Source organism: Eubalaena glacialis, chromosome 16 (assembly GCF_028564815.1).
Source record: "Eubalaena glacialis isolate mEubGla1 chromosome 16, mEubGla1.1.hap2.+ XY, whole genome shotgun sequence".
Classification (NCBI taxonomy): domain Eukaryota; kingdom Metazoa; phylum Chordata; class Mammalia; order Artiodactyla; family Balaenidae; genus Eubalaena; species Eubalaena glacialis.
The window spans coordinates 82,731,001-82,875,179 of record NC_083731.1 but is presented as its reverse complement, the minus strand read 5'-3'; the positions used below and the strand labels follow the sequence as shown (position 1 = coordinate 82,875,179).

The 144,179-nt window shown below is 43.7% G+C and overlaps 2 protein-coding genes and 1 pseudogene across 3 annotated transcripts; 2 read left to right on the top strand and 1 right to left on the bottom strand.

The window, feature by feature from the left end:
* Window positions 1-30,164: 30,164 nt before the first annotated feature.
* On the top strand, window positions 30,165-52,915 carry MEDAG (mesenteric estrogen dependent adipogenesis). The gene is made up of 5 exons (XM_061170868.1): window positions 30,165-30,780; window positions 40,590-40,699; window positions 43,470-43,582; window positions 49,651-49,936; window positions 51,784-52,915. The coding sequence occupies exons 1-5, from the start codon at window positions 30,503-30,505 to the stop codon at window positions 51,906-51,908; spliced, it is 912 nt and encodes a 303-aa protein (XP_061026851.1). The 5' UTR covers window positions 30,165-30,502; the 3' UTR covers window positions 51,909-52,915.
* Window positions 32,911-40,557, bottom strand: LOC133076655 (large ribosomal subunit protein eL30-like; annotated as a pseudogene).
* Window positions 52,916-59,368: 6,453 nt separating the features above from the next.
* Window positions 59,369-86,998, top strand: TEX26 (testis expressed 26). 2 transcript variants are annotated; one of them, XM_061171151.1, is made up of 7 exons: window positions 59,369-59,429; window positions 63,671-63,752; window positions 70,834-71,002; window positions 74,632-74,788; window positions 81,515-81,691; window positions 83,764-83,925; window positions 86,925-86,998. In XM_061171151.1, the coding sequence occupies exons 1-7, from the start codon at window positions 59,369-59,371 to the stop codon at window positions 86,996-86,998; spliced, it is 882 nt and encodes a 293-aa protein (XP_061027134.1). The 2 variants fall into 2 exon arrangements, with proteins under 2 accessions (XP_061027134.1, XP_061027133.1); XM_061171150.1 differs by having other exon boundaries at window positions 63,668-63,752.
* Window positions 86,999-144,179: the final 57,181 nt, after the last annotated feature.

Below are 144,179 nucleotides of genomic sequence, written 5' to 3'. Positions count from 1 at the left end.
TCAACCCCTTCTTTTCATTCTCAGTCAGTGGAACTTCAGAGCTGCTTATCATCACTGGAATAATCATAACTCATACAAGAATTTTAAACTCACTTGGCAGTTAGCAGAAGGCAACCCTGTTTATTGCTCTGGAGCCCATTCCCTCACAGGTAGCTTGTGCCGTGGGGGAAGGAGAAGGCCGTGGCTCTGCTGGGCCTGGGACTGGTCACCGGGTGCTGTGAACCTCCGTTTGCCCTTTATAGAAAGACCCCTCCGCCTCGCGAGGCGGTCTCCTGTGAAGGACAGGTTCTGGCCGAGTGCAGGAAGGTGTGTCTGTCTCTTCTGGGTTCAGCTCATCTGACTACGACTCTCAAAGCCACTACTTGCCACTTGTGTGACTTGGGGCAAATTTCTTCCCCTTTCTAAATCTTGGTGTTCTCATCTGTCAGATAGGCATTAAAATAGTGTTTGCTCCATAGACTTCTGGTGAGAAGTAAATGAAACAGTCTAAGTTAGTACTCAGCTCTGGTCCTGACATGTGGTGAGTTTGGAAGGAACAGATTAGGTGATGAGCTGGGTGCAGTGGTGATGATAGGGAGGGGGGAGTCTAAGGGGATTCCAGGTTTCTGGGTGACTGGGTGGGTAGTGGAGCCATTAACCAAGACACGTGATACCAGAAAAAGACCAGGTTGGGAGACACGTGATTTGCTTAATGATATAATAGGTGGAAGTCACCTCAGAACTTTGCGTCCAGCCGGACGCTGAGACGTGGGCTTGGATCCTTGGTTGGCACCGTCCGTCTCAGCTTGGAGGCAGCAGTGGTGACTGCGTGTGGGTGCGGTTGCCCAAAGTGTAGCTTCCGGGGGGAAGGGGCCACAAGAGGACCGAGACCCTAAACCAGAGGTTCAATGGCAGGGGAGCCAGGGAGGAGAACAGAGAGGGTGCATGTCAGACAGGTGGAGGGAGGGACCCCAGAAAAGAGTTTCATGGGAACCAACGCAGAAATGGAGGGTGTGGTCCCACCTTTGAGAGGTTTACAGTCTGATGGAAAAGCCAAAACAAACGCTGGCAACAACCAAAGGACTTCTCAAGATGATGTGTCCAGAGAGGTGGAGGGAAGGACCCCCGGAGCATATCTCCACTACAGAATAGGAACGACGCTGATAGGTGATCCTTGGGGCTGAGCATTGTCCGAGGTCGTGTAGGTGAGGCCCTTTGGGGACAGTGACAGCAGAGGTTTGTGGTGTCCACACGGCTCAGTGGCCCACACTGGAGGGCACCGGGGGCCCCAGAGGGCTCTGCAGGGTAGAGTGGGGGGCAGGCCTTCTGCCTCCAGCAAGTACACCCCAGGGTCACGTCTGCTTGCTCTCTGCTGAGCGTTCTGGGGCCTGACTGGGGAGCAAAGGCTCCAGGTCGCCATCTCCCGGGAGAGGCAGCAGCCTCTCTCTGCCTGTTTAGGGCTGACAGCAGGTACCACAGGGAGTGGCGCGTGCAGGGGGCCCAAGCACCGGGAGGAGAGCGGGGCGCTGGCATCGCTGCATGGTGCTCCGTGAACGTGAGTGGACCAGAGAGAGGCGCCAGGAAGCAGAGGGATGGTGGAGGCTAAGGAACCCTGGCAGACGGACGGAGGAACACAGGGAGGGATGGAAAATCCCAGAGAATGAAGAGAGATGTTTCAGAGGGGAAACATCATTGCACCAGAGGAAGTAGCCGTTACATTTTGCTGATGGAGACAGGAGCCCACCAGACACTGCTGGAGGCTGCAGATGGTCACTGGAGGCCAGCCAGCGTGGGCCTGCAGGCCTGAGCCTGCCCTGGCCCTTCCCTCTGTGTGGCCGGGACCTCCCTGCCCCCTCCCCCCCGGCGGAGGAGCAGCCGGTGGACACTATGCTTTCGGGAAGATCCAGTTGCCTGTGCCTAGGCGCACGTGATGGAGACACAGGGTCACGTGGCAGGGACCTGCCCGCCAGGGGCAGCCAGATAGCCCAGTGAGGCTGCCACCAGACAGCCCAAGTCCTTCCCAGGCTTCAGGAGGGCCCCAGCTGGGGAGGCTCCCTAACTGGCATCTATTCTGTGTCTCCCTTTGAACTCGATCCCAGCCAAGCCAGAGCCACACTAAAAACAGCAACGGGAGCGGGTGCTGGTGCAAGGTGCCCGGTCAGGCCCCCGGCTCTTCTTCCCAGGCCAGCCCGGTACCCCTGGAGCTGCTGCCTTTGTTCTTTTCCCACGTAAAACTGCTCAGGACCCACGTCAGCTCCCAGTTCCGACGCGGAAAATATAGCAGCACACAATATGTTGTTTTGGCAGAAAGCTATGAATTTGGGTATGGAATGTCTGTCACGGGGGCCCATCCAATTAACTCGCTTGTCGAGAAATCAGAATAAATAGTTGAGAGGAGGCGAGTGATGCAGTGCTCAGACCTTTATTTCTTACTTGCTCTCCTTGTTAAGCAGGTGCACTCCCCAGGGCGTTGATTTCGGGCGGAGGAGGAAAGAATACGTGTCTTCCCCTTGGTTCTGCCCTTCGAGGGAAGAAAGGGAGTCATTTCCGTGCATTTCACACTCTAGAATTCTGGTGAACTTCAGTTTATGGAAGAGTTATAGGGGCAATCCTGGCAAACTGCCTGGAGTCTCAGGTTTACTGCTTTTGTTCAGTCTGAGACAAGGCCTGGGCTTGACCCCAGAAGGCTTCCCTCCCTCCTTAGGTTTTCCTCTGAGGCTGGCGGGCTTGGCTGCGTCCAGCAAGCAGGGGGACAGGCCAGCCTGACACATGGGCCCGCGGGAGCTGGGATCCCTGGACAAGCCCTGAAGGGAGGGATCCAGGCTCTTGGGGTGAACAGAGGCACTGGCCCCGAGTCGGGAGCTGATGTGGCCTCCAGGGTAGGCTTTGCAAGAGGACCCCCTACACCAGCGAGGCCCTTGAGAAAGAAGCACCCAGGGCACATGCAGGTCAGAGCCCCGGGCAGGAGCTTTCCCAGCGCCAAAATTGCCCAGGATGATCTTAAAGGAATTCAGCAGATAAAACTCTGCGCAGAGAATGTCTTCCTTCGAGCTTCTTCCTGTGGCTCTCTGTCTTTACATCCTTGCTAAGGTGGAGGTGAAGCCCAAGGCCATTCAGCATGGCACCTGCATCCCTGAGTTCTGAAGACCCTATGGTGAGTGAGTTTCCTGCAGCTACAGGGGAAGCCGAGGGACTGAGCTTCAATGGCCCACGAGGGGATGGCCCAGAGCACCCGCACACCTGTGCCCAGCTCGGTGCTTCTGTAAAAGCGCCCTCCCAGCATCCGAGGGCCCCCGTCCCTACCCCCAGCCTCCAGCACTGCAACCTCCCCTTCCCAGCACCCACACGCTCGGGGTTTACATCACTATTCCTCCAAGAGTGGTGCAAAAGCTCCATCCCAGGCAAAAGCATTTTTGGACCTTTGCTCTTGGAGGCAAGCGCCCCAAGTAATGAGGACCTGGAAGAAGGAAAGGGCATCCTGTCTGCAGCGCTGCAGCCCAAATTCCACATCTTGGGCGTCATCAGGAGTCAAAGCCTCCTTCTTCAAGGGCTGCAGACTAAGTTTGTCTTTGTGCTGCGGTACTGCTTCCATTTCAAAGGCTTCATCAGCGAATCTCGTGAGTCATTCCTGGAACCTTCAGGAGTCTCCATGGTGACGGGGTTGAGTGGGCCGGGGGGGAAGCCAGCATTCACTCCACTTTCCGACTAGTTCCTCTTCTCTGATTTTTTTTTTTTTTCTTTTTCAATAGAGACCACGGCTGAGGATTTAGCTTTTTTGTTTTTTAAGCAAATCATAAAATGGGAACTCCCTAAGCTCCTTTTCTATTTTGTCAAAAAACCTTCTATGTAAATATGTATTCTTGTCTTTACCTGCATTTGTTGAGACCATAAAAAACAAAACAAAACAAAAACTATGCATTTGTGGGTTTTTTTTTTTTTTTTTGTCCAGTGTTTTGAGAAAGGGTCTGATTTTCCTGTTTACCTCAATGGAAAGGTTCTGGGTAAATTGTTGTTGTCTGGAACAAAGACATCAGCCTCATCAGCCCTAGAGGGTTGGACACCTTTCTAGCCCACCAGCCACACAGCAGAGGTCGACCAGAAGTCTGAAAATACCATCCACTCATGGTTGGCAGAGATGTGCCCCCAGTTCTCCTTCTGTGACGCTCAGCATGGTACTCTGGGCCCATTAGGGAATGAGCGTTGCCATCACTGTCTTGGTCAGAAGAATCTGAGCAGGAATCTAGGGGATTTTTTTTTCAAATAGAGCTGAGTATTAAAAGCTGTCCCCAACGTAATGAGCATTGGTCAACCTAAATATATTTGTATAATCTTTTTGTGGTACAAATCCTGTGTCACAGCGGTATGTCACCTGAATGTTCCCATGTCTGTGGGTGGCGATGAGCTTACAGCATGTGACAACATGAATTCTGCTGCTTTCATTGTCCCCTTGGCTGCAGCAGGACACTCAGCCCCTGAAGCTCTCCCCCATCTCTGGGGTCTCCAGAGCCATCGTGTGTGTGCTCTGCTCTGTAGATGCAGCCAATCTCCATTGGTGGTTACTGAAGGCTCAGTGGACCAAACCTTTGCAGGGCCCTTGGAAGGGGGATGGAGAATGGCCTTCTCTGCTGTGTTAGTCCCTGATGCGACCCCAAAGCAAGGGCACCCGGGCCTCCACATACCAGCCTTCCAGTCATTGCTTTCTGTCTTCTCCCATCGCCTCAGACCCAGCCTTGCCTCTAGGAGTCCTGTCAGGTAGAAGCTGTGTCTTTGGAACTAGAATTTCTCTGACAACTGAAGCTGTTCTCATGGTTCTCGCTCACTAAGTCTTCCTCTGGTTTCTTAAGACACAGTTTCTTAATTTTGGGGGGTCACAGAGGCTTTCAAAAGGGTAATAAAAACCCTATCTCAGAAAAGTGCATGCATACATGCAGCATTTCACAGACATACTCAGAACTTTACAGACCTGGGAAGCCAATGCCTGGGCCTCTGGGTAAGAATCCTGCCGAAGGAGGAATTTTCTTGCAAGAATTTTCTTAGCACTGCTTTAGTCTCTGGTCCAATCCAACTCACCAGTGTGCCAGACACACCCAGTACAGCTGAATCCCCACCGTGGGTGTACCCAGGCCCGCCCAAGCCGAGGATATTCACACGTGCACATGAATTTTCAATTCCCTTATTCCACATATGCTGTCTATAAATAAGCATGTGCAAGAAAGTGTTTCCTACTCAAGCCTGCTCTTCAGAGCCTCTTGTAAAGATGAGTCTAGCTCTACTTGGAAAGGCAGATTGCTGGGGTTACGTGCCAAACCCCAGACAGCCCAGGACTCCAGCACTTGGGGTTGATGGATCCAAAAGATATGTGCGTGGGTCCTTAGCTAGCTTGAATTTTTAAAAAATCACACATACCATTAATTTTCCTATTTTTCTGCCTATTGTTTTCTTTCTTGTAAAGAAGCTACTTATAAAGTAAATTTTATCTAACGTTTCCCTGCCCTGCATTTTGTCCCTAAGCTTCTGGATGTTGGGATGGTCCCCTGTATCCATTTCCTAGGGCTACTGTAACAAATTACCACAAACTTGGTGGCTTAAAACAATAGAAATTTATTCTCTCACAGTTCTGGAAGACAGATGTCCAAAATTAAAGTGTTGGCAGGGTCACGCTCCTGCTGTAGACTTTAGAGGAGGATCCTTCCTTGCTTCTTCCAATTTCCGGTGGCTCCAAATATTCCTTGACTTCAGTCTCTGTCTCCATCTTCCCATACCTCCTCCTTCTCCCTGTGTGTCTCTTATAAAGACACTTGTCACTGGATTTAGGGACCACCCAGCTAACCCAAGATGATCTCATCTAACGATCCCTAACAAAACTTAATTACACCCACAAAGACCCTTCTTGCAAATAAGATCACATTCACAGGTTCCAGGGATTAGGATGTGGACATACCTTTGGGGCCACCACTCAGCCGCTATGGTATTGGTCATTTATATCCCCAGGATCTCACGGTGGCTGGACCATAGTCACAGCCCAGCAGGCATCTGTGTATTTGTGTTTGATGGTTTGGAATCAAACTTTGCACCGGGTATTCTATCTGCCCAATTCTGAATAAAGGTGGTTTGTGCTGGGAAGAAGCTAGTGTCTTCAGCGTTCCTTGACTATGGAAATAGCTACCAGACTAATTAAAGCATATACTTTCTTGCTTTCCTTGGGGAATTGCTGATAGAGTATTTGATGCCGTTGTTTCAACTTACCACATTTTATGTATGCAGGAATTATCTGGGAATAAAACAAATATGTTTGAAGGTCTTTTTTCTCCTCTGAAGTGGGGTCTTTTCAGACCCTCAGTGTCTGAAAATAAGTTGAGTTTTATTTATGAGATAACCTTTTGTGTATATACTTCATAATACTTATTAGGATAAAAGATACGCATTTATAAGAGTACAACTATAAATTTTCATGTAGGTGGTCTCATTTCTGTCATATGGCATTTCATTGACACCTAATATTGACTTCAATTAGATGATACACGTACAAAGGAAGTGACATGCCTTTTCTTTCCTTAAAAACACATAATAGAGGGGCTTCCCTGGTGGCACAGTGGTTAAGAATCCACCTGCCAATGCAGGGGACACGGGTTTGAGCCCTGGTCTGGGAAGATCCCACATGCTGCAGAGTAACTAAGCCCGTGTGCCACAGCTACCGAGCATGCCACTCTAGAGCCCACGAGCCACAACTACTGATCCCACGCACCATGTCTCCTGAAGCCCACATGCTCTAGAGCCCACGCACAGCAATGAAGACCCAACACAGCCAAAAATAATACGTAAATAAAAATAAAATAAATTTATAAAAAAAGAAATATTTTAAAAAATACATAATAGATGCCATCATAGAGCATAAATGAATATAATCAGATTTTCCCCTACTCTAGAGTGCAAATTTTAAGCTTTCAATGTACCATGAAGTCTCGCCAACCTCCCTATCTGGAGTGGTTTTATTTGACAGGGTTAAAAGTGGCAGTGAGAAGTCTGGCTTTGCCAGCAGGAACTTTTGAAAACAACGTCTCCTTGTGAATATAATTCCCACAGTCCATACCTTGCAATTTCATGCGGCTGGTCATATTTTATTTATGACATGTTTGGAATCTGGAATCCAAAATTAGGGAAGGTCCAAAGTCTTTGTTCCCTATTCATAGTGTAAATGAGTTCAAGTTGCTTTATTTTCATGGTTTTGGTTCCACATTCTTTTATATGTAAGGCTTTAAGGGGGGGGGGTTATTAATAATTTTTGTCATCATTTATCCATCTTCTAATGAAAAAACAACAGAAGAATCAGAAGAGAGCCAGAGAAAAAGCGGGTTCCCTGTCTCAGTGGTCACACCATGTGCATTGGGGAACGGCAGAAACACCCAAGCCAGACTGCCACCCCATCAAAGCACACTGCCCAGCACAGTTAAGTTTAAACGAGGGTGTGTGTGGTGAGGCTTGAAGGTGAAGATGCATTAACATCAAGCCTTTCAACTTCACGTAGTAATAAACCCCAGCAACAACACAGCATCAGTCAACTAAATGAGACTTTGCTAAAAAAGCCTACACGTACCCCTGCGGGATCCCTGCAGACAGATTCCATGTCCGAGTTGAAAAGATGGTTAGAATTGCCTCCTTTGGGCTTCCCTTGTGGTGCAGTGGTTAAGAACCTGCCTGCCAATGCAGGGGACACGGGTTCGAGCCCTGGTCCGGGAAGATCCCACATGCCGCGGAGCAACTAAGCCCACGCGCCACAACTTCGAGCTTGTGCTCTAGAGCCCGCGAGCCACAACTACTGAGCCTGCACTCTAGAGCCTGAGAGCCACAACTACTGAGCCCGCGTGCCTAGAGCCCCTGCTCTGCAACAAGAGAAGCCACTACAATGAGAAGCTTGTGCACCTCAATGAAGAGTAACCCTCGCTTGCCGCAACTAGAAAAAGCCCGCGCGCAGCAACGAAGACCCAATGCAGCCAAAAATAAAATAAATAAGAAAATGAATTTATATTAAAAAAAAAAAAAGAATCGCCTCCTTCTTGTCCTGCCCTCTGCTCTGTGAACGCTTTACAATTTTCTTTCTTTCCTGAAAGTATTCTAGCTCATCTACAAATAGTCTGGCTCCTCTGCAAAAACTGGCTGATTTGTCTGCCACGATTAGTAAGCCTCATTGTTTGAAGTTACTGTGTGTTTGATTTTTAAGCTCCCTGACAGCTCTATGTGGTTTTAATTAACTTCTTGGAATACAGTTTTTTTAAGCTCAACAGTGTTCCTGGATAAAAATGATCACGCTCAGTTTGTGTCAGTGTGTGTTGTAAGCCCGTGGTAAGCTTTTTCCTTGCTCTAACTGGCTGCAAATAGATGGGAGGCTATTTATTTATCAAAGCCTGGCTTTTCCTGCATATCTTTGTGATAGATACCCACTGGGATTATATTGTATAAAGTTGGGCCCAGACCAAATAAGGTGTAGGGAAGAACAGCTGACTCCGGCTTTCAGAACTATCTGTGGTTGCAGGTACCTACAAGTTCAATGTCCGAGACCCATCTTCTTTATAACACTTAGCTAGCATTGTGACACAGGCTTTTAGAAACACGATTTCTTGAGCACTTTCAGTACACCTAAGTGTTGGGCCCTACCTGTTGGCTCTTTGAACTTGCCAGATACAGGGTAGCCATATGCTTTTTTGTCCCTGAAAGTGGATGGGAGATGGGATGCCATGACAGCAGGTGTAAACCAGGACAACCTGGCAAACAGGTACATAGGGTCCTCCCCAGACACATGGAACTCTTCTGCCCCCTGGGCCACTACCAAGGGCTTTTGAAGGCCCCATATGTGCTGGAAATGTTGCCAAACTTCACCTGCTAATCGTTCTTATAAATTCAGACATCTTCTCTTCCTGGAATCATCCATTACTTGCTCCTTGGTCCATGGATCTCAGTAATTCACTACTTCTGGACCCCAGGACACGCCACCAGAAGCCCTCCTTCTGCTGACAGCGCTCCCGTTTGTCTTTCCCATCTCTACCCACGGAGATCCTAGTGACTGAGACCTAACTCAGGGGTGCCTTCTCTGGGAAGGAACGGGTGGGAAGCTTTGTGTTGCCTAAGACCCCACACGGCTGTATTTGCATCCTTCTTAGGGCACTTGCCTCTTCCCATTTTGTTACAATTTATGTGCAGCATTGTGTTCTCTGCTGAACCAAGAGGAGGGACCACTCAAAAACCCTGGACTCCTCAGCCCTCCCTGGATTTGAGCGCCTCCTCTTAGCTGCTTCTCATTTTAATTCTGGTCTTTTTGGTGTATTCTTTTCTAAAGTGAGCTAAGAAACAAGCATACAAGAAGATTGAAAGCCTTGTTGAACGTGACGCTTGTGAGGAACAGACCCTCACTATTGCTGGGTCTGAATGCTGGCTTCTCCACTGAAGAGCTGTGCAATCTTGTGCCAGCTACTTAACCTCTCTGTGCCTATAAAATGGGGATACTCGTAGTCCCTACTTCCTAGGGCTGTAATGAGGACTGAGTTCTCACAGAACAGAGCATGATGATATTAAATTCTCAATATGTCACAGGAAGGGGGACCCCTTCCAGGGCCCAAAAGTAGGCTGTTGTCTAACACTCAGAAATGAATTATCTGAGGAGACACATGTACTGACAAAGCAAAAGACCGTATTGGGAAGGGGTGCCTGGGTGGAGAGCAGCAGGGTAAGGGAACCCAGGAGAATTGCTCTGCCATGTGGCTCTAAGTCTCAGGTTTTATGGTAATTGGGTTAGCTTCCAGGTTGTCTCTGGCCAAGCATCTTGCGTGGCTCATATTTGGTCTAGGTCCTTCCTGGTGACACGTCTATCATTAAGCCAAGATGGATTCTAACACAAAGGATTCTGGGAGGTTGGTAGGACATATTATGGGCTGGTGCCTCCTTTTGGTCCCTCCTGAATTCTCCTGGTTAGTTTCAGCACAGTGTTCCTTATTGTGACCTCCTATTGTGAGACAACTCACGCAAGTGGTTGTCATCAAGCCTGGCCAAGGCAGGTGGTTTTGGTCAATGGGTCCCTAACAACCATCTTAGCTTTTGTTATTGTTCAGGCTGCATCTTCTATTTCTTGAGACTTTATTCACATTTTTTAATTGCATTGTAACTAAAAGAAAACCAAGAGCTATGGGCACATGTAATATCGTGAAGCCTGATGTCCACTGGAGAACTATGGCTTTTATGACCCAATGGACACTTGATGGGACAGAACAATGAAAACTGGTTATGGCAACGCAGCAAAGAGCAGAACAGACCACCTCCTACCCTCTCACCTTGAGGTCAGAGAGTCGAGATGCTGGGTCTCTGCACATCTGTAGGATAGGAACATGATAGTACCTACCTCAGGGGCTTGAAGCAAAGATCAACTGAGTTAATATACGTGAAGTAGTTGTCATGGCGTCTAGTGCATAAAAGGCCCCTGGTGTAGATTGTTTGTTGTTCTCAGCATCTGTCCTGGAACTTGAGGTGACGGTCGTTGGGAGACGTGTGTCGGGGGTCCTGGAGAAGTTGTCCTCATACTTCCTTCAACTGTGGGGAACCCTGTGTAGCTCCACCAGGGGAAATTCAACAATGAACTGAGAACACAGGGTCCCTCTTTTTATTAGAAACACTGGTGAGGACAGCACCTCCCCCTCTGAGAGCATCCACTGCAGGAAGGTCAACGTCAACTGCTGGAGAACCATCAGGTAGAGACGGATACAAGAGTGACCATTAGCAACACAAGTGGAGACAGATTAAGGCCATTAGGTCACAGGCTGGAAACAGGCAAGAACTCTTTATTAATCACCAAGGAGAAGATGTGACCTCTCAGAGACTCTGCCAGGAGGAAGGAGATCAGAGCACCCATGGTTCGTCTGGGTTGCGGCTCAAAGCCAGTGGATTGCCACCAGCACGGTTCTTGCCCCCTGCACCCCTCGTATGACTCAGACTATGGTGGTCTGTAGAACTAGGGGTTACACACAACACAGAATCACAATTCCAGGGAAAGAAAACTGTTTCCAGGTGCATCTGTACCTAACTCATACATCTGTCTTGTTCCAAGAATCCGCAAGGAAGGGAATTCCACCAAATTTTCTTGCCACTCTGTGCCAATAATTAGCAATTTTTCTTTATGTGTATTCTTATTAATGCCTTTTTTTTCTTCATCTCTGCTCATGGAAAAATAGATAGCTAAGGGGGTTTGCAGTCTCCTACAGCAAGCACGACTCAGAGAATCCAAATGGCACAGTTGTCGTCAGTTAATTTCCACTTAGATCTTAACCTCTCAGTTTATTTCACTTGGACTCTGGATATTAAAGTAGAAATAATGCTTTGTGACCTTTAAGCAAGGCACCGGCTGCTCCCCACCCTTTCCCCTGTGGTTCTGTGAGCCACACGGTCCATTTCTGCAATATCCTTATTTCTGGACTTCCAACCTCTTTCCTAGCAGGGAGGTGACTAATGCTAAAAGCCACATATTACACCATGGCTTACTAGGCACTCCAAATGCTCCGTTTGAGACATCCTTTCAAATGGCAATCTCTGTCTTTGGAATCAAGGTTAAATTTAGTTAAAGAAAGAAGTCCCAACTTTGCCCAGACCCCTCTTCAAGCCTGGTGCCTTTCCTTCCTTAATGATGTAATGAGAAAGATTTCAGAGGGGAGCACACCGGTGGGTCTCAGAAACACCCGGGGGAGTTCCAGCGAGTGCTGTGACTCTGTGATGCTCTGAGGGAAGCATGACCATGGAGTGGGCTTACAGTAAACTCGTCCTTGGCAGGAGCTGTGCACATCATTATTTCTGCTCTGGTAAAGTAGATTTCAAGGGCAGCGTAGGGAGGGGCTGCAGTGGGGGTGAGGAAGCAGTGAGGAAAACTTTCTTTAGTGTTCTCCAGATCTTTCAAACCAAGCTTTACTCTGTGTTGCCATTCCCCTCCCATCCCCCTACCTCTATCCCCCCGCCGAGGTCTGGGTGGTAGCTCAGGCTCTGAAGTTGTCATGGCTTCCAGGTTGATGGCCTGGAGGAGGCCAAGGAATGAAGAGAGGTCAAGGCTGGAGCAATCACTTGCGCGGGGACAGCGTTCAAGGACTCCACCCACTCTCCCACCCAACACTCCTGTCCCAGCCCAGCCCGGCGCCCCCCATGCCCACCTCCAAAGAGGAAGAAACCTGGTTGCATAAATACTCTGTCAAGCTACAGTAGTGAAGACTGGAGGGAGCCGGCTGTGGAGAGAGGGAGAGAAAAGCAGGGCCAGCTGTCTGGACAAGCGTGGGGTGAGAAACTGTGAGGTGGGCTGGAAATACACAGGGGAGTATGCTGTGGACCGGCTCTGCGTTCCCTTCGGTTTTTAGGAAAGTGAGTCAAAGATTGGAGTTATTTTGAAATTCCATTTGTTTGTAGAACTCTGTTTGTTCTGCATCTCCCTGAGGGTCCAGGCTGGGCAAAGACCACACGGGGAAGCAGCCGATGGGCCTGGGGAAGGGTTTCTACCCCCTGGGCCCTGGGGTACCATAACCCTTGTGGAAAAGGAGTGAAAAGGGAGACGCTGGGGTGTGGGGTGTATGGAACAGGCAACGGTGGGAAGTGGGAGCGGTGCTGTAAGTGGAGGTGGCCTTGGTTTATATGCAGACACCTTGACTATTGACTTTATATTCTGCCTGCCAGGAAGCTGGAATCCCGGAGTCCTGACTGGTGGGCTGTAGGTGGGGAACTTCCCTTCCTTGTGTCCTCCATGGTCTCTGTTGTTAGCAACTGGAAATAGGAGGGGACCATGGAGAGAATACTAAAGTTTAATGTCCTTTTTACGACCAACTTTTGTTGCTGGCGCCTTCCTCTTGGAATAAGACACTGATTCATGACTGAACAACCGCTGCACCCGGAGAAAAAAGCCTCCTCGGAGTCTCTCGGTTGGTTTCTGTTTACAAGAACCGATGGTTTCCAAAGGCTCTTCAGAAAATGGCTGAGAGAAGTCAGAGCAAAAAAGTTAATGTTTTTATTTCTGTCTCTTTCTTTCCACAGAGGAGTCTGAAATTCTTGCTTTGGGCCATATGGAGTGGATATTCCAGAAGGAAATTATATACGGCTCTGTTTCTGCTCAAATGCTTTTCACTTTGTCAAGCGGACCCTTTGAAGCAGCCTTCTCCTTACCTCAGATTCTGACATGAATGATTGTTTAATTGCCTTTCAGTCTACACAAGATAAGGACGCACGTCTCAAAATTGTGTAATTCTCTTAACCAAACAATAGCCGCACCACCCAGAGCAGTTTTCAAAGAAAGAAAAGAATTCCTTACATATGTTAAGCATTTCATTCTTTGCAAAGTGCTTTGCTCTGGAGTGTTTTGTTAAATTGGATAATGCGTATGAAGCGCTGTGTAAATTGTATCATATAACAGAAAAGTAAGATTTTATAACAATTATTGATTTGATTTTCCATATAAGAAACTGAAGCCCAGGGAAGGGAAGTTACAGCCCAGATCACAGCCGTCAAGCTCAGCTCAGACAGAGGTTTGTCTCCTTCCTCTGTCCCAGTGGAGGCCAAGATCACCCTGGACCCACCAGAGACTTCCCGGGAGGGCTGGGGCCGGAAGCGGATCCACACAGGCGTGTTTCCTGATCTGGGTTACCTCCCCCTGACCCGCTGTCTCCCCTCACCGGCTTCAGGCAAAGACTTGCCTTTTTATCTTGCACCTTTTCTGCCAGTCATTCTCGGCAGAGTCCTTTCCCTCAGGCTGGGACAGAGGAATTGTTACAATCCCTAGATTTAAAAAAACATAGGTTGCTTTCTCTTTTAAAAAAAATGTTGTCCCTGAAGTAAGTACACAACCCATCTTCTGTATTTTTTCAAAGCTGTCAGTAAATTCTCCTGGTAGGATGTCGTCTTTAGCTTCCAGTGTGTTAGGAGAAGGCCTGGGGCAGCCCTGCTGGGGGCTGGGGTCACAGGGAGTTGGAGCACCCACTATCCCATCCCCACCCACCGCCAGGACAGAGCCCACCTGGCGAGGCAGCAGCACGCCGGGCCGAGGAAGGTCCCAACGTCCGCTAACATCCCTGTGGGGATGTGCAGGGGAACCTGAGAGAAGGGGCTGGATGCAGGTGGGGACGGTGTTTCATGTGCCACAGGAGATGGTCCCTGAGCAGCAAAGGGCACTCTCAGAGTGAAAAGGCAACCACGGAGTGAGAGGTAATATTTGCAAATTACATGTCTGATAAGGGATTAATATCCAGCATATATAAAGAACTCACAAGTCAACAGTAACAAGAAAACAACCCAAATAAAAAGTGGGCAACGGACTTGAATAGACATTTCTCCAAAGAAGATAAACAAATGGTCAATAAGCACGTGATAAGATGCTCAACTAATCATCAGGGAAATGCAAATCAAAAGCACAATGAGATTCCACTTCACACCCATTAGGGCCACTATTGTAAAAAACAAAACCCAAAAAGACCCTCAACAAACCAGAAAATAACAAGTGTAGGTGAGGACATAGAGAAACGCACTCTGTGCACGGCTGGTGGGAATGTAAAATGGTACAGCCACTGTAGAAAACAGTATGGCAGTTTCTCCAAAAATTAAACTTAGAATTAACACACGATCCAGCCATTTCACTTCTGGATATATACGGGAAGTAATTGAAAGCAGAAACTCTAACAAATATTTGTATACCAATGTTCATAGCAGCATTATTCACAACAGAAGGTGGAAACAACCCAAATGTCCACTGATGATGAATGGATAAACAAAGTGGGGTGCATACATACAATGGAATACTATCCAGCCTTTAAAAGGAAAGAACTTCTGACACAGGCTATAACATAGATCAACCTTGAAAACACAGGCTGTAGTGAATATAATGGCTATAAGTTCCACCTGTGGAAGAGGTCCTTTATAATTGTTTTATGTGGAATTCTGAGTGTATAACTCCGGTCTAGGGGTGGCCCAGCCTTATCCAGATAAATTATTCAGAGGTTTTATTTTTTTAAAGAAATGAGAAATCATCATACTTGACTAACTAGTGATTTGAATAAGATATTTAAACAGGAAAAAACTTTTTTTAAATCCTTGAAAGTATCTATCATTAGACAGGCATACCCCCTTTTTTTTTAATAGTTGTGTAAATGTCAAAAATTCACCTAAACTATATGGCTATTATTTGGAGTAGAATAGCAAATTATGTCAATGAATCTGTTAATTATCTTACTTATCAGAGCCCTAATTATGTTTCTATAACCTTTATATACATCATAGAATGTCTATTCATACCTCTAGTTTTTCCAAATATTGAGATTTTTTTTAAGTTCATCTGGCACTATAAAATGGATTTCAGGCAGCATTGTTGGTTGACTCTTGCTTCAAATTCAGCTAATGGTTGCATATTCTTCATCCATTTCTCTCCATCCCCATTCTCTACCCAGGAGCCAACCACTTTCTACTGGGGATCCACGAGGTTCCAGGGAAGCTGATTTCATGTCCGTCTTCTGGGTTGGGGTGTGTAGTCTATGCTAAGCCAATCAGTGCCTTCCATCCCTCTGGACACAGACATTGGTTACAGAGCGGGCACGTGACCGAAGGAGGACCAGTTGGAATGGGTCTTAAGATTTTTTTTTTTGGAAAGGCTGGGCAGGGATGCTCTCTCTTCTCTTCTGGACTAGAAGCAGGAAGTACCATCCCTGAGAGCTGCTGGAAGCTATGGGGGACCTTAATGGGAGTAAGCCTTAGAATTTGACACCAAAAAGGGCAAAGTGAAGAACCTTGATGGTTTAAGCCATTTTAAGAGAAGCTTTCTGTTACTTGCATTCTAACTGATAGAGCTTATCAATGATATATTAGTATACAACTAAACAGTTTACAAATAATCGGATCCTACTTCATTTTCACAACATCTCCACGGGAATATTCAGAACGGCTGTAATCCCTCTCATATTATATGAAGAAAAGAACCACGAAGGCATTGCCCCAGGTTAAACAGATGGTTAAGTTAAAAAGCTATGTGAGGATAGGCAGTATACTGTATTCTCAGCATCTTTTACAGTACTTGTCAACTGGATAGAATAAATGTTGAAAAAATAAATAAATTGAAGAACAGAACCAACATAGAAAAAAGAGCAACAGGCTTCGTTTTAATTATTCATTCCTTTTTTCAACAAATATTTACCAAATGCCTACTATGTACCAGGCATGAGACTAAGTGTTCAAATTCAATACTTTCTGTGTCAGCACCTCCCATACAAAAAAAAGAGAGAGAGAGAAAAGTGTTGAAGTCTTTAATATTCTTATGCTCTTTTAAAAGTTTCAAATAGTTAAGAGATTATTTAAAGGTCTGCAATGATTTGCTAGAGAGGATCCTTGTGTTTTAAAATCTCTTCTCTTTTCTGTTGCTTGTATCCATGGTTTCTGCCTCATTGAGCTCGGGTAGAAAGACACGTCGGTGGTTGTATGTTGTAAGTGCTCCATGCAGTCCAATACCTTGTAAATACTGAATTACAGTCTCTTCAATGTCTAAGTCTTTCTCTGACAGTATGTTAGGATGTCTGCTCATTCAAATCTCTGGGGGACCATTAAGATGGACTTTTACTATTTTAGTATGTATCACAGTAGATCAAAAATCCATACTTAACCGGAAAAAGCAATATATAGAATTGAAACTCTGTCAGTTTTTAGAGTAACAAGAAAGTACAAGGAAGATTACCCTGCGGGAATGAGGCACTAACCAACTAGTCAGGAAAATAGCCTGAACTGTAATTTCCCAGGGATGGAATGTGGAACCGAAGAAAGACACAACCAAGAAAGGTAAGTCCTTATATCAAATAGAAACCTCAGAGAATTAAATCCACAGAATCAACGGATGAAAATTGTTTCATGATTTAAAAACTCAGCAAGGTTTTTTTCCCCTTCTCCTATCCTGCATGCGAGCAGAGAAAAGAGCTGCTCGTTAGATGCCTTTTGGAGGTCAAATTTAGGAAAGTCAGCCGTGAGCAGTGAGTGGAAAGAGCAAACTCTTTAGAGAAGACTGAGCTGGGTTCAAATCCTACCTCTGATAATTCAGGCTGGTTACTTAATCCTTCCGAGATTCCTTTCCTCACCTGGAAAACAGTGATAATAGTTACTTAACAGGGTGCTGTGGCAGTCAGATACGTGCATATCAAGTGCCTGGCGTATACCAGGCACGTAGGAAATGGCAGCTATTATTTTGTACTTTTTATATAAGTAGGACAAACTTGGACTTATTAAAAAAGCATTGTCACACTTACTTCTTGCTTTTCTGATCAGAAAAAAAGATTTCTCTTCACAAAGTGTCCAATGGCACAGAAAGGAAAAAGCAAATGAAGAACACATGGTACTTTGCAGAGCATTGAAATTTCTTACTCAAAATTCAGTCACGGCTGCATAATGAGGGTGGAACACGGCCCTCGTGTACCTCTTACTGCTAAATTTACTACATTCATCTGAGAAAACGAGGGAGGCTTTGTTCACATCCTTGAAAACCACTCGAAGTGCCTCATGTTTCTGATATTGTCCTGCAGGACCTTGAGCAAACTAACAATAAAAGAGATGGATGACTGAGGATTATTCAGTGGGTTATTGGCAGCCTTTCAGAAATGTTAAAAACAGTTTTGTAACTATTTACTCATAAACTTGTGCTGTTTCCCCTTAGGTAATGTCTCTCATCTTTGAAGCTGAGTCCACGTCAGCTGTCAATGGCGCGGTCTGTTCCTGTTAAGGACCAAGGAGGAAGCAGAAGGGTGAGTGGTTGTGGGCCCCCTCCTCGTCCCCTCTGGTGATGGATCTGGAGCACACTGGGTCCTGGTGCAAGGCTACGTGTGGGTGGAGGCAGCTCTGAGCCGAGCCCAGAGCACGGAGGCTGAGCGGGGTGGCCTCGCCAGCCCTCCTACCTACTCCTTATCTGCACTATTCTGATTAGAGAAAATAACAAGGTGAAAGTTTGCAAATATTGTGCAGTAGAAGTGGCAATCTTGCATAATACTAATAAATTTGCCATGAGGTTTACGGAGAATCAAAGAAATTTAGGAAATGGAAGTTTTTTGGGGTTTTTTTCTCCAGCTGAAATACATAATAATAACCACTTCTAACTTTTTAAGTTGTAAAACTTGAATTTTACTTTTTTTTTTTGGACAGGTTATAAAGTCAACTCTGTGATATTCTAAAGGTATAAAGTGTCGTTGACATGTTGAAACCATACCTTTACGCTATAAAATCTCAAATGCCTCCCTGCTCCCGGCTTTAGTAAGCTTATTGGTCATTCAGAATCAGGGAAACTTAGAGCTGAAAATTCTCACTTCTCCTCAAAGTCTTGGAAGAAATTCTTAAACCTTTCAATTCTGTGTCTCACGCCTTTCACATCCTAAAGTTGAATTCGGTGGTAATTATGTACACTGCTATGTCACTTAATACTTTTCAAAATGTGTATATTCACAATATAACAAGCAGGGGAGATTTCATTATTTTCACTTTTTGAAGGAGAACAATGCTGTTCAAAAAAATTGACTGAGTTGGATAATGATCACTTTATAGAATCACTGAGTCTATGGGAGAAACCGTGCATATTAGATACAAGTTGCCAAATAAGCTTGCTATAAACTCAATTTTTAAATGTAAAAATGAAATTATAAGTATTTTGGAAGAAAATAGAATAATTGTTATAATTTGAAGGGTGATTGTAGAGAAGGATTTTATAACCATGACTTCTAGGACAAAAGTCATAGTGGAAAATATTGCTGGATTTGTGTACTTAAAACTTACACATGCACACAAAAAAAACTTCTGAATGGTGAAAAATATACTCTGATATACTTTGGCATTTAACAAAATTTAAAGGCAGACGATAAACATAAAAATATAAGGAACACCTATAATATATAAAGAGCTCTTACAAACCAATAAGGAAATGATGAATCCATATGTTAACAATGGACATAAATAGCAAATTCCCAGTGGAAAAATTAAAGTAGCCAATAAACATAAACAAAAATGTTTAACCTTCCTGGTATCAAAATAAATAAAAATTAAAACAATAAAACTCCCCAACCTGATGAAAAAAATAGAATAAGATGAAAATATCCAGTATTATCAAGAATTTAGGAAAAGAGGCACCTTCATGCTATGCTGCTGGGATGTTAAAGTGGTAAAACATTTTGGAGAGCAATTCAGCATTATGTATCAGAATCCTTAAAAAGGAGCACAGCATCTGACCCAGCTTCTAGCCATAAATTGTAAGCAAGTAATTGGAAAAGTTGCCAAAGATCCAAGTGCAGAAATGTAAATGGCAGGTTTTTTTTTTTTAATAATAGTGAAGAATGGGAAACAACCTAAAATACTGACAATATGAGGTCATATATATCATAATCAACCCACAAAAAAGAAGATCTACCAAATACCGTGAATAGTGTGACGTATTTGTTTAAGAAAAATGCATGTATATATTAATGAATACACAGACACACAACACACACAGAGAGAACAGTGCCAGTCTCTGTCTCAGTGCTTTACATATAATACTCCATTTAATTCTCACTACAACCCCGTGATGTCGGTGCTATAAAGAACTCTACAGCACAATTGAGGAAAATGAGGCAGAAAGAAGTCAGCATTTGCCTAAAGTCACACAGCTGGCAAGGGCAGAGCCTGGATTCCCATCCAGGTCCTGTGGCTCCAAGGCGCCTGGTCTTAACTACCAGCCCGGCTACACTGGGTCAAAAAGTGTGCTTTGCGCACTCACTTTACACAGAGAAAGAAAGGAATGGGGGTCACACACTGCCCAGCCTTCAGTGCTGCCTCTGATGGGGGAAGTTACAGAGGGAAGACTTCTGTTTATTAATTTAAAATTAGAGCAATGTCTTCTGATTTTTCCACACTTGACACACATCCCTTACTGGTAACAAATTACAAGCTTTTCAAAGCTGCAAGATTGTCGAAAATGGTGAGGAAATATTCATTCTCCCCCTCATTCCGCTGTTTTGGTAACTTACAGACCAAAATAGGATTAAGGAAGGGCCGACTCAGCTTTCCCAACCCCTGTCTCTGCTAAGCCCTTGATTGTAAAGCCTCACAAGACACAAAATGTGTTGTTTTTTGTTTGTTAAATTTCACTCCTTTCTGAACATTCTGTGCCTGTCCTTTTTTTCTTCTAAAAGGATTACTGCACTAGGGCCCAGCATTCCAAAGGCCTGACGTTGGGACCGGGAGTTCGGGCCCCTCTTCCCACTGCTGTCGGCCCGACATTGCCAAGATCCTTATTATTTCTGTTCTGTGTTTTCTCAAAAATCCCAGAGGATCTTGGTGAGAGGAAAATTCTTATTTTTTTCCTAACTCAAATCATTTTGGCTCTTGAGATTGTAACAAATACCAAGGGGCCTAGAAATAGTACAGTGTTTCCTGGTATAAAAAGAGAGAACACACTCTGGGTTGTTTTCTCTAAATCTGTGTCAACTTTATCTGCTCCGAGGTGGGGCTGACTGGATTCTTCAGCAACAAGAGAGATGTCCGTGGTGATGCTGATATAATTCTCTGGAACTGGTCCTGTGCACCCTTCCCCCATACAAAGGACTTTGCACACACTATTTTCCTTAGCGCTCCACACAAAAGTGAGAGGGGGGGTAAAAGCATCCCCACTTCTTCACTTCTTCAGGGCTCGTTAGTTTAGACGCTTTTGTGCAGGCAGAGTTCGCAAGTGGCAGAACCAGGATCTTAACGCAGTTCTGTCCAAGTGCCAAGTCTGTGCCTTGACCACTGAGGTCAGGGTCTAAGACTGGAGATAACTACTGACTCTGTGGAGACTGAAGGTCCACTCCCCACTCCCTCACCCACCCTAGAGAGCACCAAGGCCAAGGGACTCGACCAGTGTTTGTGGAATGAATGAATGGGTGAATGAACACGTGAACAGGGCTACCGCCAACCTGCCAGAGTGTGAAAGTGGCCATGAAGTCAGGTTACTTTTTTTTTTCTTTGAGAGAGGGGTTTGCGGGATTGAGGGTCTGGGTTTTGGGGGTGGCTTTTGTTCTCCTGTGGTCTGGAGTCTCTTCCATGGTGGGGTGTGGTGGGGTACTTTATGCTATGGAGAGATTGCGGGGGCAGAGTGCTGCCTCCAGGACAGGGAGGTGTCCTGGCGAGGGGAACTCACTCCAGACTCCAGTCTGGACCCAGAGCAGGGACTGGCACATGTTCTCTGTAAAGGGCCAGGCAGTAAATATTTTATTATTTTTTAAAACTAATTCATCTTTATTTTTAATTGAGGTAATGCTGGTTTATGACACTACATAAGCTGCATGTGTACAGCATTATATTTCTACTTTAGATGTAAATATTTTAGGCTTTGAGAGCCAGGCATGCCCAACCCTGCTGTTATAGCAACAGCAGCCAGATGTCAACAAGAGTGTGGCTGTGTGTCAATAAAACTTTATTTATGGACACTGAACTTTGAACTTCTTAGAAGTTTTAGGCATCATGAAATATGACTCTTCTTTTGATTTTTTCTGACTATTTAAAACACATCCTTAATCACAGGTGTACAGAAACAGGTGACAGGCTGCACTTGGTCTGGGGACCATGTTTTGCCCACCTGTTCTGGAGTCAAGGCCAATGAAAGGAGTGAACCTTTCCATCTAGGGTGTCAGTTCAGCCACCTGGGGTAGGAAGGGGTTTAGGAAAAGTGCTTCTCCATTGTACCACCTCTGCAGCTTCAGGCAAGTTACAGGTGTTCAGGGTGCATCTATTTCTCCATTCATACAATGGGACTATGAATAATCCCTAGCTTGGAGGATGCAAAAGGATAATCCATTGAAGGCACTTAGGACAGGGAAGTCTTCACTAAATATTAGCCATCATCGCTACGGTTACTATCGTGGCTAATGCTGTAACTGGGATGCAGAAAGATGCAAAATCCCAGCAACAGTTTGTCATGCTTATTTCTTCCAGGGACAGCAGTGATTTTGAGGGTACTGAGGGAGTCCCTGGGTCCATCTCTCTGCCCTCCCAATCTGCTCATTTTAGAGTCTTAAGTGTTCAGAGTTGGAACCTCTTATTCCAACAAGATAAGTTGCAGTTGGAATCTTATCTGCAGCCACTATTACAGAGCCACCTCCAACCAGTGAGATTTCAAGTGCATCCAAACGCATTAAAAGTTCTGGAGATGCCCTTGGTTCCCTCCTGTATCTAGTTAAGACTTTGCATCCTGACACTCTCCACCATGTATCTGGATGCCTTCATGTCCTCCTCCTTTCTTCCCTTTGTCCTCCTCCATCTCCTCTTCCAACAGTTATTGAATACTTGTAACTGGCTTGGTTTGAGGTCCCTAGAGGCAGGCAACAAATCTTCGGCATCTTTGCATCCCAAACATCCCAAGCCCACACGAGCATCCAATCAGCATTTGTAAAATTGAATTGGCCGTTTGTTCCCACACTTGGTTCTCGTCGACACAGCACTCTTCTCCAGTCATCTGCGCTTCCTCCAGAGGCTCTCCTTGTGCCAGGTGCTTCCAGCTGCTACAACATCCTAACCCACATTCGCCTCCATGCGCACATCACTCAGTGCCCCACCAGCAATTAAAGAGGTTTAACCAAGGGGGCTTCCCTGGTGGCGCAGTGCTTAAGAATCCGCCTGCCAATGCAGGAGACATGGGTTCGAGCCCTGGTCCGGGAAGATCCCACATGCCGCAGAGCAACTAAGCCCGTTGCTGCAACTACTGAGCCCGCGTGCTGCAGCAAATGAAGCCCAGGCACCTAGAACCCGTGCTCCACAACAAGAGAAGCCACCACAATGAGAAGCCCATGCACTGCCCCCGCTCGCCGCAACTAGAGAAAGCCCATGCGCAGCAACGAAGACCCAACGCAGCCAAAGATAATAAATAAATAAATAAAATAAATTTTAAAAATAAAATAAAATAAAGAGGTTTAACCAAATCTCCAAAGAATGTAACAGGATGAACCAGCTGGCCTGGGTAGGCTTGCATGTGAACTCTGCCACGGAGAGGGAGTGTTTATTTGGGCAGACAGTGAACTCAGAGATGAATACAGCCAGAGCCCGATGAGGTCAACATACAGGAAAGGAAGTAAAATTTTCCATTCCAGTTCAGCCATGACTAAAGTTGTCAGGAACCAGTGCAATAACTACGAGTTTGAAGTGCTTTGCATGGGTAAATCTCTTTGCAAATCTGGGCTTTTATTTTCCCATATGTTCTTACTTTAGCTTTCATAAGACTTCAACAGCTACAATTGCAGAAAAAGTGATTCAAAGCATGTTCAGTATAATTTTGTCCATTTAATGAGCAAACACTCAATAGTACGTATTAGGTGTCAGGTACCATTCTAAGAACTTTATGTATAATGACACAATGCTGCCTTTCATTCATGTATTCATTCATTCAATAAAAATAAATTGGATGTATTCTGTGAAACCACACTGTGCTAGGAATGAAAAAGGCATCGGATACAGTTTTTTCTCTCTCTCTCTCATGGGCTTAGTGGGAGAGACAGACAAAGAAATCAACAGCACAATGTCTGGAATAGGGGCACACACAGCAGGTATCATGTGTCCCGAGGATGAGGAGGAAGGGCATGTAACCTGCCCTGAGTAGGTGATGTTTAAACCGTGTCTTGAAGGGTGAGTGCGGGGCTGCAACAGGAGGAGGGGCAGTGTCCCTGGAGGAGGCTGTGCACGGGACTGAGGGGCAGCCAGCCTGTACTTGAGGGAGCGGCAAGTGCAACCCCGCAAGCCCAGAGCAGAGGGTGTGGATCTGAGGCTGAGGCGGGGTCTCAGTCTGTTCAGGCTGCCATACAAAAAACCACGGACTGGGGCGGGGGCGGGGGCGGGGCTGAAACAACAGACATTTATTTTCTCACAGCTCTGAGCCTGAAGTCCAAGATCAAGGTGTCAGCAGTTTAGGTACCTCCTGAGGCCTCTCTTTGGCTTATAGATGCTGCTCTCTTGCTCTGTCCTCACATGGCCATCCTTCTGGGCAAGGCTGTCTGGTGTCTCTTCCTCTACTTATAGGGACACACATCCTATTGGATGAGGGCCCCTCCCTCATGGGACACAATTCATCTGAATGCCACGAGGAGGAAGAGGGATGGAGGGGGTGAGGCCAGTATGGCAGCTACTGAAACAGTCCAGGGGAAGAGTGATGGAAAGCTAAGTGAACAACAGCATTGGGCGTGGAAGGAAAGCAGGAGATTCTTGAGATTTGTATCAGTAGAAGAATCTGCAGATGGCGGCAGCCAGTCGGCGGGGAGGACGTGGGTGGAGGGAGGAAGTCAGAGGGTGGGGTGACTCGAAAGTTCTGAACCGAAGGATGGCGATGCTTCCTGGAATGAGGAACAAGGCAGAAGGAGCACAGCCGGAGGTGGAAGGAAGATGGTGAGTTAAAAGGGCCAGTGGAAAACCACGGGGAGAGTTTAGCAGGGAGCTGGGATGTTGGTCTAAGAATCTGCAAACAGGTCTGGCCTGGAGCTAGAGATTCGGGAAACATCAGCTAGCTTGGGGCCAAGGATTTGCAGCCAAGGATTTGAACAAGGTCACCCAGAGAAGGAGAAGGTGGCCAAGGACAGACCCCTGGGACTCAGGAAAAGGAGTGGCCTGAGAAGTGGGAGGAAGACCAGGAGATGAGAGGGAGCTGGCACTGACTAAATGTGGGCCTGCCCTGTGCCAGGCGCTGTGCTAGGTGCGGTGACAGCATCTCATGTGACTCTTACAGAAGTCCCCTCTTGTAGGCGTAAAGCAAACACTTAAAGAGCACTTACTGCATGCCAGGCACTGTTCAGAATAATTTGTGGTAGATCATCGCGTTCTCACCAAGCCCCACCATTTACACATGAGGAAACTGCAGCACACAGGGGTGATTGCTCACGATTGCAGAGCTAGACATGGAACTGGATTCCAGGTGATAAGGCACCAAAGGCTGAGCTCAGAGCCACACTGCTAGTCTGCCTCCACCTGCCTTGCACTGATTTTAGGGATGAGAAAGTCAAGGACCAGACAGGTGAAGACGACATGGCTAGTAAGTGTCAGAGTCAGGTTTTAAACTGAAATCTTTGCACTTTCCACTGTCTGTGCAACTTCTTCACAAGCTAAGGGAGGAGAGAATTGCAGGGACAAGTGTCATCTAGTGAGATTAGGACATAAAGCATCTGTTAGATTTGGCCACACGGAGGCCACTGGGGACTCAGGAAGGTCAGTTTCAGTCATGTGATGGGGCGGAAGTCAGGTGGTGAAGTCTTGAAGAGTGAATGGCAGGCTGGAATTTAGAAGATCCTTTCAGAGAGTTCGACTATAGAGAGAAGGCGAGAGATGGGAGAGCAGCTAAAAAGAGAGGTGGGATATAAAAATGTTCAAAAAATTATTTTTTTGTTTAAGAGGGAGAAACTTGCAGGTATTTGTATGCTGACAGGAAATCCAAGGATGGGGGTTGTGGTGGTGGAGAACTGGCTTTCAGTCTGCTGTGAGTTTGGTTAATTGGAATCAGGGTCTCTGGGTCTGGCTGACTTGAACCTCCAAACCTGAGTAACCGAGCCTGTAAGCCAGTGACATCACCAAAGCACAGTCACCCCAAATGGAGCATATGGGGATGGCAAGATCTTGATTGTCTTGCTTTAACTGCAAACATAGCCACAGACTCACCCATGTGTGATTGTTCTGCTATGAACAGTCTCTAAATTTGAATGGTAACATCACAACAAAGCTGTTATCTTCACTTGTAATCTAAGAACTACAAATGTAAATAGCTATGAGGTACCAAAGATTTGAAACTATGAGAATTCACTGCTGGTGAGAAGGCAATTTGATACAATTCTTTTGGAAAACAATGGTACATGTTTCAACGGCCTCACATGTTGTCATATCACTTATCTCAATAATTCCATTTCTGAGAGTTTGGATAAGAAAAATTAAAGTGCAAAGATGTTCATCGCAGCATTGTTTATAATAAGAAAAAACTGGAAACAATGTAAGAGATCAAGAGCAAAGAAATGTCTAGACAAACAATAGTACATCCACTTGATGGAAAATAACATAGTGGCTTAAAATAATACTTACAGGGCTTCCCTGGTGGCGCAGTGGTTTAGAATCTGCCTGCCAGTGCAGGGGACATGGGTTCAAGCCCTGGTCCGGGAAGATCCCACATGCTGCGGAGCAACTACTGAGCGCCACAACTACCGTGCACCACAACTACTGAGCCTGTGCTCTAGAGCCCACGAGCCACAACTACTGAGCCTGTGCTCTAGAGCCCACGAGCCACAACGAAGACCCAATACAGCCAAAAATAAATAAATAAAATTTAAAAAATAAGAAAATAACACTTACAAAGACAATTTTTGAATTGTCTATATATATATAAAGAAAAAGAAACTACACATGAAAAGATCTCTATAGCTCTCCACTGATTAGCATTAGCTGGCATGACAATGAACATTATTCTTTTCTGTTCACTTTTTCATATCCTTCTCTGACATTTTGGTAGTGCATAAATTGTCCATAAAGAAATGCAGGTGTTTTACTGAACATGCATCAAATGCAACCTCTAGATAACACATCAGGAAAGCATCTTTAAAATGTTTTTATTACGTTCCACATCATTTTTCTGTTCAAAACAATACACATTCGTTTGGAAAATGCAGAAAAATTGGAAAATCAGAGAACTATGGAAAAGCAAAGAAAAATCTCATTGAATTCTTCTATTCAGGTAATAAATGTTGATATTTTACTGCAATGGAAACAGATTTTGATGGGAGGGACCACTGTGCTCATCTTAACCAAGTGCATATAACTCTGACATAAAACTCTGATGTTACACTTCACCCCCCAACAAAGTCAAATCATCCATAGACAGTGCAGGTTTCAGGGTGATCAGTAGTATTGAGCTTGGTCCATGCGGGGTTGGGTGGGGCAGCCCAGTGGACCTGCCCTCATTGACCTTATAATTGAGAAAGCAACTTTTGGAGCTGTTATTGTTGTTGTTGGGGGTTTAGTCCACCAGTAGATCAGAGAGATGCTATAAGCAAAATATAACTAGGCTTCAGCAACAAGTCTGGACATGGTGCCAGAAGACTAACTGCGCTCATCCCTGAATTTTTCTGTTACTTGAGGAAAGGGCCACCCTCTATTCATTCACCTTGGGATCTCCAGCAACCACTGGCCCTGGAACACAGCAGGCGCTCAGCAAACATTTGTGAAAGTCAACTAAAGGCTTGGGTTCAAATTCCTATCCCCTCACCTATTAGCTAGGTGTTTCCATCCACTTCTTTGGCTTTGATCTCTGTCTTTGAGCTAATGGCTTTCAAATTTCAATCATTAATCTTATCTTCTCTCCAAAACTCCAGACCCAGCTCACTAGCCGCCTCCCGGGCTTGTCCAGCTGGGTGGTCCATACGTAGCTCAAAATCAGTATGTCTCCACCTGTACTCATCATATTCCCTCCCAAATTGGCTCCTTCTGCCACGACCCCTGACTTCATTAATGGCATCACCCTAGAGGTACCCAGGCGAGAGACTAAATGTCTCTCTACTCCTTTGCCTCGCTCTTTCCTCTTCCATTGATTAGCTCATGAAATCCTGCTGACTCTAGTTCAAAAACGTCCCCAATTCATCCTGTCATCTCCATTCCCACAGCTGCTGTGTCAGACCTTCATTAAATCTTACCTGGACCATTGCATCAATCTCCTCCCTGGTCTCTGTCTCCAGTCTTCCTGTTTCAAAACGTCTTCTACGTGGCCATAACCGAAGGTATCTATCTAAATTCAGGCATAATTATACCACTTCCTTCCTTCAAAGCACTCAGAGGCTCCCCAGTGCCCTAAGAATCCAAATTCTTAGACAACTCAAAGGGCTTGTCACAATCTGGCTCCAGCTTCCCTTTCTGGTCTTATCTCTTACAAAACTCACCCTCTCACCCTAAATAGGCATTGCCTGCTTTGGCCACACAATTTTCCACTCTTCCCCCAATGGACCATAGTTTCTCTCTTTGCATAGGTTGGTCCAGGATCTTCTCTCCTAGCTTCTTATTGACGGTGCTCCTGACCTGTATTCAGAGTCCAGACCATTTGTTACCTCCTCTGAGAACCCTTCCTGGGACCTGCCAGGTAGAACCAACCACTCGCTTGACCTTGTTCTCATAGTACTTAGTCCATACATCTAGTATAGCTCTCATCTTGATCGAGTCCTTTGTTTTTTGTTGTTTTGGGTTTTTTGGTACCAGTGTTTGGGGTGAGAATGAACACCTGAGTAGGGTGTGACAGGTCAACTCCTGGTGCCACCTCCCTCCCTGTGAATAGCCCAGCCTCTGGGTCTTACCTACAGCCTCAGCCCCCTCTACATAAACCCTCAGTGCAGTGATCCCCAGGCTTCATTCTGTGAAAGAATTCCCTTCAGTGCTTGTTTCACAGGCAGACTGCCCCTTCCTCCCGCAAAAGACTGATTGAGTATCAAGGCATGCTGGGCAAATTAGATTTGCTCAGAGAGACTCAGTCATGGGGATGGATCCTGGGGCAAAGGGACCCATGTCTGGAGAAAGGAGTGAATGGAGCTCATTTATATTCTAAGATTTAATGAGAGGTGACAGAAAGACTCTTCATTCCACATGATTCAACCTATGCAGGGTCCTGGTGGGGATACACAAAGACAAGTTAAAGATATTCTCTAAGTTCTACTCAAACTTTCGGATCTGGCTTCAAGTCAATCCTAAACTACAGTACTTGAGGAAGCCTCCCCAGCTTCTCAGCACTGGGCTGGATTCTCCTCCCATAAATCCAGGTTTATCCTCAGCAGAGATTTTCATTCAGTGCATCAGAATCGCTGGAAGGCTTATCCACCCCTGTATTGGATGGTAAGTTAGGCAAGGGCAGGGATTGTGTTTATTCATTCTACTCTTCTCAGAATTTAGCTTACTGTCTGTCTCCTGGTAGAAGTTTTGTAAATAGTTGTTCAATTAAATTGAATGGGAAAAGTCCTCCGTTCATACCTCAGGAGACCGGGCACCGTCAGTCTGTGCACCGAATGAGCCACAGCTTGCTCTCAAATATCTACCAGCTGAACACCTGAACATGTTCCAGGACTCGAGGGCTCAGCCTCTGCGGAGGCTGGGGACGGGGAGGACCGCTGGGTCCCTTCTGTGCCCACCACTGGGCACACTGCGCCTGAGGTCCACCATGCAGGAGAAGCAAGCAGAGCAAAGTGGTGATATCCACGGGGGATTCACGAAGCCATTACGGAAAAGTGACTCAATGATCGGTGGCATTTCTACAAGGAAGGGAATCTGAAACCGAGAGGGGCCCTGGGGGCTCCCAGGCACGGAGGCCTTTTTCCCCCCATTTCTTGTAGGCAAGACTCCAGCCTCCATGACCTTCCGGGAGTTCCAAAGGGCAGATTGAAACAGTTGCTAATCAAGGGAGAAGCAGCCAGGAAACCCCCTGAGGCGAGATTAAAGGGACCAGAGAAGCTCCTCAAGATTAGGAGACGACCACCTGCGAGGAGTTTAAGGGCATGCAGGCCCTGCTCACACCCTAATCCTCTCAGCAGCCCCACCCTTGAACCACTCTTATAAAACCCCTCATCAAGTTGGGACACAGAGGACAGGAGCCTGCTGTGGCCCCCTTTGCCTGGCAAAGTAATAAAGCTATTCTCTTCTACTTCACCCAAAACTCTATCTCCGAGATTCCATTGGGCACCGGTGTACAGAGGCTGAGATTTTGGCAGCAAATTCAGGGGAAGGAATGGTGCCGGGAAAGGCTGAGAGGGGGGAAACGCAGGAAATGATCTGGAAGGGAAAAAGCAGAAACTGAGATTAGGAGACCGTGGTTGGCAACTGACTCCAATTTGGGGGCGGGGCGTGGGAGCCGAGATCAGAGGTCCAGCACTGCCCGGACGAGCCGGGCCCAGGTGGGGAGCGGGGAGAGGGACGCGCGCCTCCCTCCGACCAGTGCGCGGAGGTGTGGTGCCTTGGGGGAGGGTGGGAGTGCACGCCCTCCCTCCCACCGCGGGCCAGACCCGGCACCCCCGGCGGACTCTACCCCAGCCGCCCCAGCTTCTCCCCACTCCCTCTCCCGGCAGCGTACCCCCCCCTCGGCAGTGTCCCCCCCCCGGCAGTGTCCCCCCACTCCGGCCGTGTCCCCCACCGGCAGCGTGTCCCCCCCCCCAAGGCAGTGTCCAGGCAGGGGCGGGCCCAGCCCCAGGCGTGAAGCAGCGCCCCCCAGGGGGATGAGTAACCCTTGGCTGCGAGCGGGCGCAGCCAGGCGGGAGCGTGCCAAGTCCTGAGATGCCGGAACGCGCCCGGAGCGTCTGGGGTCGTGCCCAAGGGCCGGGAGGGGCGCGGGGCGGATAAAAGGGCCGCGCGGCGCCGGGGCCGCTTTCTCCGCGCGGTGCCTGCAGAGCTTCGCTCCTCGCCGGCGGGCAGGCGGCCGGGCAGCACCTGAGCGGCGACCCGGGCGCGGGGCCGACCGAGTCGGGGCGCCCGGCCCCTCTCGGGGACCATCGACGGCAGGAGCGCGGGCCGGGCCATGGCGGGGTTGGAGAGCGCGCCGGCGGCCAGGCCGAGCCTGACCTCCATCTCGTCGGGGGAGCTGCGCAGCCTGTGGACGTGCGACTGCGAGCTGGCCCTGCTGCCCCTGGCCCAGCTGCTGCGCCTGCAGCCCGGCGCCTTCCAGCTGCGCGGCGACCAGCTGGTGGTCCCCGGCCCCGCGGAGCCCGCGGCCACGCGCGGGGGCTTCAACGTCTTCAGCGACGGCCACGTGCGCCTCGACGGACAGCTCTACCGCCTCAGCAGCTACATCAGGAGGTGGGTGGGCCCGCCGCCCGGTCCCCGCCGAGGCCTTCACCCCGCTGTCCATCCCAGTCCTCTGCCTCACTTCCTGAGATCCAGCCTGGATCCCCTCCTTCATCACACTTTTAGATTTTTCTCATTGCTAACGTCACTCGGAGGTGCAAAGCTCCCCCCACTCCCCCCCTCCCGCCCCGCCCCGCCCCCGGCCCTGGCTTTTTCTGCCCTTGGCACTGACATTCTGCAGCTGTCCATGCTGCCCCGGGAGGCATCAGGGCAGGCGCCTGAGGGAGAGCAGGGTGGGGAGTGCGTCAACTGGCGGGTGATTCTTCCTTCTGGCTCCTTAACTGGATCAAATGAGCTCAAATTGGGGGCACACCCTTTGGGGATGTTTGCTAAGCAGAGACTCACACCCTGGCTTTAGACTGGGGGAAGGGAAGGGGAGAGGGTTTTCTCTTCTGTGCCCTCGGAGCTTTATCCAGTGGGGCGGGGCGTGGGAGCCGAGATCAGAGGTCCAGCACTGCCCGGACGAGCCGGGCCCAGGTGGGGAGCGGGGAGAAGCGTGCAGAAGTTTAAAGTTTCCCATCTTTGGCCTCAGTGAGTTTTCAAAAAATAAATCAATAAAGGGTGGCTGAGAAGGGACCAAAGACCCGTGAAGTCCAACCCAGGGCCGTGTGGGCTGTCGAGTGGGCAGTTCAGTTCTGGGAAAATGGGAGGGATGACCGTGGCTTCCAGGATCCGGGGACAGAGCTTGGGCCAAACCGAATTTGATGGAGGGTCTCAGGATGCTTAACCGTGGTGGCCAAAGTGCCTGAAGCACTTCCTAGCAGACTCGAAGCCAGCAGGGATGTAGTCTATCGCAGGGATGTAGTCTATCGGAAGCAGGCTTTGATGGGGTAAAGGAGGAGGGAGCTTCACGCTGCATTCTGCGCCTCTTGCTACCAGAGGTCACCCTGTGCCTCCAGAGGTCACGGGGGGGGGGGCGGGGGGTGGTGGTGCTTATATTTGTGTTGCAGAGCTGAGTGCTGGGAAGCGGGCAGTGCAGTCTCGGAGGTTGGTTCAGAGGTGGGGAAGCTGGTCAGCTACTAAGATAGAAAGCCTTTGCTCCGGGGAAAGACAAGGGCCGGTGTCACCCTGTGGGTGGGATGGAGCCAAGAGGGGGAAGCAAACAAAAGGAGATGTTTAAAATACCTTCTTCAAAGCTGCTGGGGAAAACCTTGCTTTTCCACACAAAGATAGTGAGGGCTTTGAGGGCCTGAAAAACCATTCCCCAGCAAGAATTTCTCCCTTTCTTAGTGAATTGAAAATTCCAAGCCATAAGCAGGGGACGGTGGGAGGAACTGAGTTAGAAATAAGATTGGCATAGATTTTAAAAGAAGATAACCGTTGTATTAACAGAGTATGAAAAATAAAAATGTCTAGAATTAATTGAAGCTATGGGTTAGGCTTTGACAGAGTCAGCTCTCCCAGTCTCAGCAAACAGTGCTGCAAAGCTTAAAATGGTTTTGAAGTCTGGTTGTTCAACTCTTGCTTTGAACACTTCGTCCCCGAAGGAAAATTAAACAGCAGTGTTCCCCTGGCAGTTTAGAGTCCAGAATAAACAATGATCAGGTGACACAGACCAGGGTGCAAACAGGAATCAGCAAATACAAGGTTCTCGTTGTCTAAGCAATCGTGTGAGGGCTTTTGTACCCTGGGAGTACCAAGGCGCCCCTGAGAATAATTGGGGAGATGGAAGGAACAACCTGTCTTCCTCTCAGGGAACATACTATGCAAGCAGAGCAGCCTCTTATACCTGGGTGTACAGTCCTGAAGGACGACTGGGAGGGAACCTGGTCTGAATGGAGAGAGCCTTCGAGAAAGAGGGGGAAGACGGCTGTGGACAGCAGTGAGAGGTTTTGCTCTCACGGATCAGGAGTGGTGTGCATAGTCGGATACAGATGTCTGAAGCGGCTGCTCCTCAAATTGACACAGATTTACCCAGTTGTCTTTGGTCTGGAGATGCATACAGCTTCCTCTCTCAAAATAGTGCCCCAAAACAGTACTTCATTTCTTTCTTTCTCTCTTCCTTCCTTCCTTCCTCTCTCTCTCTTTCTCCCTCCCTTCCTTCCTTCAATAAGCTCTAGCCAGTTTAGCTGAAGAAGAATTTTACATGGTTTCCTTTTTACCAGTCAGTTCTGGCACACTTCTAAAGATCCCAGAATCACGTGGCTCAGTGACAGCCCCTTGCATACTCTGTAGTATTTCTTTCAGGCTCTGCCCAATTCAATGTCATTGCCCATGTGGTCCTGGACACCAGTTTTGGCCAACGTGGCATATTTCCTCGAGGTCAGGCAGTTATTGGCGAGGACGGCCAGTTTTGCTTTGCCTTCCTAGTCTATCATCTTCAGAGTCACCTTGTACCCCACCATGTACTTTCGGCTTTTTATAACACCTTGGGGCCTAGAGTTGATGGACTCCAGTGGCTTTTTTGTCTTCTTTGTGGCCCATATTCCTGCCTTAGGTGTGGGATGGTCCCCAACCAAGAGCAGCTGCCAAGATGGCTGGAGAGTAAGAAACACAGAGTGATGATTCTTAATCATTTTGGACCATCAAGCTTTTGAGAATCGTAGGTAGACCTTCTCCCCAGAAAGGTCGAGATACACCTAATGTTGCTGACCACGCAAGGTAGTTTATGAGATGCTTGGATCCAGGTTAAGAATCCTTCCTCTTTACTTAGTTTTTTTGGTTTCCTTTTAATCATTCAACAAATATTTTGGTGTGGGATAAGCCCACAGCATAAGCAGGATTTCTTTTCGTGGCCTCAGAAGTGTGTGCTGTGACTTTCACAAGGTCCTTTCCCAGAGAACCCCAAAAGGCTAAGAGCTACTGACCCTGACATTCATATGATTCACTTGCTCAGAGAGTAAGAGGAGATTTCAGTGGTTCTACTTACTCTGGTTTGTTTTGTAATACTGGAACATTTTCCTAAATATGTACCTGCTAAATAAGCCTCAGGAAAACTAGGGTGGTGGGAAGGTCTAGTGATGGCACCCAGTCCTGAGAGCCTGCTTTAAAATTCTTTGTCCTCCTGTCGGGGATTTATGGCAAGATCTTTATTGCTATTTTTTTCTTTCAAGCTCAGGATTCCCACCCATGTTACAAACGAAACTTGCTCAGGATTCCAGGTGCAAATTACCATTAACTACCACACACACACACACACACACACACACACACACACACACACCCTTACCTTTTTTCCTAAAATGCAGCCTTTCAGTGGGATGTAATGGCAAACACTTGACAAAGAGGAGCTCTGATTCCCTGTTTTCAGTGGTCCTCCCGCATGAAAGAGGCTGCGTGGAAAAAAGAAAATAAATTTTTTTAAAAAAGAAGCTGCTTGGGTAATAAAAATAAGAGCAACAATAATAATGGTGGCCACTAATGCTTACTTGGGTACCAGCAATGGGAGCAAAGTATTTCACAGCTATTATCTCACAAAAGCTGACAAAGTCGGCACCATTGTCTGTTTCCCTTTTTTACAGATGAGGAAATTAGGACTCAGAGAGATTAAATAATTTCCCTGGGTGAGCTGCTGGTGGGCTGCGGGACCAGGGCCTCTCCACAGCGTTATCTAACAATACAGCCCACCCTGTCAGCAAACTGCCTCGGACCTGGAATAACTCTGGCTTCCTATAGGCCGCAGCGGCTTTCTTATAGATTTCCGGAACCTTAAATTAATAACTGGAATGACGTCAGCCAGTACACATCTTATATAATCAGCCTAAAAGAGAAAGTCAGTCCAGGGGTTTGAAGGAAGCCCCTAAAAGCAGTGCTGTGACCTGCTTCTGCCCAGGTCCGACCAGCTGTTAGCTGGGTGACAGTCACACCTACCTCGAGATCAGCTGCCTGGGGCAGGGGGCACAGGGGAGGAGAGTCAGGGTTGGATCATACTTAGAGTTTCACTGGGGGGAGGTGCTTGGGCTCTGTCTGTGGCCCAGGGCACCTCTCAGAAACATCCCCGTATGCAGCCCGGCCACCCTTGCTGTTGCCCTCAGCAAGCTCCCGACCTGTCCTCTGCTTTGGTCCCCATGTCTGAGTCTTGGATTTGATGACCTGCCCAGGACAGCAGCCCCTAAACAGGACTCATAGTGATATTGATGAAGTCATAATCTCTCACGTGTCGAGCTATGATTTTTACGGGATTCGGTTCGGAGTAAGTGTGGACAAGCACGAGCGCCGGGGCCAGGCTGTCTTGGTTTGAATCCTAGTTCTGCTGCTTACTAGCTGAGTGACTTGGGAAAGTGACTTAATCTCTGTGACTCAGTCTTCTCAGCTGTAAAATGGGAATAATAATGCCAACAACCTTATAGGGTTGTTGTTCAGGATTAAAATGTATGAAGTTCTCAAAACAGTCATTGGTACCTATTAATCATGGGACAAATGTCAGCTTATGTACCTACCAAGCAACCCCAACGCCAAGTGCTTCATACACACTATTTAGTCTTTCAGCCACCTCATGGGGTACCTCTTATCAGCCAGATTTTACAGGTGAGGAAATGCATCTCAGCAAGGTTAAGAAACTTGCTGAAGTCACAGAGACAGGAATCAAACCCAAATCGGGTGATTCAGGAAAAAAGGGCACTAGCCTTTGCTGCCTTCTTCCTCGGGAGACTTGCTTTGCCCTTCCAGCTACACCCCGGTCCTTGCAAATGCCTGCCTGTGGGCCTGGATGCCGCCACTCGCAGTCTGCAAGGCTTAGCTAAACCAAGACTCCCCCTGGGGTCCCCATCTCCCTCCTGCCTCTGCCCTCCCATTGGCAGTCTGTTTGGCCCAACGGAACAATCCCTCCTCTGTTCCTGTCCCAGCTCAGAAAGTGGTTCTAGCTCCAAGCCCCTTGGCTTTGCTCCTTCTTATTTACACTACTAGGACATAGCCCTGTGGATGCCTGAGCGCAGAGAACTGTGCATTCCTCTGGCATGTGTGTGTTTGAATGATTAACTCGTTTGTAAGCCTCTGAAAAACAGGGACCGTGGCTTAGAACAGTGCTTCTCAAACTTTAAATAAGCTTGCAGGTCTCCTGAGGATCTTGTGAAAATACAGATTTTCGATCAAATACATCCGGAGAGGGACACAGGATTCTGCAGGTTTGCAAGCTCCCCTGTGATGCCAGTACTGTTGGTCCAATGATCAGACTTTAAGCAACAAGGCCTTAGATGTGTATCATTTCCTATTGAAATGATACATTTTCTTAGCTGTCTCCCCAGTAGACTACATGCTTCTGGAAAGTGGGACTGTTTCCTTCTTCATTTTGTGTCCCCAGTGCCCAGCACATAGTAGGTGCTCAGTAAATGTTTCTTGCATGAAGGAATGAATGAATGAATGAACACGTGTATCGTTGATTAGAGTTACGGACATTAGAGTGATAAATCTGAAATTTTTGCTTATTTAACTAGAGTTGGGGCAGAAGGAGGTGAGGGAGTGAACAGAAGGAATTTTTTAGGTGTGTAGGGAAGGCTTTGCATAAAACTAACAAGTTAACACTGGAAAGAATGTCCCTGTAAGCTTTTGCTTAGTCACAGCAAAGGATTGTGGAAGCTGTTAGCAATTTCTGGCCCTTTTACACAAGGACTATTCCAATATATTTCTCTTTTTATCTGCTCCTTCCTCCATACTTTAAAAAATGAACACACACACACACACACACACACACACACAGAGAGATGGGAGCCATGTGTTTGAATTCCTATTTGTCTTTGAGCATTCAATTATCAGGGGCCAGGGAAATTTGGAGCAGCTTTTCAAATCATGCTAAAGATGATATAAAATTTGAAGAAAACTCTGGAGAAGGGTTGGCATCTTAGAGGGTGGGTGATCTTTCAGCTACTCCTGATTTGCTAGAAGCAAAAATTCAATGTTCTATCTTGGTCCCATCTTTCAGGTGTTGCCTTCGTTAAGCTGCTCCCTCTAGCCTTCCAAACTGAAAAGATGAGGAAAGAAATTGGAGCAAGGAAAGAGAAACCCTTACTCACTTATTTTTCAGATATTCATATAGTCCTCCTTTCCTGGTAACTCAAATGAACACAGCCCTGGTTGTGTGTCAGAAGCTTACAGAACTTCACCCTAAGGCCAGCGGAGTTGGCCGGAATTAAAGACACTAATAATGTTTGTTGAGCATCTACTATGGGCCCAAGTACGTATGTCTATGTTACTGGCACTGCATTACAGCATCAAATGGAAGGCAATACTGTTATATCCCTTTTACAGATGAGGGAATGGGTTCAGATGGGTTAAGTAACTCACTGAAGGTCATAATGAGTTGTGGCTCTGGGACTGAGTTCACACAGCCAGTCAATTAGAACGTGAATTAAATCTTCTTATTTCGAATCACTATGCTTTCCATCACATTGTTCTGCCTTTCAATCTTTGGATTAAAGCCAGGCATAGAAAGTTCCAGCCTAGCAGCATTTTGGGGCCAGGATAAAAGCAATGAAGAAATGAGAGTTTAAAGGAACTATCTTAAACTGTTTGCTTCTCATCCCTAATGATAACTTCAGCAAATAGAATAAATATCCAGGACACAGAAGTAATATTTGCATGAGTAATTCATAAATATGCATGATTGAAGATGAGATAACTAGTCCCTAAGGTCGTCTAGTCAGGCTCATCTTAAAACAAAACTGGTGGTTGAATGTCAGATACTTAAAGACCTGTGAGATTTAGCAACTAGGTCCTCAATCTTTGTATTTTAGTGACTTACAGATCCAAATTTCATACCAGTGAATTCCAAAGGGATGCTCACATGTATTTATTCCACTGCAATTTTGAGGTGTTTAACAATTGGACCGTACTGGGAGGCTGGGGATGGATGAATTAAGGAAGTAGTTCTTACTTGTGACCTGGTTTAAACAGAGAGTTAAGTAGGGATCTTGCCACAATCTCTTGTCCGTAAATTGTGTTATCAGAGCTCTCGCGTGAGCAGCCTTTTCCCACATCTGTGGTACAGTGAAAACTGGCGATGCTCTGTGATGATGTTTACAGCCCCGTTAAGATCCTAAAAGTGCCTCTAAATCATCAAAGGAAGATTAAATTATGTTGAGCATAGTCTTATGATTCAGGATATCTTATTAAATTCAGACTCCAAAAGAGGTGACTCATGGATAGGTTATGCATTAAACTCAATATGTAACTCTCCAGAAGATGCCCCCTTTCCCCTCCCCCGCCCAGTCTCCCTTCTTTGATCAGGCCAAATAACAGCTCTCTGAGCCCTATAGCAGTCAAAAAAAGTCTTCCACAGAATTTGGTGGAAAACTGATGATTTTTCCAACCAGTGATCATTTCCAAGTTGAGATTTTTATCTTTCTCCTGCCAATGATACCGCCAATGAGATGTCAGTCGATTTTGTAGGCAGAGGCGAGTATTGCACTGTCATTGGGTCATCAGAATAGCATTCAAAACTGCAGATTTTCTGGGTGTCCTATACACACACATGCACCATGTCCATGCCCTAGAGAGTGACAGTCAGACCATGGATATTGAGGGAGCAGAGGAATCGCTTTGAGGGAAATATTAAGTGCTTAAATGACTATAAATTAACTCCATGATACACAAGGTAAGAGAATGTGAAAATTGCTTTGGATGGATCACAGGTGGTACCCGACTCCCAGCCCAGCATCATGCATCTATCTCTTTGATGTTTAGTCCAATCAGACTTGCCCTTTTCTTCTTTTGCTAAAGGCTCTTCTTCCTGCTTTCTCCCCCTGCCCCTCCCCACACCCCCCTGCAACCACAGGCCTCACGGGCCGGCCTCTCCTCTACCACTGCCCAGGTCTCTCTGCCCACCTGGGCCAGGTCCTTGGCAGCCGAATAGATGGATGGCGGAGAGGTGGGACGCACAGGGAACCCCTGTACTGCCGCCCTGCTACGCCGTCCCCACTTCCTGGGCCCTGAGCTCCTCAGATGTGCAAGGCACGTGTCAGCACACCATCCCGTGCTTGGCGAATGCTGCTGAATGAATGAATGAATGAGAGTGAATGAACCCAGCAGATCGCGGTTCCCTTTCTCCTTCCTTCTCCTTCTCTTCCTTTCTCCAGTACCTTTCGGCAGTTGGTCAGTTGGGACAAAGAAGAACAGGAAAATTCTCCCTCTGCTGATGTGGGGCACAGTGCCGCTCCCGCCAGGTGCCCCTTTACCCCATCCTCACTGCGCACTGTTCTGCCCAGAGGAGGATGGGGGTAGGGGCGGCACGGAGGGAGAACCATAGGAAATCCCTGGTCTGCGGCTCATTATCATACCCAGTCCATTCCTCTGCTAACCCCCTTCTCCATTCCCACCCTCCTCTCCCCTCGCGCCCACACCCCTGAACAGCGACACCTGCACCCGCTCTCCTTCCCTGCGTGTACCAGCCTGTGTCCCCCTCCCCACCGCAGGGCCAGCCCCCTGACCACCCCCGTGCCCAGGGTTGGGAGACGGACGCTACATTAAAAGCCTGGTGAAATAGAAGGCAGGAAGCATTTTAGATGCTCCATCGGGGGTCAGGTTTTAAAAGCTCTCAAAATCAGATCTGACAATCCAAGAAAAAAGGATAATGACACAGATTTCTAAGAAACCAAGCTGGAGGCAGACAGTGGAAGCTGTGTTTTCCTGACTCGGGGGTGGATATTCTCCCACTGCGCTTGACCCAGTCCTGGGTCCCCGTCTCGTGCTCCGGCCCCTCTAAGCGGGCTGTGGGAAGAGGACGATGGGGAGGGAGGCTGAGGGGACTTTGCGGCCAGAGCTCTCCGCTGCGGGCTGTGATTTTCATGTCAGGCTCTGGAAGGACAAGAAGCCAGAAAGAAACGGGGGGAGCCGTCTCTGCCGGGGACTAGATGTAAGAAGCCGACATGCGGCCCTTTAGCAAAAGCAGCGCATTCAGTCCATGCAGACCTTGCAGTAGTGCCTGCCAGTGGGGAAGCCGCTGTGTCTTGAAGAGGGACTGGGGTATCCGCATCCCCCAGCATGCTGGATGCCACTCAGCCTGCCCGTGTCCACGCCGCTTCTGAGCTTGGGTTTGGTTACAAAATTAGCCCTCTTCTTGAAGGAAGCCAATTTGCACTTGCATCTGTCTTTTTTAAAATCAACAATGCAGGTAGAGACACAGAAAGGCTGCTTGGAAAATGTGCAGAGTAGGGAGAGAAAGCTGACCTATTGGAGGACAGAGTCAAAAAGCAAAAAGATCTTCCTGGGCTGGAATAATGAACTAAAACCAAGGAGGCTAAATGTAATAGGACTCTGGGCAGAAATCCAACATTAGTTTTGTTTTTTGGTTTTTTTTAATTGCACAAGCTCACGATCAGGGAGATGTGAATTGGTTCATATGAATATTGGTTGATTGTCGAATCAATGGAGCGGTCTGGGTTTATCCTGGGATTAGAGAAGGAAAGGAAAATTTCAGACCCACCAGTTAGGATGACTACACTGGAGAAGACCCAGAAAATTCCACTTATTGAGTATAATTCATTCTCAACCCAGAGAGACATAGGGCTCCGGTAGCTTCAAATGAACGCTTACAGCCCAAAGATAGATGGTACTAGTCATCATCTGGTACAGGCTGCCCTTGAGAGCCAGGTGTTGGTGCCAGGTGCCCCCAGGACCAGGGCCACCTTTAGTTTGCATGCTAATCTGTCAGCTGATCAGGGGAGGGGATTTATTTATTTGGTACAAGATATGGTTGCCTCCCGAAGGACACTTTATGGGACTTCCCTCAGAGGGTCTGAGGATGTAGTAGGCACCTGTCCAGTACGTCCCCTTCCTGACCTCGATGGGAAGGTACATCGCACTTGTAATCATCTCTTCTTTTTTCATAGATATGTGGAACTGACCACCTACTGCGATTATAAAGACTACCGGGAAACTATATTGAGCAAACCAATGCTATTCTTTATTAATGTACAGACCAAAAAGGACTCCTCGAAAGGTAGGTATGTAAATATTTGGGTTTGGTTCTGCCTTGCTGGGCTGTGGACTGTAGCCTGCTGATGACGTAGAAGTTGGGCGTGGAGAAAGCAGGGTGGATGTCAGCTTGTGCAAGGCTGGAAGCCTGGTGTGTGAGGCCATCAGCACAGCATAAGCCTGCAGAGCAAACCTCTAAGTGATCCTACGGCAGAAGCCATCTGTCTCTGAGTCTTCTTTCATACTTCCTGTCTGAGCAGGAAGTGATCTCTGAGCCTGCAGGGGTTGCAAAAATGACCAGAGTGATGAAGATGATGATATATAATATTGCCTACCCCGTATCAAGCACATCTGTGAGGCATGTGCTAATGTCAGTAATTGGCCAACAGCCCGGTAGGGCATATCATCCAAAGGAGAACATTTTTGAGCATGAAAGCAGGAACTGTAATAAGTATGCTGGGATAAAGGTATAAACTAGAACTGACTCAGGCATAACTAGGATGCGTGGCCATCCTGCCTATGTGGTACTTATCCCATCCCCATTTTATAAATGAGAAAACTAAGATACAGAAAATAAACGCTTATGTAGATGCTTTTATGTTTCATGCTCTGGCCTTTGAATTTCAATTTTAGAGATATCTCTTTATTGTTTCTTCCAGGAAATCAGACTGATAACAACTATATTAACTCAAATTCCAATATGAAAATATCTCAATTTTCCCTTCTTCCTCCTGCTCAGAGTGATACATGGGGAAAGTCATGGGCATAAGTTCTGTAATAGCGGTAGAATTTCTTACACTTACTTCTGAATAATGTTCTTAAAATGAGACCAAGAGAGTAAGCATTGATCTACAGATTCCAAATAGACTTCCTCAAACATGCCCTTCCTCATTCAGATTTGTGGACCTGATTCTCTGCTCGTCTCATTCAGAGTCATTCAGATTCCCTTCTCACTTCATAATTCAAAGTCACAATGTCCTTCTTGGCAGGAGGGGCCGGGAACAGATCACACTGTAACAAGCAATGCTCATTAGAGCATCTGAGCCCCTGATGTTATTTGGCTTGCTGGTGACCAGAAAGCCAAGAATTCTCTAAGAATGTAATGCACAGATGTATCCAGTATACCTCCCGCATTGATCTCTCAGGAGGATTCTTAAGAGAGAATAAGAGACCTTTCCATTTTAACATTTTAATGAACATACAGGGAGTGGTATAAGGAAATATTTGTGGTGGCCTTGAAAAGATTCACAGTTATATAACGCTTGTGGAAGGAGGTAGAGAATCCCAGTCCTCATTGGCTGTGAGGAAAGCCATGAAATGAAGAGATTCTGTGACACAAAGCTTAAGATGGTCAAGTTTAAATTATGAAAATTGTGATTAGGGCAACATGTCCAGCCCTGCTGCTATCCTAAACTTGTACTTTTGTGCAAATTTAGAAGAAGCCACCATTAACTCAAGACAATTTACTAATCCTTCCCAGAAGTTTGTCATAATAAATGTACAAGTAGACAATGTGGAAGCAATTGGCATCCTCTAGAATTGTGCAGTGCACAACCTGCCCAACCTGCACGACGGTGGATGGAGGGTGGTGGCCTTAAGTATCTAATGAGCCCAAAGGTCTTGGTTTAGTTTATGTGAAAGTTAATTCAAGGTATCAAATAGCTGGCTTGCTTTACTTGCTTATTTATATCTTTTCTCAAAGAGGAGATAAGGTAGTTTCTATCTAAAGCGCCCCAAAAAATAATTTGGGAGAAAGGAAAACAGGGGAAGGAAAAATAAGATGGATAAGGTTAGTGCAAAGGTTAGTTCAAAATGTATTCCCCAAGGACATAACACTTGCTATTGGTGGACCACAGGTTTGATGCTCAAAGCCAGTGTAGAATGTTCAGTTCCCCAAATCACATGATGGCTGGTCCATGGCCTTTAAACAAAGGGTGGCATTCTATGTTATGGGTCTCCGTAGAAAAAGTGCTTGAGTAATGAAGGGCATGGAGCTTGATTTCGGGGGCTGGAAAAGTTAGGAGGTTGTTGGTTTGCAGTATTTAAAATTTCCTAGGGAGTAAACAACCACCCCTTTGCTTAGATTAGATAGAACTGGACAGAATTGGATTTAAACCAAACCAAACCGATCAAATAAACAACAAAAAACAACTGCCAGGACATAGACGTGGCATTATTTAAACAATGGGAGGGACATTTCCGCTGGGCTTGTGCTGGGCTGGGGCGTGGAGGAGAACCAATTCAGATTGCCTTGGTCCTTAGAACTCTAGACTAGCCCTTTGCAGACTGAAAGCCAGGTCTCTGGGGGAAGACAGGGAACGATGAGGGAAGGGGAAGGCAGGGGGCAGCGTCCTCCCCTGGACTGATTTTCTGCTTTGCAAGTGAGGAAATGTGGGTGAGAGCCAAGTTGCTGTTTATCCAGTAAGGCGGTGACACGAAAACCAGCCATCTCCAGTTTTTACTTTGGCTCCCGTGCTGGCTGCACACAGAGGAGACTCAGTGCTTATCTGTGAAAATTATGGACTGGAACTTTGGATTTCTGAGGCAAGAGTGACAAAGTGCAGCCTGGGGAGAGCTGATTTTCTGACCTGCTTTGACAGTATCCTGGAGCTTCCTCACACCTGCAAATTTCTCGGAAACATTTCTAGAAACCTGGTTAGGCTTTGCAGTGAGGGAGCAGTGAGGGAGGTTATAAATTAATAAAATCTCCAAATATGGTGGGAATCACTGCTTTGTCAGATACTACGAAGTACATGTGCACCCTTGTTTTTTGACTTCTACTTCCTAATTTCTAGAAAGAACGTATGCATTTCTTGTGAACACCAGGCACCCCAAGATAAGAAGACAGATAGAGCAGGGGATGGACATGGTCATTTCCTCAGTGATTGGAGAAAGCTACTGGCTTCAGGTGAGGTTGGCTTGTGTGAATCCAGGGCTACCAACACACAGAAGAGGGTCTGGGCGTTTCAGGCCAGGACTGACTCCCTGGAGCTTAACTCTAACTTAACTGAAACCAGACACAGACCTTTTCTATTGCTTCATTATCACTACCAATAAAATGAACTTAGTTTCTAGCAACTTCTTAGAAATAGGGTAAGAATAAATATAAATTTGACCAAGCAGTTCAAGGTCTTTACATGGAATTTGATGCAAATGCGAAGATTTGTTTTAAAAAATAAAGGCAACTGACTGAGGGCAGACACCAAAACCAACGGGAACTACAAACCTGCAGCCTGCGAAAAGGAGACCACAAACACAGTAAGTTAAGCAAAATGAGAAGACAGAGAAACACACAGCAGATGAAGGAGCAAGGAAGGAGCAACACACCAGACCAAACAAATGAAGAGGAAATAGGCAGTCTACCTGAAAAAGAATTCAGAGTAATGATTGTAAAGATGATCCAAAATCTTGGAAATAGAATGGAGGAAATACAAGAAACATTTAACAAGGACCTAGAAGAACTAAACAGCAAACAAACAATGATGAACAACACAATAAATGAAATTTAAAATTCTCTAGAAGGAATCAGTAGCAGAATAACTGAGGCAGAAGAACGGATAAGTGACCTGGAAGATAAATAGTGGAAATAACTACTGCAGAGAAGAATAAAGAAAAAAGAATGAAAAGAATTGAGGACAGTCTCAGAGACCTCTGGGACAACATTAAATGCACCAACATTCGAATTATAGGGGTCCCAGAAGAAGAAGAGAAAAAGAAAGGGACTGAGAAAATATTTGAAGAGATTATAGTTGAAAACTTCCCTAATATGGGAAAGGAAATAGTCAAGTCCAGGAAGTGCAGAGTCCCATACAGGATAAATCCAAGGAGAAACACTCCAAGACACATATAAATCAAACTATCAAAAATTAAATACAAAGAAAAAATATTAAAAGCAGCAAGGGAAAAACAACAAATAACATACAAGGGAATCCCCATAAGGTTAATAGTTGATCTTTCAGCAGAAACTCTGCAAGCCAGAAGGGAGTGGCAGGACATATTTAAAGTGATGAAAGGGAAAAACATACAACCAAGATTCCTCTACCCAGCAAGGATCTCATTCAGATTTGATGGAGAAATTAAAACCTTTACAGACAAGCAAAAGCTAAGAGAATTCAGCACCACCAAACCAGCTTTACAACAAATGCTACAGGAACTTCTCTAGGCAGGAAACACATGAGAAGGAAAAGACCTACAATAACAAACCCAAAACAATTAAGAAAATGGTAATAGGAACATACGTATTGATTACTACCTTAAATGTAAATGGATTAAATGCTCCAACCAAAAGACATAGACTGGCTGAATGGATACCAAAACAAGACCCGTATATATGCTGTCTACAAGAGACCCACTTCAGACCTAGGGATACCTACAGACTGAAAGTGAGGGGATGGAAAAACATATTCCATGCAAATGGAAATCAAAAGAAAGCTGGAGTAGCAATTCTCATATCAGACAAAATAGACTTTAAAATAAAGACTACTACAAGAGCCAAAGAAGGACACTACACAATGATCAAGGGATCAATCCAAGAAGAAGATATAACAATGGTAAATATTTATGCACCCAACATAGGAGCACCTCAATACATAAGGCAAATGCTAACAGCCATAAAATTGACAGTAACACAATCCTAGTAGGGGACTTTAACACTCCACTTTCACCAATGGACAGATCATCCAAGATGAAAATAAATAAGGAAACACAAGCTTTAAATGATACATTAAACAAGATGGACTTAATTGATATTTATAGGACATTCCATCCAAAAACAGCAGAATACACTTTCTTCTCAAGTGCTCATGGAACATTCTCCAGGATAGATCATGTCTTGGGTCACAAATCAAGCCTTGGTATGTTTAAGAAAATTGAAATCATATCAAGTATCTTTTCCAACCACAACACTATGAGACTAGATATCAATTACAGGAAAAAAATCTGTAAAAAATGCAAACACATGGAGGGTAAACAATACACTACTAAATAACCAAGAGATCACTGAAGAAATCAAAGAGGAAATCAAAAAATACCTAGAAACAAATGACAATGAAAACACGATGACCCAAAACCTATGGGATGCAGCAAAAGAAGTTCTAAGAGGGAAGTTTATAGCAATACAATCCTGTCTCAAGAAACAAGAAACATCTCAGATAAACAACCTAACCTTACATCTAAAGCAATTAGAGAAAGAAGAACAAAAAAACCCCAAGGTGAGCAGAAGGAAAGAAATCATAAAAGATCAGATCAGAAATAAATGAAAAAGAAATGAAGGAAACAGTAGCAAAGATCAATAAAACTAAAAGCTGGTTCTTTGAGAAGATAAACTAAATTGATAAACCATTAGCCAGACTCATCAAGAAAAAAACGGAGAAGACTCAAATCAATAGAATTAGAAATGAAAAAGGAGAAGTAACAACTGACACTGCAGAAATACAAAGGATCATGAGAGATTACTACAAGCAAGTATAGGCCAATAAAATGGACAACCTGGAAGAAACGGACAAATTCTTAGAAAGGTATAACCTTCCAAGACTGAACCAGGAAGAAATAGAAAAAATAAACAGACCAATCACAAGCACTGAAATTGAGACTGTGATTAAAAATCTTCCAACAAACAAAAGCCCAGGACGAGATGGCTTCACAGGCAAATTCTATCAAACATTTAGAGAAGAGCTAACACCTAGCCTTCTCAAACTCTTCCAAAATATAGCAGAGGGAGGAACACTCCCAAACTCATTCTATGAGGCCACCATCACCCTGATACCAAAACCAGACAAAGATGTCACAAAGAAAGAAAACTACAGACCAGTATCACTGATGAACATAGATGCAAAAATCCTCAACAAAATATGAGCAAACAGAATCCAACAGCACATTAAAAGGATCATACACCATGACCAAGTGGGGTTTATCCCAGGAATGCAAGGATTCTTCAACATACGCAAATCAATCAATGTGATAAACCATATTAACAAATTGAAGGAGAAAAACCATATGATCATCTCAATAGATGCAGAAAAAGCTTTTGACAAAATTCAACACCCATTTATGATAAAAACCCTCCAGAAAGTAGGCATAGAGGGAACTTACCTCAACATAATAAAGGCCATATATGACAAACCCACAGCCAACATCATTCTCAGTGGTGAAAAACTGAACCCATTTCCTCTAAGATCAGGAATAAGACAAGGTTGTCCACTCTCACCACTATTATTCAACATAGTTTTGAAAGTTTGAGCCACAGCAATGAGAGAAGAAAAAGAAATAAAAGGAACCCAAATCAGAAAAGAAGAAGTAAAGCTGTCACTGTTTGCAGATGACATGATACTATACATAGAGAATCCTAAAGAAGCTACCAGAAAACTACTACAGCTAATCAATGAATTTGGTAAAGTAGCAGTATACAAAATTAATGCACAGAAATCTCTTGCATTCCTAAACACTAATGATCAAAAATTTGAAAGAGAAATTAAGGAAACACTCCCATTTACCACTGCAACAAAAAGAATAAAATACCTAGGAATAAGCCTACTTAAGGAGACAAAAGACCTGTATGCAGAAAACTATAAGACACTGATGAAAGAAATTAAAGGTGATACAAACAGATGGAGAGAAGTACCATGTTCTTGGATTGGAAGAATCAACATTGTGAAAATGACTATACTGCCCAAAGCAATCTACAGATTCAGTGCAATCCCTATCAAACTACCAATGGCAGTTTTCACAGAACTAGAACAAAAAATATCACAATTTGTATGGAAACATAAAAGACCCTGAATAGCCAGAGCAATCTTGAGAAAGAAAAACGGAGCTGAAGGAATCAGGCTCCCTGACTTCAGACTATACTACAAAGCTACAGTAATCAAGACAGTATAGTACTGGCACAAAAACAGAAATATAGATCAATGGAACAAGATAGAAAGCCCAGAGATAAACCCATGCACATATGGTCACCTTATTTTTGATAAAGGAGGCAAGAATATACAATGGAGAAAAGACAGCCTCTTCAATAAGTGGTGCTGGGAAAACTGGACAGCTACATGTAAAAGAATGAAATTAGAACATTCCCTAACACCATACACAAAAATAAACTCAAAATGGATTAAAGACCTAAATGTAAGGCCAGACGCTATAAAACTCTAAGGGGAAAACATAAGCAGAATGCTCTATGACATAAATCACAGCAAGATCCTTTTTGACCCACCTCCTAGAGAAATGGAAATAAAAACAAAAATAAACAAGTGGGACCTAATGAAACTTAAAATCTTTTGCACAGCAAAGGAAATCATAAACAAGACCAAAAGACAACCCTCAGAATGGGAGAAAATATTTGCAAATGAAGCAACTGACAAAGGATTAATCTCCAAAATTTACAAGCAGCTCATGCAGCTCAGTATCAAAAAAACAACCCAATCCAAAAATGGGCAGAAGACCTAAATAGACATTTCTCCAAAGAAGATATACAGATTGCCAACAAACACATGAAAGGATGCTCAACATCACTGATCATTAGAGAAATGCAAATCAAAACTACAATGAGGTATCACCTCACACCAGTCAGAGTGGCCATCATCAAAAAATCTACAAACAGGGACTTCCCTGGTGGCGCAGTGGTTAAGAATCCGCCTGCTAATGCAGGGAACACGGGTTTGAGCTCTGGTCCGGGAAGATCCCACATGCCGTGGAGCAACTAAGCCCATGCGCCCCAACTACTGAGCCTGTGCTCTAGAGCCCACGAGCCACAGCTACTGAAGCCCATGCACCTAGAGCCTGTGATCTGCAACAAGAGAAAGCCCGTGCACAACAATGAAGACCAAATGCAGCCAAAAATAAATAAATAAATTTACTAAAAATAAAAATCTACAAACAATAAATGCTGGAGAGGGTGTGGAGAAAAGGGAACCCTTCTGCACTGTTGGTGAGAATGTAAATTGATACAGTCACTATGGAGAACAGTATGGAGGTTCCTTAAAAAACTAAGAATAGAACTACCATTTGACCCAGCAATCCCACTACTGGGCATATACCCTGATAAAACCATAATTCAAAAAGAGTCATGTACCACAATGTTCATTGCCGCTCTATTTACAATAGCCAGGACATGGAAGCAACCTAAGTGTCCATTGACAGATGAATGGATAAAGAAGATGTGGCACATATGTACAATGGAATATTACTCAGCCATAGAAAGAAACGAAATTGAGTTATTTGTAGTGAGGTGGATGGCCCTAGAGTCTGTCATACAGAGTGAAGTAAGTCAGAAAGAGAAAAACAAATACAGTATGCTAACACATATACATGGAATCTAAAAAAAAAAAAAAAGGTTCTGAAGAACCTAGGAGCAGGACAGGAATAAAGATGCAGACATAGAGAATGGACTTGAGGACACGGGGAGTGGGAAGGGTAAGCTGGGACGAAGTGAGAGAGTGGCATGGACATATATACACTACCAAATGTAAAATGGATAGCTAGTGGGAAGCAGCCGCATAGCACAGGGAGATCAGCTCGGTGCTTTGTGACCCCCTAGAAGGGTGGGATAGGGAGGATGGGAGGGAGACGCAAGACGGAGGAGATATGGGGATGTATGTATATGTATAGCTGATTCACTTTGTTATAAAGCAGAAACTAACACACCATTGTAAAGCAATTATACTCCAATAAAGATGTCAAATAAATAAATAAAAGATAAAGGCAGCTGTTTAAAACTATGTCAGAAAATGTATACATATAGCTGACTCAGTTCGTTGTGCAGCAGAAACTAACACAACATTGTAAAGCAACTATACCCCAATTTTAAAAAATGTATACCTTCTTGTTTGGAAAAAAAATATGTCAGAAAGAAAGAGAAATAACTGTTGTGATAGTTTGGACATTTGGACAGTTGTTAATTCTATAATATAATTTTATGATATAAGTCTGTAATACAACATTATCGTTATATCCATGAAATTAATTAAATGCTTCTCTCTCTTTCAGTTTGATTTTCAAGAGGCAGTAAAGAATTTTTTCCCTCCAGGAAACAAGCTGGTTAATGGAGAAGATGTGAGCTTTGCGTATGAATTCAAAGCTGATGCGTTATTTGATTTCTTCTATTGGTTTGGGCTCAGCAATTCCACTGTAAAAGTGAATGGAAAAGTTCTGAATTTGTCAAGTACAAGTCCAGAAAAGAAGGAGACCATTAAATTATTTCTGGAAAAAATGAGTGAACCTTTAATCCGAAGGAGCAGCTTCTCTGACCGAAAATTCAGTGTAACTTCCAGAGGTATGTTAAAAATTCTCAAGTACCCGAGGAATGTAGTTAAATTAAAGGGTAGAATAATGTCATGGGGGAGGAGAATCAATTAATGAAAAAGGTAAGGCTTCTTGGTAAAGGGGAAATATAATATCACATATTTCAGAAACTAGGAAGTGAGAAACATTTACTACCAAAAAGAAATATTGTAAACTAACACAACATTGTAAATCAATTACACTTCAATAAAAATTAAAAAAAAAAACAAAGAAAAGCAACATAGTGACTTTTCCTTTTAGGCTCCTTAAAGTTTTCTGACATAGCAGTTTTACAGTGCAGCATACCCAGAAAATAATTTTAAAATATATTATTAACGTAAATACGTGTTAATACTCATTGAAATATTATTAACAATAATTTAACTATAGAAGAATGATGCTTTCCTGATGTGCATATTCAGGGCAACAGAATGTTAAGGAAAAGTGTTGGCTGAGGGAGGAAGACACATGGTCGAGATATCCATCTTTATAAATATTTGGAAGGGTTCTCCAGAGTTTCTAAGACCACAAAAGAATATCTCTTGAGACTGCTTCACTTCACAGACCGCAGGGCACATCTGGTGCGTTCTAGATTTTATATCCAGGGCCTCCTCCCCAGGACCTGGGGAGACTTTTCAGTCTGATGTGGCTAAGGCAGTGATATCAGTCAAGTCTCATCTGGATCTGTCTTCTTAGCCTGCTCTCTCTCCCAGGCTAGTCTGTGCTGGAAGGCAACTTCCTTGAACCAGGACTTTTGCTGCTCATTGCAAATAAACAAAGAAAGAAAAACAAGCAAACGACAACAACAAAACACCAGTCTCTACGAACCTGTCGTTTTCAAAAAGTTAAAAAAAAAAAATACGGAGGCTTCGTTAGTTGCATTTAATGACAGTTGCTTTCTTCCAATGATTCTAGCAAAAATGCTTACTCCTAGCTATTTCTTATCCTGGAAAGTAGCTTCCCTCTGTCTTTCTCTGTCTCTGTCTCTCCCTCCTTCCCTCCCTCCCTCCTGCCTTTCCCCCTCCTCCTCCTCCTTCTCTCTCCCTCTTTGTTGCTTTGCTTTCTCTGTCTGGGTGCTTCTTACAAAGATGCCTTTGTGCTCTGCTCCGTTGCTGCCATGGTTGGGGGAGGGGAAGTTATATGCTCATCCTTTTAGGGGAGGAGTACCTTGCCTGGTTGTGGCCATCCCAGATGCCAGGTCCTTCCTGGGACACCCTCCAGCCCACCCACTGGCCACAGCGGCCTGAGCAGGGTTTTTCTGTTTCACCGTCTCTCACCCGCTGTCCTTTAGGCTGCCCCGGTGTTCACTGGCATCCTGGAGAGACTGAGGGGCATGTGAAGTTGGGCGGTGCTTCCTTGCAAGTTTACTCTGAGCCGGCCCTGGGGCCACTTCTACTTCAGAGCAGTGGGGAAGGATTCTTCAGGGCCCACCTGAGTCGTCATTATGCACCGCAGATGACCCAACCACCACGCATCAGCCACTCGGCAGGCAGCTCCACTGCCTCAGCCCTGGTGATCACTTAGCCCGGCTTCATCTCCTTCTCAAAAACAGACCTGTGTCCTAGGCATCTTTTCCCCACCTGTGGGCCTTTTGTCATCAAGTGAGAAAGGATACCTGTAACTCCAGCCCATGGAGAAGCAAGTGACAATCCACATCCTCCTGGTGAACAGAAAGCAACACGTTTCTGTCAGCTTTTTGAGTTTTTCTGAGGAAGCCAGGATTCTCTATTCATTATTGAAATGGTTACGTTGGATGCTGCATGGGCTTTAGGTACTGTTGGATTTTGGTTTTGGTTTTCCAGAGATGGTAATAATGCAAGCCTTGTTTACTTTTCTCAGGTTCACTAGATGAAGTTTTTAACTGCAATCTGTCACCCAGATCATCTCTGATGGAGCCTCTTTTGTCAGAATTACCATTTCCTTGTGTTCTGGAACCTGAAGAGACACCCAACCCATTTATCTGATTGGATTGGACATTTTGCGGCTCCTCCTATACCCCAGGCCTATGCCAGAACCGAAGGCTGAGGGGATCCAAGAGAGATGGGAGGCGGGTACCTCTGCCCTCTGCTCCTACAGAGACCCCTCCTCTCCATTTTTGTGGGTGATGCCTTGGCAGGGCTGATGCAGCTGTCTTCAGGATGGGAGGGCTTTGGCTCCATGGCCTGGGAGGTTCCTCTCCTTTTAACACTTCTCCAAAGAGTCAGAGGGAGTGGTAGATTCCTGCCACCCTGAATATTTTGCTTATACCATGGCGTCCTGGGAGCTCCCTGGGCAGCCTTTGTGGGAACCATCTGACCTGGGTTTTGCCCTGTGATGCTTCATAAATCTGGGTTTAGCCCTCTGCTTGTCTGAACCCAAACCCAGCAAGCTTGGGGTTAGCAGTGCTGTTCTCTTGCAAACCTTGCTGAGCAAAAAGCCCAGGACATCTTTCACCAGAAGGCAAGTATGTTTTTCATCCTGCCCATAGGATGAAACCTTAGGAGAGACATTCACGGTGAGGCTCGCGGGAGGATTGGCCAGGTTGATAAGGCGGTAACCCTGCCACCCGCTGCCTGAAATTTGAACTCCCTTGACCTCCCTCTTAACAAAGTGGCCCGTGTAGAAAGAGGCCAGGTGATGTGATACCAAACATGACAGGAGAAGGATAATGTATGCGGCATTGTCCTCTCTATTAAAAGCACATTATGTCAGTTGGGTATTTCATAAGCTTTTAGCAATCCTAACACTAAAAGCAAAATAGAAGAAAGCTATACCATTACCATAATACATTGTTACACCAATACATTTTTCATCTCATAGCTACAGTGGAGTTCTTCAAAAAGAAAAAAAAAAATCATCCTATTTACATCCTAAAAACCTGCATGAATGAGTTGCTACACAGGCTTATAATGAGAAAGATTTCTGGGTCCTGAGTATAATTTTTCTGTCCTTTTAAAAAATATTCTTGTATTATACATTATGATAGCACTACTGACTGTCCTTTCATTTATATTTGAAATGGTATGTACTATATTTGTGCAATTAAATTTTTCTTTAACATTCAGCATTGAATTGAGTAAATTTGTGACCAAGTATGTGTGATCTTTCCGTCACGCTCTGCAGGTGGTATGTTGGCCTTGTAACTTACTTACAGTAAGAATTGTGGTTATACAGCTACTTTATCAAGAAGAGCCTTCTTTGAAGAATAGGTCTATGAAGTATTTGGAGAAAAAAAAATTGATACTGATGTTTCAGAGAAGGGGAATGTTCCTTAATAACAGAAGATGATAAACATTTGTTATTCAAACTCGGTGCAAAATGAAGAGTATTAACAAAAAAATAAGTTATACACCAGAACAAACAAACCTTAGGTGAATATCAAATAGTAAATGCTTCCCAAAGGAAATAGAAACTCTATTCACGAAAATTGACAAAGTCCATTTTTTGAAAATAGTTGAATTCAGGAAAACCATTGGTAATCGCTCCAAGAATGGACTAAAGATCTGGAAGTTTTCTTTTTTTTTTTTTAAATTTATTATTTTATTTATTTATTATTTTTGGCTGCGTTGGGTCTTCATTGCTGTGCGCGGGCTTTCTCTAGTTGCAGCGAGCGGGGGCTACTGTTTGTTGCTGTGCGCGGGCTTCTCATTGCGGTGGCGTCTCTTGTTGTGGAGCACGGGCTCTAGGCACGCGGGCTTCAGTAGTTGTGGCTTGTGAGCTTCAGTAGTTGTGGCTCATGAGCTTCAGTAGTTGTGGCTCATGGGCTCTAGAGCGCAGGCTCAATAGTTGTGGCGCACGGGCTTAGTTTCTCCGTGGCATGGGGGATCTTCCTGGACCAGGGCTGAAACCCGTGTCCCCTGCATTGGCAGGCGGATTCTTAACCACTGTGCCACCAGGGAAGCCCCTGGACGGTTTCTTTTATCATTAAAAATTGTTTTCAGTCAACTCAGAGCCAAATGCATTTACTCAATTCGATATTCACTTACCAAAGTTTTATGACTGCCTCTAAGGAAATACCCACTGTGCTAATGTATATTTCATTAGCAAATGTCACAAAGAATTGATACTGGGAAATCTATAAAATGGGTGAAAAGTCTATTGGGACAGATCTTCCTGGGTAAAAGAGACCTCAATCTGGATGTATATTTGCCCTAATTCAGACATCTTCAACAGTTTAAGATCAGTAGAAATGTATAGGACAAGAATGGCCTAAGCAATCATTCATTCCATTCATTCATTCATTTATCACATATGATTGAGTGCCTACTGTGTGCAGTGCACTGGAGCTGGTATATAAAGGTGCCTAAAACATGGCCCTTGCTCTCAAGGAACATCCAGTCTTGTAAAAGACATGTATACAGCTAGTAAGAACAATAAAATCAGTGCTACGGGAGAGATTCAAAAAAGAAAGCATCTAAAACGCTTATGATCCAGTTTTGGAGATAAAATTAATAACGTGTAACTGTAAAATTTAGTTTTAAAAGAAACATGTAAGGATCAATTTATCCAAGCAACTGATTTACTGAAGCTCTCAGTGAAAGAGTCACCTTGGAAGCTATTAATTTTTTCCAACAAGAATGCAATCCAGACATTATCTACAGAATAAGGGAGTTTTTCTCTTATTACCTCATGCTTAGAGTTTGATTTTTGGCCAAAGGAAAACATTGTCCAACTTGATTGCCTACCTTAATTATCAGCTCGAATGTCTTCTTACTGTTTAAAATACCGAGTCTATCTTCAAAGAGCAAAGTTATACCCCGATTTAAGAAATTCGAAAGAATGTGCATCAGTGTTTGAAGGGAGTTTCTAAAGAATTTCAAAGATGCTTTAAGCAATGGCAGTGTCATTATAATAAATGATTACTTTGAAGAAGAGAACATTCATTTGGATGGCTAACTGCTGGTCTAACAGATTTAAAACGAGTGTTCACACTTGATACTCACGGCTTGAATAAACTTGAGAGAACCAATATTGCAAGTCATTAGTAATTGTTCTCAAGGGTTCAGAGAAGAGAAAAACACAAGAATCAGAGACAGCAGAGATGGCCCAGGAAGGAGGTGACATTTATATACGATTGATGAGGTTTTGATAGAATCAAAGGTCTGAACTTGCTGTTATGGCTTCATTTGGATAAAATGTGAGTTTGGTGAGTGGCAGGTTAGAAGCAGAGCTTAGAATTTACCCTGTTAAACTGGACTGTCCTAATAAAATAGAGACCATTATAAACTTTTCTTTTCTGGATTTTTCAATAAAAACATAGCAATCATTCTTGGACGGCTTAAACACAACCCCCCTTAGTGGCAGATATGAACCAGGTGACCTCAGGAAGACCTGGATCTCTGATGGTAATTTTAAGTGTCAGTTTGGCTGGGCCACGGTGTCCAGATGTGTCGACAAACATCATTCTTGGTGTTTCTATGAGGGTGTTTTGGATGAGGCTAACATTTAAATCAGTGGACTTTAAGTAAAGCAGATTGCCCTCTACAATGTGAATGGGCCTCTCCCATCAGCTGAAGGCCTGAATAGAACAAAAGTCTGACCTCCCCTGAGCAAGACAAAATTTTGCACAGATGACCTTCAGACTTGAACTGCAATGTCGGATCTGCCCTGGGCTGCCCTGGGCCTCTGGCCTGCTGGCCTACTTTGCAGATTTAAGACCTGCCAGTCCCCACAATTGTGTGAGCCAGTTCCTTAAACTGTTTCTTTCTCTCTCCACACACACACACACACACACACACACACACACACACTATTGGTTCTGTTTTTCTAGAGAACCCTTAATAATACAGAGTCCATCACAGAAATGGAGAAAATGTTTTACGAGTTAATCCATCAGCTAAAACAAAGAGAAAAGGCAGCATTTTTTTTTTTACATGAAGACACTTGAATAAAAGCACTGCATACCACATAATAACAGGAAGTCTTGCCAAAATATAGCAAGCAAGCTGGAAAAACTTCACTCAGTATATTCATATCCAAAGCACTTGGCATTGCTGAAGAATGTCCGTGACCTCTCCTGGGCTTTCGGAAACAGTCACCGGCCAAGTCTCCCATCAACTCTTTCACATTCTTCCTCTCATTCCGGAGACAACCTTGCCTCTCATGTTACCCGGAGCAGAGGTCCTCAAACTTGAATGTGCCCTGGAATCTCTTGGAGGTTTAGCTGCAGATCCTGACCAGGAGCTCGGTGGGGGAGTGGGGGAGAGCTGCGTTTCTGCGTTTCTAACCAGTTCCCAGGTGATGCCGAGGCTGCTGGTCCTGGGACAAGGCTCTAGACCTGTCCTTCTCAAGCGTTATGAATCACCTGGGGATCTTGTTAGAAAAGCAGAATCTTGCTCACCCCCCGACTTACTGACTCAGAACTCGTGTCCTCGTCAAATGCCCAGGTGGTGTGGACACGCTCAGTCTGGGGACAGCTTGCTGGCACATCTGCTTTCTCCCGGCTGGGACCCTGTCTACTCTCTCCTGGAGCATCAAGTTCTCTCTCTCTCCCCGCTCCTTACCCTTGGCCTATGAACTTGGTTACTCTTCTCTCCTTTCAAGTAATATCTCTCTATGTGACCCACGCCCTCTTCCCCCGCTAGACCCTCTTCTCCTTCACAGGCAAAATTTGAGTGTTCTTTCGTTGCGGTCTCTTCCCTCCACCACCCACCCCCATCTTGACTTCTTCATATCACGCTCCCTCTGTACGTGTGTGTGGCAGAAAGAAATTTCTTGTGATGACGTGAATTGGAAACCACCAATTACCATTTAACCCATTCGATGCAACTACTCTCAATTGGTTTTGGTCAATTCAAAACTCTGTCACAGGCGCGTTGGTAACCTCGAGGTCTTAGTTTCTGTGTGATGGATCTACTCTGGCAGGTGAATGGAACCTTGCTTCTCTTACTCCTGGAAAAGAGGATTTACTTAAACCACTGACCTGACCCCTCACGCTGTTGCCTAACCCACTCAGTGTACACTCCTCACGTTTAGGTAGAGATTCTCAGCACGGCTGTGGGGCTGCTTGGCCCTCCCCCTCCCCCTTCACAGTATGGCAAGACCAAGCTCTCAGGGCCTCTGGAGGACACAGGCTGTTTCCCCTTCCTGGGTCCTTCCTGGGCCTTGGGGCACCTCTCCCTCTTCACCTGGTTGCCTCCCGGGCATCTTGGAAAACTCAGCTCAGGCAATTCCTCTCCCCCTCCCCCAAGGTCCCATAATACTCTGGGCACTGCCCTTAATGTCATCATACGGCTCACTTCAGATGTTCAGTATTTGTTGAGGGAAAGAAGAAAGGAAAAAAATTCTGCTTAATCCTTAAACGGAGTTGCCTCAAGGAACCCAAATTCAAAGGCAGGGAAGAGTGCTGTACTGCTCATAATGAAATGGACCTGTATCAACCATCCGTTTGCAGAAGCAGAAGCAGAAATGAAAGACTATAAAAAAGAATGAAGGACTTCCCTGGTGGCGCCGTGGTTAAGAATCTGCCTGCCAGTGCAGGGGACACGGGTTTGAGCCCTGGTCTGGGAAGATCCCACATGCCGCAGAACAACTAAGCCCGTGCGCCACAACTACTGAGCCTGCGCTCTAGAGCCTGTGAGCCACAACTACTGAGCCTGCGTGCCACAGCTACTGAAGCCCGCGCACCTAGAGCCCATGCTCCACAACAAGAGAAGCCACCACAATGAGAAGCCCGCGCACCGCAACGAAGAGTAGCCCCAGCTCACCGCAACTAGAGAAAGCCTGCACGCAGGAATGAAGACTCAACGAAATCAAAAATAAAATAGATAAATAAATAATTTTAAAAATTTAAAAAATAAAATTAAATTAAAAAAAAAGAACAAAGATCAAAAGAGCAATAAGACAAAAGAGCAATACCTTAGGTGTGTGTGGCTTTACGATTTATAAATTATCGTTAGAATTATTCATCTTTACAGCCCAGTGAAGTGGGTACTCGTATATTCGTTTTACAGATAAGGAAGCTGAGGCTCGGAGCAGTACCTGCTTTACGCCCAAGGCCTTCAGGTAGAAAGTGACAGATCTTCTGGCTCTCGATTCAGCACGTTACCCCCCCCCCCATTTCACAGCTTGCCTAAGATGAGAAAAACGTAAGATATTAATAAAAATTCACTGCAAAAATTCTATGTACTCGCTGCTCTATTTTTAAAGTTTTTTTCTCTTAAATTATGCTATGCTAATTAGCTCTACTATTTCCAGACAGTAATCTGTTATTGGGTGTTGCTTTCTTAATTTAGACTCCACTACTAAATCCTAATCTAGGCTCATTCCTTCTAATAACATCGACAGAAGTCTGTGTGTCCCACCATTCATTGCGATAAATTTGAGAGCCTAAATCTGTTATATTCATTCCATTACATGGATGGGACTCTACTCTCAGAAACTTCTGGTTGAGCTCTTCAGTTTAAAGAAATCCTTGCATATATACATGGGATCCTTACTTTGATGCCTATTCTGTCTCCTTTGATAAATTCCCTTTTGTTACTTCACTGTTCACTTAAGGTCTATGTTAGAATAACCCCTTGAAAGGTTAAGGGATGGTTGTAAATTGCTTTCTAAACATGGTGCCGGCAGTCTCCAATGCATACTTACTGTTTCCTCTTTGCATCCAAGTGGGTAATAGCTGTGTCCTAGCCAGGAGATATTCAATATCACTAAGCACCTACTATGTGCCAAATGACCAGGTAGCTGTCAAATAATATGAATATAAAAGACCCTCCACATACTGGGAAAACTCTAACATACATGGGGGTGAGAGACACAGTTGAACCTGTGGAGACAGAAGAACAATGAAATTGACCGTCCCACAAAACGATTTTTGGTGCCAGGAACATGGTCTGGTGAGAAGAAAGGTGTCACACGTCCCTACTCACTCCTCTTTCCAAGCACACTTTTCTTTCACCTCCCTGCCGGCTCCTAATTCCTGTGCAGAGATGACCAGTTTGATGGCATGAAACTATCTCAGAAACTCTGGTTCTAGTTCCACTTAACGCAAGATGACTTGTGATTTTGTCCTCTTGCTCGATTCCTAATTCCTCTTGCTTGGATCCTGCACGATCCCTGACGACTTCGCCCTCATTCGCTTAAGCTGAAAACTATGCATAGCTGAAAATTTGCAGTTGAAAATCTGACAATATTACTTTCTCTTCGGTCTAATCCCCTTTTGCTCCTCTCCCCAAATATATATAAGACACTGCTCGGGAAAGCTCATTGCATGAACTAGACAAATACACGAAAGTAAGGAACCCATCATATTACTAGAAGCACATCTTTTTACTTTCAGCACCGGGTCCCCCAGCCGGCCCGGTGAAGCGCCCTGCACCTCGTCTGCCAGGGGCTGAGCAGCCGGGAACCTCCCCGCGTCTCCACGGCGAAGCGTCACAAAGCGGCCGCGCAGCACCCAGTCCGGCTGGTGCAAGGGGCCCAGCAACGGCCTCTTCTAGCAAGAATGGCAGAGCCTGGGCCCGAGGCTCCGTGTCCTTCTCAATGCGGCCACAAGATCCGGCCAAGTAAGACTGCGGACGCTGCCAGCCGGCGGGGGGGCGGGGACGGGGTCTCCCCTGGAGACGCGGTGCCTGGAGCGAAGGCTGCTCGGGTCTTCAAGGGTGTGTGCCTCCCCCTTACGGGTGGGACTCAATTTAAGGAGAGGCTGGGAGTCAGGGAAAATGAAAGGGTGTTCACGACCTTGCCCCTTTCCAGCCCTTCGCCATACCTTCTGTCAAAGCCCTCCCTAAACAGCTCGGAGTTTAAACACCCCATGAAATGTCCAGGAGGGGACAAGCAAAAGGAAGGCCTAGTGTCTGGAGAACAAAGGCAAAGACAAAGAAGCAACAGAGGTCGGGAGCTCTGAAGAGAGCAGACCCAGCGGGGGCCCTGATCCCCGGCAGGATCTGGGAAACAGCACAGAAAGGGGGCGGGGAGGGGCTGCAGAATGCAGAGAAGCGACCCCCAAGTGGATCTACAGCGTCCCCCCCCGTGACTGTAGCAGAGGCTGGGAACTATGGCATTCAGCTGTCGCTTCTAAACTTCGCTGATTTTTCTTTCAAAGGGATTTTGTATTTAACAGAGGCAGTGCTTTTAATACTAATTTTGCATGCGAATGCAGCTGGTTTACTAACTCAGCTTTTTGTGTCAGTGGAGGGAGAGCCACTCTAGCTGTGATGCTACTGGCATGATTACTGTGTAGTCAGCTCCATCCTGGCCTTTCTCATGGCAATAATAACCCATCGCAGCCCTCTAGCTGGGTAATTGTGGTTCCCTGGTGGCTACAGAGCCGTGGGGATTGTTCAACTGCAAATTCCCTAGAATTGTAGTCCGAGGAGAATGAATGAAATGCATACTTTCATCCCATTCATCCCTTTGTAAATTACGAATAGCAAATGAAAATAATTAATACAAAAATATTTCTCTATGGTGTCCAGGCAGAGAGGAGAGGCAGAGGAGCCGGAGCCTCTTCCCCAGGACCGCCCCCCCCCCCACTCCCCCTTGAGTCTCATCCTCCATTTCTAGCCACCCTGTCTTGGTTTCTTTCACTGTCTGCTCTCCCCTCTCTTGTCTGGGAATGTTGGCGTCCTCCAAGTTTTCTCCTTCTTGGTTTACATCCCCTATGTGAGCGGCCATATCCTGCCACAGGGCTTCAAGTCTACATAAAGGTGCCAATCAATGGCTCTCTCATCTTTATCTCTAACTCAGATGCTCTTCCTAAATCTCAGACCAAAATATCCATCAGTCTACCAGATGCATGTGGATGTCACAGAAGGGCCTCAAATGCAACATGTACAAAATTTCACTCCTTGTCCTCCTAGACCTGGAAGCTCAGTAAGGAGGGTCCCAGCTGCTTAAAGGAGAGGAGAGGGCAGCTTCACTGACACCTCAATGTCATCACCAGGTGTCACTGATCCTGCCTCCAAAGTGTCCCTTCCCCTGGGGGGAGTTTGCCCCTTCACATCCAGTCCCGAGTCTCTAACAGCCACTCTGTGCTACCCCATCCTCCACTGATGGAAGGGTCACCCTCTAAAAGCTGGGCCTAATGTGTCACTGTCCAGCTCTGGTCTCAAAATAGGATGAGACTGATGACGCTTATGGACTAATTGCTATCGAACTATTACTATCGACTGGGCTCTTAAGTGCTGTATTCCTTCCAAGGACTGCCATAAATTTCCACAAACTGGTGGCTGAAAACAATAGAAATTTATTTTTTTCACATTTTGGAGGCCCGAAGCCTGGAATCAAGCTATTGGCACGGCTGCACTCCCTCTGGTGGCTCTTGGGGAGAATCCTTCCTTGCGTCTTCCAGCTTCTGGTGGCTGTCGGCATTCTTGACCTGTGGCCCATCATTCCAGTCTCGGCCTCCATGGTCACATCGCCTCCTCCTCCTCCGTGGCCAACCTCCCTCTGCCTTTCTTATGAGGACACTGAAATTGCATTTAGGGCCCACCGGATAATCTAGGATGTTCTTCATCTCAAATCCTACTTGCATCTGCAAAGAGTGATCAGGCCTAGATTGGTGTTGCTTGCTTCGGAAAAAGACAGTCTCTGTGCAGAAGATCCTTCCCCATCCTTCTAAGAGTCAAACTCAGAGCTTCAAATCAGGTGAAGTGATAGTTTATTTTAAGAGCAACACAGCCTCACAGTTTCTCCCCACCTACTTGTCCGTGCTTGAAATTCTCTTAACAAAGAACATTAATTCTGCTGTTGGAATAAGATGCTTTAAAGTATAAAGTGGTTCCCACTAAAGCAGAAGAATCAAAGGATAGTGTCATTTCTAGTATAACGGGATCAGAGCGTAGACATCAGCCAAGAGTCTGCGAACAGAAGGACAGAGTGTGACAGGCAGGGGCTAAGGCTTTAGTTAGCCTGGGGAAGCCTCAGGTGGAGGTGGAACTCACCCCGTGTGAAGGCAGCGGGTGAATAGTTACAGAGGGGCGGATGCTGCTGCCTGGCTGGATTCAAGGACCGGTTCAATGAGAAACAAGCCCTGGATGGGAGAGACGGGGAGAAGTATACAGATGGCAAAAACTAAATGTTTCTTTAGGGTTTTATATGTAGGCAGTGGCATATAGGTTTTCAGACTATTTGGAAACTGAATGCACCTTTGAGAAAGATGCTTTACGGCAATTGTATTTAGGATGCGTGAACGGGAGAAAACGCAGGCAGTGACGTGGCTGCGGTGTGAGAGGTGAGGTGATGGACCCCAGATGGCTTTGCTTCGAACATGGAAGGGATCCTTTCACCCAGGTTCTAGTGAAATCTAAAAAACCACAGCTAACTGCCTAGATATGAAGAAAGAGAGAATGATCGAATTAAATTTTAAAAATATATTCCGAAGTAATCTGGTGGTACCTCCGTTCACAAGGGGAGGTTGGGGCAGATCAGTCCTTGTGTCTGCACACCGGTGAATTCTCCATCCTCCCCCTCCCGGCCCGCCAGCAGCATTTGCCGTTGTAGGTGCCCCTCCCTCCTCCTGGAATCACGTTCTTCCTTCGGCCATCAGGACTCCACAGCCTCCTGGGTCTCCACGCACCTCCCTCACTGCTCTTCTCAGCCTGCTTCACCGGCTGCTCCTCATCTCCCCAGCCTCTTGACATTGGGGGGCCCCGGGCTTCAGCCTTTGGACGTCACCTCCTCTAATGCCACTCCCTCCCTTGCTGAGCTCACTCACTCTCACAGCTTTAAAGAACAGCTATGCCGCCGGAATCTTGCACAGTCGTTACAAAGAATTAATTAGAGCTGCACCAGACGAGTCAGAGGGGTTTCCCATACGGCGCCGTTAAGTGACAGGTAGACGAGAAGGACACTTTGTGTAAGATGATACCGGCTATCCCACTGAGTCACATTATATCACCTACTGGGAGATTTACCCTCTGACAGTAAGGATTATGCCAGCTTCCCAAACAGTAACAGTTGTCTGAAGAAGAAATATTTGGGATGAAAGCCAAAACCTAATGGGTACTTATGGAGTCTAGGTCAGTGGTCTTCAAATTCACATATTTTTAAAGTTCACAGAAAAGTTCTTATTATAAATTTAAACAGCTGTAAAAGATAAAACTTCCAGCCCATCCTAAATATTGACATTTTAAAACAAGACCATTAAATCATTTCTTTACATATAACCAGTGGGTAATCTAACCACCTTAGCAAATTGATACTCACTCTAAAACTAAAACCCAATGTGATAATGTATTGATATAGGTATATATCAATGTGTATATGATTATCGTAGCAGTTATAAAAGTCTGGAAAGAAACAGGCACAATTGTTAACATGGGCTACCTGGGAGGAGGGTGATTACAAGCAGGGCCAGGAAGGAGCAAGGACAAGGGGTCCAGGAGAGAACCTGACATGGAAACTATGACCCTCTTGGTGTAAAATCAGTTCATGCATTTACAGGTATATCTGATAGGATGCATGAAAAGTCAGGCAATAAAACAGCGATATCATCCTAAGATAATAGAATTTCAAATGAACTCTTTTCTTTATATTTTTATGTATTGCTCGAATTCTTTAAAATAGTATATGTGAATTCTCAAGAAAAACAATAGACCTATTTTTATCTAGGGCGGAACTCATAATTAAATTGAGCTTCGCCTCTTCCCTAGTGGAGCTCACAAGTTGGTCTTCATTCCTTTACACTCCGCATTACCACCCTAAATGTTTGTCTCTTGCAAAATTATTTTAATTATTAAAACAACATTTGATCAAAATATGCTGGCTTGCCACATTTAAAACTGTTCTATTGTGCTTTTAGCAGGTGATACCAATTGGGATTCCTATGCCACCACGACGAAGACTGCATTCACACCTAAGACAGGAGCAGTGCCTGCTTTAATTCGGTACATCCCTATTCGAGTCAGATTGATATACACACTTGATCACCTTTCTTCTATTATTCAGAGTCCAAAACCAATAGAGAGTAATCAGAGAAGGCTTATAGAAAATGCACTCAGATAAGACCCACTGCACGCACAGGTCTCCTCCAAGCATCAGAGAGGGTTTCCTCTTCAAAGAGTATCCCAAGCTCCTACAGGAAAATTGAGAAAATTAACACATGGATCCTTCATAAAGCCACTGTGTATCATGCTTTACAACAGAGCCAGTATACAGTTAATAGAACTGTGCTACCTAAACATGGAGCATGAATTGAGTTCATTACCTGGTATATAGTAGGCAGGCAAGGACAACTGAATGACTGGATAAGTGAGTAATTGTTAGCACTTCCACCCAACACTAGTCTTGGAAGCTGGAACAAGGCCACAGTCCCCTTACCCTTACCTTCACTCCTCCAACTATTGCTTCCTAAAGCAATGTTTGCTTGCAACGTCTCCCTCAATTCCACCTGAACCGAGGGTGGTGGGAATATCTGTCCATCAGCTGCCTCTCTAAGCTCATTGGTGGGTGAGAGAGGGTGGGGCTGGGAAAGCCCTGCCATCTTTCATTGCATCAGTGGTAGGTGGGAAATTAGCATGGAGGACCTTCCCTTGTCTGTGTTCACTCTGTAAATTACTTCCAATATAGAGGATCTTTTCACCTTAAAAGTTCACATTGTCGAGAAGTCAAATGGAGTACTGTCCAGACTGTGTGGTGCAGTCAGGCAGAAATGGGCTCCAGCCTCAGCTCCCTGCTCTAATTACCCCTTATTTTCTCTGCTCCCTTAGGCAAGTAACCAGCCAGCTACGGCTTAGTTTTATGGTTGGCAAAGTGGGAATGATGACTCCTGCATAAGGTGGTTGTTCTGAGGACAAACTGAAAGCAGTAGTCCAGTGACTAGCACGAAGAAGTTACCCCCCAAATTTTCATTCATTTTTCCCCAGCATAATATACGACAGACTTCCAAAAAGTGCAGGTCTGCAAGACTCCTAATTTCCGAGTTACGGGCTATCCCACTGAGTCACATTATATCCCCTACTGGGAGATTTACCCTCTGATGGTAAGGATTATGCCAGCTTCCCAAACAGTAACAGTTGTCTGAAGAAGAAACATTTGGGATGAAAGCCAAGACCAAATGGGTACTTATGGAGTCTAGGTCAGTGGTCTTCAAATTCACATATTTTTAAAGTTCACAGAAAAGTTCTTATTATAAATTTAAACAGCTGTAAAATATAAAACTTCCAGCCCATCCTAAATATTGACATTTTAAAACAAGACCATTAAATCATTTCTTTACATATAACCAGTGGGTAATCTAACCACCTTAGCAAATTGATACTCACTCTGACCCTTTTTAAAAAATATATACAAACAAGCTCTTCTTGAACAGATCATTTATTTCATTCTCTTTCTTTCTTGAACTCTTAGTCCCAGTCTACTTCCTCCATAGAATTTTACCCTGCTCTAATATATTTTGTGTTTGAAAGCAATTTATTGATCACTCCATTATACCTCTTTGCAACTATTTCAGTATATTAATTGACATTAATTTTTAAACATGTTATATGACCCTAAGTATTGAGTTATCACAATTATTTTTAGTACAGAATTGCTCAAAGCAATAAACACATTACAAGTGTTAATAATTACTAAACAGAAAAAGTAAATTTTTTGGAATTGCATCTTAATGAGATAAATGGGGCTGTTTTGTTTTCAATTACTTTATGTCTCCAGATTTGAGTGTTATTATGTTTGGAATGAGACCACATTCAGCATCAATTTTTCCTGCTTTTTTTTTTTTTTTTCAATTTATAAATGCTAGTGTTGAGAAACCTTGTTCTCATAATTAAGTAGATGTGAATGAAAGGAGTTTTAGTGTAGCAATGCCATTCAATACTCTGAACTCTTTATGGTTATATGCCAAAAATCACAAGGTGATTTTTAATGATTGATTGGCTGACAGCTTGGTTGTGTACTCCTTCAGTTTCATTGAAAGCAAATAATTAGATGATTTGTCATCCAGTTATTGAGTTATTCCCTATCTCGTTTTTCTGAGAAGTATACTGAAAAGGCCTGTCTTTTTTTTTATATTTGAATTTTATTTTATTTTTTTAGACAGCAGGTTCTTATTAGTTATCAGTTTTATACATATTGGTGTATATATGTCGATCCCAATCTCCCAGTTCATCACACCACCACCAAGCCCCCCCACCCCCACTCCTTTCCCCCTTGGTGTCCATACGTTTGTTCTCTACATCTCTGTGTCTATTTCTGCCCTGCAAACCGGTTCATCTGTACCATTTTTCTAGATTCCACATATATGCGTTAATATACGATATTTGTTTTTCTCTTCCTGACTTACTTCACTCTATATGACAGTCTCTAGGTCCATCCACGTCTCTACAAATGACTCAATTTCGTTCCTTTTGATGGCTGAGTAATATTCCATTGTATATATGTACCACAACTTCTTTATCCATTCGTCTGTCGATGGGCATTTAGGTTGCTTCCATGACCTAGCTATTGTAAATAGTGCTGCAATGAACATTGGGGTGCATGTGTCTTTTTGAATTATGGTTTTCTCTGGGTATATGCCCAGTAGTGGGATTGCTGGGTCATATGGTAATACTATTTTTAGTTTTTTGAGGAACCTCCATACTGTTCTCCATAGTGGCTGTATCAATTTACATTGCCACCAACAGTGCAAGAGGGTTCCCTTTTCTGCACACCCTGTCCAGCATTTGTTGTGTGTAGATTTTCTGATGATGCCCATTCTAACTGGTGTGAGGTGATACCTCATTGTAGTTCTGATTTGTGTTTCTCTCATAATTAGTGATGTTGAGCAGCTTTTCATGTGCCCCTTGGCCATCTGCATGTCTTCTTTGGAGAAATGTCTGTTTAGGTCTTCTGCCCATTTTTTTGATTGGGTTGTTTGTTTTTTTAATATTGAGCTGCATGAGCTGTTTATATATTTTGGAGATTAATCCTTTGTCCGTTGATTCGTTTGCAAATATTTTCTCCCATTCTGAGGATTGTCTTTTCATCTTGTTTATATTTTCCTTTGCTGTGCAAAAAGTTTCATTAGGTCCCATTTGTTTATTTTTGTTTTTATTTCCATTACTCTAAGAGGTGGGTCTAAAAGATTTTGCTGTGATTTATGTCAAAGAGTGTTCTTCCTATGTTTTCGTCTAAGAGTTTTATAGTGTCCGGTCTTACGTTTAGGTCTTTAATACATTTTGAGTTTATTTTTGTGTACGGTGTTAAGGAGTGTTCTAATTTCATTCTTTTACATGTAGCTGTCCAGTTTTCCCAGCACCATTTATTGAAGAGACTGTCTTTTCTCCATTGTATATCCTTGCCTCCTTTGTCATAGATTAGTTGACCATAGGTGTGTGGGTTTATCTCTGGGCTTTCTATCCTCTTCCACTGATCTATATTTCTGTTTTTGTGCCAGTACTATATTGTCTTGATTACTGTAGCTTTGTAGTATAGTCTGAAGTCAGGGAGTCTGATTCCTCCAGCTCCATTTTTTTCCCTCAAAATTGCTTTGGCTATTCGGGGTCTTTTGTGTCTCCATATAAATTTTAAGATTTTTTTGTTCTAGTTCTGTAAAAAATGCCACTGGTAATTTGATAGGGATTGCATTGAATCTGTAGATTGCTTTGGGTAGTATAGTCATTTTCACAATATTGATTCTTCCAATCCAAGAACATGGTCTATCTCTCCATCTGTTTGTATCACCTTTGATTTCTTTCATCAGTGTCTTATACTTTTCTGAGTACAGGTCTTTTACCTCCTTAGGTAGGTTTATTCCTAGGTATTTTATTCTTTTTGTTGCAATGGTGAATGGGATTGTTTCCTTAATTTCTCTTTCTGATCTTTCATTGTTAGTGTATAGGAATGCAAGAGATTTTTGTGCATTAATTTTGTATCCTGCAACTTTACCAAATTCATTGATTAACTCTAGTAGTTTTCTGGTGGCACCTTTAGGATTTTCTATGTATAGTATCATGTCATCTGCAAACAGTGACAATTTTACTTCTTCTTTTCTGATTTGGATTCCTTTTATTTCTTTTTCTTCTCTGATTGCCATGGCTAGGACTTCCAAAACTATGTTGAATGATAGTGATCCTTGTCTTGTTTCTGATCTTAGAGGAAATGCTTTCAGTTTTTCACCACTGAGAATGATATTTGCTGTGGGTTTGTCATATATGGCCTGAAAAAGCACATCTTAACAAATGACTATTAAATTACATCTGTTACTCCTTCATTTGGAAGAAACTTATTTAATACTATATACTCAAAAAGGACTTAGAAAATAGGAACATTAATTTCAATAAAGGTTTTCCAATATAATCTTTTTTTTTTATAAAAATGTTTTTGTCATTACATACTCTAAATATATTTTTATCCAAATCTTTGAGCTGAAGATTTAACTCATACAATTTACACCATGTTTACCTAGCTGGTAAAATCAGTCCTTGTGGTCCAACCAACAAGTGAAATTAGGTTTACTTCCTGTCAAAATAAAAATCTGACTACAATTCTAGTTTAAATAAACGTTAACATATGTTTTGAGGAATATTATGAAAACTACTGATAAATTATGGAATATATATTGTAGGGAAGATTATTAAAAGTAGACAGGAGAAGTGTAGAAAGATTCAGGTCTAATATGATTAATTACATCCAAGTAACAAAAATAATGCAATGAAATGTGTAGCTAAATATGTAAGTTATCTGTGAAGTGAGGAGTATGATAAAAAATATGAGGTTCCTTAGTTAAATATGTTCTCATGTGTGCAGAACTCTGGTGCTTGACTTTGGAAAATAATTAAATAATATCATGCATAAAAATCAGAAACAATTTCATTGATTTCTTTAGAAACCAAATCAAACATTTACTATGTATTTAATGAAAGAGAAAGTTATATATGGTAAGTATATAGTTATATATGGAAAATTACTAGTCTGACAAGCTAGCGTATACTTTCATGTATTGTTAAATATTTTACATCATAAAATAAAATGAGGACTGACTATATTGAAGTAAATATTTCATAATATGTTTGGGTTAAAAAATTAGCTTTAAATACCTTATTGAATGATGAATACAAAATCTGAAAAAAAGATCACAAGATTTTTATATACCAGTTTTATCCAGTGAATCTTTAAAAATCTGATAGTCTCAGAAAAGATTCCAGGTACATTGAAAAGAATCAGCATTGCCATCCCGTACTGCTTCATCTAAACAGAGATGCTCTTCTTTCCAGCTAGTGACATATCCTAGGGATTTTTTAAAAGCTGGAAAAATGCTTTCCTTTAAATATGTAGGGGAAAGAGCCATTTTCAGCAATCTATATTCTCTGCTTTCCTCTTAGAAGCTTCTCCTTAAAGAAGGATGAACATTTGATAATTTTTAGGACAGGGAAAACTAGCCGTTACTCTCAGCCACACCAATCTACAGTGTACCTACATTCAGAACATCCCTGCACAGGCCATAATGCTCTGGTTATAGCCCCATCCTTTACTCTTGACCTAGAACGGCAAGCCCTAGGTAAGTGTATGGAATTTGGGTTACAAGGGAGTTCCCTGAAATCACCATAATGAAGTTCCCTTTGCCCGGCGCCCCTCTCACCATTGGCAGCTAACACACTGAGGTGTAATGCACCTTAGTAAGAGCCTATGGTGAAGTGGGGAAGGGAGAAAAGGATGAGGGAAGGAAAAGACCCACTAGATATGCAGCTTTGTTCTCAGGCAGATACATGTTAAGAAAGAATATATTGAGAAATGCGGATGTGAAAATCTATTCCTTTAAAGCAGTTTGTGCTGTGATCCCTTTGGAAAGGTCTTCATGCACCTTCGATGACTTCAGTTTGATTTAGGACCACAGTCATGCTTGAATCTGTACATTTGAATGACAAGTGAAATAGTCCAGCATCCAGATGTATCCCACTTTCCAGATGTTTGGTTTCTTACAGATGTAACCTGAATCGTATCCAGCCCTCTTTTTTAAAAAAGTCAATATGAAATATTTTAGGCACACACAAAGGAATATACAATAAATCCCCAGCTATCATCCAGCTATAATAATCAACAACACATGGACATTTTTAATGTATATCCTCCACTTAGCCTTCCCACTGGATAATGTTGAAACAAATTCCAGGCATTATATCATAAGTCTAAATATATTTTTATGTATCTCTGAAAGATAAGGATGCTTTAAAAATATGTAGCAATACCATTATCTCACCTAAAAAAGCAATTCCTTAATATCAAATAGCCAATAAACAATCAGATTTTCCCCAATTGTCTCATAATTTAAAAAAAAAACAAACAGTTGGTTAGAAATTGAATCCAGACAAGGTCTCTGCATTGTATTCTCTTACTTCATTTAATCTACATGTTCCTCCATTTTTTTTTTCTGAGAATTTCTTTGTTGAAGAAACAGATGATTTGTTCTGGATTTTTCTGACTCCATCCCCATCGTGTCATTTAAAACTATCCTTCTTTTCATGTATTTCCTGTAATCTAATATTCCAAAGACTTCATCTGATTCAGGTTGGGTATCTTCACGAAAGTGTTTAATAGGTGGTGTTGTGTATGTATATCCAGAGTGGCAACTGCTGATCATTGCCTAGATGCATTATTTCATTAGGGACTTGCAAACCAGTGGTATCCTAATTCTTATACTTTTCCTTTTATTAACTGGAATACTTTTTATAGAGAGAAACTTTCCTTCGCCAAGTATTTGGTTATACTGAAGTACTGTTTACACAGAAGAGTACTCAGCTCTTTAAAAAAATTAATTAAAAAATTAATGAATTTCAGATTATTCTTTTAAATTTCACATTAGGACACTCTTACTTTTGTTAAGGGCCATCATAAGATACAGGATTGTTTCTTTTCAGGGAAACCTAGAAATTAAATTATTTCTGGCATCAAGTCTTAAGGCAGCTAATCTTTAAAAAATTATTTGACATGTGTACTGTTGTGAAATTTGGTATTTAATCCCTTACTCTAGTTTCCACCCTTTTCTTACAGTCAAAAAAGTACCAGAAGATTAGGATATACATATGCACTTAGTGATGCTATTCCCAATCAGACACAGTACAATGACGAGTATGTTTGGAAATCATATCCTAAAGAAGATTTGATCAACATTGGAACTTCAGGAGGAATCAAGAACCACAAATCTTATTACCCCAGTCAAGTAAGATAATATCTACATATCTTCTGAATGTGATATTCTATCAATAATCCATAAGAATGAGAGTTTGGATATATCCCAAAGATCCTCCATCATCTACAGCTGTGGTCCTTCTTAGACTCTTTTTTGCTCACCTTCTCACATTTATTTCTAACTACTACTCCCTTTTCCCCTTAAATAAGAAACATTTATTTTAATAAATTTATTTATTTTATTTATTTATTTTTGGCTGCGCTGGGTCTTCGCCACTGTGCGTGGGCCTCTCACCACAGTGGCCTCCCCAGTTGCGGAGCACAGGCTCCAGGCATGTGGGCCCCAGCAGTTGCAGCACGCGGGCCCAGTAGCTGTGGCTCACGGGCTCCAGAGCACAGGCCCAGTAGTTGTGGCGCACGGGCTTTGTTGCTCCGCGGCATGTGGGATCCTCCCGGACCAGGGCTCGAACCGGCGTCCCCTGCCCTGGCAGGCAGACTCTCAACCACTGAGCCACCAGGGAAGTCCCTGAAACTTTTTGTTTTAATTGAAGTGAAATTCATGTAGCATGAAATTAACCATTTTAATGTGAACAAATCACTGGCAATTAGTACATTCATAATGTTCTACAACCACCACCTCTGCCTCATTTCAACATATTTTCATAATCTCAAGAGGAAACCCTGTACCCATTAAGATATTATTTCCTGTTTCCCTCTCCCCTAGTCTCTGGCAACTACCAATCTGCTTTCTGTCTCTATGGATGACATATTCTAGATATTTTGTATGTGGAATCATACTATACAATATGTGACCTTTTGTGCCTGTCTTCTTTCACTTAGCATTGTTTGAAAACATTGTTTTCAAAGTTCATTCACATTGTAGCATCTATCAGCACTTCATTCCTTTTTATGGTTGAATAATATTTTATTGTATGTATACACCACAAATTGTTTATCCATTTATCTATTGATGGACATTTGGGTTGTTGCCACCTTTTGGCCTTTGTGAACAAAGCTGCTATGAACAGGCACGTACAAGTATTTGTGTTTGGTGTAAGCATTCTCAAACCATCAGAACTTTTATCATTTTGTTGACTATCCAGAATGCCCTTCTCTTATCCACCAAGGAAACTTACATATTCTTCAAGGCTCAGCTTAAAGAGAGCCATCTTTAATTCCCTTCTCCTCTAGATGAAAGTAACTGAACCTCCCTCTGTTTTCTAGGCACTGTGTACCCTTCTTCCATCATAAAAGGCAAAGCTCAATTGTAGTAAAGGGTTTCATTTACTTGGTTGCCATATGGCATGGTGACACCTGAGATGGAAGCACCTGGACACATTCAATAGATAATATGGCAGTTGAATGGTCAGGATTTGATGACTGAAAGGATGTAAAAGACAAGGGAGAGGAATGAATGATGATCTTCCTGTTTTTTACTTGGATGGCTGGGTCTGTGCTGATGTTATTTACTGAACTGGAACATTCGGTAGGACCGGGTTTGGTGGGGAAAGCCTTGGGGGAAATGTGAGTTCAGTTGAAGACATGTTGGTTGAGGATATATCCAACCTGCAGTTGAATACACAGGTCTGGAACTCGAGGGGAAGAGGCGAGCTGTAGATGTGGGTAGACTTTGGAGTCATTAGAACATACACACATACCCCATTTAACTTGGTTCCTCATGGCACCCACTCATGTAATCTATTTACCTGTTGAGTATTTTCCTTAAGATTTATAATTAATGCAAAATAGTCGGTTACAATATTACATTGTATATGTATACGTATACATACACATACATACGCACAGCATTTATTTCCCCTTTAAGTGTTATTGAAGGCTCTCAGCCAATGAGTGTTCCTGTGCCAGCCTGCAGACCCTCCCAGCACGTGAATGCCCTTCCCATCAACCTGAGTTGAGGGTATACTGCATTATTTACTCTTCTGAGGCCTCTCTGCCATTTACTTTTGTTTTCTGTTAAGCAGTTTTGATTGTGGCTCAGGGCCTGGCAACTAGCAAGTTGCTGCCTCTCTGCTAAGAGAGTCTGCTGCTCAGGAACAAAGGAAGAGTATCACCCTAAGAGTTAAAGTGCAGACTGGTGGTTTGGGGCTCCTTCAAGGAAAGGGCGGTGGAAAAGGAGGGCCCATGTCTGCAGCAATTACGATGCCTTGACGTGTGGGCAGTCAGGGGGAAATGGGCTGGAGGCAGCTCGGGACTTGCCCAGTGATCGGGAGACTCTGCAGTTGATCCCACTGGATGGTCCTTTTTGCTGGTAGGGTTTGCGTGTATATGGGTGCAAATGACACCTCAGAGTGCCCATGCCTACCAGGAAGAACATGTAGAGGGTAAAGATACATGCCTCTGATGAAGCCCTGGGGAATCCCCAGGTTTGAGGTGCAGGGTGAGGAAAGAAGACTTAAATGGAGACCATGGAGGGGCCACAGAGGAAAGCCTGAAAGATATGGTCTCTCAGATATCTGGGAAAGAGATACAAGAAAGAGATCATTGCCATGTCAGGTATCTCTGCTACCTATTTGGTGCCCCATCAGACATCACTGGTGAGGTCAATTCCCACTCAGGGTCTTGGAGAAAACCAGCTTACCTGGGCTTAGCAGTGACTGGAGGGCAAAGCCTTCAAGTAGTGGATGGTTATGTGTACTATCTTTTACTCATCCATTCAAGCAACCAATATTTATTGAATGCCTAGCATGTGCCAGGCACTCTTCTTGTACATTTCCTGCCATTTCTCCAAGAAGCCCTCCATCTCACACTAATCAGGCATTCCTCCCTACAACTCTACCCAAACTGCTCTTTTCAAGGTCATCAATGAACCCCAGTCTGCTAAACCCAAAGGTCAAGTCTCTGTCCTCATCTCACTTGACCTGCCAGCAGCATTTCACACAATGATCAGTCCTTTTTCCTTCACTTTCTTACTTGGCTTCTAGTACAACACATTCTCTTGGGTTTTCTCTTTCATAACTGCCTGCCCCTTCTCAGTCTCTTTTGCTGCTTCTTCCACTTATCTTTGACCTCTTAATGATGAAGTGCCCCAAGGTTTGATCATCAAATCTCTTCTAATTTCTAGCTTGGTGATCTCATCCAGTCTTAATTTATTTCAACTGTATGAGATGACTTCCAAAATTATCTTCAGCTTAGTCCACTCCCCTTAACTCAGATTCATATATCCAACTGCTTTCTTAAGATCTCCTGCTGGAAGTTTACTTAAAGACTCCTCAAATGTCACATTACCACAACTGAACACCTGAGTGTCCCTCTAAGTCTGGACTATTCCATGTTTCATTTCATGGCCACTCCACCCTTTCAACTGTTCAGACCTCAATCCCTGGAGTCATCCTTGGCCCATCTCTTTGCTTCACATCCCACATTCTATGCGTCAGGAAACCTTATTTACTACAGATATATTTAGAATATGATCACTTCTCCCCAGTCACATTTTATTGTCTTCAACGTGAAAAGCCAAAGAAATGACAAAGTACCATGTTACAGCTGGGTCAGCTGATGGCTCCCTGGACACACTGGCACCTCATTGTGGTAGCTGCACGTAAAGGACTCGAAAGAACACGTACACAAAAACACACATGTTCTTCATTCCGTGAGGTGAACCCACGTGGATTTTCTTGAAAATTGTGTTTGTACTGACAGGACTTCTTTCACTGGACACTGCCTCAAGGTCAATCGACAGCCTCAGTAAAGAGCTACTTCCCTTGGAAAATCGCTGCTTCAATGGAAGAGGTTCGGAAGGCAATAGCAAATCAGTTTATTTCCCATACGAGGAGAGACTTTGTGGACACAGCAAAAGGTAAACGTTCATTTTTCTCCTTTCCCTGGTAGAAAGGCACTGGAGTCGCAGTGGTGAGCAACACAGGTGCAGTCTTCTCCCTCAAGGAACTCACAGTACAGACGTGGAGAAAGGCAATTTAGCAAACAATAGTTGACCTAGTTAACACCTATAAAAAGATGCACATTGTGGGAACTGCAGGGTGCTGTGGGCGCACAGTAGGACACCCAGCCTAATGTGGGCAGGGGCTGGGGAGAAGGTCAGGAAAGGCTTCTTGGGCCCAAAGGACAAGGACGAATGAGCCAGGAGAAGATGACGGGGTCGAGTTAAACGTGCAGTTTTCAATTCTAAACTGCTGGTTCACCATTTTTAAATTACTTGAATTAAAATTCCTTTATTAAACCAATACATGCAGAGAGTGAAATCTAATAGTTACCTAAAGGCTCACAATGAAACAGCAGTTCGTTGACCCACCCCCTCCACTCTTGGTCCTACTCCCACTGGCTGTCAGTTTCCATCCTTTCAACTATGTCTTCTTACGGGAGCCTCCATATTTTAAAATCATATGCTTAATACTGCTATTTTTGATTCATCAATTTTAGACATTACAATTGACTTCCTGTTATGGTAACTGAGGATTTGGTCCTCCTCTAATTTTTTCTCATGACCCCTCCATCCATCCTCTCAGTATAATCGTATTACAAATTTGGGGTTAACGCAATTGCTAGTGTTTATATTATGATTACGATGATATGATATATTATGATTATGTAAATATTTACTGCTGAGCCAGATGGTATTTTATGGTTATGTTTCCTTTCAGTTTTCTTTTGTTTTTTACCAGAGTTAATAATTGATTCTTTTCATATGCTTAGTTTTCTATGTGCCCGTCACACTCACTGAATCCATTTTTTCTGGTCCAGCATCTCAGTACATCACCTTCTACTGTGCCTGGTGTCCCCGAATCCAGAGCTTCTTTGGTTCGATTTTGCACCAACAAATCTTCTGGCTAGGAGAGGGTAGCCATATAACTACCATGGCCACTTGCTCTTCCTTGAAACACTCTTCCTTTGATCTTCTGTGACTCCACACTCTCCTGGTTTTCCCTACTTCTTTGTCTCCTTCTTTCTTGTCTTTTTTCTATTTGATCTCTAACAGAGTTCCTTAGAGTTCCTGATTCCTTTAAAGAGCAATGATCCATCTTCCTGAGGAATTCTGCATTTGTTTCTCTTCCCCAAGCCCTTCCTCAGGTCCCTGGTTCTGTGTATTTGGTGACCGAGTAGAAGTCTCACAAGGGTCCCAAGTCAACACCTTCTCCTCCCCCCGCCACTGATCTTCCTGCATTAGCTACAGATCCCTGCAATTCTATCGCTACATGGCAGCCAGAGGCTCTTTCACAGTCTAAATTGGATCATATATTTCTACTGCTTCCTTTCACTGGCTTCCCTTGCACTTTGATTAAAATGCACGTTCCAGTTACTTCTCTTGGTCCACAACGTCCTGCAAGGCTGGCCCTTGCTTTCGTCCTCACCTTTCCTCCTCACTCCATACCTCTCGTTCATTAGGCTCCAGCTCCATGAGCCTTTTTTCAACTCCTTTAACCTCTTTCCCACCTTCGGTCAGTGTGCAGCCTGTGCACTCTGCCTGAAAGGCTCTTTCTGGGGTTTCACTTTGTCACTCTCTTGACTCCAGCTTAAATGTCACCTTGCCTGTGAGACCTTTCCTACAATTTTATCTGAAGAGGCGTGCTGCCACCTTGTTTGTCTAGCACCCCTGCATTTTGCAGTCATTTGTTTACTAGTTTGTGTTTTCTGTTGTTTGTGTTTTACTCTTTCCTCACTATTCAGTAAGTGCCCCAGACGCCCTTATTCACTCAGGACCTAGTGCAGTATATAGCCTCGTCCTCGTGTATAGGAGGTGCTCTGTAAATATTTGCTGAATGATAGAGAGAATGTATGAGAAGTACATTTTCTGAAGCTGGATGGGTGTGGAATCAAAAGACCTCCATACTTGCAGATAAACACTCAGGGTCATGGGAAACCATTTGAAACGTCAGCGTTCTTTTTTTAAAATTATTTTATTTATTTATTTATTTTTAACTGTGTTGGGTCTTTGTTGCTGCACGCGGGTTTCTCTGGTTGCAGCGAGCAGGGGCTACTCTTTGTTGTGATGTGTGAGCTTCTCATTGTGGTGGCTTCTCTTGTTGCAAAGCACGGGCTCTAGGAGCATGGGCTTCAGTAGTTGTGGCACGTGGGCTCAGTAGTTGTGGCACACGGCCTTTGTTGCTCCGCGGCATGTGGGATCTTCCTGGACCAGGGCTCGAACCCGTGTCCCCTGCCTTGGCAGGCGGATTCTTAACCACTGCGCCACCAGGGAAGCCCGAAATGTCAGCATTCTTAAAAGATGTCTTTGAGCTTCCAGTCAGAGTTGTCCTTTCAGCATTTCTCCATGTGTGGATAAATACCCAAGACCTGCTAAGACTCCCTCCTAAATCTCTCACCTCCATCTGCTTCTCTCCCTCCCCACGGCCACTGCCTTCGTTCAGGCTACCATAGTCTCTGCCTTGGATGACCTCTAATTCATTCCCTCGTCCAGTTTGGTCTCCTCCAGTCCGCAGTCCATACTAGAGCCATAGTGAGTTTCCAGATGAGCAAACTGACATCACCTTCCAGCTTAAAACCCTCAGTGACACCCTGCCCCCACCCTCCTCGGATAAAAGCTAAGTGCCTTACTGTATAATCTGGTGCCCTGTATAATCTTGTCCTCGCCCATCACCCCAGCAGTCCCCCTCGCCAGCCCCCCATTCTTTTTATGAGACCGACTGCCTTCCATCCTCCAGGCTCATGATGCCTCCTGCCCGAGGAAGACGTCTTCCTCCCTGTTTTTAAGCCTACGTCTGTCCATGATTTAAGTCTAAATGTAAGCTTCATTTCTCTCCCAGGAGTCTTCTCTGATCCCCCAGGTTTGGATTGGTGCCCTTCCCATGTTTTTATAGCACCTGTTCTTCCCTCTTACACAGCATTTATCAAATAATATTGTGATTACCTTTTATGTATCTGTTTCTCTAATACCTTAAGCTTCTGAAGCACAGGGACTATGTCTTATCTTTGAATCCTCATTATTGAGTTAAGGCGAATGAGTGACAAGCACTAAAAGGTGTTTGTTTTCACACGCAGGCTTGGAGAACTCGGCTTTGATGAATTAGAAGAGCAGATAAAGACAGCAGAACTAGGTCTCACCTGGCTATAGACTATGTGCCCATGGTCCTAGTGGTTTTGAACAGTCCTTGCTGTAGATTTACTGGGGCCTTTCTGCAGATGCCATACCTAATCTTAAAGGGTCAGTTTCTCCCTTTGGGCTATAACTACTCTGGTATCACCTTTATCAACTGGAAAAGAAACCGGTGGGAGCTGATCTCCTGAGGGGCAGGGATGGTCCCTGGGAGGAGTCCAGGCCTTGGAGGCAGGGTTAGTGTTGGGTCAGGTTATCTTCTCTGTCCAGACTTCAATACAATTATGGGGACTTCAGGTGTTGGTCAGGTCCTTTTGTATCAGGAACTTCTTTTAATAATGCCGAAGGAACTCATTAACATGAAATTTTATACAGACAATAAAACCATTAGTTAAGAAGAACTAAGAACTAAGAGGTACTTTAAGCATATATCACATAGGCAGTAACTAGAGTGTGTTTCAAATGAATTGCTAATACATAGCAATTACATTTCTTTTTTTTTTTCTTTTGTTCACTCATTAATTTAGTAAATATTTAATGAGGTCTATTACAGTGATATGTATACTAAGGATCAATGAAGAATAAGACTTAATCTTAATTAAGTACATAAAGACACAGACGTGGAGAACAAACATATGGATACCGAGGGGGAAAGTGGAGGGATGGGAGGAATTGGAGATTGAAATTGACACATATACACTATTGATACTGTGTATAAAATAGATAACTAATGAGAACGTGCTGTATAGCACAGGGAACTCTACTCAATGCTCAGTGGTGACCTAAACGGGCAGGAAGTCCAAAAGCGAGAGGATGTATGTATATGTATGGCTGATTCATTTTGCTGTACAGTAGAAACTAACACAACATTGTAAAGCAACTCTACTCCAATAAAAATTAATTTAAAAAAAAAAGACTTAATCTTTATCTTCAAAGGAACTCAGAGTAAATCCAGAGCCTGATTTTTGTCTTTTCTGGGTCTTCATCTCCAGTTGCTCTACTTCTATGCTGGTCCATCCTGGTCCCCATGAACCAGCCCCTCAAGACCCTTCACAAAGTTAGTGGTTCCTAACTTTCCTCTCCTGCTTCACCCTCAGCTACTCCTCCTCCCTTGCCTGCGTTCCTCACACTCACACCAACTAGACTACATTTCATGAACACTCTGTGCATCTTTTGCTTCAGTGTTGACCCATTGTCAAAACACGCCTTTTGCTGTGTCTGCCTTTTGATTCTTGTCTTCCTTCCCTTCCGGTAACAGAGCCTGTCACACTCCCTCTGGGCTTCTGTAGCACCTTATCCACAGCTCTGAGTGAGTGATTCTTATGAGAAGCTTGTTCACAATGTAAGTGCCTGGGTCCCACTTCTAGAAAGTCTTAATGTCTGGGATGAGGTTCAGCAGGTATATTTTGGAATAAACTTCCGAGGTATTTCTGATGTATTATCTCCATGTGAGAACCACAGTTCCAAGTGTTATGGTTGCAAGATATCACATTCCATATCCATGTATCCTGTATATCTCTTTCTAATCACACTGGTTCGAGATTGTCTTAAGGTAGAACAATGACTTAATTACCTTTAACCTTGACACAGAATCCATATAGGAACTGAAAACATTTGCTTTTGAGTGTCAGCTAGGGGAGAAGGATAGGCATCTGTATCAAGTATTTCAACGGGAATTTATTTATTAATAAAGCCATTAGTAATTTACAAAAACCAAGTTATAGATGCTGCTTACTAGGAACAATACCAGATGATTTTCCGAAATAGCTTAAGGAATGTCCTGATGTTTGAGCCCAAGAGTTTTCTTCTCTCTCTATAACCTTGCCTTCTCCTCGGGTGGTTTATGAGGTCATTATGAGGACCATTGAGTACCCATGGCCTCTCTCCCTGAGTCATCTAAACTAAGAGGCACCGTGTAGTGAAACCCTTTCCCACTGTGCTGGTCTGGACAGAGATTATTTTTTAAAAATCAATATTAAAATGCTCTTGAGTACCAGTAGATGACATCACATATTGTTTGATATACAATGTACATTTGAATTTATTTTGAAAAGACCTATTGAAAAACTATTTTGGAAAAAGAATAGAGGTCAGTGTTAATAGTAATTAGCACTGTTGTGACATTGCTCATGATATTTGTGGCTTTTTTTTTTTAGGGTTATGAATACTTTATTTTTTCTAGTACCACTTATTTTATTTTTTCAAAGAAGACTTTGATCTTTATTTCTAATCTCTTTTTCATCTCCTACCACAAGTAGCTGATTTTGTCCAAATTTCCACAATTTGAATTTTTTCTCTTCATTTTATTTATTTTAAAAAAATTTTTATTGGAGTATACTTGATTTACAATGTTGTGTTAGTTTCAGGTGTACAGCAATGTGAATCGGTTATATGTATACATACATCCACTCTTTTTTAGATTCTTTTCCCACATAGTCCATTACAGAGTATTGAGTAGAGTTCCCTGTGCTATACAGTAGGTCCTTATTAGGTGATAATCATGTTTTTAATATCTTTGTCCCAATTAAAGTTGGTGTTGTATGATGTGCCTCTGAACCAACATTCTGCAGCAAGAATTAGGGGTGAACTCACTCCAGGTGAAATGACTTGTGATTCTCTCCTCAGTTAATCTGGTAGTGCTTGTGGAACCTGGTTTTAGTCAGTGCTTCAGAGGTATTTAAGGATCATATGTTTAATGAATATTTGTTAGCAGAGTTATTTCCAAAAATAATAGTGCTACGGTCCACTAATGACAATGATCTAACCTAACCCTCCATCGGTAAGGTTCTTTTCCTTTGAGTGGTTCTTTTCCAGATAATGGGGATGATATGCACTGCCCCATCTAAGGTTGCCAGGTTTAGCAAATAAAAATACAGGATGCCCAGTTAAATTTGAATAATGGTGTATAACAGGCAAAAAATGAATACCTATACATACTTACACTAAGAAATTATTCATTGTTTATCTGAAATTCAAATTTAACTGGCATCCAGGAATTCCCTGGTAGTCCAGTAGTTAGGACTCTGTGCTTCCATTGCAGGGGGCACAGGTTTGATCCCTTGTTGGGGAGCTAAGATCCTGCAAGTCACATGGTGTGGCCCCCCCAAAAATTTAACCGTCACCCTATGTTTTATATGGCAACCATAGCCCTAACTAAATCTCTCACTCTGCACCCTAACCCCTGCCCCAGGGACTAGGCAGGACTACTTGACTGAGACATGCTTCCTGAGTCCACGGAGCAGAAACACATGAGCGCTCCTAACTGATGTACAATGTACTCATTAGAAACTACTTCTTATCATTTGAGCTTGTACTTCCTGTGCCTGATAAAGCAGAAAATTATTTCCTGGTTGAAATGTCCCTAAAAAGTACGTTGACCGTACCTCTAAATGCAAGAAGAGTGTGTTTTAGTGTGATAAATTGGAAGTTACTGCCAGAAGCAGAATGGAATGAAAATATGAGGCTATTTAGAAATAGCTTACAAGGAGTAATTATTGCCTTCCATTTGTGCCCCAGCTCAAAAGATGAAACAACATTCTCAGATGTTTCTGGAATGGAAAAACTTCCTTCCCCGACCAGCAGACACTGAATTTCGATGGAATTACCAAATTCCAGCTAAAATTCCTGAGCTTCAGGATTTTAGTTTCAAATACGGATGCTACTCAAGCCTACCCATTGCTTCTCAGGGTCTAGGTAAGTACACCTGCAGCTTTTAAAACAACTTCATAGACTGTTCTTGCTCCAAGATTCCTCAACACATAGGGCCCTGATGGGTGACCTTGATAACAGTCATAGAGAATGTCAGTGACCCCTGAATGGAATCAAAACTAGGACTCTGGGGCACTTAGCCTCAAACCCAGGGAATGAGGATTATGTCTCAGAAGAGAAATGATTGCTTGTGCCGTGAAATGAGTACATCCTCTGCCTGGGAGGGACAGTTGTTGGGATTGGGGGACACGCCCCCCCCCACTTATAAAATGGGATTTAGTTGCTATTAAACAACCAAAAGAAAAAAAAAGTTCCTTGAGAATCAAATTAGACTTGTCAGTTATCCCCTGGAAGTTTATCCACACGGCACATCCTTCAAGCATCTTTACATTTAGCAACGATTTTACTTGAGTGTTCTTTTATGACCCCAATTGCTGTTGTTTACAACAGAAAAGTTTTTAAAAGTTCCATGAAAAAAAAAAAAAAGTTCCATGACCAAGCCACCTCCAAATTCCTGGTTAAGAGGATAATCTGGTGTTAGTCTGAGAAAGTGATTTATTCCTTGCATGGAGTTGGGATCAAGTAGTGCTTTAGACAAAAATCACAGAGCAGAAGCTGAGCATCTTGGGTTGGAAGGCAGCCTAGGAGTACCTAGTCTAGATCCTCCCATCATGTACAAATCCCTTCTCGCCCATCCTTGCCAAGAGGAGACAGTTTACCTGTTTAAACTCTTTGGAGGGGGTGTCCCATCCCCCAGTGTAGCTCCTTCATCCTTGGATACTCTGTTTGAAAGTTCTCAACAGCTAGAATCTTCCTTGCTAAACTTCTGGCCATTGGTTCTATTTCTTCCCCCAGAGGTTAACTACTAGAAATCCACTATTCAGTGAAACCTTTATTACATGCCCTCTATATTCTCCACTTAAAGCATTTCCAGACCCTTCAAACACTCTGAATATAGTACCCTGTGCTATACAGTAGGACCTTGTTGTTTATCCATCCTTTACATACCAATTTGCATCTGCTATTCCCAAACTCCCAATCCTTCCCTCCCTACCTCCCCTCCCCCTTGGCAACCACAAGTCTGCCCTCTTCATTGTTTTTTTTAAAATAAATTTATTTATTTATTTATTTATTTCTGTGTTGGGTCTTTGTTGCTGCGTGCGGGCTTTCTCTAGTTGCAGCCAGCAGGGGCTACTCTTCATTGTGGTGCGCGGGCTTCTCATTGCAGTGGCTTCTCTTGTTGCGGAGCACGGGCTCTAGGCGCGCGGGCTTCAGTAGTTGTGGCACACGGGCTCAGTAGTTGTGGCTCACGGGCTCTAGAGCGCAGGCTCAGTGGTTGTGGCACATGGGCTTAGTTGCTCCGCGGCATGTGGGATCCTCCCGGACCAGGGCCCAAACCTGTGTCCCCTGCATTGGCAGCTGTATTCTCAACCACTGCGCCACCAGGGAAGTCCTTTCATTGTTTCTTTTTCATGAGAATTCCATGACTAGCAGATCCCACCTTAAATGAACAACATTCAGGATCAAATATAAGTGATTCTGGGTTTACTTGCACCTCATACCTCTATCCGTCCAGATGTACAGAGAGTGCTAACTGTAGATGTCATTGTTCTTCCAAACTGCTCCTCCTGAGACACCTGGGTCCCTGAGGGAGGCCCCTCAGTGTGTCCATCCACATCTGCACAGGAGATGGCATGAAAGGGAAAGAAGCTTCTAGGAAGGTGCTGGTTTGTTCAGCAGGTGGTGAATGCTGCCATCCCAACATGCTGACCTGCAGAAGAGTCTATTTCAGGGAGAATGGTGGTCAAACTCAACCTTCTGGCCGTCATCTCCAGTCATTCCCACTTCCAATAGCAACAACCCTGCGTACCCCAGCAGCTCTGCACGGCCCCAGTCACGGGAGGAGACGTATAGCTCCTCACTTCCCAATACAATTAAGGACGCCGATTAAGCTCCAAGTTGGGCTCAGGGCTGTCAGGGGCGCGTCCCACAAATAAAGGCAGGAATTCTTTGCTCAGTGACAGCTCTTTCTTTTTTCCTTCCCTTGGGTCCCCCAGTCCCTTCCATGCTGTACCGACACGTGAGGAATCAAGAGCGCAGGAAGAAGCAGACCACATACCAAAGTGAGTACGGGAAAGTCTACCTGGATTTCTCAACAATTTTGAGCTCATTCACTCCCTCTCAAGTCACAGAGTACCTTCAGAGTGTTTCTTACAAAGGTAAGATGAGGTCCTGAATTACTATTTAATAAATTACAGATCATAATAATTGCTTTACACCAAATAGAAATTGTTCCAACTTCTAGCCACTGGAGTTATATGTTCCCAAAATATATATATATATAGCTTTCAAAAAAATCCCATAGTTTAGTGCAAACGTCAACCCATTTAAAATAAATTTTTATTAAAAGAGAACCCAGTGACTATATCCCCACTTATTAAAATAGAAACATCTAGCTTTTCACTAATTTCTGATCTCACTTTGCTGTGGTTGGATTGCTCCAGGGTGACTTCTCTTTTTCTTACGGTTAACTGATTTCTCCAGTGGGTGTCTGTACTATCTCACGGCTTTGTTTTAGTTTCTGTAATCTTTATTTCCTGTTTGGGGGTACTTTTTTGTGAGAGGCTTTTTAGGGTACATGAGAATCTTCATGTATCTCCTCCTCGAAGAGATAAATGCCATTCAGCATAGGTTGGGTCACTCCACGCAACAGAGATTTACCCCAGTTTGGGGCCTAGTGACTGGAATTTGCTTGGGAGCATCTCAGGGGCAAGTGGTCAGTTTGAGCGTGTGTAAAATGTCCACTCAGAGAATAAGACTTGGAGAAGAGGAAACTAAACTCTTCCAACAGCTGCCTCTCAGCACCCAATGCTCGTGGTCACACAACCTATCGCCCCTCATTTTTAGCACATGCCCTAATACAGATGTATATATTTCTATAAAGTATCTTCATATACCACTAAACTAACATGTTATGTACATTATAAAACATTCAAAATGTTAAAGAAGCCAAAAGCAAATAGAAATAGAGATCCTAATATTTCTTCCCACACCCAGTGGCCCATCTCCTACACAACATGCTCTGTACAATGTGGAGGTCACTGCCTTGCTTTATGCCCCATGGTCAGGCCTAAGCTCAGAACATCCACAGGCACTCAGTAAGCCCCCAACTCCTACCCCGGTCAGTAAGCTCCCTGACTCCTACCATTTTTTTTTTTTTTTTTAGATTCTATATATATGCATTAGCATACGGTATTTGTTTTTCTCTTTCTGACTTACTTCACTCTGTATGACAGACTCTAGGTCCATCCACTTCACTACAAATAACTCAATTTCATTTCTTTTTATGGCTGAGTGATATTCCATTGTATATATGTGCCACATCTTCTTTACCCATTCATCTGTCGATGGACACTTAGGTTGCTGCCATGTCCTGGCTATTGTAAATAGAGCTGCAATGAACATTTTGGTACATGACTCTTTTTGAATTATGGTTTTCTCAGGGTATATGCCCAGTAGTGGGATTGCTGGGTCATATGGTAGTTCTATTTTTAGTTTTTTAAAGAATCCCCATTCTGTCCTCCATAGTGGCTGTATCAATTTACACTCCCACCAACAGTGCAAAAGGGTTCCCTTTTCTCCCCATCCTCTCCAGCATTTATCGTTTGTAGATTTTTTGATGATGGCCATTCTGACCGGTGTGAGGTGATATCTCATTGTAGTTTTGATTTGCATTTCTCTAATAATTAGTGATGTTGAGCATCTTTTCATGTGCCTCCTGGCCATCTGTATGTCTTCTTTGGTGAAATGTCTATTTAGGTCTTCTGCCCATTTTCTTTTTTTTTCTTAATAGTCACAAACTGGATACAACTCAAACTTCCATCAACAGGAGAATGGATAAATAAACTGTGGTATATTCACAAAATGAAATACTACTAGGCAATAAAGAAGAATGAATTATTGATGTATTCAACAAAATGTATAAACCTCAAAGACATTATTATGCTGAGTGAAAGAAGCCAGACACAAAATAATATATTTTGTATGGTTTCATTTATTTGAAAGTCTACCACAGGCAAAACTTATCTACAATGAAGGAAATTGGAACAGAGACTGTCTTGGGGTAGGAGGGATTGACTGGGAAAGAGCAAGACAGGACTTTCCAGTGTGGTGGAAATGATCTTTATCATTACATGGGTGTGAGTTGCACCTATGCAAATGTCAGCCCATTAACCTGTACATGCATGATCAGTGCATTTCACTTTATGAAAGTTTACCTCAACTGAAAAACGCTGAGGTCAGGAAAGACAGGGAGAAGGATGAGTGTGGGGTTGAAAATTAAATGTGAAGTCACAAACACAAATAAATGCAAACATAACTGGAGAGTAAACCAGGAACACCTCCCGCCCGCCCCCCCCACACACACCTGATTTCCAGCCCTCAGCTGGCATTTGTAACACTGTGCATGACAACATGGACATTGAATAGGAGAACATGTTATCACTCGCATTCTTCCTTTCTCTTAGTTTTGGCTGCAGAGATGGCAATTGCTAGGAGTGACAAAGCTTTACAGCTCCACAAAGTACAATTAAAAAATATGTAATTAGGATTAGGGGACCATAGATGTTCAGAACCAGAAAAGACTCCTTCAATTTCTAGATGAGGAAATGGAGGCCAGGGAGTTGAAGGGCCTCCCATGATCAGTTATCACTCAAAGATTGCAAAGCCTCCCAACACTGGTGGGCAGAAAAACAACCCTGGCTTGGAAGAAACTTTTGGAACAATAGTCTCTATTGTGTTGTTTATCATCACATCACCGAGACCAAGCACTGTCTAGGTGCTTCACATAGCATTCCTCGTCCATTCAACTGAGCTAGGTAAGTATCATTATCTGCATTCAAAGATGAGGAAATGAATAAATGGAGGGGACAGATGTATTTGCCAGCACAGAGCTGAAACCTAAGTTTATTTCATTCCGAAATCCATGCTCTTTCCAGGAAGTCTTGCTGATCCCTTGAATACTGTTTGCTCTTTTTAATCAATAATTAACATAATTGTGTCTTTTTAGCTATTAAACATACTATCCTTTGATTATTTTGGTCTCATTGAATTTATATTTAGAGTACTATTATCAGATATTTGCCTCCTTCCTAGAATTTCTCTATTTAGCACTTAGTTAAATGGAAATTTTCATCCTGTTTTTCTTCATAATTTTCAGACCGACAGATTCTTGATCGCTTTATTTACTCTTACTGTGACGTTGACAAAGGGACAGATAAAAAAGGAAAATAGTTCAAATGAAGAAAATCTGAACGTAACTAGGTTATTTTCTCAATAATCAAGGAAAAATAAGATCCAAATTGTTCTAAATATAATTTCATCATGACTTTGTGTTATTTTGTTTGTGTGTGTGTGTTTTTTATTTATTTATTTATTTATTTATTTATTTTTGGCTGCGTTGGGTCTTCGTTGCTGTGCGCGGGCTTTTCTCTAGCTGCGGCGAGCGGGGGCTACTCTTCGTTGCAGTGTGCGGGCTTCTCTTGTTGTGGAGCACGGTCTCTAGGCGCGCAGGCTTCAGTAGTTGTGGCTCGCAGGCTCTAGAGCGCAGGCTCAGTAATTGTGGTGCACGGGCTTAGTTGCTCCACGGCATGTGGGATCTTCCTGGACCAGGGCTCGAACCTGTGTCCCCTGCATTGGCAGGCGGATTCTTAACCACTGTGCCACCAGGGAAGCCCCCAATAGCTTTTGATATAATGTTTTTTTCCTATTCTCTTTTGGATACTTAATTTGTGTCTTCAATTCTGATTTCCTCTTTGAACCAAGAATTATGTGGAAGAGGTTTCTTAATTTTTCAATAATTAGGGGATTAAAAAAACCTTTTTATTATTGATTTCCTATTTGAAAGTTAAAAAACAAATCTCTGCTTTGGGAAAATTAGCAAAAACGTTTTTATGCCAAGATTAATTTGTGTATTAGATGAATATCAGAAGAAAAAATGTGTCGTTTATTGTATTTTTCAAGCCCCTTCTATCTTTGCCTTAATTGCATGTTTGACCTGTCAAATTCTGAGGCAATAATATTTAAAACATTCCACAATACAAATGTTTTCATCAATATCTCCTTGTATTTCTGGGATTTTTGCTACATATTTTTGGCTACTATGTTGTTTATCAATGCTTATGACTTATACAGAGTTTCTTCATTAATTAACTTTTTCTCCATTACATGTTATTCCTCTTTGACCACATTAATGATTTTGACTTTAAATTACATTTTAATTGATATTCGTGTTGCCATTCATGCTGGGTTTGTATTTTATTTGCATTTACTTAATTACCAATTTTTCTCTTTTGCTGTTTACGTCTTTCTTGGAGCACTGGGGACTGTAGCTGTGGCCAACCAGTAATTTCATGTGGATTCTCTCTTAGTGCATATAGTGGGACTTCCTGTCCTCACAAAACTCTCCAAATCATGGTCCATATCCCATCGGGATCTTAAAACAAATAATAAAAAATGAGTAGTCCTTCATTCAATAAATATTTATTGAACACCTGCTATGTGGCAGTGTTGTAGGTCATGGGAACATATTTGTAGTGAAAAAACATACATGGAGCTTACATTCTAGAAGAAGCGTCAGGTCATAAACAAGTCAAAATGAACAGTATAATTACAAAATATAAGTGCCACACACAGTGTAAGCAGTTCTATGATGGGGGGGCTCCCGTGAGGAGGCCTCATTTAAGCTGACCCATTAAGAGGGGAAAGAGCCAGCCATGTGAAGAGATGAGCAACAGCTTTCCAGGCTTGCGGAACAACAAGGCAAGGGCGTCAAAGTAAGAAAGAGCTTGAAGTGTTTCTTGAAACGTCCTAGAAACAGTCAGAAGGCAGAGTGGCTGAAGCATTGTGAGTTGGCTAGGGACAGGGCAGAGGGTCAGTCATACAAAAGAGGTCAAAAGGGCAGGGGTCAGATCATGCATGGACTGAGTGCCATTGGCTCCTAATAGCATGGACTCTCTTGTTGTAGTTTCTGTGTTCCAGAATATTCAATAAACTTCTGTTGGTTCAAGTTGTGGATCCCTCGTGAACGTGGTTTGGTTTTACGTTAATCCTCTTACAAAGCCTTGTCTGGGGCTGGAGTGTTCATCCCTGCAGACATGTTGTGGCTGCATCTTCAGCTTTCGCTGTCCTCCGGGAATCCCAAATGGGATCCTTGACCTCTTAAATGATTTTTTAAAAAAATTTATGTACATTAAAGTTCACTCTTTGTGCTGGAAAGTTCTATGGGTTTTGACAGAAGCATAGTGTCATATCCATCATTACAGTATCATACAGAATAGTTTCACCACCTAAAATATCCCCTTGCTTCACCTAGTTGACTCTCCTCCCAAACCTGTCATTACTTCTTTGGAGATAGTTTTGGTATTCTAAGGGCAGAACAGCCAAGAAAAGCCACTATCACCCACTGCCTCGCAGCAGACAGCCTGTGGATGAATGCACCCTCCCGTCTGGCTGGAAACAGAAAGGCATCCTACATACAGAATTGTAGAACAGATAAGTGACTGCCACTCCAGAGCCAGAAATGCTACATTTATAAACACGCACTATTAGACAGAGTTTTTCTTTGGGCACTGTGGTAAACTAAATTATTGTCCCCAGTTCTTCATCTCTCCCTGTCTCCACACTCTTTGGAAGGTATTTCCCCAGCCTTTGACTGTGAGCTTGGTCATGTGACTTGCTTTAGCCAATGGGATGTTAGCAGACATAAGTCTGGGCTGCCCACTGGTCCCAGGAGAAGGATGAGAGTCATGTGGATGAGAGCTACTGCTATGGTCAGTTTGTGTACCCCCAAAATTCATTTGTTGAAATCCTAATCCCCAAGGTGATGGTATTAGGAGGTGGGACCTTTGGAGGTGATTAGGTCATGAGGCAGAGCCCTCATGATTGGGATTAGTGCCCTTATAAAAGAGACCCCACAGAGCTCCCTTCTGCCATGTAAGGACACAGAGAAAAGATGGCCATCTGAAACAGAAAGTCCTCACCAGACACCAGATCTGTTTGTACCATGATCTTGGAATTCCAGCCTCCAGAAATATGAGAAATAAATGTTTGTTGCATATAAACTACCTAGTTTATGATGTTTTGTTTTAGCAGCCCAAATGGACTAATACAGCTACCCTAGCTGACCCTCCCTAGGGACCCACAAAGTGTGAGTGAGAAATAAGTGCTTCCCATTGCATGCCACTGAGATTAATACATCAAGAGCTAATAAATACAGGCACAGTATTTATTTAGATGAGACGTCTCTGGAACTCTCAAAATGAAATGAAAGGCTTGGTAGAATCCATTTTCCTTCTTAAAAATATTAAGTCTGATCACCACTGACAAATGCATTTAAAAAGTGATTGTCTTCTAAGACAGGAGAGTGTCATTGTGGTCCTTTTGTATTTTAAAACCTGCCAAATAATGAAGGCATTTTAAACGTTGAACACTTCAAAGGTTCTCACGAGGCCAGTGGCCACTGCTTATTTTAATGTGCCAAAGGATGTGAATGAGTGCTTTAATATGTTCCTTTTTTCAGAGCAGATTGTCAAGACCAGATCAATGTACTTGACGTGAGTTAATTATGTACCTCCATTATTATATTTCAAAGAGAGCAGTGTTTCAACACAGAAAATGATTCTGAAATTCTTTCTCTTGTGGTATACCCTGATGGCCCTTTTGATTCTCTTTCTAACCTCCTGCAAAACTCACTGCCCCCTGCCGACACACACACACATTTTTGTATTGCAAAAAGTACATGTTTCTATGCTTTCCAGAAACATCTGTTATTTGTTTTTAACCTCTCGAAAAAAACTGTTTTATAAATAGGATTTTTTTCCCATTTTTTTTCTAGTTTTATTGAGATATAATTGACATATAACACTGTATTAGTTTAAGGTGTACAACATAATGATTTGATATATGTTTATATTGCAAAATGATCACAATAGGTTTAGTTGACATCCATCACCTCACATAGTTGCAATTTTTTTTCTTGTGATGAGAACTTTTAAGGTTTACTCTCAGCAACTTTCAAAAACACAATACAGTATTGTTAGCTATAGTTACCATGCTGTACATTAGATTCCCCAAAACTTATTTATCTTATAACTGGAAGTTTGTACCTTTTAACCACCTTCACTCATTTCCCCTCCCCTCAGCCTTCCCTACCCCCCAACTATCACCAGTCTGTTGTCTGAACCTTATCATTCAGCCTAGCTCTAGCTCTTGGTTGTCTCCTTTTTTTTTTTTGAATTTTATATTATTTATTTTTTTATACAGCAGGTCCTTATTAGTCATCAATTTTATACACATCAGTGTATACATGTCAACCCCAATCGCCCAATTCATCACACCACCCCCCACCCCCCCACTGTGTTCCCTCCTTGGTGTCCATGCATTTGTTCTCTACATCTGTGTCTCTATTTCTGCCCTGCAAACCGGTTCATCTGTACCATTTTTCTAGGTTCCACATATATGCGTTAATATACCATATTTGTTTTTCTCTTTCTGACTTACTTCACTCTGTATGACAGTCTCTAGATCCACCCACGTCTCTACAAATGACCCAATTTCGTTCCTTTTTATGGCTGAGTAATATTCCATTGTATATATGTACCACTTCTTCTTTATCCATTCATCTGTCGATGGGCATTTAGGTTGCTTCCATGACATGGCTATTGTAAATAGTGCTTCAGTGAACATTGGGGTGCATGTGTCTTTTTGAATTATGGCTTTCTCAGGGTATATGCCCAGTAGTGGGATTGCTGGATCATATGGTAATTCTATTTTTAGTTGTTTAAGGAACCTCCATACTGTTCTCCATGGTGGCTGTATCAATTTACATTGCCACCAACAGTGCAAGAGGGTTCCCTTTTCTCCACATCCTCTCCAGCATTTGTTGTTTGTAGATTTTCTGATGATGCCCATTCTAACTGGTGTGAGGTGATACCTCATTGTAGTTTTGATTTGCATTTCTCTAATAATTAGTGATGTTGAGCAGCTTTTCATGTGCTTCTTGGCCATCTGTATGTCTTCTTTGGAGAAATGTCTATTTAGGTCTTCTGCCCATTTTTGGATTGGGTATTTTTTTTTAATATTAAGCTACATGAGCTGTTTATATATTTTGGAGATTAATCCTTTGTCCATTGATTCATTTGCAAATACTTTCTCCCTTTCTGAGGGTTGTCTTTTCGTCTTGTTTATGGTTTCCTTTGCTGTGCAAAAGCTTTGAAGTTTCATTAGGTCCCATTTGTTTATTTTTGTTTTTATTTCCATTACTCTAGGAGGTGGTTCAAAAAAGATCTTGCTGTGATTTATGTCAAAGAGTGTTCTTCCTATGTTTTCCTGTAAGAGTTTTATAGTGTCCGGTCTTACATTTAGGTCTCTAATCCATTTTGAGTTTATTTTTGTGTATGGTGTTAGGGAGTGTTCTAATTTCATTCTTTTACATGTAGTTATCCAGTTTTCCCAGCACCACTTATTGAAGAGACTGTCTTTTCTCCATTGTATATCCTTGCCTCCTTTGTCATAGATTAGTTGACCATAGGTGCGTGGGTTTACCTCTGGGCTTTCTATCCTCTTCCACTGATCTATATTTCTGTTTTTGTGCCAGTACTATATTTTCTTGATTACTGTAGCTTTGTAGTATAGTCTGAAGTCAGGGAGTCTGATTCCTCCAGCTCCTTTTTTTTCCCTCAAGACTGCTTTGGCTATTCTGAGTCTTTTGTGTCTCCATACAAATTTTAAGATTTTTTGTTCTAATCCCGTAAAAAACGCCATTGGTAATTTGATAGGGATTGCATTGAATCTGTAGATTGCTTTGGGTAGTATAGTCATTTTCACAATATTGATCCTTCCAATACAAGAACATGGTATATCTCTCCATCTGTTGGTATCATCTTTAATTTCTTTCATCAGTGTCTTATAGTTTTCTGCATACAGGACTTTTGTATCCCTAGGTAAGTTTATGCCAAGGTATTTTATTCTTCTTGTTGCAGTGGTAAATGGGAGTGTTTCCTTAATTTCTCTTTCAGATTTTTCATCATTAGTGTATAGGAATGCAAGAGATTTCTGTGTATTAATTTTGTATCCTGCTACTTTACCAAATTCATTGGTTAGCTCTAGTAGTTTTCTGGTGGCATCTTTAGGATTCTCTATGTATAGTATCATGTCCTCTACAAACAGTGACAGTTTTACTTCTTCTTTTCCAATTTGTATTCCTTTTATTTCTTTTTCTTCTCTGATTGCCGTGGCAAGGACTTCCAAAACTATGTTGAATAATAGTGGTGAGAGTGGACATCCTTGTCTTGTTCCTGATCTTAGAGTAAATGCTTTCAGTTTTTCACCATTGAGAATGATGTTTGCTGTGGGTTTGTCGTATATGGCCTTTATTATGTTTAGGTAGGTTCCCTCTATGCCCACTTTCTAGAGAGTTTTTATTATATATGGGTGTTGAATTTTGTCAAAAGCTTTTTCTGCATCTATTGAGATGATCATATGGTTTTTATTCTTCAATTTGTTAATATGATGTATCACATTGATTCATATACGTATATTGAAGAATCCTTGCATCCCTGGGATAAATCCCACTTGATCATGGTGTATGATCCTTTTAATGTGTTGTTGGGTTCTGTTTGCTAGTATTTTGTTGAGGATTTTTGCATCTATATTCATCAGTGATAGTGGTCTGTAATTTTCTTTTTTTGTAGTATCTTTGTCTGGTTTTGGTATCATGGTGATGGTGGCCTCATAGAATGAGTTTGGGAGTGTTCCTTCCTCTGCAAATTTTTGGAAGAGTTTGAGAAGGATGGGTGTTAGCTCTTCTCTAAATGTTTGATAGAATTCACCTGTGAAGCCATCTGGTTCTGGACTTTTGTTTGTTGGAAGATTTTTAATCACAGTTTCAATTTCATTAGTTGTGATTGGTCTATTCATATTTTCTATTTCTTCCTGGTTCAGTCTTGGAAGGTTATACCTTTCTAAGAATTTGTCCATTTCTTCCAGGTGGTCCATTTTATTGGCATAGAGTTGCTTGTAGTAGTCTCTTAGGATGCTTTGTATTTCTGCGGTGTCTGTTGTAGCTTCTCCTTTTTCATTTCTAATTTTATTGATTTCAGTCCTCTCCCTCTTTTTCTTGATGAGTCTGGCTAATGGTTTATCAATTTTGTTTGTCTTCTCAAAGAACCAGCTTTTAGTTTTATTGATCTTTGCTATTGTTTTCTTTGTTTCTATTTCATTTATTTATGCTCTGATCTTTATGATTTCTTTCCTCTACTAACTTTGGATTTTTTTTGTTCTTTTTTCTCTAGTTCCTTTAGGTGTAAGGTTAGATTGTTTATTTGAGATTTTTCTTGTTTCTTGAGGTAGGCTTGTATAGCTATAAACTTCCCTCTTAGAACTGCTTTTGCTTCATCCCATAGGTTTTGGATCGTCGTGTTTTCATTATCATTTGACTCTAGGTATTTTTTGTTTTCCTCTTTGATTTCTTCAGTGATCTCTTTGTTATTTAGTAACGTATTGTTTAGCCTCTATGTGTTTGTGTTTTTTATGTTTTTTTCCCTGTAATTGATTTCTAATCTCATAGCACTGTGGTCAGAAAAGATGCTTGATATGATTTCAATTTTCTTAAATTTACTGTGGCTTGATTTGTGACCCAAGATGTGATCTATCCTGGAGAATGTTCCATGCGCACTTGAGAAGAAAGTGTAATCTGCTGTTTTTGGATGGAATGTCCTATGAATATCAATTAAATCTATCTGGTCTACTGTTTCATTTAAAGCTTCTGTTTCCTTATTTATTTTCATTTTGGATGATCTGTCCACTGGTGTAAGGGAGGTGTTAAAGTCCCCCACTATTATTGTGTTACTGTTGATTTCCTCTTTTATAGCTGTTAGCAGTTGCCTTATGTATTGAGGTGCTCCTATGTTGGGTGCATATATATTTATAATTGTTATATCTTCTTCTTGGATTGATCCCTTGATCATTGTGTAGTGTTCTTCCTTGTCTCTTGTAACATTCTTTATTTTAAAGTCTATTTTATCTGATATGAGTGTTGCTACTCCAGCTTTCTTTTGATTTCCATTTGCATGGAATATCTTCTTCCATTCCTTCACTTTCAGTCTGTATGTGTCCCTAGGCCTGAAGTGGGTCTCTTGTAGACAGCATATAGATGGGTCTTGTTTTTGTACCCATTCAGCAAGCCTGTGTCTTTTGGTTGGAGCATTTAATCCATTCACGTTTAAGGTAATTATTGATATGTATGTTCCTATGACCATTTTCTTAATTGTTTTGGGTTTGTTTTTGTAGGTCCTTTTCTTCTCTTGTGTTTCCCACTTAGAGAAGTTCCTTTAGCATTTGTTGTACAGCTGGTTTGGTGGTGCTGAACTCTCTTAGCTTTTGCTTGTCTGTAAAGCTTTTGATTTCTCCATCAAATCTGAATGAGATCCTTGCTGGGTAGAGTAATCTTGGTTGTAGGTTCTTCCCTTTCATCACTTTAAGTATATCATGCCACTCTCTTCTGGCTTGTAGAGTTTCTGCTGAGAAATCAGCTGTTAACCTTATGGGAGTTCCCTTGTATGTTATTTGTCGTTTTTCCCTTGCTGCTTTCAATAATTTTTCTTTGTCTTTAATTTTTGCCAATTTGATTACTACGTGTCTTGGCGTGTTTCTCCTTGGGTTTATCCTGTATAGGACTCTCTACACTTCCTGGACTTGGGTGGCTATTTCCTTTCCCATGTTAGGGAAGTTTTTGACTATAATCTCTTCAAATATTTTCTCGGGTCCTTTCTCTCTCTCTTCTCCTTCTGGGACCCCTATAATGTGAATGTTGTTGCATTTAATGTTGTCCCAGAGGTCTCTTAGGCTTTCTTCATTTCTTTTCATTCTTTTTTCTTTATTCTGTTCCACAGCAGTGAATTCCACCATTTTGTCTTCCAAGTCACTTATCCGTTCTTCTGCCTCAGTTATTCTGCTATTGATTCCTTCTAGTGTAGTTTTCATTTCAATTATTGTATTGTTCATCTCTGTTTGTTTGTTCCTTAATTATTCTAGGTCTTTGTTAAACATTTCTTGCATCTTCTTGATCTTTGCCTCCATTCTTTTTCCGAGGTCCTGGATCATCTTCACTATCATTTTTCTGAATTCTTTTTCTGGAAGGCTGCCTATCTCCACTTCATTTACTTGTTTTTCTGGGGTTTTATCTTGTTCCTTCATCTGGTACATAGCCCTCTGCCTTTCATCTTGTCTATCTTTCTGTGAATGTGGTTTTTGTTCCACAGGCTGCAGGATTGTAGTTCTTCTTGCTTCTGCTGTCTGCCCTCTGGTGGATGAGGCTATCTAAGAGGCTTGTGCAAGTTTCCTGATGGGAGGGACTGGTGGTGGGTAGAGCTGACTGTTGCTCTGGTGGGCAGAGCTCAGTAAAACTTTAATTTGCTTGACTGCTGATGGGTGGGGCTGTGTTCCCTCCCTGTTGATTGTTTGGCCTGAGGCAACCCAACACTGGAGCCCACCCGGGGTCTTTGGTGGGGCTAATGGCAGACTCTGGGAGGGCTCACGCCAAGGAGTACTTCCCAGAACTTCTGCTGCCAGTGTCCTTGTCCCCACGGTGAGCCACAGCCACCCCCTGCCTCTGCAGGAGACCCTCCAACACTAGCAGGTAGGTCTGGTTCAGTCTCTCCTGGGGTCACTGCTTCTTCCCCTGGGTCCCAATGCGCACACTACTTTGTGTGTGCCCTCCAGGAGTGGAGTCTCTGTTTCCCCCAGTCCTGTCAAAGTCCTGCAATCAAATCCCACTAGCCTTCAAAGTCTGATTCTCTAGGAATTCCTCCTCCCGTTGCCAGACACCCAGGTTGGGAACCTGACGTGGGGCTCAGAACCTTCACTCCAGTGGGTGGACTTCTGTGGTATAAGTGTTCTCCAGTCTGTGAGTCACTCACCCAGCAGTTATGGGATTTGATTTTACTGTGATTGCGCCCCTCCTACTATCTCATTGTGGGTTCTCCTTTGTCTTTGGAAGTGGGGCATCTTTTTTGTTGAGTTCCAGTGTCTTCCTGTCGATGATTGTCCAGCAGCTAGTTGTGATGCTGGTGTTCTCACAAGAGGGAGTGAGAGCACGTCCTTCTACTCTGCCATCTTGGTTCCTTATCTATAAATATGTTTAAACCTGTTCTATTTTGTTAAAAAATGCTTTCACGAATAGAAGAGTAGAAAAATAACATCACTTTAAACTGAAGACTGCAATAATTTGTAAAAAATAAAAATTAAAAAATCACAATGGGGCATGTGTAGTTGAGTTTTCATTATGTGTTAAAAATCTCCTGTCTGTACAAGAGGCATATGAGCGAGAGCAATGCTTCTCAATCTTGACTGCACGATAGAAGGGCCTGGAGAGATTTTAAAAATCCTGATATCCAGGCCACTCCCCAGACCAACTGCATCAGAAAATCTAGGGATGGAACCTGCAGCAGTCTGTTCTAAAATTCCCCAGGGTGATTCCAATGCACAGCAAAGAGCAAGCCCCACTGACCTAGGGAAGTGGCAAGTTGTACCTGCTAAGTTTAAGTGGATGGCTCAGTTAGGCTCTAGGCAGGAAACAGAATCCACTCATTTGTTTCACATGATGGGGTTTGAATGAACGGACTACTTCTGAGGGTGAGGTTTGCAGAGGCTAACAATGGAAGGAAGCTGTTACCAGCTCTAGGCCTGAATGGACAATGTGACTGGAGCCCAGTGAGACCCAGTTGCGTGGAGGAGCTGCTGTCCCCTGGGGCTGTGGTCACAGAGAGAAAGAGCCATGGCCAGAGACATGAAACAGGGAGAGACAGGGGAAGAAATACTCCACTCTTGCTTTCTCTTTCCCTCTGATACAATCTGAGCTCCTCCAGTGGCTCCCATTGACCAAGCCCAACGGATGCCACCAGAAAGGTACTGAGGAAGATGCAGCCCAAAGGGTCAGGCTCCAGTGGCACAGAGTGGGCTAGGGAAGGGTGTTAAGGGGATTTGGAGGCCAAACAGAATATAACCAACACAGCGGGCCAGCTTTACTCAACCAAAACCAAAAGCAGAGTGTGTGGCCAAGTACTGAATATGATTTCTGAATGTGATTTTATAGAACACTTTATAAAACAGTGAATTTATTCATTTAAAGAATCATCTTTTAAAAAATAATCACATTTCATGAATTGGGATGGTTCCAGAAAATCCAAGGTGTATGATTATGACAGTTTAAACTTTATCCCTCATTCAACATTTTTTTAAAAAATATTTTTGGGAATTCCCTGTCGGTCCAGGTTGGGACTCCGAGCTTTCACTGCCAAGGACCCAAGTTCAATCCCTGGTCAGGAAACTAAGATCCCACAAGCTACATGGCATGGCCAAAAATAAAAATAAAATATTTTAAAGTCTTTTGTGCCAGACACTGTGCTGTACTAGATACCAAAATCAAAGACAGAATAACCATTCTTAAAGATTTAAGAGTCTAGTGGGAAATACAGACAAGTTAGCAATGTTATATTTTACCAGCCCGGGGTGGTGTACCCCACTTCGGGGGCACTCCCTGCCCCCAACTCCAGCCACATGGTTCTGATGTCAGCTGAAAACTCACTGCAGTCAGTCTGGGCCATGTTTGGTACCTCTCCTCTCTGGCCACTGTTGGGGTCCAGTCCGGGTTTTCCTCAGTGGAGATGTGGGCAGAGCTCTCTTTCCTCTGTGCTTATGAGGCTGTAAGACACATCCAGAGCTACCCGTGGTCTTTCTTCCAGCCTCGTGGGGACAACCAGCCAGAGAATGGAGACATGGGAGAGGATGCATGAAAGAGAGGGAGGGTCCTGATGAGACTGGAGTGAGTCCTTGAGTCCAGCTGCACCTCAGCCACATGAGCCAATTCATGTCGCCTTTTGACGAAAGCTGCATTGAGCTGGGAGTCAATAGTGTTCTAACTAATACAGAAAGAAATGTCAATAAACTCTGAAGAGACATATGATAGAGCCAAGCATAGGGTGTTATGGGATTTCTGAGAAGCTTGCTTAACCCAGCCTGAAGGGTCAGGAAGGTTGCTGGAACGATGTTGGGCCTAGGTCTTTCCTAGAGGCAATGGCATTGTAATTATGCTATTTTCACAAGCAAGAGTCTCAACTTAATGCCTACAGCGGCCTGGCAGGTGACCGAAATAAGGGCAGTGGGCCAGGTGTGAGGCCATAGGGAGTGGTGAGGACTATGGTGAACTGGAGAGTGCCTGCCATGTCTAGAAGGGGCTGGTGACATCCTTTCTAGACAATTGTAGCCCTGTTAGCATGTATCAGTTATGTAGGGTTTCAGAAAAATCCCTTTTTTCATTGTATCACTATAATGTCCCTCTTTATGTTCCATAGTATTCCATATTCTGAAGTCTACTTTGATATTAATGTAGCTATTTCTGTTCTTTTGGTTAGTTTCAGTATATTTTTCCATCCTTTTGCTTTTAATCCATCTGTGTCTTTTCATTTAAAGTGGGTTTCACATACGTATAATACACCATGTAAATATATAATACAATGTTGAATTCAGGAGTATGAAGAAAAATACAGCAGGCTAAAGATAGAGAGGCATGAGGGTTGCTATTTTAAGTGGGGTGGTCAGGAAGGCCTCTATAACATGGCACTGAGCTCACTCCTGACAGAAGTGAGGGAGGAGGGGAGAAGCTTGTGGATGTTTGGAGAAGGACTTTCCAGGTAGAGGGAACAAGGGCAGAAGTCCTGCAAGTTCTAAGAGAAGGTCAAGGTGGTCCTGGAGAAGTGAGGGGAGAACAGTAGGAGATGAGGTCAGACAGGTAGAAGGGCAGATCAGAGAAGCCTCCAAGGTTATGGATTTTACTTTGAATTTTACTTTGAATGATATGAGAAGCACGGCAGGTATTTGAGTAGAGGGTTGACATTGTCCAACTTCTGTTTTTAAAAGACCACTCTCTACATAGAACATATTGTAGTGGGAGCAGAAATGAAAACCGGGAGACGAGTCAGGAGGTACTGCCAAGGTCCAGGTGAGAGACATGGGTGGCTTGGACTAAGAGGTATTGGTGGCAGAAGTGAGAAGTGGCTGGATTCTGAAGACACTTCAAAGCTAGAACAAATAGGATTTGTTGGTGGACTGAATGTGTGCTTGGGAGAAAAAAGAGGGGAGGGAGATGACTCCAAGGGTTTTTCCCTAGGCAATTAGAAAAATGGAGTTGTTATCTGAGACAGGGCAGGTGGAGGAGGCGTAGGATTGGGTAATCAAGGGTTCCATTTTGGACAGTGGATAGCACCCACATATAATTACTATTAATTGCACCCTGGCAGGACAAGATGGTAAGAGAGCATTTTTAATACCAGTTATTTTCCTCTTTGTTCACTCCCTGGCATTTCCTCCCGCCACACCTCCCAGCTTCATGTTAGCATCAATTACCTTCGCATGTGATGGGATTAATGCACCCGGGGGGGGGGGGGGAGGGGGAGGGGAGGGGGGAGGGGGAGGGGAGGAACCTCCCCAGGTACTCCAGTTACAAATCCTGGCACAGTGAGGGGCGAGCCACCACTGTGGGTATAGCTCATCAGCACTGGCTGCTCTCAGCAAGAAAGTAGCAAGATTTTCTTCACCTGGTGTCTCTGTGATCATCAGTAATTGCCCCTGGGGACAGAGTAGATGTGATTCTAATCAGTACAGGAGTCCCTGGCAGGTTTTGCTGTCTGATACCACGAACTGGAGAGGAAGAAGAGCAGGTTCTGCTTTGGGAAGGTTAGAAACATCTCATGCTAACAGGTAAGAAAACGTTCTCGTCGTCCTTTTCTTTTCTTTTCTTTATAATCTCATAGAATTTTCTAGAATTCTGCTTGGGGTACAGGCAGAGAGCTGTTTGCAGTAAAAACGGGTATTATAAGGTAACTATTTACATTGTCAAGGAAGCAGGCTTTGCTCCTCAGGAGGAAGGTAAAGGGAAGTTTGTCCCATTCATTGTAAAGACTGACCACGCGCCCCACTTGGCCTGGCACAAACATGGGGTGCAGCAGTGCACGGGGCTTAGTGTGCTCAGCTAGCTGTTGCTATGGAATTTTGTCCCTGCAATCAGAGCCTCTGCCTTGATAACTTAATTGCACTTAAAAAAAAAAAAACAACAGAAAAAAAACCTTGAATTTGAGTAAATCCTGAGAATATCATGAGGGCTTTTGATTAATGTAAAATTAAAGCTCTTTCAGAAGCATTAATTGAATAAAAAGAACACTATTCAAAGAGCTGTAAGGATGGCCCAAACCATTTGAAGATATACGGTCATTATCTTAAAATCTGTTAATTAAGGCACTAGGTGTCATCAGACATCTTGACTTCAGGGCACTTTATTTATATTTAAGTTTCTATCTCATTTTCTTGTTGTTCTAACCCTTTGATATCTATTTTTCCTTCCTGCATTGCCCTATCCTGAAACTTTTCCATGTTAGCTGGAAAATAAACCCTAGAATATTTCCAGCTCAGTCTTTCTCAGCATCCTTCTTGCTGACCAGGTGTGGATGAGATGTCATAATTAAAAGTGACCCATTTCTTCTGAGATTGCTGAGATAAAACATGCTTTTAGCTTGGCTGAAGAATTTTGTTTTTGACTGTTGAAAGAAACAAACTGTAAGCATAATATTAAATCAGTATTAAGAGTGACAAACAATACACTTAAAAGTTTGGGAAATTACTATTCCCCCAAATAAGGTAAAAGAAACCATTAAGTTCTGAGCGAAACATCACCCTCAAGCCCTTGGCATAATCATATTACCAGCAGGCATGAGTCACCTTGATCTCTGTCGTGTGAAACCACAGGTACCACCTAGGATGCTTAGAGCTACACACAGGTCATAGAAGACCCACAATGCCTGAATATTTAGAAAATTGATTACCTTACAAAATAAATCTGTTGGTAGGGAGTGCTCCACGGTTGGTTAATTCAACAGTGTAATTTAACACAAATATCCTTTGTAGCTTTGTTGTTTGGGCTTTGGGGCTCACATTTGTCCTGTTTGCAAGATGGCTGCAGCATCTCCATCCAGAGGCCACATCTGAGGCAGGAAAAGCACTCAGTTTTCTCCCTTCCTTCACTTTTCAAAAGCATGGGAACCTTTCCCAAAACCACCCAGTGGACTTCCACTCACACTTGATTGGCCAAAGTTGTGTCACATGCTCATGACTAAACCCAAACCAGCAAGGAGAGCAGATTACCATGGTTGTCTTAGACCTCACGATTCACCCCACGAGACTGGGGAGAAGCTCTGCCTCTCATGAAGGGCATGACCCCCAAGACCTACACGAGGCAGAGTTCCGTTAGCAGGGGAGGGCTGGGGGAAGATGGCTGCTGGGTGGGAATGATGGGCAGACATCTATGTTTTCCACTGCCTATCTTCCTGTCTCCCTAGCTGCCCCTTTATAACCCCCTTACTTACTCCTCTTCCCTCTGCCTGTCCTCGAAATACTAGCATTCCTCAGCACCCAGCCTGGGCCATCTTCTCTTCTCTGTGTGTGCTCTCTCAGTCCTGTGGTTTTAAATGCCATCTACACGTTGGCAACCCTCCAAATCGGTATCGTCTGCCCAGACCTCTCTCCTCTGAGCTCCATATTTGGACATCTAACTGCCCACTTGACGGCTCTACTTTCATGTCTCAGAAGCATCTCAAACATAATACGCTCAAAACCGAACTTTTTATTTTCCCCCAAACCAGCCCCTTCCCAGGTTTTCCATCTTAGTAAATGGTACCTCCATCTGCCAGGTGTCTCATGACAGATGTTTGGGAGTCAGTCTTGACTCTTACCCTCCCTAACGGCCCATCACAACCACTCTTCTTTTATTCAACATGGCATTGAGCACGCTGCTCCTACAATAGGTGTCCAGCCCATGGTAGGTGCTCAACAAATATTTGTTGAAAATGATTGAGTGTGCTTGTATGGTACATCCCTTGACTGGAGAGTGGAAACATGGAAGTTTAGAAAGAGCTTGAGGGTAATAACATGTGACATTCTGATAAAGGTGTTCATTTGGGGATGAACTGAAAGAAACATTGACAGTCCTTTCTGAGAGTTATAATGCCACTCTTCCTCCCCAATTCAAACATAAGCCCACCAATCTTTTGGCAGGACTTCCATGAGCACTAAAAGAGTAGAGATGAAATCTTACAATTTACTTGGAGCTTCTCTCAGGTACATTGGCTTCCTTATGGCTCCTGGCAGCAATGCCACATTCAGTGGTACAGTGCACAATGAGGGTCCAACGTGAATTGAAATTGCGATGCATGATCTGCATTTTCTCTCAGTAAGGCTTGTGATCAGCAGTTACTGAAATGAAGAGTTGAGGGATGTTGTTCTTTTCTTTTCCAACATCAGTGACACTGATGGCTGTGATGTTGAAAAGATGGAGGATTTTAACAGTCAGCTACTGCTGCATAACAAGCACCTATAAAATCTTGGTGGCAATGAGAATTTATTTCCCATGCAACTGCAGCTTGGCTGAAGTGGCTCCTCTGGGCTGGTATTGCTGGGGTAGTGCTTCAAGCCATCGATCTGGCTGGGTTTGATGGTGAAGAGGTGAATATTCCACATGTATTCATTGTGGGTCCCACTCAAGGGAAGTTCTTCTCACACTGATGACAAAAAACACAGGAGGGCAAGTGGAAATTCTTGAAGCTTCTTAAAGCCAAGACTCAGAGCTGGCACACTGCCACTTTGGCTAGTTAGTCAAAGCAAGCTGTAAGATCAAGCTCAAAGTCAAGGGCTTTTCTGGGATGATCTACAGAGCTACAGGGCAAAAAGCATGGATACAGGGAGGAGTATTGAATTGGAACAATACTTCAATCTGCCCGAGTATATACTACACATCAAAGAAAACAGAAGAGAAAGCTTGTGTTCAGCTTGAACTGATCAAGTCCAGGGTGGGGCTGCATCTCCCTCTGCTCCTGTCTGCTTTTCATTGTAACTCAAACTATACCTTATGGTCCCTTTGAAATAGACTACCCAATATAGGTTCCATCCCTCCCAGATTCATTCCATTTTTTATCTATTCAGTAATACCCAGACTACTTCCCGGGATGGTGGCCTGGATGTTGATTTCTTAGTATGGTTGTTATGGGAAGCTTTTCATTTCACATCTGCTGACACAATTTGCTGTCTCTCTAAAATTAAAAAAAAAAAAAGAGAGAGAGAGAGAGAAAGAGAAAGAGACTCATACTTTGATGGCTGTAAAGGATAATGAGTAATTTATTCAGAGCTATATACAAATCAGACTATCATCTTCCAGACAGAATCAATAATATAATTTTAAGCCCACACACATTTACAAATGCGAACACTCCAGTGCAGCTGGGTTGCCATGGGCAACCAGGGCATGCCAGCTTGTGATCTGAAACAGGCTGATGTCTCCCAGCCTGGGAAGCACATTCTGCAGACAGACTCCAAGGGAGGAGAGGAAGTTAGCGTTGGCTCTGATCTGGCCGCCACACAAATGCACCCCTGTGATGGTTTGGATTAGTTCTTGTCTGAACTGCGCAGCTTTTTAAAACTCCTATTTACACAGGACTTCTTCAGTATCCCTTCTGTGTCTGTGTTGAAGCAGGCTGGGGAATGGAGTGGGGAGAGTGTGATGGAGCCGTGTGGACTAGAGCAGTCAATGAGAAACTCCACCCACAGCTGCTGATGGTCTGAGGTCAGAGCAGCAAAAGGGATGCTCAGGTCAGAGGCCAGGAGGCAGGCTGGTTGGTCAACTGGAAAGTGGGCTCAGTGGGTCTTCCCCAGAAGAGGTCCTGATCAGATGTCGGGAGCTGATGTACGCTGGTTGGAAAAACAAGAGCAAGAAACAGGAAGGCATGAAGAGGAAAGAGAAAGTGGTTTTGGGCAAATACAAACACTGGGAGCGGGGTGAGGGGCAGACAGGTCCCATTAAAAGGGCTGGGGGGAGGGGATGGCACACAGGAATGACCTGTGATGACTCCATTTAAATATATCAATACAAACCTAAATTCATTGTCAATAGAGCCTGTCTCAGTCAGCTTGGGCTGCCATAACAAAATACCATACACTAGCTGGCTTAAACAACAAACATTACTTCTCACAGTTCTGGAGGGTAGAAACCCAAGCATCATGATGGCAGTGTGGTGGGGTCCTTGCTGAGGTTCTCTTCCTGGTTTATAGATAGCTGACTTCTCCTTGTCTCCTCACATTGTGAAGAGAGATCACCTCTCTTGTGTCTCTTTTTGTAAAGGTGCTAATCCCATTCGTGAAGCCTCTGCCCTCATGACCTTACTAGTTTCCAAAGGTCCCATCTCCAAATATCATCATATTGGGGATGAGGGCTTCAACATATGAATTTGGGGGGAGAGGACACAAACTATGAATTATAAGATGTTCCTGGTGAGAGCGCCACTGATATTCACAAGAATCATGAAAACATTTAGTTAAGAATTAGGTGATTTTTGATGATACCATAACATGATCTGTCCCCACCTCACTGACTAGTCTTGGTCAGATTCAAAGAAGAGCAGACTGGTTGAGAGACCCAGAATAGATCCCACACCCGCCACTGAAGAGCACATTCCTTGACTTAAAGCTGAGGTTTCTATGTCAGTTTGCACACCTGCTACAACAGGGAGGTGCCTCAGGTGGGAACAACGAGAGCAGAAGGTCTTAGATGAAACTAACACCGGGTGTTCCTGGACCGTGCGGAGACCCAGAAGCCTCAGGGTTTGTGTGAACTGGGCTGGGAACCCATCAGGAAAGTCCTTTTTTCCTACCTTTTTTTGGTGAGAACATTTAAGTTCTACTCTTAGCAAATTTCAGTTATATCAATACAATACAATGTCATCAACCACAGTCACCAAGTTATCCATTAGATCCTCAGACCTTATTCACTTTATAACTGAAAGTTCATGCCCTCTGACCAACCTCTCCCTATTTCCCCACCTCCAGCCCCTGGCAACCACCACTCAGCTCTCTGTTTCCATGAGTTTGACTTTTGTTTTAGATTCCACATATAAGTGATATCATACAGTATTTGTCTTTCTCTGTCTGGTTTATTTCACCTAGCATAATGCCCTCCAGTTTCATTATTCATATTGTTGCAAATGACAGGATTTCTTTCTTTTTTTTCCCTCTTTTTTAAGGCTGAATGATATTCCATTAAAGATATAATGTATATGTGTGTATATATCACATTTTCTTTATCTATTCATCCGTCCACAGACACTTAGGTTGTTTCCATACCTTGGCTATGGTGAACAGTGCTACTGTCAGCTGGGGAGTATGGATATCTCTTTGAGACAATGATTTCATTTCCTTTGGATATATATGCATTCCAGGAGTGGAATTGCTGGATCATTCTATTTTTAATTTCTTGAGGAACCTCCATACCGTTTTCCTTAGTGACTGCACTAGTTTACATTCCCACCAACAGTGCACAAGAGTTCCCTTTTCTCCACATCCTGGCCAGTACTTGTTACTTCTTGTCTTTTGGATAATAGACACCCTAACAGGTGTGAGATGAGGAGAGTCTTCGAGGTGCAGCAGAGAAATCATAAAAAGCACCTGGGAGATCACCTGGTCCAACCTCCTCACTTCACAGACACTAAAATTAAAGTCACAGAAGTTAAACAATTTGTCCAAGGTCAGAAAACCAGAGAGGGGCATGTGTGTACAGACCGTGGAGCAACAGGGAGCTCCTGGGCTCCAAGCAAAGGGATGGGGTGAGGAAAGGGGGCTTCAGGAAAGTGGATCTGGGGTCAAGAAGGATCAGGGATGAGAGCAGCAAAGGTCAGGGAGACCCAGAAACCACCCAGGCTGTGGGTCGTGGTAACAGAGGGTAGTAGGAGGACTGAATGACTTGGTGACTGGGGATGGTGAGAAAGAGGAAAATAATGACTCAACTTCTGAGTTTGAGCAGCTGGTCAAATGGTGGTTCTGCTTCCAGGAAAGTGGGCAGTAGAAAGAATCAAAAAGGACTCAGGCTCTGAGGATGGTTCAAAGTGGGGGTCATTCTGGGGAAATCAGGCTGGAGCAGCATTTGGCAGGCTGGGATCCAGGAGCCAGCAAGACAACCAAGAGGAGAGATTCTGCAGCCAGTGAAGGCTGCCCTGGATCTTTAGGAACAGAGGGACCCCCACCTCTGCCTCCCAACCCTCATTCAAGGGCCAGCATGGAGGCCTGGCTCCAGAGCTTGCCTCTTGCTCGTATCTCCCTCGTTCTTAAATCCTCTGGCTTCATATTTCCTATTATCACCCCCAAGCTCTGATCCTTTATTAAGCTGTGTGCACAATCGCCTCTGAATTACTAACCTTGACAATCATTCCCTGCGCATGTGGACTTCAGTGACACTGACATTTCTGAGTGAGAACAAGGCACCCTCCACCCAAGACTTCCCTGGTCCCCTCACCCCACAATGACCCCTGTGGTGACCTCACTCGACAGTGACCCCTGTGGTGACATGTCCAGACCTCTCCTGTGCTCCAGACCTCCATTTCCAATTGCTGGATGGACCTCTCTACTTGGATATCTCAAAAGGAGATTCAATTCAATATGCCCCCAGTGGAATGAATTATCTTATATTGCACGTCTTTTTCCTCTCCCCATGTTCTCCTAATAGCCTCTTCCCATTCACCTCATCCAGAATCCTGGTGCCATCTTCCATCTCCCCAGCCTCCAGAGTCATGGGACCCTGTTACCGACACACATCCTGCATCTCCATTCCCATTACCATCTTGGTTCAGGCCCTCTGCAATTCTCTCCGAGACTCCTGCAAATGGTCTCCGTCCCTCCCCATCTCTCTCTTTCGTGCTGCAGAGAGAATGGTCCTACGATGTCTTGTTAAGGTGGCTTTTCATTTTCTTAAGGACAAAATCCAGCCTCCTAAGTATGGCATACACTAGATACATGGGGGTCAAGATCTGACCCCTACTGTTTGACTTGCTCTGTCTCTTCCTGGAAGGCACTGCCCCTCTAGTCTGCCTGGAAAACTAATACTTATCTTTCCAGTGGCTTCTCCCTTGAGAAGCGCCTCCCCACCCTGACCTCTCCAGCCAGCGTTAAGTGCTTCCTCTCTGTGTAGTTCCAGGGCTCCAACAGACCTGGTGCTTATCAGAGTGTTAAAATTACTGGCTCACCTGTCTGTCCTCTGTTTTGTCTTCATAGTCCCAGCGTCTAGCCCAATATCTGGTATAGGTCAAGCACTTAATAAATGCTAATCAAGGTGAGAGAGTGGATGAAGAAATGAACGAAGAGTTTCATAATGCTATACCACCATGAACACACCCCCATTCTGAAGGGTCACTGCTTCCAGAACTCTGAGTTTGACTCAGGAGAAAGCCACCCTCCTCAGACCAGCTACAGGTGTGGGAGTACAGATTCTGACAAGCTGGGTAATAAGTGAGATAGCAATAGTGTTTAGAACCAAAATGAAACCTAGAGATTCCTTCACCCACTTTCCCATTTTAGGGGCCAGGGCACAGGACTGGATAAGGAGAAAGCCACTGGACGTAGATCTGACTTAGAGTTCACTGATTTTTCCCAGGCAAATGTTCTAGTTGCTGCGAATGTGTGGGCCAATTCTTTTACTTAAGGAGCATTTTTTTTTTCTGGTTACAAAATAAGTCTTCATTATAGAATATTATAAGTTGATTGTATAGGCTCATTGTAGAAAATATAGAATACAGAGAAGAACAAAGAAAAGGAAATAGGAACCATGTGTGGAGCCCTCACCAGAGACAATTCGTTCTTTCAATTTGGCTTTTTGGAAGAAACAGAAACCCCCTCAAGGTGGCTCAAGTCAAGGGCCTTTGTGGTGAGGACACACATGCAATGACAGGGAATCTCATGGAAATCTTAGAACAGAAAGCTGTCTCTGAACCGGGCTTTCATGAGGCGGAGTCGGGAGTGGCTTTGGATTCGGAGGATATCTGGGAGCCAAGGTGCACTAGCTCAAAAGCTCTACTCTGGGGCTTCCTTGTTCGTGTAACTCAGCTCCCTCCACTTATCTGCTTCTGTCTGTCCTGTCTCCATTTCCTGAACATTTTCCCACCATTTCCTGAACACTTTTCAAAAGTCCTAGTTTAGACACTGAGACAGAGAGAGACTCTCACTTGCCCAGCTAATCTTTTCAATAGTCCGCAGGTTGATGGACATCTTTTACTCCTCTAATCAGCTGTGGGCAAGAGGGTCAAGGGTACCTGATCAGCCTTTGGTAGGATAGAAGGAGCAGGGCTGGCCTTAATAATAATAATAACAACAATAATAATAGCTACCATGCCTGGAGCACCTACTATGTGCCTTGAACTGCTCTAAATACTTGACATACATTATAACATTTACTTCACTTTTTACCCTGTGAGATGGGCACTATGATTACGACCATTTCATTTGGGGAAATTTAATATTATGATCCATGTAGCTGTATGTCTATATTCTGCCACCCCAGAAAAAAAGGTTGCATGTCTGCAACACTTCCATATCCTAACCTCTTCTCTCTCCTTCAGCCCCCACACCCTGCAGAGGTTCGTGCTCTCTTTTTAGTTGTCCAAAGTGCTTCATTTAAATGCCCCATGTCCAAAACCATCCCTACTCCTTCTCCCCTCCCCCACTCATCCAAATCCTCCTCCACTCTGTTCACTTCCAGCTCTCTGCCCCTCTCTTCACCTGACCCCAGCAAGCCTGATGCGTTGTGTGAAGCCTGCCATTATTAGAGTGGTCTTTCCTCCAGGACAGATTTTATGTTCTTTTGGTTACAATGAAATAAAATTTCAAGGCACCAAGAGTGAGAAATTCTTCAAAGAGTTTCACAGGCTCTGTAGACTCAATTCCTACATGCAACATCCAGGATGCTCTAAAGGGGGCCCTCTTAATCATCCAATAATCCTGAACCCTGACGAGGACACACAGTCTGCCCTAAGGCCTACAGCTGGGCCTCTGATGGGATAACTGGTCTACCTTTTTGTTCCTTTTCCCAGAGCCTAAATATGGACCCAATCAGCTGAAATGAGATTACAAACTTCTTTTGCTTTATTTGGCAACCAAAGAGATGAGTTTTCCCCCCAACCTCTATGTTTCAAAAAGATCCAATAAGCAAGATCTTTAAATCAAGGAAGTTTAAGAAAGAGTAGTACTACTCTGAGAACAAATACAAAAGGGCACAGTACTTAAGTAAAAAGTCTCAAATCTATTATTGCCTCTGTTTCCTTAAGATGGAAACACATGGAAAAACCAGCAATCCCAGGCACCTTTAGGGACTTTCCTGAGCAGCCCCTATAACAGTGTTGTCAAATTAATAGTAATTAGAATTACTGCTTAAACAACTTGTCATTTATACCTAATTACCACACACTACAATAAAAATTATCATGACAGATTCACTTTGTTGTAAGCTTTATTTAATTACAATCCTTAACTTCCATGGATTTTGTCTTAATAGTTTACATTGTTACATTGTCTGTTCAGAACTGAAAACATTTAAGAAACTCGTAGTTCTGGGGCTGTATCAGGGGTCTCTTTTTTTCCCCCCTTTACTTAAAGCAGAGTGGGAAGGGCTCAGCTTGATGCCTTCCATCGTGGTCAATTAAGGCAGAGATCCTGCCTCCACACCCCCAAAAGTCCTGTCCCGCTTTTGGTGCCACCTCTGAGAAGGTGGCTTCTCAAAAGGGAATTAGACGTGGGGTCATGGGCAATGGGGGTGGAGGGGGACCCAGTCTCCTTACCGAGACCCCTGACAGGACTGTGTCTCGGGATGGGGTCCGGGCAGCATCCTGAACGCAGTGGCGATGCCGGGGGAGCCGCTAATGCTTCGAGCTCAGACTTGCCCCGCCGGACCTCGGCCTTCGGGGGAGCAGGGGCTGCGGAGAGCAGACCCCCCAGCCTGGCTGCTGCGGGCCTGCCTCACCCGGGGAAGATGCTCAGCCCCTCGGTCGGAACCGAGGACGTGGCCCAGAGGAGGGTGTCGCCTCCACACGCGGACCTGGAGCGGAGCCTGCGGACGGAAAGGGTGAGGGAGCGGCGAGCGGACCACCTTTGCGGGCCATGCGGGCTCTCGCGCAGGGCTTAGGACTGCGCTGGAGCCCCCTAGGGTCCGTGGCCAGTGACGCTGTTTAAAGCTGGGGTCCATATCAGGTGTGCTCTGGCCTCCTCTGCCCACGGAAGACCCATCCAGACCCATCCGCTGTTTGCTGCTTCTTAACCGACCTTCCCAGCGTGCACGCACGTCGCAAAGCATCCCTATAATCGGCCGGGGCCAGCTTCTGCAGGTGTCTTTCCTCTCTCCTTTCCACGCCTATCAACATTTTCCTTTCTTAGGTCCACCTCCTTTCCAGTCTCATTCTTTGCTTCCCAAGGTCACAATTGCCTCTCCGGATAAATCAGATTCATGCTAATATGTTAAGGGTATGAATAAATTCCAATTAATACATCTCATTTGATTTTAATTTGGCAAACATTTATGAAGTAATATCATATACCGAGCCCTAGAGAAAAACCCAAATTTAAACAAAATATAGCCCCTCAAGACTTTACACAACCAGCAGTTTTTCCTCAAAGGAAATGTTTTAGAGTACCAAAATGAGATTTTTAAAATTTAATAATAGTGTATTTATGTTAATGTTCCCTGGAAATCTAACAAGCACATCGAACCCAACCATGATTTCATGATTACTATTGTTTTGGATGAGGCTAAAGAAGGTAATATGTACAACAAGCGAGCCTATTTAAATAAAAATATTAAGTAAATAAAATAAATGACAAAAATCTGTACAAATAATGGACTCATGACTAAGTTTTAGGAAAACAGGAGCTCAGTAAGAGAGAGAGATGTGTATCCAAAGACATGTGCCCCTGATGGGGAGACGGGGAGGGGGAAATAACTTCTGGCTTTTGGGGACCAGGAAGGCTTCTGGGAGAAAGTGGCATATGAGATGGACCTTCAAGGATCTCTAGGAGTTTTCCAAGATATTACAAAGTGGAGGCCACCCCACATGGAGGAAACAGCACACCAGGCCACCCAAGTGATTGAAGTAAACGGGGCCCGAGGAGCAGAAATGGCACGAATGCTGGACAGTGAGGTTGGAAATGGATGATGAGGAGCTTAAAAAATAGGGAATTCCCTGGCGGTCCAGTGGTTGAGACTTCGCACGTTCACTGCCGAGGGCCCAGGTTCGATCCCCGGTCAGGGAACTAAGATCCCACAAGCCGCGTGGTGGGGAAGAAAAAAAAAATTGGGGTTTTGTTCTTTTTGCCATTGTGACCTATGCAGATAATATATCAAAAGGAGCTTTCCCCGGGGCAGGGATCTTCATAGTGAGGGCGAGATCAATTAATGGGTCAGGAGACTGATTTGCTGGAATATGACTGGCATCTAAAATAATGACATATTAGTTAATATCAGAGTGCATCTTCTGAATAAGCACAAGTCGTGTATTGTGAAACTTTTGTTACCTAGTGTGCATTGAGTCATGATGTCAAACGGGTCAGAAAAGTTTGAAACGAATTGCCCCCGTGTGATCTCAGCCACTGAGGATCTTCATGAACAACGTATTTCCGGTCACCTCTCAAGTCAGTGCATAGAGAGTTCAACAGTGTAGGTCGTACTCCGACCGTCACTTTGCCCATCAAACACTTTTTCAGTCTTCCAGGCTTCCATGAGAACTTTTCAGTCATTGTCAGAGGTTATGGGGCATTTCCTGGTTAGGGTGACTTTTTCACCGACTGCCGCCAGGCCAGGTTTTGCTCCTTTGCTGATTGGGTTAGCCAGTTTGGAGCCTGCGGTGACCCAGGCCATATTGCTTGTAGCTGGGCTGTGTTTGACAGGGTGCCTCTGAGGCCTGAGGCTCCTTGTTGCCATCTCGGAACGGTGACGGGATCTGCAGCTCCTGGCTCGAAGTCTGTGTGGGCTGGTGTGGGATCAAGGCTGTGCCAGGAGGATGTGCGATGACGCCACTTCAAAGGAAAAGGCATGGCTTCAGTGACACGTATTTAAATGAGCTGTGGGAGAACGGGCACACAGCAGCTATTTTTTATTTGTGTTAGAACTACAAGAGCCAGAGTTGCTCATGGAGTACTGGCTTTGGATATAGGAGATGAAGACTTTTTTGTCTCTACCACTCACTCGCTTGGGGACCTGTCTTCTCCGATCCTCAGCTTCCCCGCTGTAAGGAAGGGGCGTGACTATAACGGTTCTGAGGCCCCTTCCAGCTCAGTTCTTCTCTATTTCTCCATCGCCTTGTTCTCGGTACAGGTATGTTGCTTCTGTTCTCACTCCTCCCTCCAATGCTCGTGGCAAACTGAGCGAATCCATCCTGGCTTTTCCCTGCCAAGAGCCTCAGAATCCTTCTCAACACAGTACTCGACTGCTACAACCGATCAGTGCACACGTGCAAGGTCAGCTTTGCCATTCTTATTTGCTAAGGCTGACAGAAGCATTTCTCTTTTTTTTTTTAGCCACTGAGAGGCCATGGAATCTACCCAAGCAGCTGGAAAAGCAGCAAAGTATTCATTTTAGATTAATTTAGAGAAGCAAGCTGGGAAATGCTTGGGCTGCTCCTTGCAGCCCATTTGGATCCTCTTAAAAACTTGTAGAGGGGACTTCCCTGGTGGTCCAGTGGTTAAGACTTCGTCTTCCAATGAAGGGGGTGTGGGTTCGATTCCTGGTCGGGGAACTAAGATCCCACATGCCTCGTGGCCAAAAAACCAAAACATAAAACAGAAGCAATATTGTAACAAATTCAATAAAGACTTTAAAAATGGTCCACATCAAAAAAATCTTTAAAAAAAAAAAAGTTTGTAGAAGCTGTAGAATGTCCCCGTGGTGGGAAGTCTTTAATACTCACTGAATGAAGGAGGAGGTTTGACTCTTCAATTGTCACCGTACTTGTAACCGTATAACATATAATCATAACTAAAACAGCAAGGTAAAAATGCCTCCAAGTAAAGGGGAATTTGAGGTTCACTTCTAGGGGACTAGTCACTTGGGTTGAAACAATCCACTCTGATTTTTAGACTCTCCAGAGAAGAGACGTGAGTGATAGTGGACATTGGAGGTCTGGAAATCCACACCCCTCCAGTCTACCCATCTGCCTGTGTTCTCTTGGGAGATGGCGCAGGAGCTGGCTGGGGACCTCTGGCAGAGGCGGGGCAGCAGAAAAGAGAGCTGGTATTAGGTCCTGGTGCCAGCACTTACTGGTTGTGGGAAAGTGGGCAAGTTAATTGAGCTCTCGGTGCCTCAATTTCTTGATCTGTGAAATGGGGACCATAATACTGTCTCCCTCACAGAGTTGTTATGAAGATTAATGGAAACATGCGTGTAAAGTATCCAGCAGCTTGTACATAATAAGCTCAAATAAAGGTTAGATGTTAGTGGCAGTGCTGTTTAAGGCTGCATTAATTAGTTTAAAATGGAAGCCACCTTCTAATCTTCCTGCTCCTAAGATTGCTAAAAAGACAATCTTTTTTTTTTTAAGCCTCAGTTTATCATGAGTTTGAAAGTTCCTGGCAGAATCACCCAGGCCTTTTTTTGACTCTTCTTCCTGTGGTTATGATCTTGTGTCACACAAGAAAAAGATTACTTTCACAGTCTAGGTTCACTGGAGAACTCCCTACAGCCTCCCCTTTTCCTCTTCATCAGGACTATCCACCATGGGAGCCCCTAAATTTCAACCCGGAGAACCCCTCAAATCTTCTGGAGTTACTATCTCTTTTAGAATCTTAAGACCACAGGATCGTAACTGTCTGTTTTCTGAAGCTATAAAGACAGACACTCAAGGAACAGATTTTCAAAAGGATACTTTATTCAATTAATTAGTCAATTCCCTTGTCATAGATGTGAAATTACCCCTAAACCATCCGGACTGAGGAGACTCTACAGTGAGAAGCAAAGAAATGTTGGGATGTAACAATAGGAGAGCTCATTTGCTTTGCAAATGAGCAACCAGCAGGCAAATGAACCCTTATGGGAAAACCACTCTAATCATAAAAACTGCTTGCTTTCGGGGAGACTGCAGTGTAAGGACAAACAGAATCACAGCTCCACGAACCCTCTGCAATATAGGATATTAGAGAATATCCGGGTAGTTTTTTCTGAAAATGCATTTGAATACAGCAAAATGCATTGCTGGGCAATAGACAGTATGTTTAAAACTTGACTCCACAACTGTGGACTCAATTATTTATGGCTGTCACTATAGCTATGATAGTTTGGAAATAGTCAGGCTTTTCTCTGTTTTTATTTGTAGGAAAACAAGTCATTCAAGCTTTTTAGTGATGCAATGTGACTGGCTGTCGATGGCAGTTACAAATTTTCAAGCCCTGCCAAACACAGGAGTACCCGAAAGGGACATATGTTTTCTCTGCTTTGTGTTCCAAATTTGCCTTAAAAACATGCAATTATGTGAAGGCCTGACTTATATTTTCAAGGAAGAGCACAATAATGGCTCTGTTTTGTAGCTGTGTTTCTCCAAAACGTATTTATATTGCTGCCGTTTCAAAAGAAGTTGGCTAATGATCACTGGATTTTTGTATTCCGTCACGACATATGAAAATTTGATTAGGGCTGTGAGATTTAAGAACTGATTTTTTAAGCGCAACAGAAATTTAGTTAACATCATTCGGTACTGCAGTCCTGAAAAGTCTTCTGTAGTTAGGGTTAGGGTTAAGGTTAGGGTTTTCATTCACTTCCTTATTTTTGTGGACAGTGGGAGGAGGGGAGGCCGGAAGCACGTGTATTTCTAACCAGGAGGCCAAGTTGGAATAGAATGACCAGGATAACAGACAGCAAAGCTTGGAAGGTGCCGGAGGCTGTAGGTGTGTCATGAGCAAATAGGAGGCAGGCTGGGTAGGATATTTTGGGGGATAGAAGGATGGCTCCGGGGAGAAGTTGTGAAGGGAGAGAGTGAGGCTTTTTGGTCACATTTTATACTTAACTGAAAATTGCTGTAAAACCTTTCATAAATTATATAATCACTGGCTTTGGTTTCATGCCCTTCGTTACTATTATTAATGATGGCATTCACTTCACTCTCGCAGAAGCATTTCTAGTAAATTTAAGGAGAGAAGATGAATTAGTCTCTTTCTGGATTGGGGAGCCCCCTCCTGGGAGGTAGGCAATTTTTTGTTATTTGTTCTTTTTCAGAAATGGAGGTAGAGAAGGGTGAAAGGCCCATTTCACATAATAAGGTGGTTAGTGGACAAGTAATGATCATGGTATAAATTTCAGGAAATTCTGAAGCTAAGAGAAAAAGATATTCAGGGGCAGTGGAAGGATAGAAGTCTGCGGTAAGGATAACATATATGCAGTACGTTTTGACTGCTTTGTACAAATCTAGAGTCACCACTTTTTAGGAATATAAGTGTTTTTAGGAATATAAATTTAGGAATAAATGTCTTATGTAATGTATAGACTCATAAAGTATACTGTGTATTTAGAATTGTAAAGGCTCAGAAAAATACAATGTGAAAATTGAAATAATACCATGTTTTTCCCATAATATTCCAACCTTAAAGGGAATAATTTTCAAATCCTTAAAAAATTGTTTCACCCTCTGGAAGTCACATCTGGGATGTAGGATAAGAAGTCACATGCTCTTAGAGGCACCATCTTCTTGTTAGGTCTCAGATTCGAGTACATTTTTCTCATACATGTTGTGTGTGAGCCTGATATGAGCCTGGTATACTCTCACTGCTTTTTTGGATGCTGGAGAAGGCGTAGTCTAAGAAAATGTTGAATTCATTCAGTGGTAATATCTCTTACTGGGGAGGGGAAATGGCCCCTCAGTGTGATGGAATCATCTTTCACGTGTAGTCAAATATCGTTGGGGTCTTTCTCCCAGTCAGCTTTTTAAACATTATCTCCTGGGCTCAGGTCTTGCCAAAAAAGCCCTACGGGGAAATTTTAAGTGGAAACTTCAGGTGGAGTGTTTTCCCGTTCTAGAGCTAGGTTTCCAACTTTGTTCCTTGGTGAAAGCAAGTTAAAAAGTAATTATTGAGTCATTTAGGACAGAATTTGAAAGGTGCTTCAACTTTACAAAATTGTGGATCTCCCAGGAGCTTTGGTGTCAGTCTGAGTTTTATGGTAAAGGCCACCACCTTGGAAGCTTGGAGGTGGTCAGAGAGATCTCAGAAGATGATCCTATTGGGGAAATAGCCTATTTCCTCCTTTGCTATCTTCCTCGGGCCTCAGGAGATGGTGCAAGAACATCAGAGCTTAGCTCAGCTCTACCCACTGGTGACAGTTTATTCATTCTTCCTAAGCCGGAAGTTTAAGGATTTTCGTTTATAAAAGCCAAATTGTTGAGATAGTAGCTAAGAAACTGGAGGTGAGGCAGAGGCATTATCTGGGGATCTGTTTATTGAGCTAAGGACAGGGGACTAAAAGGTAACCAAATTCCCTAACACCAAGGGTACCAAGAGCCTCTGGCCATAGCTTCAGAAAATTTACCCCAGAAAAAGAGGCCGCAGATCAGTTCCCCCAGGGCCTCCTCCTGGTTCAGCCTGGGGTGAGACGGACCAATGAGCAGAGGATGCGGCACTAGGCAGTTCTAATGCACTGGACTCCTGACAGGGAAGACAGCGTCTTTGGAATGTGATCTGGCAAAATATTTTCACTCTCCCTTTTCTCATATCAGTCCCGTTCCTGATCTTTTCTTTCCCAAGTCAATGTCTATCCTCTCCTTTCCTTCCACCACCTTGCCACCTCTCCTTCCTTCCTTCCAGCCCAGTTGAGCCAAGCCTACCCCAGAACTTGGGGCTGAGGAATCAGCTGAATTGGAGTAGACACTGGGACCAATGACGGTTGGAGTAGCCTAAGTGTTACTCAGAGGCTTAGCCACCCCATTGGCCTCCCATAGAGAGAGGAATTATGGGTTTCCAGAAATTGCATTTTATGGGCATTACTATTAGCATGATATGTTTTTAATTTATTTTCTTTTTGCTTTGATGAGATTGAACATCAAATGACCCTTGAAGAGCTACAACACTTAAATGTACTCTTTCAGGTAGGAATTGAGCAGGTGAGCTTTCTAATTTGATTCTCTTTTTGATGGTTGATTTTTCAGTGAAAAGTACACGCCTTTTAACTCCTATAAAATAGCAATGAAGAATAAATTCTCTGTAATTGTCACTTCTTAATGGAATTAGAAACAAAGTATGAATGCATCAGAGAAATGAACAAAAGGGATGGCATGCTAGAAGTTGACAGAGTTCAGGTAGGTCCAATTAGACATTCCATTCTTTGGACTCTTACTCCCAGACTAAACAAAATGCAACTACGTTCAGAGCTAATTATTCTTTTTCCCTCCTAGGAGTATGAGAAGAGAGGAAGGCAGCTGCTGGATATGGAAACTTAAAAATGCATAATGAAGCAGAGCATGAGGTCACAGAAGAAAGTAAATGGGTTTTATAAATGTTGGATCATTGAAACCCAGTTAAAATTTCAACCATAGGAACCAATTAGGCTTGATGATCTATCTGTACAATCACTTTCAGCTCTGAACTGTGATTTCTGCTAACACCCAGCTGACTTACTGAACAGTTCATATAGGAAAATATTTTAAAATTACTTAGTACACTAGGCCAACAAGATATTTAGAGACTTTTCTGGAAAAGGAGAAAAAGGCTCTTATTAGATCACTGGTTATTTCCATGTGGGTTGTTTCCAAAGAGTTTGGACACTTCTCCCACCCCCAAACTGCTGGAATTAAGGATTTTAAATATTTTCTCTGCAGTCTTGTTTAGCCCAGTTTTTAGCCCAGAATATGAAATCTTATTGAATATCTTAGCCTGTTCAGGCTGCTGTAGAAAAAAAAAAAAACCATAAAATGAGAGGCTTATAAACAACAAGCATTTATTTCTTACAGTTCCAGAGGCTGGAACTGAGGTCAGGGTGCCCTCAGGGTCAGGTGAGGGCCCTCTTCCAGGCTGCAGACTTCTCGTTGGGTCCTAGCAGGGCAGAAGGGGTGAGGGAGCTCACTGGGGTCTCTTTCATAAGATCACAAATCCTATTCTTGAGGGCTCCACGTTCATGCCCTAAGCACCTCCCAAAGCCTCACCTACTAATGCCATCACATTGGGCATTAGGGTTTCAACATATGAATTTGGCAGAGAGGCGGGGGCACAAAACTCCAAACATGGCAATGAACAAGGCTGTATTCATAAGATAAAATACATATGATAACAGGAGAGGCTGTTTAAGCTCTACTTGCTAAGGTTTCATGATTACATCTTAAACTATAGAAAAAAATTATTCAAGGTAAAGCACTATGATCTTGTCCCTGGAGTTTAAACAAAATCCCACCATTGTCAAACTGTAGGCTGATGAGGTCCCCAATGCCCCTTCTAAGTTACAAAGCCCTCGGTTTCCATGGCTCGAGTGGAAGTTTATGTGTGTTTAGAGTTTCATCTGCTGTGGAGAAGTGATCATTAAAAAACACCCATCTTTTAAAAATATCTACTCTGTATGCATAATATTAAACAAAAAACTATGGGGTAGAGAGAGGAGTGTTTTCAATGGATAAATGATCAGGTGTTTTAACAACATCCCAGATCTTTTTAGCCAAAGCAGTCTAATTATCTGCATTTTTAGCATGCCTGCCCCCCAGTCAGTGATCTACTCATTCTCTTCTCCTCTCATTCATTCATTCACTCACACATTCATTCATTCAATAAACATTTACTAGTGGCACAGAGTCAGTCAAGTGGGCTCTGCCCTCGGGGAGGTCAGAGCTGGCCTAGAATTCAGCCTGGGTGCTATGCGAGCATCTAAAGCAGACCAGGGAGCCAACAAGTTCTCCTGGAGGAGATGAACCTTGGGCTGAGTTTTCAGGGGCACAATGTACAGGATGAGTGTTTCAGATATGGGTGCCACCTAGAGGAATGGGGGTCTTACACCAAACCTTGTGGTTCCCTTGGGGAGCAGAGAAGGTGATGCCCTATTTTCCTATTTCCATATCTTCCCACGTGCTGTTCCCTTGCCTAGAATGCTCTCCTCCCATTTTTTGCCTGAGTAATAATTCTCCCTGGATTCTGGTTTTTCTTATGTTCCCAGAATTTAGGACCATGCCTGGCCCATACAGATGTCCAATAAATGCTGTTGAATGAATGACTGACTTTAACGCAGTACAGTCTTCATGGACTCAAACGAGTCTGTCCTAACTTTCCTAGAAAGAAGTAGCTGCTCCTCCTTTTAACCTGAGAGTGGTCCGCAGTTTCCTGTAACACAGAATTTGTTTTCTGCACTGCATTGCTGGTTTGCTGTGACCCCGCTAGACAGCGAATGCCATGAGGGCAAGTAAGGCATCTTTCAGCTCTGAAGCTGCAGCATCTGACACAGGGCTTGGCATGCCATTGGTGCTCAATGAGTGAGCGACGTGAGGAGGAAGTGGTCCAGTGTCTCTCACATAATCATGCTGAGAAGGCAGTTCCCCAGGGCTGAGCCAGAGGCTGTTCATGCAGACCCCAGCGTCCCTTTAGCTCTGACTGATGGGGGAGGCTGCATCTCTCTGGGCAGAGCCACGGTGCTGCAAGGCCAAGGAGTGGCCGTATGATGGCCCATGTACTGCCCGAGGGCCCACTCCCGCTGTGGTCCACAGCACTGCACGGCCCCTGCCTCATGCCACCTTGTCCGGAGCTCCAAGGTGCCCAGGTGGACCCACACCTCTCCCAGGCTCTGCTTTGTGGTGACAGGGGTGGTCTGGGTGGGCAGCCTGAGCCCAGGCAGTGATTGCCCTCCTCCTGAGCTTTTTTGTTTCTTGTTGCATCTCTGATCCTTGTCTCTCTGGAAGCCATCCCTCTAGATGTTTTGGTCTGTTTGGACTTTCATTCCAAAAATATTTGTTACTTATTATGTGCATGGTATTGCCTAGTTGCCATGGTAATATCTGCGCTGGCAGCCACACCCAGGGGTGTGAGATGTCTCCTTTGGAACATGATGTAGAGGGAACTGGGGCTGAGCTTAGTCCCACAGCCAGGGTCTCTCCTCACAACCCCTACACTGGCACTGGGTATCGACTCACCAAGGGGCAATGCCCTGGTATCTTGAAATAAGGCATCATCTCATTTTTTCCATTTGGTATCATTACTGAGCAAAGGCAAACACCCCTGAGACTTATAAGAGAAAAGCCAACACCTCACTCCCCAAAATAGACATAAAACCTGACCATCTCTATTGAAGCTGCAATTACGGAATCCTGGGGTTTGAAAGGACCTTAGAGGTCACTTAGTATATAACCACTTCAATGCATAAATTCTATTCTCTGCTGAGCCAGGAGCCAGCATATGCTTGAATACCTTCAGCTTAAGGGAACTCGATACTTTATAAGGTAGCCCATTTCAAGGTTGGAGAGCTGTGACCTTAAATTTGTTTTTTTCCCTTTATGAGCTAAAATTGGTCTTTCTTGACATTCTACCCATTAGCCCGATTTCTAAGCTTTTGCACCACTCTCTGAGTTATCCATTGCACCAGAACAAAATTACCACAAACTCAGTAGCTTAAAACTACACATTTATTACCTCACAGTTTTTGTAAGTTAGGCATCCAGTCTTGGCTTAGCTGGATTCTCTGCTTCAGGGTGTCTCGTGAGGCTATATCAAGGTGGTAGCTATGCTAGGGTCTCATCTGAAAGCTTGACTGGGGAACAGTGCACTTCCAAGGACACATGGTTTTTGCCAGGATTCAGTTTCTTGCAGGTTGTTGGACTAAGGCCTCAGTTCCTTGCTGGCTGTTGGCCATTTCCATGTAGGCGTCTCTATAGGGCAGCTCATGGCATGGCAGCCAGCTTCCTCAAAGCCAGCAAGGGAGAGAGAGAGAGCCTACCAGAAGTTATGATTGGTTACCAGCAAGTTACTCAAAGAGAGGGGGTTTTATCAGCCTGAGTACCAAGAGGCAGGGATCGTGGGGTCCATCTTAGAGTCTGCCTGTTACAGCCACACAGAAGAAATCTACTCTCTCTCCCACAGAAGGACCCTTCTAACACTTGAAAGTAATTTTTATGACTTGCGCATCTTTTTGTCCTGGCTACACCCAAGTGAGTCACCTCACCATCCCAACCATTGTCCTCAGAACTTGCTTTGCTGTGTATCTCAAAGTGGGGATACACTCAAAGATACTGATACACTTTGAGTTTCAGTATCTCAGACTGAAACTCAGTTCAGTCCTCTGGCTGGAACTGACCAGGGTGGAGTGGGACCCCCTGGGAACATATGCACTGGGAGACCCACAGCTCCTCCTACTAATTAAGGCTTGATTTCAAAAATAGACATTCTAGGAGCTCAGCCTCTTGCTGGGGAAGTTTTGGTGTCAGTGCACTGAATTCAGATTAACAGTCCTATTAATGTTTTGGAGCAAACATTCCAGAGATCTTAGAGTAGTATGCATTTTTGAATATGAAAATTGGAAAAATGAGTATTTCCCCCCTCCTTCTGTATCCTCTCACCCACCAATCTAGTGAATAGTTTACTCTAAAAACAGATTTATTTTTTTCTCTCTAGACTATTGAACAAATAGAACAACTTTTCGTGAAAATAGGCTATGAAGCAGTGGGCAGAATTCAGTGGGTAAGTTGGGTTGTGTTTTGTGAATCAGACTTGAAGTTGGTGAGGAAAATGTATAAAATGTTTGGTTCTGAGCCTTTCTGGAGTATCCTATGCCCCTCAGTACCCTTGCCAAGTTGAAGTTGAACCAAGGGGACATGCATATTCACAATTTTCAAGTTCTTGTAATGTCAGGATATGCTTGGAATAGCTTAACTAGGAATTGCAGTAGCTCAGGCAAGTTCCAAGAAGGCGTTCCTAAAACCAGGGAATGAAGGCTACATCTGCCACCTTACCCAAAAGCAAAAGTGAAACACCAGTGAGCAAGAAATCCTGTGAGCAAGCAACACCTGGTGATAATCAGATCACTGACACATGGCAAGTGTTTAGAACAGGGGCAGCCACAGAGTAATTTCTCAACAAATGTTATCATCACCGTCATTATTAATGTTTCCCAATTTGGGTTGTATGATAATGAGGAACTGAGACATCTGCTTTTAAAATTCTCTGCCATTGTGCATCAGTATCCTTCTATTGTTCTAGGATGAATTAAGTTCTAAAATGACAAGCTGAGCAGCATTCACCTCTATTCAGACCTCGGGCCAGTGCCCCAACCAGAGCAAATACAAGTGTTTTCACTGTCATCTGATTTGAAAGGGAACAGTCGGGATTCCAGGAAAGAGAAGGGAAGACTCTAGTGAATTAGGGCTTTGGGGGACGTGGAGAGAAAATGGAGATGTTCCCAGGCCCTATGGGCACGCCCACCCCTTCCCCAGACCACAGGTCTGCTTTTCCCTATGTGCACTGCTGAGATTCGAAATGAGGCATACATCCTGGTGGGTCGGAACTGTGTAGTCAGACCAATGGGGGCTCAAGTCTCAGGCCAGCCACTTACTAGTTGTTTGACCTTAGGCAGATTATTTAACCTTTCTAGGCTTGAGTTTCGCAATTTGTAAAATGAGGAGAGCACCAGTACCTACCTTATCCAGCTATGGCAAGAATGGAGGTGAAGGTCCACATCGCATGGAACAGGGTATGTGCTCTACCATCATCATCATCTTTAGACAGAGAGACTGGGCAGGGAAGCGAGACACTGGGGAGCAGATTTCCAGCCCCAGCCAAACAGGCGCACCCCAGTTATTAGCCCCGAGTTTTTGGCAGCCAAGTTCACATCGATGAACTAATAATTATGTCAGGACTTACCCATGTCCTGAGGATAAAGAGAATTTTTGAAAGCCAGAAAGACAGTAGACGTTTAATGAATTTTCCTTTCTTCACCAGGATGGCTTCTGCACATACCTGCAGCTAGTGTATTCAGAGCAAGCTGATGCTCTGGCTCGACAGAAAGAGGTTTCCTTCCAGCTGCCTGCTGTGCTGCAGGGGCTGTCGTATGGGGGTCCCGTGCTGCGCGTTCTCTCTGCGCCTGATGACACCTTAATCATGATCAGAGAAGATGGGGCCGTTTATTTCTGGTCCCCGCAGCTGAAGTTGAAAAGAAGAAAGCGGGTTTTTGTATGTGATTCTCATTTGATAAGGATGCTGAGTGCTCCAGTTTGATTTTATTTGCTATTTTAAACTGCTCCTCAAGTGGCATGATTACAGAAATTGTGTCCTTGAATATAATATATTCATGTTGGATTTTGCCAGTCTATGGAGTGCAAATAAAATATGATCTCTATATGTAGTGCAAGATAATTCCTCATTTTGCTTCTAAATCAGATGGATGAATTATTCGTGATTCCACCATGTAATTTATCATATGTCTTAATGAATGACAAATGGAAAAGAATTTTCCATTTTTCTCCCTGTTAATGGTTATTTCAGTTTAGGTTGCTCTGTGAGGGTTTCTCCTTAGAGAACTTACAGAATCACAGAATCAGAAATTCAGAAGGCAAGAAGCATTTGGGAAGTACACTTAGAATAGGAATAACAATACCTGACCCATTCCAGAATATAGTCTATCTTTAAAGTCTTTTATTATCTCATTCAACAAATAGTTGAGCCCTTGTCACTGCTCAGGTTCTGTGTTGTGTGCTGGGGGTACAGACACCCATTTCTGCCCTCAGGAAACTTATCATCCACCCTAGAAGTTACAGCTAAACCATAACCCTCAGGCTGCCAAATAAGCCCGCTCTAGAGAGAGGGAATAAAGGTGGTTCTTCAAATCTATATAGCAAGTTCTCTGTATAGGCAGACCCTGTTTTATTGCATCCCACAGATACTGCATTTTTTTACAGATTGAAGGTTTGTGGTAACCCTGCATCGAGCAAGTCTATGAGAGCCATTTTCCCAACAGCATTTGCTCATGTTGTGTCTCTGTGCCACATTTTGGTAATTCTCTCAATAGTTCAAACTTTTTCATTATTATTGTATCTGTCATGGCGATCTGTGATCAGGGATCTTTGATGTTACTATTGCAAAAAGATTGCTACTCACTGAAGGCTCAGATGGTGGCTAGCATTTTTTAACAAAAAAGTATTTTTAAATTAAGGTATGTACATTGATTTTTTTTAAGACATGGCACACTTAATAGACTACAGCATAGTGTAAACATAACTTCTGTGTGCACTGGGAAATCACAAAATTTGTGTGAATTGCTTTATTGCGGTGGTCTAGAACTGAACCCTCCCTCGATATTTCCAGGATACGCCTGTAGTTGAGGGCGAAAGTCAACTAAAGAAAACTCTATAGAGTGGCATGGACATATATACACTACCAAATGTAAGATAGATAGCTAGTGGGGTAGGGAGGGTGGGAGGGAGACGCAAGAGGGAGGAGATATGGGGATATATGTATATGTATAGTTGATTCACTTTGTTATAAAGCAGAAACTAACACACCATTGTAAAGCAATTATACGCCAATAAAGATGTTAAAAAAAATGAGAAAACTCTATAATGTTAAGTATGCATATTAAGGACCAGAGTCGCTTGAGACAACGGAAATTGTCTTATCATTAAAAGGGCATATTTTTTGTTTATTTCCACCCTTCAACCCTTTAGGACAAGCCCATCATTCGGAAGCCCAGGTGGGTGACGGATGTCACCAGCATGTCACAGTACAACAAACTGATCCTAGGGACTGCGTGAGTGCCTGCAGCTCTTCAATGGCTAAATGAATAATCATTGGGCTATGAAATTCATTTCCATGTGTGGGTTTACACAGACACATACCTATCTGTGGTAATAGGGTAAAGTATGAAGCCCTTAAAAAAAAGCTGCTGTGCAAAGAAAGCTATCACTTTGGCCTATTGCAATGATACTGTCCTTGCCTCAAACTGATGGGGCCCTCTTCTGGAATACTTCCAGAGTGAGAGAAAATGTTACCTTTTAGCGCCATTTATTTTAGATTCAAAATAATATTGCCACTTTATTGTCCACCAAAATTCAGTCCAAAGTGATTTTATTTTTCAAAAAATAAAATCCACAGTAAAAAACAAACAAAGAAAAAACGAAACAAAACAAAACAAAAAACTATACTCACTGCTGGAGAGCCTTCAAAGAATGCATCTCAGGCTGTGAAGGAAGATACTGAAGGTTTCCATCAATGGCAGCATAATGAAAATGAATGTGCAGCGTCCCAGGCGCCAAGCAACTTCAGTAATGGGCCAAGGCAAGGGGGGTGCGGCTTGGTGCGAAGGAATTTTGGAAAACTCCAAAACAAGGTTGAAGCAAAAGAAAGTTCAACACTGGAGGAGGGTGAACTGTGATGGGGGCGGTGGTGTCCAGGCTGAGGAATTAGGCTGTTTAGCACGGGGCTGGGGGCATGGCTAAGTGAAGGGGCGGAGCTTGAATGTGGTTCCCACCGCCCTGTCTGACTCCTTCCACCTCCTTCGACTGCACCCAAGCCCAAACTTGCCTCATTTAGAAGCCCCTGGTTTCCTAGACTTCAATCACCTTAGTGAACAGTTAATACAACCTCACATCCTCCGGGCTATTAAATACAATTAAGTTTAATGTTAAGTTTAATTATTAAAATATACTTATTAACATATTAATATATAATCTTATAAGTAATGTTAGTTATTAAAAAGCAACAAATTTGGATTTCTAAATTCAGCCCAGTTTGATTTTAAAAAGCATGCTCAGGAGTCAAGATGACGGTGTGGGAAGATGCGGAATTAGCGTCTCTCCACAACTAGGGTGCCTGCCTGCTGCTGGTGGGGGACCCTGACGCCCAAGGAGATGGGAGGAACTCCCAAGTGAACCGGTAGGACGTTGGTGGGGGCTGAGGGAGGAGGAGAAGTGGAGGCCAGAGAGGATCAGTGCCCCTGAGGCCGGGGAGATCAGGGAAGTCAGGCGGGAGGGACCTTCCGGGAGGAGTGAGAGAGGAACAGAAGGCAATCGCCTGGTCCACTCGGGCCGGGGAGCCTGCTGAGCTCCCAGGCTGGTACCCCCGCTCAAAAGCCCCCTCCAGGCCGCGTGGGTCCTTGGGGGCACAGGAAGGAGGCTGGGGAGATGAGGAGAGACAGGTGGGAGGAGCCATCTGGGAGGAGCAGGAGAGGAGAGGAGTGCGTTAGCCCCTCCCACTCGAGCCCAGGAAGCCTGCTGGGCTCCCAGGTGAGGTCCCCTGCCCTCTGAGACCAGGGGTGGGGGGCATGCCTGGGCCCCTTCTGTTCCTTGAGCCTAAGCCCCACCGCCCACAGCCCCCAAGGCCTTTTCCAGCCCTGTGGGTCCTGAGCATTGGCCCCGCCCATCACCCAAACCTCACCCTTGCTTAGGCCTTCCCTCCACAACCAAGGCCTTCCCTCCCCCTTTTTTATTTCTTTCTTTCTTTTTCTTTTTTTTTTTTTTCCTTTTCCTTCCTCCTCTGTTTTACTATTGTGGTACTGATGTACCTTATGGTTGTTGATTCATCTATATTTTTATTTTATATTCTTTCTAACATATCTGTTAGTTTCCTAGTCTAATTTTAGTTTTTACTTTGTTATTGCTTTTTTTTTTTTTTTTTTGCCACCCCACACGGCTTGTGGGATCTTGGTTCATGAGCCAGGGGCCGAAGCTCCTGCGGTGGGAACACTGAGTCCGAACCACTGGACTAACAGAGAACCTCAGACACCAGTGAATATTCATCGGAGTGAGGTCTCACAGAGGTCCTCATCTCAGCATCAAGACCCAGCTCTACCCAACAACCTACAAACTCCAGTGTTGGAAGCCTCAGGCCAAACAACCAGTAAGACAGGAACACAATCCCACTCATTAAAAAAAAAAAAAAATGAGATGGCAAAAAAATATGCCACAGAGACGGAGCAAGGTAAAAACCTACAAGACCAAATAAATGAAGAGAAAATAGGCAGTCTACCTGAAAAAGAATTCAGAGTAATGATAAAAAAGATGATCCAGGATCTCAGAAATAGAATGGAGGCACAGATTGAGAAAATACAAGAAATGTTTAACAAAGATCTAGAAGAACTAAACAACAAGCAAACAGAGATGAACAACACAATAACTGAAATGAAAAATACTGTAAAAAACACAAATACATGGAGGCTAAACATTGCGCTACTAAATAACCAAGAGATCACTGAAGAAATCAAAGAAGAAATTTAAAAATACATAGAAACAAATGACAACGAAAAAACGACGACCCAACACCTATGGGACGCAGCAAAAGCAGTTCTAAGAGGGAAGTTTATAGCAATTCAATCTCACCTCAAGAAACAAGAAATAGCTCAAATAAACAATCTAACCCTACACTTAAAACAACTAGAGAAAGAAGAACAAAGAAAACCCAAAGTCAGTAGAAGGAAAGAAATCATAAAGATCAGAGCAGAAATAAATGAAATAGAAATGAGGAAAACAATAGCAAAGATCAATAAAACTAAAAGCAGGTTCTTTGAAAAGATAAACAAAATTGATAAACCCTTAGCCAGACTCATCAAGAAAAAAAAGGGAGAGGACACAAATCAATAAAATTAGAAATGAAAAAGGAGAAATCACAACTGACACTGCAGAAATACAAAGGATTATAAGAGACTACTACAAACAACTATATGCCAATAAAATGGACAACCACGAAGAAATGGACAAATTCTCGGAAAGGTACAATTTTCCAAGACTGAACCAGGAAGAATTAGAAAATATAAACAGACCTATCACAAGTAATGAAATTGAAACTGTAATTAAAAATCTTCCAAGAAACAAAAGTCCAGGACCAGATGACTTTACAGGTGAATTCTATCAAACATTTAGAGAAGAGCTAACATCCATCCTTCTCAAACTCTTCCAAAAAATTGAAGAGGGAGAAACACTCCCAAATTCATTCTACCAAGCCACCATCACCCTGATTCCAAAACCAGAAAAAGGTATCACAAAAAAAGAAAATTATAGACCAATATCACTGATGAACATAGATGCAAAAATCCTGAACAAAATACTAGCAATCAGAATCCAATAACACATTAAAAGGATCAAACACCATGATCAAGTGGGATTTATCTCAGGGATGCAAGGATTCTTCAATATATGCAAATCAATCAATGTGATACACCACATTAACAAATTAAAGAATAAAAACCATATGATCATCTCAATAAAGCAGGAAAAGCTTTTGACAAAATTCAATACCCATTTATGATAAAAACTCTCCAGAAAATGGGCATAGAGGGAACCTACCTCAACATAATAAAGGTCATATATGACAAACCCACAGCAAGCATCATACTCCGTGGTGAAAGCATTTCCACTAAGATCAGGAACAAGATAAGGATGTCCACAGTCGCCACTCTTATTCAACACAGTTTTGGAAGTCCTAGCCACAGCAATGAGAGAAGAAAAAGAAATAAAAGGAATACAAATTGGAAAAGAAGAAGTAAAACTGTCACTGTTTGCTGATGACATGATACTATATATAGAAAATCCTAAATATGCCACCTAGAAACTGCTAGAACTAATCAATGAATTTGGTAAGGTTGCAGGATACAAAATTAATGCACAGAAATCTCTGGCATTCCTATACACCAACAATGAAAAATCAGAAAGAGAAATTAAGGAAACACTCCCATTTACCATTGCAACAAAAAGAATAAAATACCTAGGAATAAACCTGCCTAAGGAAGTGAAAGACTTGTACTCAGAAAGCTATAAAACACAGATGAAAGAAATCAAAGATGACGTGAAAAGATGGAAAAATATACCATGTTCTTGGATTGGAAGAATCAATATTGTGAAAATGACTATACTACCCAAAGCAATCTACAGATTCCATGCAATCCCTATCAAATTACCACTGGCATTCTTCACAGAATTAGAACAAAAAATTTCACAATTCGTATGGAAACACAAAAGACCCCGAATAGCCAAAGCAATCTTGAGAAAGAAAAATGGAGTTGGAGGAATCAGGCTCCCCTACTTCAAATTATACTACAAAGCTACAGTAATCAAGACAGTATGGTACTGGCACAAAAATGGAAATATAGATCAATGGTACAGGATAGAATACCCAGAGATAAACCCACACACATGTGGGCACCTAATTTATGACAAAGGAGGCAAGAACATACAATGGAGAAAAGACAGCCTCTTCAATAAGTGGTGCTGGGAAAACTGGACAGCTACATGTAAAAGAATGAAATTAGAACATTATCCAACACCATACACAAAAATAAAGTCACAATGGATTAAAGACCTAAATGTAAGGCCAGACACTATAAAACTCTTAGAGGAAAACATAGGAAAAACACTCTTTGACATAAACCATAGCAAGATCTTTTTTGACCCACCTCCTAGAATAATGGAAATAAAAACAAAAATTAAAAAGTGGGATTTAATTAAACTTAAAAGCTTTTGCACAGCAAAGGAAACCATAAGCAGGACAAAAAGACAACCCTCAGAATGGGAGAAAATATTTGCAAATGAAGCAACAGACAAAGGATTAATCTCCAAAATATACAAGCAGCTCATGTAGCTCAATATCAAAAAAACAAACAACCCAATCTAAAAATGGTCAGAAGACCTAAACAGACATTTCTCCAAAGAAGATATACAGACTGCCAATAAACACATGAAAGGATGCTCAACATCACTAACCATTAGAGAAATGCAAGTGAAAACTACAATGAGGTATCACCTCACACCAGTCAGAGTGGCCAATCATTTTTTATATTGAGAAATACAGAGAAAAGTTGATGGATTTAGAAGGAAGTGATTGAAAAGCAAACCTGTAGCCGAGTGTGTTCCCAGAGAACAAAGCCAGGCAGAGCCCGTCCCCAGCGCCCCTCGTGCGCATGTGTGGTCCTGCTCTAGGTCCCACTCCTCCCCAGAGGGCTGCGCATTTGACTCCTCAGGAGGGCCCCCCACTCTGGGGGGTCGGGGGAGGGGGCATTGGAGCCTTTCCCTGCGCTGTGGGGCTCAGATGCCCAGCCTGGCCCAGTGAGGGTGGCACATGATTGAGTTGTGAGTGATTGATTGCTTTTTACTCACGCCATCTCGGAGAGTTTCCTGAAAGTGATATTTTGTGTTATCACTGCTTTCAAGAAAGGCCACTTTGATGAGAAAATAAAAAGGACAGCCCTGAGAGGACTCGTGCAGGCCCAGCAAAGCGAGTGCAGCTCAGCCCGGCGGGCCTGCCTCCTGCCTCTCCCACCCCCGGGGCCAGACCCCAGCTCCCAGCATGGGGGGCGGGGCAGCAGGGCTGGGCTCCACCTGGGGCAGCTTGGGGACTCTGGCGAAGGCAGGACTTTGTGGTGGACTCAGATCTCAGTCCCTTCACTCATCTCTGGGGACCTGGGCAAGTCCAGTCTTCATTCTCAACCTCAGGTGGCCCATCTGCATGACGGAGATGATAAGGCTGGCCTCACAGGGCTGTGGTGAAGATGAGACATGCGCCCTAGATGTAGGCGCTCACACTGTGCCCAGCAGAACGGGTGCTCCTCACAGCCAACGCCCTTCCTCTTCCGGTCCCGACGTGCTGGGAGCGGCACGAACAATGCATGACCACCCGCGGGCCTTCTGTGCCCTCACCATGGCCTCAAAGTTCTTCGGACCCCCTCCCACTTCACTCGCTCCCAGTCTCTGGAGCACCAGCCTCCATGCCCTCACTCAGTTACTCAGATGCCCTCAGCAGTTTCCCATTTCAGGGCCTTTGCCCTTGTTCCCTCTGCCTGAAGCACCACGCCCACCCCACCCCCACCTTTCCCTTCTGATCTTAATTTAAATCTCACCTCCTCCTTATCTGACTATGCGCCCATTGACTCTGTTCATTTTCCGTATTGCACATGTCATGGGCCTATGAGTATAGATGGTGAATTCTTTGTCTACTGACTGTCACTAGACTGGGAGGGTAGGAACCACAACTGTTTTGTTCCCCACTGTAGGTCTAACACCTATCACAAGGCATGGCACATTATAGCTGTTCAATACTTTTTTTAAAAAAATGAATAAGCAATCAAAAACTGAGACTCTGACGTCAGATCTCACTAGGATTTACTGGCAGGTGGTCTGAACTCTTTGTGCCTCAGTTTTCCTTGTCTGTAAAACTGGTAAATAAAAATAGTACCCAGCTCATTGGGTTGTTAGGAGGATTTCATGAGATAATACTTGTCAGGTACTTGTCTGGCACTCAGGAAGGACACTATAAATTCTGGTTTCCATTATCATGATTAGGTGAACTCTTGACAGGGGAGGACTGAGTGCAGAGCACCCCAAATTAACAAAGGTTCCAGGGACACTGTGATCCCAGGACATCATGAGGACCTTGTCCTGTCCCACCACTCTTGGAGCTTGGAGCTGGGGGGTGAGGAGGAGTCTTTTGCTATGGGCTAGGGATTCAGGGATTGAACACACAGGACACCCAGCCTCAAGGAGAGCACATTCTGGTGAATATGAATGTATAAATTTGCTGGGGCTTCCCCAACAAAATCTCACAGACTGGGTGCCTTAAACAATAGGAATTAATTTTCTCTCAGTTCTGGGGTCTGGGAAGTCCAAGATCAAGGTGCCATCCCCTTCTGTTTCTGCTGAGGGCTCTCTTCCTGACTTGCAGACAGCCACCTTCTCACTGTGTCCTCACATGGCCTTTCCTTGGTGTGTATGTATGGGGGAGGGGCTCTGTAGTGTCTCTTCGTAATCCTATCAAGAGCCCCACCCCCATGAACTCATCTAACCCTAATTACGTCCCAAAGGCCCCATCTCCAAATACTATCACATTGGAGGTTAGAGTTTTAACATACAAATTTTGAGGGGACACAAACATTTCGTACACAACAGTGAATATTTACTGACTTGGGCTGTATACTCTAAACAGTCACCCCTCCCTTATTGAGGGGTTCATTGGGATGGAGCCAATGGTATTGGCCATGTACCAATCCCATCAACCAATGGGACTGTTTGTTGATGATGTCATTCTCTGAGAGCTTCTCTGTTGGACTAGGGGTGAGGTTCAGGATACCCTGCTCCTCTGATGTGGAGACTAGTTTTCTCATTTTGTCATTTGCCTTCGGATATTTAGCTTCCAGACACACCCAAAAGAAAACAAATTTGAAACAGCACTTATAACCCCCACAGAGTGGGCATGGGTATGTGTTGTGGGATGGGTGGGATGTCTCTGTGTCACCCCAAAACCTCACTTAAGGAATGCTGGCTTGGTTTCTTACTGAATTACAGCTAAGCAGCCGGAACATAAACTTTGCATTTTATCTCCATTTCATCTCACCACCCCCTCTCACACCCAGACCTAATCGCTTACAGCAATATTAGAACCAACATGATATTTATCATAATATCCTGGGAGAATAGGGTTCTGGTAAGTACAATGACAGCTAGTTACTGAGACTGAAGGCTCCAGGGAGCATTAATCACGGTGTCTGAGTGCATTTGTGGGAGCACATTGTAAACTAATTGCCATGTGCAAAACTCACTCTATTATTACCTTTAATATACAATTTCACATACAACTTCTTTTTTGTTGCTTTCACACCCCTGTAGACACACTCTAAGGTATGTCTCAGCCTTAAAACTCTTAGCTATAAAAACAAAACTGGAAGGCAAGAGAAATACTTTTGATGAGTGATAAATATATCTGCCTAATAGAGCCCTTAGATCATAGAAGACGTTCAATAGCTATTTTTTGATTGAATAAATGAATATGTAAAAAATAAGTATTTTTTTAATCCCAGCTTGATTTACTGCTAATTTGTCTGCTAACCTAGGGCAAGACATTGTCCTCTTTGAACATAAAGTAAACTAACAATAGAAGAAGGGGGGAAAAAACCCACTATACTAAGGGATATGACATTACTACCCCAGAGGATTTCTTAGAAGAAAACTTTATTATGTTGAGATACTTTCCTTCTATTCCTAGTTTGTTGAGAGTTTTTATTATGAAAGAATTTTGAATTTTGTCAAACGCTTCTTCTGCATCTATTGAGACAATCATGTGATTTTTATCCTTCATTCTGTTGATGTGATGTATCACATTAATTGATTTCTGTATATTGAACCATCATTCATTTCAGTGTGCTGTTGGATTTGGTTTGCTAGTATTTTGTTGAGGATTTTTGTGTCTAGATTCATCAGGGATATTGACCTGTTGTATTCTTTTCTTGTGGTGTCTCTGTCTGGCTATGATATCAGGATAATGCTGGCCTTATAAAATGAGTTTGGAGGTGTTCTCTGCTCTTCAATTTTTTGGAAGTTTTTGAGAAAGACTGGTCTTCTTTTTTTAAATGCTTGGTAGAATTCACCAGTGAAGTCATCTGGTCCTGGGCTTTCAATTCAGTTTCTATACTAGTTATATGTCTGGTCAGGCTTTGTATTTCTTCATGATTTAGTCTTGGTAGATTTTATGTTTCTAGGAATTTGTCCATTTCTTTTAGGTTATCCAGTTTGTTGGCATATAATTGTTCATAGTAGTCTCTTGTGACCCTTTTTATTTCTGTTGTATCATTTGTGATGTCTCTCATTTCTAATGTTATTTATTTCAGTCTTCTTTCTTTTTGTCTTAGTTAATCTGGCTAAAGTTTTGTAAACATTGTTAATCTTTAAAAATAACAACTCAGTTTTATTGTTTTTTTGTTTTGTTTATTTCTTTTCTAGTCTTTGGTATTTCCTTCCTTCTGCCAACTTTGGGCTTAGTTTGTTCTTCATTTTTTTAGTTCCTTCAGGTTTAAAGTTAAGTTGTTGATTTGAGATCTTTCTTCTTTTTAATGTAGGCATTTGTCACTATGAACATCCCTCTTAGTACTTCTTTCACTGAATCCTGTAAGTTTTGGTATGTTGTGTTTTCATTTTCATTTGTCTTGAGGTATTTTCTAATTTCCTTTTTTATTTCTTTTTTGACCCAATGGTTGTTCAAAAATGTTGTTTTTTCCACACATGTTCATGAATTTCCCAATTTTCTTTCTGCTATTAGTTTTTAACTTCATTCCATTGTTGTCAGAAAAGATACTTGGTATGATTTCAATCTTCTTAAATTTGTTAACCTAACATATGTGACCTAACATATGATCTATCCCAGAGAAAGATCCATGTGTGCTTCAGAAGAATGTATATTCTGCTGCTGTTGGGTCAAATGTTCTATATATGTCTGTTAGGTGCATTTGGTCTATAATGTTATTCAAGTCCTGTGTTTCCTTACTAATCTTCTGTTTGAATGTTCTATCCATTATTGAAAGTGAGGTATTGAGGTTTCCTACTATTATCCTATTGCTATCTATTTCTCCCTTGTACTCCATATTATTTTATTTATATCTCTATTCCAGGCATTATCACCCTCTGCCTTGTATTATAGTCAGCTATGTTCATTCACTCAACAAATACTACAGAAGGACCCCCATGAGCCAAACACTGTTGTGAGTACTGGAAATCCTTCAAAGTACAATATACATAAGATTTTCTGCCCTCAAGGAATTTTTGCTTGAACAGGGAAGTTTGACAATAAGTGTTATAAATTGACAATAAGTGTTATAAATATACAAATGATACAGTATGTTGGAAGGTGATAAGTGCTATGGACAAAAAGAAAAAGTAACGCCGAGGAAGTATGTGTGCGTGTTGGTGAGGATTGGGGGGAGGGCTGTTGGTTGCAGTAATAAGTAAGGTAGTTAGGGTAGGCTTCAGTGAGAAGGTGACATTCAAACTAAGACCCAAAGGAAGCAAAGGAGTGAGCTGAGGAAGCCAAGGGGATACCTGGGAGAGAGCAGTGCAGACAGAGGAACAACAGGAGCAAAGGCCTGAAGAGAGACATGCCCCCTCACCCTGCACCTTCAGGGACTCACAGCATCCTGTCCCTCATCCTCTGCCATGTGCCCATGACACCATCACTGCCAGCCTTCATTATTTCTCACTGAACCTAATACAGTAACATCCTAAGAGACAAATCTTTTCCCTGTATTGAGTCTTCATTATACCAAATTGTGTGACATATACTTTTTCTTCCCTTGACTTTTGCAGTAGAGCCCTCTCTGGCTCTCCAACTCCTCCCGCCTTTGTCCTCCTCTTCCCTCTCACATGCTGAGAGCCCCTCAAGTGCTAGCCTTGGCCTTCTCCTTTACCACATTATCTCCTTAAGTATTATCTTTCCTTTTTATGGCTTTGGTATGATTTAAAATCTACTTCTTGACCCCTGTCCTCTAAATCCTAGGTTCATCTTTGAGTGGATATCCTACAGGCCTTTCAAAACTGAAGTGTCAAAATACAACAGCCCTCCCCACCCCGCACAGATTTTGCAGTGTTTCCTATGTTTTCTATCCTGATTACAGCCTCCATCTCTTCATTCAAATTGAGGACCTTGGAATTCCCTGTGGTTGCTTCCTCTCTTCCTCACCTTTTACTTCCAATCACTGACCGATTCTTGTCCCTTTTCTCCTCTCATTTCTGTAGTCACTGCCCCAGTGTGGGTGGGAGCAATTGCTTGCATGTTCTAGTTGATTGGCTCACAGCCTCCAGTCTCTCCTCTTTCAACTTGGCCCACAAACTCTAGACAGCTTTGATTATGCTCTGCTTACACTCTTGAACAAATATCAATGATATTTGACCCGTATCCCAGTGGGTCAAGGCCTTTTCGGACACTGATGCTTGTCATATGATCTGCACTCCCTCCCAGCTTCTTTGAAGTACAAAAGTGGTCAGCATCACCATTGTTTTCTGGTTTTCATCCAGGTTGATGTTAAGACATGGCTGGCTCTCTCAAGACATGGTTCATCCCATAACGGCATCCCCATGATGCTGCAGATGAGACTTCTCACATAAGTGACAGAATCCCAGCCACCCTTCAGTGCCTTAGTGCAATCAATTTGGTCCAGGTCAAGCATGCACTGAGTAAAAACAGCCCGCCTTCTTTCCTGAGCTGAGTTATGAATTGGGAGCATTGATGATCCACTAATTTTATTCCTGGAAGGCTGATATCTAGAGAGGAAGAATCTAACATCAATAACTAGGGACACGTTCAGTGTGATCTCTTATCTTACTGGCCTTTCTCTCTTTTGCCACCTAAAAAAAGAAACACTGATGAGCCCTTGTGGACAGTTGTCATTGGCCTCAGTCTCCCCATCACCTTTCATAACTGGACTCCACGATCCTCTCCATTTTGAAGGGGAAAACCAGGAGATGTATTCTATGCTTTAGCTTACTGTGATCCAGACGGAAAAAATATGGAGATGGTAAGATCATTAGGATTTAGAATACTAAGACTTGTCAGAAATTGACTCACTTATCATAATGCTTTGCAATTTAGAAAGGTTCAAAGAAATGAAATCTGGAGCCAGTCCAAGCCCTGCTGGGTGCTTCCAATTTCCTGGCCCCCCTGTTCTTTCCAGCGGCATATGCTGAGTACGCCCTGGGTCTGGGGCCCTGTCCTAAGCATTGTATGAAAGCTTCAGGTTATTAGATGTGACAAAATGCTCTCCTGAATCCCTGGGCTGCAGCTAGTTGGATAAAACTCCTCTAAACCTAACTCCTAAATGAGATGAGAGCCTTGCTGCCCTTACTGAGATTAAAACACACAGATTAGCTAGAGAGATTTCTGAAGAAGGGAGGAAATTATCAGTCCTAAATTGGACCTCTTTGCATCTTAAAAAAAAATCAAAGATAGCCCCTTTGAAAAACTCAGTCCTTCTAGATTGTTATCGCCCATGTCTATTGCTGTTACTGAGGCACAATGAAAGGTTTCGGATGCCTCGAATTCCAGGAATTTGGTCTCTTGCCAGAGCTGCAGAGTGATATGAATAATTTCTGGGCTCTGATACTTAGGATGGATGTATTTCTGGGATTTTTTTTTTTGGCAGAAATACCACTGGAGTCTCTCTCTTAGAGAAGTCGGTGATTTCACGCTTTGAGGCAGGCTCGGAGCCTCCTTTCAGGGTAAGTCACAGCAGAGCAGAGATCTCCACTTCAGGCAACTCTCTCCATTTTTTAAAGTCTTGTTGTAAGAAAACTATGCCAACATCCAGGGGCAAAGATTTGTGAAAGATAAGCCAGCGGTGCACGACACTTTGTTTCCCCTGATTTTAATGTACTTAGAACAACGGAGCAAGTGTGAATCTTAGTCTGTAACCTTGGATGTGCAAGAAGTATAACTTACTTTATTTTCCAAAACTCGAGTTCAATTCTATTTTGAGCACCCACCATAATATCAGTCACTGCAGGGGTTCCCCCACCCACATGGTGCCAGAGTTCGGGGGCCCATTGGTGGGAAGCCATCACCAAGACCCCTTCACGCCTGAGGCTGTCTCGTACACAAGACTCTGAACCAGGTGGCAAGTCTGCCTGGAGCTCCACGCAGCCACTTTCCTCACGTTCCTGGGGAACCACTGCTCCCCCGGCAGCCCCTCCGGGAAGCTGGGCTGCGTGCCCACTAGGACCCTCAGCCCTCTCTTCCTGCCCCTCCCTTGTGGTTCTTTTGCTCTTCTTACTCTTCCCCCAGCCCAAGGAGGCTCTCCTTCGGTTCTGGGGGAAATCCTCCTCCCTTTATTCTTCCTCCACGCCACTCTGACCCCACTAGGACCCACCCTGCTCCGGGTCTCTGCATGCCTTACTGCTCTTTGAACACCCCAAGCACACGTGCACCTCAGGGCCTTTGCATCTGCCGTCATCACCCCCAGGAGTGACCTTCTTTTCTGAAATCCATGTGGTTCAATCCAGTGTCACCCACTTCTCCGAGAGGCCTCTCTGACCATGAAAATACACTCTCCCACCCCCAGACCCAAATTTCCTTATTCCTTCACCCTGCTTTATTTATCTCCATAGCAATTAGCATTATCTGACACATGATATATTTATTTGGCTATTTATTTATTATCTGCCTACCCATTAGAATATGAGCTCCACAATGGCAAGACCTTTCTCTATTATATTCCATCAGCCTAGAACAGCACTGGGCACACGGTATATAGTCAATAACTATTTGAAGAATGAAGGAATGAATGGCTTGTGGGGAGTGCTTAGCCAGTGACAGACACTGGGCTAGTCACCAACATTCATTCAACAGGGTGACAGAGCCAAAAGCGGGTGAGAGGCTGCCCTGAGTTTGGCTGGGTGACTGAGGCTCAGAAATCAAGGAGGCCAGGGGCAGTGGGGAGTGTGTGTTGGGAGCCCTGTGACCTCCAGGTGAGGCTGTGATATTGGCTGAGGCTTGGACACCAAACAGGCGAGGGTGAATGAGGGCCGCCCTGAGGACTGTGGGTGCAGCGTGCAGGCCAACCCCCTGCACCCAGCTAGTGCTGGACAGTCGTCCAGTGCACGCTCACGGTGACAAGTGTGGGAGTGGATCACAGAGAACTTGGTAAAGGATGCCTTCTAAGGAAGTCCCATCCACACATGCGTGCCAGGCATTGTTTGGGTGCTGGGGACCCAGCAGAAAAAGAAACAGATAAAAGCTCTGCTCTCAGGGGACTTCCAGCCTAGTGGAAGGAGACAGGCAATGTGCAAGCTCAATAAGGAGGGAGTTAGGGAGCGAAGGCCAAGGAGAGCAAATATAGCATGGAAGGTACTAGAAAGTACGTGGGTGGGGGGATAGGCAACGCTCACTAGACACTGCTGGGGGAGGGAAAAGCACCAGTGAGCCACGGGTTGCAGGTGAGGCTGTATGGCGGGGCCTGGTGTGTGCAGGGAGTTGGGCGTGGCCAGCCTGGAACGTGTGAAAGCATCAGCAGCAGAGATCACTGTAGCTTATTATGGGCCCAGCACTACTCTGGGCACTGGGGCTATGTTAGCAAGTGAGTAAAATAAGCAAGGACCCTTACTCTAGTGGAGCCTGGCTTTCCGGTAATAAACCATTAACGTAATACATGATTACATAGGCTGTTAGAAAGTGATAAGTGCTATGAAGAAAGAAGGACCAGGTGAGGGCGTCAGAAATTCGTGGTGGTCAGGGTGTGCATGCTGGGGGGAGTCGGAGTCATTAGCATAAGGAGGTGGAGTCAAAGCCACAAGGCCGATGGCTCACGTGCAGGTAGCAAGGGCTGAGTCCTGGGCACTCAAACCTGGGTGACCAGCGGCAAGTGCAGCTGCTAGAAAGATGAGGACCCAGAATTTCCACTGGAAGTCACTGCAGTTTTGTCCAAAGTGGACAAGCCAGATGGGCTTGCTATTGAGTGGGAACAGGAAGAGAGAAATGGAGACGGCAGGATCAACCCCTCTCTCCCTTTCCTGTAAAGGGAAGGAGAAAAATGGGGTGATAGTTGGTAGGGCAAGGAGATTGAGACAAGCGTTTTTTTTTTTTTTAATAGATCTTTATTGGAGTATAATTGCTTCACAATATGTGAGACAAGTGTTTTTTATTTTCCCCAACGAGAGAAATAAGAACACATTTGTGTGCTGATGGGAATGATCCAGAATACGTATGGATGGTGCAGGAGAGAGAGGGGAGAAGTGCTGAACGGCAGGCAGCCTTGGGTAGGCAAGAAGGGATAGGATCCAGTGCACACGTGAAGGGCTGACCCCAGGGAGGAACCGGGGACCCAAAGGAAGCCCGAATGGGTGGGTCCATATGTAGGCGAGTGTGTGCATGTGTGCTGGGATCTGGTGGAGCCTCTTTTGAGGGTTTCCATTTTCTTGATGACTCAGAAAGCAAGATCCTCATCTGAGAATGGACATTGGGAAGAGGCGTTGGAGATTTTCAGAGAAAAGAGGAAGTGTGAAATGGTCTTGGAGAGTGGGAGATGAGGGACAGCCGCCAGGAAGCACTAAGAACTTATTTGTGGTTTGTGGTCATGGTGTGGTTTGTCTCCAGCCACATTTTCACATGCGTGCATGCAGGGGGTGGGTGGAAAGTCAGTTTGAATCAGGGGTGTACTTTTGCCAAGAAAGAACAGCAACAACAAAAGAGAGAGTTGGGGGTATATAGAGGAAGTGGTTATAACTGACCATGAAATTTAAGCCAGATATGAAGGAAAATGAGGCATGGAAGGGTCAGGGGCAGTGCAAATGTGTTAGGATCAATGGATTGAAAGTCCTAAGTTAAAGCAGGAGTATAGTGCGAATAAATTGGAAAGGCTGGAGGTAGGATGTTTGAAATGGAGATCCTGGAGGGGTTCCAGGTATTACTAACAAAATCAAGGGTACGACCGTGGCAGTGAGTGGCTGAAATATGGTAGAAGACAAGACCATTAAAAGGTAGGTCAAGGAAATGAGAAACCAGTAGACTGGGCAGATTATTTATGATATTCAAATCCCAAGAATTATGAAAGTGTTGTGCTGGGGAGAATGGCAATGTGTGCAAGGAGTTGAATTTTATATTTTAAATCTTCTATAAAAATATAAGGTATAGAGAAAAATTGGGGGTCCAAACAGGTCCTTTTGGTAGCTTAGTGGAGAGCCTCTGATCTTTGTCTTCTTGAGGGACGTGTAGGATTTATTTTTAAAATTTTTTTGTAATTTATTCAACTGCCAGTAGTTCTTAGGTAGTATTTCCAACATTGTACATGGGCTGAACTGGTCTTTGCTGGGAAAAGGTATGTCAAACCTTTGCAGGTGAATATGGCGTCGTAACAGGAATATCTTGGCTGTGAGGAACTTGACTCTTTACTATCTTTCTCACTTCCTCTCTGTTTGAGGAAGAAATTGACTGGTAGACCATTGATTATTCCCAGAAATAACCTTAACAAGAAAATTTCAGTATACATAAAAATAGATTCCAAATAAAAATCTAAATATTTTTAAAGTAGGTACTAGAAGAAAATATAAGAGAACATAAATAAAATGGGGGTGAAGAAAAGTCTTTTGCAAAAGCAGAACTCTAAGGACAGAAGTCCAGAAAAGATTAACCAACAGATTTGACAGCAGAACTTGAGGAATATTCTGTGCAATAAAAGATTAAAGTGTAAGAACTTCCAGAATAGGCAAAAATGTATTTATTTGTGTTTTTGTTTATTAATAACTGCATTGTCTAAAAGAGGATTTGGGGACACTTACAGCAATGAATAGAGAATAGAATAAAAGATAATACACATGCACACAGATGAATGAAGGTGAAGGGAAAAAATATATATAGGAAGACAAAGTCAATGAACAAAATATACTCCATAATACCCTAAACAATTTTTTTAAACGAATAGCATATTTTTCTTTGAGTTTCCTAGAAGCCAGAAAAAAGAGGAAAACAGCATTCATTGGCCACTTCATAGTGTCCATAAGATAACAATTAAGGTGTTTAAGACACATACAGATTTCTGATACTGACACCGGAAAGAAATGTGTCTAGTAGGTCCCTTCTATCTTTGGAAATAAAAAGAGCAATAAATTAATCTAATACAAAGTGACAAATTATTTGTCAAATTTAATGTAGCCATGTATGGGGACAGATGGTTATTAGACTTCTGGTGATCACTTCATAATGTATGCAAGTGTCAAATCATTATGTAGTACACCTGAGACTAACATAATATTGTACATCAACTATATTCCTCAAAAAAATGTAATGTAGCCACATAATGTCAAACAAGCCTTGTAGCTGTAGTGTTGATACTTCCCAGATATTGGCAGGCCTGCACCTCTTGTATCTACCAGGCCACTTTAACGGCTTTGACAAGAAATCCAACCGCACCAAGCATTTAATGATTTTTGTAGATACTGAGATTTGATGGGTCACTGGGAAAGGTCACACAGTCAAGATCTTGCCACTTCGTTGCCCACTGTCCCCACCCCTTCCTCCTCCTCTTTCTTGGCCCCTTCATCCCCTCTCCCAGCCAGCTCCACCCATGCTCAAGTCTTCTTCCATCGGCAGCTGTTTCCCTTCTTCTGGGCCTGGCACCAGCCAGTGGGAACCCTACCCTTGGAGCCAGCCATTTGCCCAAAGAGGGGTGGTGTAGCACTTCCCCACGAAAATCTGGCCGCTCTCCATCTTGTACACTAGGATCGGGAAGCCAGTCGCTCCTTCCTCACTCCCTCCATCTCCCATCTGGCGAGGGAGATGCTGACCATGTCAGGGAAGTCCCTGCCTCTCCTTCCAGGCTGGCCGATGCAGTTTGGGGTCTACGTGACAGAGGGTTCATCAGCGTAAGCATCTCCTTACAGTTAGCTCTCAGCTCCAGCACTGGTTTTATAAATAAACTTCTTCCTTTAATTATGAACCTGCACAGTGGAAGGAGATGATTAAACGAAGAGAAATCTGAAATCACTTCTGATCTGGGCGAAGTAAACAAGTGCCTATTTCCAAGACTGTTCTGCAAATAGAACACAGACATGACATAAAGGACACTCGTCAGATCCCCCCCTCCCCTGCGCGGTTGTTGTCCTTGATGTCTGAAGATGATCTCTTTTTTCGTTCTTTGCTTTAGTTACGAGGATCCTGACAAGTGCCTGCTTCTCTATGGTGATGATCAGGTAGGTGTGTGGAGGGCAGGAGAGGGCAGGAGGGGGCAGTCGGCACTGATTCAGGGGCCAGAAGACCATCTGCCATCCTTTCAGGGAGAAGCAAGGGGGAGGGAAGCGGGTGGGAGCATCTGTGTCTTGAAGCCGAGGTGCGAGAAGAGGAAAGAGAAGAGGAAATACTGCACTATGGCAAATATATAAAATACTGAGAAGTAACACGTACAGAGTGCTGGCCTCTGCCAGGTGCTGTGCCCGGTGCCTTCAATCCTGACACTACCGCCACCAGGCGATGTTCTTACTGCCCTCTGTGAGAACGGAGACAGTGAGGCACAGAGCAGTCATGCCATTTCCCCAGTTTACATGCTGCTGGGAGGTGACAGAGCTGGGATTTGAACCCAAGCAGTCTGATCTGAACCTGCATTTAACCACTGTGCTTTACTGGTTTTTAAGTAAAACGAAAGGGATGTTCCAGGTAAATGTGTGAAGAAATGGGGCTGGGAATGAAGGAATCACTTGGAAAGCTTTAAAGTGGGAGCACAGGGGGAAACGCACATTTGGTTTGCCTCCCATTGGGCAGGGAAGGCTCCTGTTAATCAGGGCCAAGAGGAAAGGGGCCAGGAGGGAGGAATCCTTCTCTGGATTTTGCTTCATAATTAGAAATAAGGTTTAAATGCAAATTCTGGTGGAAGAGGAGACAGAGTGATGTAAACACAACTGAAGTTGATGGTGTGATGCCCTAGAATCTTTTTGAAGAGCACATTGGAACAGGACAAAGACAAACCATCAGGAGGGCGCCAGATTCTTGAATCAGAGAGTGGGACAGAGGAAGAAGAAAGAGGGACCGTGGCAGACACTGAAATCCACTGGTCCCAATTTCTAATTTTGCTCGGGTGTCACCCTTCTATTTTCCCTAGAGCCCTTTAAGGCAGATTTTTTAAATTGAGGAGCAGAGAGAGGGCAGATGGGCACTCCTACAGAGAACTACAGTCCAGAGCCCTGCACGGTGGGAGCAGGGAATCTGCGCTCACTGCCCAACTCCAGGGGGCGCCACTCACACAGACTGCCACATGAATGGCGTCCCTGGATGTGTGTTGCGCAGTGTCCAGGCCTGGAATTCCCCCCCCAGTGGACGCTGGCACCGGGATGGGATGGGAGAGGGAATCCCACCCCCATCC

What these genes read in the sequence shown, in the direction of transcription:
- TEX26 (XM_061171150.1), top strand. Translation starts at nt 59,369, where the DNA reads ATGGCAGAGCCTGGGCCCGAGGCTCCGTGTCCTTCTCAATGCGGCCAC. An exon ending in CTTTGTGGACACAGCAAAAG is followed by an intron (nt 74,789 to 81,514) that starts GTAAACGTTCAT and finishes TTTGTGCCCCAG; the next exon opens with CTCAAAAGATGAAACAACAT. An exon ending in CATTGCTTCTCAGGGTCTAG is followed by an intron (nt 81,692 to 83,763) that starts GTAAGTACACCT and finishes TGGGTCCCCCAG; the next exon opens with TCCCTTCCATGCTGTACCGA.
- MEDAG (XM_061170868.1), top strand. Translation starts at nt 30,503, where the DNA reads ATGGCGGGGTTGGAGAGCGCGCCGGCGGCCAGGCCGAGCCTGACCTCC. An exon ending in CAAAAAGGACTCCTCGAAAG is followed by an intron (nt 40,700 to 43,469) that starts GTAGGTATGTAA and finishes CCTAATTTCTAG; the next exon opens with AAAGAACGTATGCATTTCTT. An exon ending in GAGAAAGCTACTGGCTTCAG is followed by an intron (nt 43,583 to 49,650) that starts GTGAGGTTGGCT and finishes TCTCTCTTTCAG; the next exon opens with TTTGATTTTCAAGAGGCAGT.